Here is a 144,179-nt window from a genome sequence, read left to right on the forward strand (position 1 = left end):
GAGAAACATAATGTATATGTGATAGGAGAAATACCGTAAAAAGCATTGAGAGCTCTACTTCTAAAACCAATTAACATCCATGGAGGGTGTCTATATCAAAAAGGCAAATGAGGGCTGGAGAGATGGCTTAGCGGTTAAGCACTTGCCTGTGAAGCTAAGGACCCCGGTTCCAGGCTCGGTTCCCCAGGTCCCACATTAGCCAGATGCACAAGGGGGCGCACGCGTCTGGAGTTCGTTTGCAGAGGCTGGAAGCCCTGGCGCGCCCATTCTCTCTCTCTCCCTCTATCTGTCTTTCTCTCTGTGTCTGTCGCTCTCAAATAAATAAATAAAAATTAAAAAAAAATGGCAAATGAGTGAACTAAAGATATCATATTCAATGATATGACTGTTTCCAAAGTGAATGGAACAGAGTAATCTGAAGGAAAATTGTTTAAAAAGAATATGAAATTATTAAAAAATTCAAGAATACATTAAAATGATTACACTTCATGAAGAAATGGGAGTCACTCTGGGGATGCAAGTTTGGTATAATATACTAAAGGAATAAACCTAAAAATAGACATCATGTGATCATCTCAATTAATGTCACAGGACCTGGAAGTCCCATCTAACCCCTGATACATGGTCCCAATGGACTCACTGATCCACCCCCTCACCCTGCAGCATCACAGAACCACCACAGATTCCCATCCTCCCACCTCCACAGCCAAGCGACACCAGTCTACTTTGTCCTATTCCCCCTGTCCCCTGTCCCCTCAGGCCACCTGACCATGCAATCCTATACCCTAAAACACTGAACATGCCCCTGCATAATGTCCTAGGACCCACCAGAGCCTTACAGGCTCCTTCCCTCTCAGCATCACCATCAGAAGCCTAGTGGAAGTAACATAAAAGGGAATAATCATGGAAGACACTTCAAGGGTAGACTATAGCTTCCTACTCAATTAAATAAGTTTCCTACACTGTGACCACAGTGCAAAAGAAATAACATGGAAAATCAAATGCAAGTAAATCTAACAAGATTGCCCAGTCCCACAATGGATGTCTCTATTCCAAACTGGATAATATGGAGGAAATGAATTAATTCTTGTACACAGACCACCTCCCAAAGCTAAAGTCAGAGAAGATTAATCTTCTAAAGAAACCTATCATACCCATTGAGATTGAAAAGGTAATCAAAAACCTCCCCAAAAAGAAGAGTCCAAGACCAGATAGCTTCTCAGCTAAATTCCATCAAACCTTCATGGAAGAACTGAAACCAATTTCTCTCGAACTGTGCCACACAATTAGAAAACAGGGAAAGCTCCTCAACTCCTTCCATGAAGTCAATATCACCTGAACACAAAAACAAGGCAGAGATGCCACAAGAAAAGAATACCATAAGCCTATTTTCCTGATGAACTTAGATGCAAAGATCCTGAGTTAAATCCTCTCAAACTGAATTCAACAACACATCAAAAGCATTATCCACCTTGATCAAGTTCATTATATCCTAGGAACACAGAGTTGATATAACATATCTAAAGCTGTCAATGTAATTCACCAAATAAATAAGCTTACACACAAAAATTCCATGATCATTTAGATAGATGTAGAAAAGTCCTTTGACAAGATAAGCATTGAGAGCACTTCATGATCAAAACATTAGAAAGAATAGGCATGGATGGTTTATAACTCAACATAATAAAGGCTATATATAAAGCTCCTAAAGTCCAAATAATACTTAATAGGGACAGACTGAAGGAATTCACACTGAGATCAAAATTCTATATATAAGTGACCTGAAAACTATCTCAAAACTTGTAAAGGGGATTAACACCTTCAACAAAGTAGCCAGATACAAAATCAATGCACAAAAATCAGTACCTTTGGTATATTCAAAAGACAATGATACAGAGAAAGAAATAAATGACATTGTCTCATTCTCAATAGCAATGAAATAAAATAAAACAAAATACTTTGGAATACCATTAATCAAGGACATGAAAGATCTATACAATGAAACATTAAAAAAAAAAAAGAAACACTCAAGAAAGAAATTGAGGAGGACTTGAGAAAATGGAAAGACCTCCCATGTTCCTGGATAGGCTGAATTAACATTGTGAAAATAGCAACCTTACCAAAAGCATTATACAGATTTAATGCAATACCAATAAAAATCCCAACATTTTTCTTCACATAGATAGAAAAAGTGATCTCAAAATTCATATGGAATGGCAGATGGCCTCAGAAATCCAAGCATATCATTAGCAAAAGAAACACTACTGGAGGCATCACTATACATGATCTAAATCTATATTACAAAGCCATAGTAATAAAAACAATATGATACTGGCATCTAAAACAGGATTATAGACTAATGGAACAGAATCAAGGGCCCAGACTTTAGATCAAATAACTACACCTACATGACATTTAACAAAGGCCCTAACAATGTAGGTAGGAAAAAAGACAGCATCTTCAACAAATGGTGCTGGACAAACTGCATAACCATATGCAAGAAAATAAAACTCGACCCACACATTTCGTCATGCACAAAAATCAATGGATCAAAGACTTCAAGATAAGACTGGAAACTCAGCTACTACTGGAAGAAAAACAATAGTAGGAACTTTCCATGGTATAGGAGTTGGAAAAAAAAATTCCTGAACAAAACTCCTGTAGCTCAGGAACTTAAACAATCACTCGACCATTGGGATCTCATGAAGCTGAAGGGTTTTTTTCACAGACAAACAGACAATTAGCAGAGCCAATAGATTACACACAGAATGGAAGAACATTTTTGATGGCTATAGAGCTGAAAGAGGCTTACTTTCTACAATCTACATAGAACTAAAAATATAAACAATAAAAAGTTAAACAACCCACTCAAAAAATGGGACAGGGAACTATACAGAGTTCATAGAAGAAGAAATACAAATGGATAGCACACACTTAATAAAATGTTCAACATCCCTAATCATCAAGTAAATTAAAATTAAAACTACTATGAGATTCCACCTTACCCAAATAAGGATAACAAGCTTTAAAAAATTCTAACAAAAAAAGTGCTGGTGAGGTTGTGGGGAAATAGGAACCCTCATTCACTATGGGTGGGAATGTAAACTGGTACAACCACTATGAAAAGCAATATGGAGACTCCTAAAAAGGTGGATTATAGAGTTACCAACAGACCCAGTTATTCTTTTACTAGGCATTTACCCTAAAAGCTCCATACTTCAGTTCAGAGAGATTTGCTCAACCACGTTTATAGCTGCTCAATTCATAATAGCTAAGAGCTGGAACCAACCCAGATGTCCATCATTAGATTAATGGATAACCAAGATGTGGTATATCTACATGATAGAATTATACTGAGCAGTAAGGAAGAATGGCACAATGAAATTTGAGGAAAAATTGTAGAACTTGGAACAGATCATTCTCAGTGAACTCACCCAATCACAGAAATATAATTGATGCATGGTCTCACACATCTCTGGTTCCTAACCTAAATCAGCCCAACATGATGACATACCTAATAAGCATCTCAAGGATTGGAAAATAGGCAGGATGGGGTGGGAGGAGAGGATAAAGTTTGGGGGACACAAAACTGGACCCAAATGGCAATAGTACCATAAAATTCTATATCCTAAACTATATCCTAAAAGATAGACTACATGGTTGAGTCTTAATCAGGTCCTTAGAGGGAACACCTGAAACACAGGGCCCTGGAGAGGGTATGGTGAAGACAAAACTTAATCTTCCCCTATTTCCCTATCTCATTTTCTCTTTATCCCTCCCTCTTCTCTCTTTTCTCTCTGTCATATTACCTACCTTTCTCTTCCTTCTTTTCCTTGGTGCTGGCCTGTAACTCCCAGTACCAGCATGCAGATAACATCCACAATGAGCTATTGGTCAGAGAGACCTACAAGGTTTCCCAAAAGAAGACAGATTTCTGTCAGAGTACTTGATGACCCACCAAAGGTTAGTTGCAAGACCCTACTGCCATATGCTATTGGTACAGAACATGGAGTGGCCTGACTGGAATCTGGTAGAGACTCAGTCCCAAAACAGTTAGTTTGTCTAGTGCCAGAAGGTACTACATGAGTGACTGAGGGAAAATGACCAGCATCTATTCAAGCAACTTGTTGTCTAAACTATGAAACAGCAAACAACTTGACATGATGCTCACCCAAGTGCAACAGTGGCACACCGGATGGTGGGTAGCCAACTACTCTTGATTGAGCTAATGGATCTGCTCAATGAAACAGAATCCATAGCTGGTTCTGGGAAACAAGTCAGAGCTATATCCACAAAATGAGCCCACTCTCCATCATCAAGCTCCCATCAATTGTGGGCTACAAGAGGGCTTATACATATTAAATTCTCTCTAACATAACACTGGTTATCCCATTTATCTTGTGCTGACTTCACTCTCCTTTGGAGAATTTTCTTCTCTTTTTCAGATGGACACAGAACCTGACAAGAGAATCAGCCTATTGTACTTCAACAAGGCCCCAGCTGAAACCATAGAGTAACTGGGGAAATGATCAAGAGTACTGCTTTCTTTGTGAACCTGGTATCAGCACAAGGGTGAAGGAGATAGACCCAGAGAACACTCAACTCCTACCAAACCAGCTATCCAGGGACACAGAGGCTCTCAAGAACTCATCACTGAAGTAGACCTAAAACAAACCCAACATGGCTCAGGAAAGTTCACAGAATAGGGGCTCAGGAAGATTGTTAGAGCCATATGTTGGGACATTATGCACAGGGACATTCCCTCTTCCTCATAACTGTTGGCTTCCCCCCAATGCACATCCCATATTTCCCAACTATTAGGGTCTCTTTGATGGGGGGAAAAGGGAGGAGGTTAACGAAGGTACCAACATGTCTGAATACACACTGTGTACATAACAAATAAAAAAGTGCTTTAAAAAGTTGGAATAGAAGGAACATACCTCAAAGTAATAAAGGCCATATATGACAAGCCTACTGCTAACATTAGATTTAATGGAAAAAACAGTGAAATATTTTCCTTCAATGACAGGAATGAGAGAATTCCCATTCTCACAACTTCTATTAAATATTATGCTCAAGTCCTAGCTTGAGCAATAACACAAGAAGATATAAAGAACTAAAATAGGAAAGGTGGAATTCAACCTGTTCCTATTTGCAGATGGCATACCTCTGTAATTCAAAGATGCAATAGGACTGGAGAGATAGCTTAGCAGGTAAGGTACTTGCCTGCCATGCCAAAGGACCCAGGTTCAATTTCCCAGTACTAATGTAAAGCCAGATGCACAAGGTGGTACATGTGTCTGGAGTTCTTTTACAGTAGCTAGAGGCTCTGAGGTGCCCATTCTCTCACTCTAAAATAAATATATAAATAAATGAAATGAAATATTATAAAAAGAACAGTCCAATGGAACATATAAAAATATGCAGCTAATAAATAAATTCAGTAAACTTTCAAGCTATAAAATCTATACATAAATATGTGTAGCTTTTATATACACCAATAACGAATTCACAGAGAAAGAAATCAAGAAAACAGCCCTATTCACAATGATTACGAAAAACTTTCAAGTACATAGGAATAAACCTAACCAAAAATGTGATGCATCTCAACAATAAAAAATTAAGCACTCTAAAATAACTAATTAAAGAACACTACATTATAGAAAGAACTTCCATGCTTCCAGATTGGCAAAATTAACATTGTGAAAATGGCTATCCTTACCAAAAGCATTTTAGAGATTCAATGCAATTCTCACAAAAATCCCAATGATTCACTGAGTAACAAAAAACAAAAAGCAGGAATTCATATGCAATAAAAAATAACACAAATAATGAAAATTAAAATAAAATAGCAGTGGCTAGAGGCTCTTGTGTGCCCATTCACTCTCTTTCTCCTTCTCTTTCTCTCTCTTTTTTTAAATAAATAAATAAATACAAAATAAAAATTGAAAAAGTACCCAATGGGCCTCATGAAATGAACAGATAGTTGTCAAAATAAGAAATGCAAATTGCCAGTAAGTGCTTTAAAAATATTCAGCATGTGTATACATCAGGGAAATAGAAATCAAAACAACATTGAGATACCACCTTACCTCAGTCAGAATGGCTATCTTCAAAAATTAGACAAGTCCTAGTGAGAGTGTGGAAAAGAGGTTGGCTCATCCACTGTTGGTACTATTGGAAACTAATACAAGCATCATGTAAATCAGTACAGAATTACCTCTAAAAGAAATAAATATATTGTAAGACCCAGATATATTACTCCTAGGCATATGTCCCCACGGACTCCATACTGTACAACAGAGATACTTGTACATTCATGTTTCTTGGGGCTTTATTTACAATCGCTGAGTATTACAATCAGCCAAGATAGTCACCAACCGATGAATAAAGAAAATGTGGTACATATACTGGTACATATACACAATGGAATTCTACATATCAGAACAGAAAAATTAGATTTGCAGGAAAATGTATGAATTTGTAAAGAATAATATTAAGTGAATAGACTCAGACTCAGTAAAACCAAAACTGTATCTTCTCTTTGATATGAAGGTCTTAGTATGTAATATCTATAAGGATGTATACATAGGGGGAAATGTGAATTAAACCTATACAGACAGAAATTTTACCAAATGGATATAAAGCAATATGCTGGAGGAGGGGTTATAGAAGGGCAAAAGTATATGTGTGACACAGTAGGACAGTCCATTGATCCAAAATATTAGCCCCAAACAAGTAGCAAGTTCCTTCATAGGGCATGTGACCTCCCTAGTTATTGGCTTTTGACTAGGTCAGTGGTACCAGGCATGCATCTTCCCTTGTGAAGAAAGTCTTATATTACCCCCAAAGCATTCATGTCACTATAGTACAAGTGGGCATATCTTGCCTGAGATTTCAGTATTAAAGAAGAACAGGTACCCAGCTGAATGAGACTTTTCATGACTTTTTCCCATTAACTTGCATAGTAACTTATGGCAGTAAGGATGCTAACTGGAGGAAGAAATTTCACAGCTCTGTTAATGTTCTATTTCCTAATGTCCTGTATTCAAAGTATGGAATCTTCAGCAGGTGGGTCTTACTCTTCTAGGTTTTGTGTGCAACCAAGAAGAATAGCAATAGTCTGTATTATATTTGGAGCCTCCTGAAGCTCCCTTGCCAACAAATGATAAGGAAATACCCCACACCTGACACTGGGATTTTGATTTGAAAACCTATGGCTTTAGGGACCAGTGTTATCCAGCCATAAATATCATCTCTATTCAAGCTCCTTTATAGAAAATAGATTTTAGTTCATATGTAAAGTATTAGTTTTTCTATGATTTTTTTATACATCAGTAATTTTGACTGACCATCTCTTCCCCCATCCTCCCCTTTCTCCTATCCATTTAAACCATACTCTCCTAGAATTTAAACTCTCCTAGAATTTTCTTGTCTGATTTCATGTAATGTTATTTTGTTTTTATTCTTCCTCATTTCAGACTTCTATTCTTCCCTCCATCTTTTATGACTCTTTTCTTGCTCCATGGCCTATATAGATATTCACTCCAACTTAATTACAGAAATGTAAACATCCAACTTTAAGATCTGCATAAAAGAGTGAGCATAATGCATTTGTTTTTCTGGTCTTGGGTTATCTGACTCGGTTTAATGATTTTCAGTTCCATCTATTTTCCTGTAAACTTTGTAGTTACATTTTAAAAAATATATTTCAATTCTTTAAACATGTCAAACTTTCATAATCCATTCATACATATGTTGACAGATATTGACGTTGATTCCATTTCTTAGATATTGTTAATAGAGCATCAATGAACATGGATGTACAGGTATCTCACTGGCAGGCCATAATGTACATTGGTTATATGCCCAGGAGTGGTATATCTGGGTCATGTGGTAGATCCATTTTTAGAATTTTGAGCATCTCCTACACTGATTTCCACTGGTTTATATCGCTACTAAAAATGAGTAAGCATTTGCACCTGATCTTCACTATCCATTTTCTGTCTGGTGCTATGACAACCTTTATACACACAGAAATGAATGAATTTGAATTATTTTATTTTTGTTTTGGTTTTTCGAGTTAGGGTCTCGCTCTAGCTAAGGCTGACCTAGAATTCACTATGTAATCTCAGGGTGGCCTTGAACTCATAGAAATCCTCCTACCTCTGCCTCCCAAGTGCTAGGATTAAAGGTGCAGTTCTTATCTTACAGTGTTAACACTAAAATTAAGCCATTTTTTTAAAGATCTAGATGTAAGAGCTCAAAAGAAAAAAAAACTTAACAGAAAATGCACATATATATTTTCAAAGCTTTTTATAAAGTAATGGCTTCTTAGATATTAAACAGAAAGCAAAAATGCTAAAAGGAAAAGTTGGATAAATTTTAATTCATCAAAATTGAAAAATGACAATCAGTTGTAAACAAACTTTTTTCAAAGAAGGTAGTCAATGTGCACTTCAACATATATTCAACATCATTAGTAATTAAGGAAAAGGAAATTCAAACTACAGTGGAAAATTGTAGCATATCCACTAGAAGTTTAATTAACAACTAAGATACTTGTAGCATATGCCAATGAAAATATTATGGACTGGAAAATTTACATATTTCCTATTTAAATGGGAAAATAATCTGTTTTCAGACATACTCTGGATGTTCCTCAAAATTTGAGCAACAAAGTTCCAGTAATTCCACTCCCACATACATAGCCTAAGGATTTAAAAATGTGTCCCTATAAAAATCAGTATGCAAATGTTCACATGAACACTATTTTAATAGCCACAATTTGGAATAACCATAATTGATGCTGATTTATGATATGCATAAGTTAATATATTGATCGAACAGAATTTTATTGAATCATAAAAAGAATGTGAAATACTCTGAACCCATAAAATGCTCTGTTAAATGAAGTAGGCCAGATCAAATCACCATAGAGATTCCATAATTGATAGACAGATAGATGATAGATACATAGATGATAGAGAAAATTCTTACACCAAAATTAAAATACAGGTTGCCAAGTGCTAAGAAGAGAAAAGAATGAGAATTAACTACTAATAGGCATAGAATTGCTTTGTGAGAGATACAAACATTCCTGAATTGACAGTGTTCCTATAACATTATGAAATGAAATGATATATGGGTTTCCAAAGTGTACATATTACAGCATGTAAGCCACTACTGTAAATGGAATATTTAAATAATGCCAATAAGGAGGGAACAAACAGCATGAAACTGTGAAGCAGAGACCCCAAAACTACTCTTTCTACAACCATGACTACAACTGCAACAGATACCTTTTGGCATCCAGAAAGTTCATGACTGGCCTCTGGACATCTGAGTTCAGCAACAGAAATTGCTTCTTAATCCATACACACCCATGAGTTTATTTTCCAACAGATACTGGAACAAGAACAGGTTGCTGTCTCCTCTCCATTTTTCTAATTTTGTAGGAGGGAATTTAATTGGTGCAACCCCATTCTCTTCAGAAATATATGAAAAGAGATCGGAGATGCATTGTAGTTTTTGTTTTTAAGCTGCTTTTGCTTTCTATCTTCTGGATATCTGAAACTTAGGGTAGATTGATTGCTACTTGAGAGCTGATACTTGGTACCCATCATAAGGCAATCTGCAATATCAATAAGGAGAAAAACCTATTCTCAATGAATGTAAAAATTGAGGGTGGGAGCATTCCAGGCAGTAGTAATAATATGAGTGTGAACCCTGAAGTAAACTACTGTTTATTTATGTTCAGAAATAAAGCCTTTGTATAACTATCTCTTAACAATTTCATTCATATTTTTTCTTGAAATTGACTTTCTTTCCTGCATTCTAGAAAAGTTATTGTAATTATCTTCATGTTGAACAAGTATGATTTCAGCAATTCAGGTTTTTTAAAGGAATCCACAGATATTCAAATATATGTTATTGTTTATTTTCATTACTGTCAGTTCTATTTGGTTTGTTATGAAATAGCTAGGACATTTTTTGATTGCAAATGAAACCAGTATATGATAGTGATTTTAATTTTTTCTTTAAGCAATATTTTAATAGATAGTGACATATTTTATATGTAAACAAGACATGTTGTTACCATCCTTTCACTCCTTTGTGTCCCTTTTCTGAAGAGACCTTCCTCATTAGGGATGCAAGTCAAACCATGGGGATTGTGGGTCATGCATTATGGGGGGGGATGGAGAGGCAATGTCTCTGTGAAAATGTCCCAGCTAGTGGCTCTAACAATATTTCCACCCCCTCTTCTGCAAAATTCCATGAACCATGCTGGGAGCATTTTAAGTCTACTTTAGTGATGGGCACTTAGGAGCCTCTGGATCTCTGGTTTAGTATGTGTTGAGCGTCCTCAGTATCTATCACCATTACCCTTGTGCTGATATCAGATTAACTAAAAAAGCAGCGCTCTTGTTCATTTCCCCAGTTCCTCTGTGGTCTTAGCTGGGGTTGGGGTGGAGTGCAGTGGGTCCTTTATCTCCTCAGGTCCTGCTCCCATCTGTAAAAGAGAAGCAGATTCTCCAAGGGAGAATGAAGTCAGCACTGGTTAAATGGGATAACCATTATTAATATAGAGAGAATTAAAATGGTTTAGACCCTCTTAGAGTCTAAAGTTAGTGGTAGCTTGACAATGAAAAGGTGAATCATTATCTGTATTGATTCTGACTTGTTTCCCAGTTCCAAATATGATTTCCTTTACACTGAGCAAATCTGTTAGTCAATGCAATAGAGTTGGTTACCCACAATGGCTCTGTGCCACTGTTGCACTTGTGTGAGCATCATGCCAGGTTGTATGCTTCTGAGTCACTTAGACATTGAGTTGCTTGGACAGATGTTGGCCATTTTCCCATGGTAGCTCATGTGGCACCTTCCAGCACCAAATGGGCTAACTGGGAACTGGCTCTTCTCAGGATCCCAAACAGCTCTCCCAATGGTCTGGGCCAACAGCATATGCTGTCTTCAGTAGTAGGGTCTTATCAATAACCTCTGGTGAGTAATCAAGTACTCTGACAGAAGTATGTTTTATTTGTTTTGGTAAATCTAGTACTAGATCTAGATCTAGTCTGTCTGATCAACAGCTCATTGTGGATGTAGACCACATTCTGGTACAGGTAATTATAGGCCAGCACCAATGGAAAAGAAAAAAGAAAAAGAGAAGAAAGAGAAACAGGAGAAATCTAAGGTTAGGTTTCATCTCACCCTTTCTAGGACACTTCAGTTCAGATGCTCCCTCTAAGTTCCTCTTGAGGGTTCTATCATTTACTCCAACTTCCAGGATATAGGACTTTATAGTACAAGTTCAATTTGGGTTCAGTGTTATAAAGTCCCCAGCCTTTTACTCTCCCCCAAGTCCTACCCTCCCTATTGTCCAAAACTCAAGATGTTATTCAGGTATGTCAGCAACTTGGGCTGATCCAGTAACTGGAGATGAGTGAGATCCATGTGATGGTTGTCTTTCTGTGATGGTGTGAGTTCACTTAGAATGATCTGCTTCAAGTTTGACCATTTTTTTTTCTACAAATTTCATGGTGTCTTTTTTTCTTACTATTGAGTAGAATCCATCATGTAGCTATGACACATCTTGGTTATCCATTCATCCAATAATGGGCACCTGAGTTGATTCCAGTTTTTAGCTATTATGAAATTAACAGCTATAAACATGGTTGAACAAATAGCTCTGAACAGAGATGTGGAGTACTTAGAATAAATGCCCAGTAAGGGAATAACAGGGTCTATTGGTAACTCTATATTCATCCTTTTCAGAAGTCTCCATATAGATTTGCACAGTGGTTGTACCAAATTACATTGCCAACAACAGTAAATGAGTGTTCCTATTCTCCACATCCTTGCCAACATTTGTTTTCATTTGATTTTTTTTTAATGTTTGCTATTCTTACTGGGGAAAGGTGGAATCTCATAGTTGTTTTAAGTTGCATTTCCCTAATGGTTAGGGATGTCAAACATTTTCATAAGTGTGTGTTAGCCATTTGTAATTCTTCCTCTAAGAGCTCCCTATTTAGTTCTCTGACCCACTTTTGGAGTGGGTTGCTTCATTTTCGACTGCTTTATTTTTTGAGTTCTTTGTAGATTCTACATATAAGGCTTCTGTCAGAGCTATAGCTGGCAAAGATTTTCTCCCATTCAATGGGCAATCTATTGGTTCTGCTTAGGATATGTTTGTGCAAAAGCTTTTTAGCTTCATGAGATCCCAATGGATGAGTGCTTGTTTAATTTTCTGGACTGCTGGTGTTTTATTCAGGAAGTCTATTCCCAGTCCTATATCATGGAGAGTGCCTCCTATTTTTTTCTTCCACTAGCTGAAGAGTGTGGTGGTTTGCTTCCGTTGTCCCCCATAAAATTAGGAGTTCTGAATGCTAAGTTCCCAGCTGATAGACATTTTGGAATGAATGCCTCCTAGAGGGAGTGTACTGTTGAGGTCAGGCTTATGGGTGTTATAGCCAGTTTCCCCATGCAGGGGTTTGGCAAATTCTCCTGTTGCTATTGTCCACCTTGTGTTGGCCAAGGGGTGATGTCCACCCTCTGATCATGCCATCATTTTCCCCTGCCATTGTGGAGCTTCCCCTTGAGCCTATAAGCCAAAATAAATCTCTTTTTCCCAGAAGCTGCTCGTGGTTGGGTGATTTCTACCAGCAATGTTAACTGGACTGCAACAGTAAAGTGGTACCAAATAGTGGTATTACTGCTAGACACCTGACTGTGTGGCTTTGGCCTTTTGGAGCTTATTTTCAAGAGGAATCTGGGAGGATTTGAAATCTTGGCCTAAGAGATGCCTTACAGTTCTGTAAGTACTGCTTGATGATCTGTTCTGGTCGGAGCTGCAAGACTTGGATGCAGTAAGAACTATGGACTGTGAGGTTTGGTTTATGAGGGTGAGAAAGAGCTTTGCTTGGACTGGGCTAGCAGTTTGTGTGAGAAGCTTGTGCTTATGCCTATGTCCTGAGAAGTTTTGCAGGGTTGCTTTGCTTAGAAATGAACTGGTGTGAGCAGGGGGATATGGCACAGAAAGAAAAATCTTTGGGTGAACTGTTGCCCGTTCAGCTGCAACTGAGAGATTACAACCTTTGAGACTGGGCTAGCTGACCTGTGTTGGGGCAACAGGAAGAATGTCAATTCTTTTAAAAGGGCCTGAGTGATCAATGAGTGTCCTGTTCTTCAAAGTCTGCTTTATTACCCCCTGGATTAACAAACTGGCACCCTACCTGGTAGTGTGGAGTATAAAAAATGCATGAAAGAGAGGGTCATTGAGTTTGCAACACAGTCTTGTGTTTTGGAAATGGCCAAGAGCAGTGTAAAGCAGGTTTGCTAGATGCCTGCATGGAGAACCCATGGAACCATGAGGATGAACTGTGGATTGCAGTGGATACCCAGTGGAAATGCCAGGACCATGAGATGGCAGCTAAGGAAAGCTGCTGGCACCGGTGAAGTTTTCCAGGACTGTGAATAGCCTAGCTGGAGGGGTTGAATTGGAATGCCAGAGACTTGTTGCTGGTTAGAATTATCAGAGTTGGAGACTTGTCACTGACTAGATTTGTTGGACTTAGAATTTGAGTTTAATGTTTTCCCTGGTTGTTTTAAATCTTATATTGGTTGAGTGTTTTCTTTGCTATGCCCAATGCAATCTTTTGCAGTGTGAATATTTATTCTGTGCCATTCTGGGTTTTTTGAGGTTATTTTTTGGTATTATGGCTCAAATAAAAGATCTTGGACTATGGGGATGTATGAACATCACTGGAATTGACAAAAACTATGAGACTTTTAAAGTTAAATGAATGTATTGTATTTTACATCATCTATGATTATCAGTTTATAGTGGCCAGGGGTGGAATATGGTGGTTTGATTCAGTTGTCCCCCATAAAAGTAGGTGTTCAGAATGTTTTGTTCCCAGATTTGGAGATTTGAGAATTAATGCCTCCTGGAAGGAGTGTATTGTTGGTGGTGGGCTTATGGGTGTTATAGCCAGTTTCCCCATGCCAGTGTTTAGCACACTGTCCTGTTGCTATTGTCTACCTTATGTTGGCCAGGGAGTGATGTCCACCCTCTCTGCTTATACGATCGTTTCCCCTTGCCATTGTGGAGCTTCCTGTTGAGCCTATAAGCCATAATAAATCTCTTTTTCCCAGAAGTTCCTCTTGGTTGGATGATTTCTACCAGCAATATGAACTGGACTGCAACAAATAGTGTTTCAGGTCTTATAGTGAGGTCTGTAATCCATTTGGACTTGATTTTTGTGCATGGCAAAATGAGTGGGTCTAATTTCATTTTTCTGCATTTGGTCACCCAATTTACCCACCACCATTTGTTGAAGATGCTGTCTTTTTTCCAGTCTACATTATTGGCACCTTTGTCAAAGATTAAGCTGCTGTAGTTACTTGACCTACGGTCTAGCTCTTAAATTCTCTTCCATTGGTCTATGATTCTGTTTTTATTCCAGTACCATGCTGTTTTTGTCACTATAGCTTTTTAATACAGTTTTTGATCACATATGGTGATGTCACCAAAGATTTTGTTTGTTTGTTGGTTTGTTTGTTTGTTTTGATGAGGATATGATAGGAAATCTGAGACCTTCTGCCATTCCATGTGAAGTTTCAGATTATTTTTTCATTTCCTGTGAAGATTGATGCTGGCTGTTTATTGGCACCACATTATATATGTATGTTCAGCCTTTGATAAAATTTCCCTTTTGACAATATTAATTCTATCTATCCAGGAGCATGAGAGGTTTTTGCATCTTCTCAAGTATTCCTCTATTTCTATCTTGAGGTTTTTTTTTTTTAATGTTTTCATTATATTGGTCTTTCACATCCTTGGTTAGTGTTATTTCAAGATTTTTGTTGTTGTTGTTGTTGCTATTGAAAGTGGGACAGCCTCACTGATTTCTTTCTCTGAATATTTGTCCTTTTCATACAGAAAAGATACTGATTTTTGTGCACAGATTTTATCTTGCCACTTTTCTGAAGGACTTTATCACTTTTAGAAAATTTGAAATGGAGACTTATGGGTCACTTTTATATATGATCACATCATCTGCAAATAGGGTTAACTTGACTTCTTCTTTTCCAATTTAAATCTCTTTTATTTCTTTCTCCTGTCTTATTGCTTAGGCTAGTACTTCCAGTACTATGTTGAAGAGCAGTAGTGAGAGTGGGCCCCCCTATGTTGTTTCTGGTCTCAGTGGATAATCCTTAAATTTTCCCCATTAAGTATTATTTGGGCTTTAGGAGCTTTATATATAGCCTTTATTGTGTTGATATATAAACCCTGCATGCCTATTCTTTCCAGTGTTACAGTGGCGCTGTATTTTATCAAAGGCCTTCTCTGCATCAATTCAGATGATCATGTGGTTCTTAGTGTTCAGTTTACTTATGTGGTGTATGTTGACTGATTTACATATGGTAAACCCTCCCTGCATCCCTGGGATGAAGCCTACTTGATCAAGGTGAATAATGTTTTCAATGTACTGTTAAATTTGGTTTGTAAGGATTTTGTTCAGGATCATTGCATTTAAGTTCATTAGGTATATAGGCCTATTTTTTTTTTCCTTTTTGCATCTCTGTTTGGTTTTGGCATTAGAGTGATGTTAGCTTCATAAAAGGAGTCAGGGAGGATTCCATAGCCTCCATTGATACTAAACAGTTTGACAAAAATTGGTTTCAGTTCTTCTATGGGTTGATAGAATTCATCTGAGAAGCCATCTGGTCCTGGACTTTTCTTTCTGGGAAGGTTTTTGATTACTTTTTCAATCTCTATGGTTGTGATAGATTTTTTTTAGGTGATTAGTCTCCTCTTAGTTTAGTTTGGTAGGTGGGATGTGCCTAGGAGTTCATCTATTTCTTCCAGGTTAATTAATTTTGTGGAGTAGAGGTTTTGGAAGTATGCCCTGATGATTTTTCCAATTTCACTGATTTCTGTTGTGATCTCTCCTTTTTAATTTCTGATTTTATGAATTTGAGACTTCTCCTTATTTTTCTTGATCAATGTGGCCAGGGGTTTGGCAATCTTGTTTATATTTTCAAAGAATCAGCCCTTCATTACATTTTTTTTTTTTACTTCTTTTCTTAGTTTCCAATTCATTAATTTCTGCTCTAATCTTGATTATTTCTTTCCATCTGGTGCTCTTTGAGTTGGATTCTTCTTGTTTTTCCAGTGATTTTAGGTGGCTAGTGAGGTTATTGATTTGGAATCTCTCAGTCTGTATAATGAAGGCATTTATGGCTATGAATTTTCTCCTTATGACTGTCTAGATTGTGTATCATGAGTTTTGGTAGGTTGTGTTTTCATTATCATTCAATACTATGAATGTACAATTTCTATTTTGACTTTTTTCACCACCCACTCATTGTTTAAAAGTTTTTTGTTTAGTCTACAGGAGCTGGTGGAGTTCTTGATGTGTCTCTGCTTGTTAGTTTCTAACTTTAAGGCATTGTGATTTGACATGATGCAGGAAGTTACTTCAGTTTTTCTGACATTCTGAAGGCACACTTTATGACCTAATATATGGTCAATTTTGGATAAGGTTCCTTGGGCTGCTGAAAAGAATGTATATTCTGTAGAGTTGGGGTAGAAAGTTCTATATATGTCCATTAGGTCTAGTTGGTCTATGATTCTGTTGAGCTCTATTATTTCCCTGCTGATTTTCTACTTTAATGATCTCTCTATTGATGATAGTGGAGTTTTGAAGTCTCCAACTATGATGGTGTTGGTGTTTATGTCTGTTTTATTGTCAAGTAGATTCTGTTTTATAAACTGTAGTGCAACTGTGTTTGGTACATATATATTTATGATTGTGATGTGCTCATGTTGGATCATTTCCTTGATGAGTAAGAGAGGGCTTTCTTTGTCATTTTGATTATTTTTTGTTCTAAGTTTTTTCTATCAGATATTAATATAGCAATGCCAGCTTTGTTTTTATTTTTTTTTCTTGGAATATCATTTTCTATCCTTTTACCCTGGGGAAGTAGCTATCTTTAGTAGTTAAGTGGGCTTGTTGAAGAGAGAAGATAGAAGGGTCAAGTTTTTTGATTCACCCTGATAACCTGTGTCTTCTAATGGATGAGATAATACCATTAATATTCAAGGTCAATATTGTAAGGTTTGAATTAATCCCTGCCATGATGAGGTGCTTTATTAGGTATTGATGCTTTCTTGTGTTTTGTACTATTTTGGTTATTGTGATCTTCTTATTGGCTCTTAAGATTGGTTGTTTGACTGTTATGGGTGTAATATTCCCTCAAGTATTCTCTGTATGTTTGGCTTTGTGTTCATATAAGCATAGATTTGACTTTGTTCATGAAAAGTTTTTCTTTCACCATCTATTATGAGGGATACTTTTGCTGTATAATGTAGCTTGGATTGGAAGCCATAGTTTTTCAGACTTTGAAGTTTTCCATTCCAGGCCTTTCTGGCTTTCAGGGTTTCCAGTTGAGAAATCTGATATAATTCTGATGGGACTGCCTTTATATGTTGTGAATTGTTTCTTTCTTGCTGATTTTAAAATTCTCTTTCTCTCTCTCTCTCCCCATTGTTAACAGTTATAACTATGATGTGTCCTTGAGAGTTTCTAATTTGGTCCTGTCTCTTTGGACTTCTGTGGCCTTCTTATAGCTGGATGGGCCTGTTTTGTGAGATTTGGAAATTTTTCTTCAATAATTTTGTTGAATATGTTCTCTATGCCTCTAGCCTGGATTTCCTCTCCTTCTGGTATACCCATGTACCAGATTTTTGGTTGTTTTAGGAGTCCCACTGTTCCCTCATATTCTGTTCACTTGATTGTTTCAACTTAGAAAAGTTTTTGGCCTCCTGATCAATACATTCTGTGTTATCTTCCATGTCAGAGGTTATTTCTTCCACATGAGTAATTCTGTTGGTGAGGGGTTCTAGAGAGGTTTTTTATAATTTCTATTTGATTTTTGTTTTCTGATGGGTTATTTTGCATTGTGTCTATCTGTACTTTGAGGTACAATTTCAACTCATGTTCTTATTTTCTTGATCATTTCTGTAGTTTATTCTTGTATTTGAACAAGTCTTCATTAAGTTTAATCAACTAGTTGTTGGTATCTTCCATTTCTTGACTTACCTTCAATTTATTCATATTTCTTTGGAGGGTTCTAACATTCTCTTCAATCAAGTTAAGCCTATTGTTAAAAGCTGAAAGGTCTAGGAGACAATTCTGTTCAATTTCATTGATATGACAGTTAATTCTTTGATAGTTTGCTTCTAGTTCAGCGATTTTATTTATTTGTTTATTTTTAATCAGGGTCTCATTGGCTGTTGTGCTTTCATTTTGGAAATTAATTTCCATTATAGGACTGGGTATCCTTGGTAGAGATTTCTTAGTTTTCTGACTTTCACTGACTTTTATTTGTGTTGTTGTCTACCCATTTTAGGAAGACTCTTTATTTCATTGAGAATGAAGCAAATTTTGTCCTTTGGTCCATTCACCCTCTGATTCAGGTAAACAAGGATGTTGGTATCAAGTGGCCAGACAGGATACCAGAGCAAAAGCACTGATTCCACAACTAGCACAGGGACCAGGACTCCCCAAGCAAGGCACAATGGGACCTACCAGGACAAGGGTACTAGGAGGAGCAATGTCTGTCAAATTAAATATTTGAAGGGATTGTGCTTGAATCCATTCAGTATCATCCCAGTAAATTTTGAATAGCATTCATAATAGTAACTGACAATAGCTTCCAAGATATTCATGACCTAGCCAGTCTTCAACACCTTATTTCCTTACACACCCTCTTATTTACTCTTTTCCAGAGGCACTGAGTCTTTCTTCATGGAAGTGCCTTTTTACCCTAGCATCTTAGCAAATGCTATGTTCATTGTCGAAATCATCTTTCTAACTTCTTAATCTGGCTCACTTCAATTACTCTTCTGTTGTATCTCAAATGTTGCCTCATTACAGAAATGTTCCTTTAAGTGTTCCAATCCAAGCTCCTTCTGTGTGTATTATTTCATATACAATTTTAAATTTAAATTGTATATATGATATTTTTATATGCCTTAATTACTTAATTAATTATAATCTCATTGTTATCATAGGGTCTAATTTGTTAATTGCTATATTGAAACTTCATTTTAATTTTGGCACATTACCTTACCTGTGAACTCTTTTCATAGCCTACTACTGAAATGACTCATGCTAAGTTTGAGCTCTTGTCTATTAGAATTCATTTAACTCCTCTCCACTCAAGCAGATCAGGAAGCTATACTGACAGCAACTTGGTAATTAGATTCTTTCCACTCACAAGGAAAATAGTTTCTATTTTTACTTTGTAGTTACGAAGTTTTTGAACAAAATAGGAGTTCTTATCAAAATTGGATCTTGATTTTGAAATCTGCATTTCTCATAAACTTTCAGCAAGAGTCTACCACAAAATGGTTTTGAAAAATGTTTCTTTCCTTACATACTAAATGACTTTCAATAATATTTTTGAACCAAAATTGTAACCAGCTTCATGAAAATAATATTCTATTGTATGAATGAGATTTTTACTTGTTTTAGATATCAGATAATCAAGTGATCTAGTATGGTTTGCAAGGTGATTCTGGAACTTCTTTGTTATTCCCAATCAGTCATAGTTCAAAAGGAAAAATATGCAGAATTCAAACCTAAACAATTCAGTTTGAATATACCAACACGGTTAAAGCATTATACAGTACATTTCTATTTTGCTGTGAGCCAGTAAATTCGTAGACCTTTACCATCTGCTAAATAACATTGGTACAATGCATTTATTTAGTGTTTCTCAAATTTGTATGTTCACATGAATCACCTGGGGATCATGTTAACAAACAAGTTCTGATGATTCAGGAGCTGAGTGTGAGACAACATTTCTAGTAACTTACTGCATGAAGCTTAAAACATTCTGATATATAGACCACAAAGTCAACAAATCAAAGTGAAAGTTCACATTGGGAAAGTATTTTGCACATTTATTTGTGTAAATTCAATGCCTATTACATGGAAGGGCACATCTTTGGTGTAAAATAAATCAATCTATGGACTGTTTTGGTTTGAAAATATTCTAGGGCTGGAGAGATGGCTTAGCAGTTAAGCGCTTGCCTGTGAAGCCTAAGGACCCCGGTTCGAGGCTCGGTTCCCCAGGTCCCACATTAGCCAGATGCACAAGGGGGCGCACGCGTCTGGAGTTCGTTTGCAGAGGCTGGAAGCCCTGGCGCGCCCATTCTCTCTCTCTCCCTCTATCTGTCTTTCTCTCTGTGTCTGTCGCTCTCAAGTAAATAAAATAAAATAAAAAATTTTAAAAAAAGAAAAGAAAATATTCTATATATTTTTGACTGAGTGCAACAAATGGTGAATACTATCCTTTTTAGTATCCAATATATATAAATATATGCTTTTGAAAAGTACTTAGTATGAATTACTATAAAATTTAAATAAAAATGAAAGACATACCCAAATTAAGTTTGCTTAATGATATTAAAAAAATTTCTGGTGCCCCCTTTCACTTTGCCAATTGGACTTATGTCTTTATTGGCCATTCAAGTGGGGCAAAGGAAAAACCCTTTAAAACCCAGGCAAACTTAGTGTTTTTCTTGTAACCTGTCAGGGGAAACATTGAAAAAAAAAAAGAAAAAAAAATTCTGTTCACTCCATATAGGCATAAATGAAATATCAAAGAAATGCTTCTCACAATGGATAGCTAGGTGAACAAATGAGCTCATTTTGATTATTTTAAGTAACATGCCTGAGAGTTTACTGACAAGAACATGGGCTACTCATAGGCAGCTGCATCTGAGAAAATCCAACTCATCATTGGCGATGATTCATGAAATCTGTAGCATTGCCATTTCCTGCAACATCTAGGCAGTTCCACTGAAGAATCTTTTTTGCCCAAGTAATTGTTTTCTGCTCATATATAACATCAGAAAAGCCCTCATGAGACTTCTTTCTTGAATTTCTCATGTCTCTTGAGTTTCCTGCAATGCCTGAGTCTTGTGAATCTGCTTCCTGCCCCCATGAGGAAAAGTTTATTTTAGAAGGAAATACACAACAAAGTCTATTTTTCATACTACAAACTACAAAATTTTAAGTTTTGTGATTTTCTCACTTTCATGTACAAAGTTATAATTCAAGAAATTATTTGATTCCCCAGTTCCCACGTAAAGCCAGTTGCACAAAATGGCACATGCATCTGGAGTTCATTTACCCATATTGATTGGGCTGGAAAGATGGCTCCATGGTTAAGACTCTTGCCTGAAAAGCTTAATAACACAGGTTTGATACCCTAGTACCTTCTTAAATCCAGATGCAAAAAGTGGCACATACATCTGGAGTTCATTTGCAGTGGCTGGAGGCCCTGGTGTGCCCATTATCTCTCTCTCCTCTGGAAAATAAATAAATAAAATACTCTTTTTTAAAGAAATGAGTTGTTTCCTTACATATGATTGCTTGATTCTGTAACACTGAGAAAGGATTATGTTTCTTTCAATAGGTAAATCACTTATTAATGTTGATACCAATATTAAGACACATACCACTCTAACAATATATGTTGAAATTTTTTATTTGTTTTGTTTTGTTCTTTTACTAAACTGACCACAATGACTAGATTGCCTTGTGAATCTAATTATAAAGGAAGATAGCAAGAGTATGTAATGTCTGAGCAGCTAGGAGACAAATCTCTATGAAAGATATTTTCAGAATTGTGTTAATAATTTCAAAAAGACATTATCTTCTAGGTGTGACATTTTTCCAAGTTTATGACTCATGTCACTGTCATAGATTTTTTTTTCTGTTTTATGTCTACTTTCTTTTGGCTAATTGTGACATGGTGATTTTAGGAAAAGCAGCTATTAAAAACCTTATAAAAGAATTCATGATTCTGCTCTACTTTCAAATAATTCTGTCAAAATTTGATTTAGAAGTGTGTAACATAAATGAACCTGTTATTTTAATCATACAAAATGACTTTCAAAATGAGATGGGAGAAGAGTTGAACAAAACACATTATATTCAACTGGCAATGTGAGAAACCATCAGTGGTTTAAATAACAATATTTAATGTTTGCATATTTTCTGTAAGAACTCTTTATGCCATTGATACCATAAGGACCCTCCATTTTTTCTGTATTTCATGGAGGTTTGGTATTTTAATTCTGAAGATACATTACGAAAACTAAGAAAGCACCATCATTGTCAAGAAAATCAAACTTTAAAACCTCTTAGGGTTGGTCAGAGATTTTTTTCTTTTGTTATTAAATAAGAATGAAAGTGAATCTTTATGTACTTGTAATATTTATAGTAGCATTTTATGTCATAGGTTTATGAAATCATTCCAACTATTTCATTATTTTACTGTTTATAAATAAAGACTACTTTAAGAAATGTCAGGTACAATGATAATAGTAGACATACAAATGATTCTAAAATGTATATCTTTTTCATATTGTTTAAAATCTTCCTCCACTACTTGGTGTAAAATACATAAGGAGAGGTTATTTTGTTTTTGGACCCCGGTTCAAGGCTCGATTCCCCAGGACCCACGTTAGCCAGATGCACAAGGGGGCACATGCGTCTGGAGTTCCTTTGCAGTGGCTGGAAGCCCTGGTGTGCCCATTCTCTCTCACACTCTCTCTCGGCCTCTTTCTCTGTCTGTCATTTTCAAACAAATAAATGAACATAAAACAAAAAAATTTAAAAATATATTAAAAAAGTATTTACATGTTTAATTGCTACTTATGTCTGTCACTGTTAAAAATAAATGATAAGTAATAGACATATAGATGGATAGGTTGAAAGATTGTTAGATGAATATAGATAATAGAGAATAGATAGATAAATGTAAGATAGATACATAGATAGATAGCTAATTGGTAGACAGAATAGTAGAAAATAATGTGATTGGATTTCAACATTGATAAACTTCAGTATTTTGAAAAAAAATTAAAATAAAATGAGCAGTCAGTATACATTTCAAAGGAAATTTCCCCTATAATTAACTTTAGTTTTCTTCTTAAACTTTAATATAAGTCATAACTTATTCTCTATTTAATTTAGCAATGTGTGATATTACCATGCACATATATAATAATTTTCTGGTGTTTTGGGCCTTGCAGTGGTGTAGTTTATATATGCAAAATTTATGCATATTTAATATATAAATCATGGTCAATTTGGAAAAATATCCATGATACCTATGGCATAATCACCCCAAATAAGCTACTAAACATGTCTTTTATCTGTAAAATTTTCTTTGTATTTTTTGCAATATATGATCTTATACCATGTTTAAGGTACATACAATTGTATTTTTAAGGTAGAATCGCAGACACTATGGAAAATAGTACATGCAAAGAAAATGAAATCAGTATGTGCAGAAGCCATTTGCACTTTTGTGTTCATTGCAGCCCTATTCATAATATTTTACACATAGAAAGAACCCAAGTATAAACAGAGAGAGAAGTGGTAAATGAAAGCATATATGGGAGATATTTAGCATGACTGAATACAATTGCCTAGAACTCACCTACTCCTCCACAAAGAAAGAGCAAAATAACAGGTATGCAGATATATTTTCATGTATGTAACCTTAAGACACTGACTATCAGTTACTGCAGTAACTCAGAGCTGTCTAACAAACCAAACTTAGATGTAAACTTAATGGCACTTGGATATAGTCTAAGAACTCAGAAAGCTGAGATAGGTGAATCATGAGCTCAAGGCTGCCCTCAGCTACACGGAAAGATCATATCTCAAATAAAACAAACTAACTGTGGCTTGGGCCTACTAAATGTTCTGTATTTTAGGGGATAGTTGCCACCCTCAATGAAACAAATGTTTACATAGTTGTCCTCTGAGACAAAGGTGATACTGGAGACAGGACTTTTTTGCCCCATTCCCTATCTCCTATTATAGTATTACTGAGGAAAATATTCTGAATATATAACCAAAACTTTGAAAGAAACCTTGAACTTTAGCCAACTTCAGTTCAATAAGAAAAGAGACAGTATTGACTGAGGGAGAACACAGGCTTCTTCTTGAACAAAGAAAAGTGCAAGCTTTTATTTTTATTTCTTGGATTGCCTTTGGTCAGGTGAATTTGTACTGATAATGATTCTGGTATGTCTTAAGAATCTTCTTCCTTACATAAGATATAGCTCAGTCCATTGTCCATGGACTTGTTTTGTATGATTCATGTTTTTAAGGTGTATCTTCTATTGGATAAGCAGGGAAGAGCAGCAGAAGACACATATCCTGAGTTCTTCACTTTTAATTGGTAACTGGATATGGGATAAGGCTAGGAAGCTTACTTTTCTTTGTCCCAGCATTGACCTATACCTGTCTCATTACTTTCTCAGAGAATTTTACTCTTTATTCTTAAACAGAAGAGGACAAATATTTCAAACTTGTAACTGTTTCTTGCTAACATATGTACATTGCTTCTACTTATCCTTGGAGGTGAAAAAATATCTTACGGTATTGTCTAGAGGCAAAAATTTGGCATATGATCCTCAGAGCAGGATAGCATAAAAACCATGTTTGATCTGTAGTTTAACTTGGAACTGCTGGAGTCTGAAAGACATAAATGTTACAAGTATATCAAATAAGAGGGCTCATAGTGGAGAGGAGTATTCCTAAAACCACAATTGAGAAGAAAAGATTGAATAAGGTTCATAATTATGCAAGCCAGTTGTAAAATACCTGAGATTACAGATTGCCTCATGTTTAGCCCTCAGTAATTTTTTTTTCTATGACAGTGATGTTGCCATTTGAAATTATGGTGTTTTACATTATCTGTCCATAGGAATTAATGTATTTGCATAATTTAACTCAGTAAGCAGAAGTATACATGTAGTTGGACCTCTATCAAAGGAATATTTAAATGCATATCAAAATAACAATGTAAATATAATAATACAGAATGAAAGATATATGCCTAAAATGCTAGTGGGACAAGTAATCTATAGCTCTCATCTGGCAAGGCTTTTTCCATTTTACTATTAAGCAACTTTGTAACTGATCTCATAGTCCATCTTATTTCATACCATCTTCATTTGAAAATTAGAGAGTATTTTATCAAAATATGAATCAAGGGTATGAAGTAGAGGACTCACTATACCAGTAATCAACTAATAAGTTATTACAAAGATTTATTAATCTGCCTTTGTTTTGCCTGTAAGCATTCTGTGATGGTTAAGTTTGTTTCAACTTGATCTGTTTAGGAATCCACAGATATTCCTCATAAGTGGGTCTCTGAGGTTGCTTCCAGGAAGGATTAACTAAAGGAGGAATCCTTCCCCAAGGGTGAGCTCTGAGTGGGTGGCTCCTTTCAGAGGGGAGGCTTTATCAAAAGAAACTCTGGGAAGAAAAGGATTCTCCTCCCCTCCCACCTGGCTGCTCCAGGTGCTGCTTGCTGCTCTCCAGTGTGGACTGAAGACCAGTGTGGTCTGAAGAGAAGCATCTCTCCTGGCCACCTCCAGGCCTTCAGTGCCGGATTGGGACTGCTGAGGCATCCAGCCTCATGGACTGAGCAGCTACCAGGTTCCTTGACTCTCAGACCTGTAGTCTGCTATTGTTAGACTGCATAAACTAAAACAATAAATTCCTTTTTAATACAATTCATTTTATCAGTTTTGTTCCTCTAGAAAACCCTAACTAATATGTATTCCTTCTTGGACATCTGGAAAACTAGTTACACCAATTTTGAAATAAGATTAATGAGTGTTAATTTTAAACTTTGGATATTCAGTTATTTTGCAACTTTGGATTATTAAGTGAAACAAAAGGACATTTGACTTTTCATTGAGGCCTATTCCTTTATTTAAGATAACTATACTTTTCTTAACCAATTTACAATGTGCGTAAGTACTTAATTCTGAGTTGTAACCGTTTCAAGATTAAAGTAAACTTTAGGGGGAAAGTTAACATACTAAACAAAACATCAAATAAGTAAAGTTTTAACCAATTTTAGAGCCGTCCTAGTATAAGGCAGGGCAACAGGCAGAGCTATATCCCAGAAAATAATGGCTTATTCAAAAATCTTACTGACAGTGATACATTTGAAATTGATCCCTACCTATTGTCAGAATAACATTCTATTTAGGAGTATAAGAAACATGCTCATTATACATTGTTTGCTGACACTATCAGAAGATCAGATAATTCAATAACACATTTGATATATAAATCAAACCAAAAGGAAAAGAGTGTTCAGAATTTTCATTTTTTTGTGGAAAAGGTTGTCAAAATTTATGTGTTTATTTGGAAAGCATTTAACTCACTCAGGCTCTAATTTTTCTCCAACAAAACATTTAATATACCACAAAGTTAGTAATAATTAGTAGCATATGTGCATATAAGTCATTTAAATATTAAGTTAGCATGAATTTTGAAGCAAAGTTTAGAGCCTGTGCCTCATTAAGATAATTAGAATTATGTGGTTCTGTGTTTATAAGGTCTTCATAGATTAACAAAAATCAAAGAATAGATTTAAATTTCTTACAAGTTTAGGGGATAGTGTTAGAGACTAAACCATAGTACTTGCTACATGAATGCATCTCATTGGTTTTAGTCATGTCAAGCAGATACAGAGCAGGTTTGAACTGGAAGGACTCTCTGCATGTTGATTTTTTTAACGGTGTTCACTAGAGTAAAAAGAAATGTCAAAATTTTATTTACTGTGTTAAAGTCCCAGATGCAATGTATTGTATATAAATTATGGTACTTATTGTTCACCTTATACATGTTAAACATATATGACTTTAACTTTACATAATTTTAGTCAATATGTAAGTAAAAACCTCTGTATATCTCAAGTCATAAATGTATAGAAGAAATGATATAAAACCTTCAGGAAACTCCTGAGCCAGCTTGCCTGATTCAGGCAGCAGGGGACAACAAAGGATTCTGACAAAAATTGTTGAAGGGCTGGAGAGATGACTTAATGGTTAAGGTACATGCCTGCAAAGCCCAAGGACCCTGACTCAATTCTCCAGGTCACACATAAGCCAGATGAACATGGTGGCACACATGTCTGGAGTTCGTTTGCTATGGCTAGAGGCATGGGTATACCTATTCTCTCTCTCTGTTTCTAATAAATAAATTTTAAAAATTAAAAAAAAAAGTACAGTTGAAGGTGAGAAACAACACCTACAAGTTATCTTCTGACCTCCATACACATGCCAAGGCATTTGTGGGCACTCATTCACCCTCATACTCAAAAAAACCTTGTTAATAGGCCGGACATGTTGGCGCATGCCTTTAAACACAGCACTCAGGAGGCCGAGGTAGGAGGATCACCGTAAGTTCAAGGCCACCCTGAGACTACACAGTGAATTCCAAGTCAGCCTGGACTAGAGTGATAGAGTGAGACTCTACTTCGATAAAACAACAACAACAAATTTGTTAAATTATAGCTCATTTATTCATATAAAATCTCTATTAAGATTTATCTTCTATGAATCTTCTGTGGTTTGCTCAGATATTCTGCAAGTTATTTATACCCCTATATTTTCTAGCTTTCTTTTTCTCATGTGGAACTGTCCACTCATTTTACTTTAGGTAAAATATATTGCTTTATAAATTTCTTCCTTCTCCAAAACTATTATCTGTCTCATATGAAAATACTAAAAGGAAATAGTTTGGTTTGTTTATGTGTTGTAGCAGACATCAGTAGTACATGTAAAGAACCTAGAATGGGGCTCAGAGGAAGCAGAAGCAGGGAGGAAACAGTAGGAAATAGTAGACATGCATGTAGAAGGACAGAACACAGGGGATGGAAGGGTCTGAGGGAAACTGGGGTAAAGGCAGGTATCCCATGTTGAAGGTAAGAGCAAATCAAGGAAGACAAGGAGGCCAGAGTTTTACAGAGAACAACTGGAATCTATGAAGAGGCAGGACAGACTTGCTCTGTTGTCTTCAGAGGCAGCATGAGCTTGCACATTGCTTGATCTTGGACTTCTAGAATCCATAAATAATTGCAACAGTAAGTTTCCATTGTCTCTAGCCTCCTAGTTTATGAATATGTTACAATAGCTTTTGAAAAGCAATTCACTAAATAGTAAATATTTTAGCCCTCCTCAAAAAAGTACAAATGAATATTTGTATGTATTTGGTTATATTTATTAATTTTCAATGTATAATATTTAATTATGACTTTCAGCGCTAAAGAGTCAAGGTGAAAAAGCACATAAAGTATTTCTGTTTGATAGTTACAAAGTAATCCATTGATAGTGAAGAAAAAGAATGGTGAAATGAACAAAAATTTCAGTGACTATAATCTTTCTCACATTAACTTCCTTTACCTAGAGAACAAAATTGTGTATTGATTTGATTTTATGATCTAAGTGTTAAATATCTACTTCTAATTATAGTCTTATGTGAAATACAAACAAAAACTAATTTGCATTATTAATGATGCAAGAAATATAATATTTAGTCTCTTAATATGGGTAATAAAGATAAAATCATGTCAAATTCTCTTTACCCTTTTTTTTTTCTTTTGAGATAAAGTTAAAATGATAAAACTTCTTTAATTAAATGCTTACAAATTACATGTTTCTGCCAAGTAGAAAATAAAGTGGGGATGTTGTCTGAGATCGAGCTGGGACTACAAAGATTCCATTTTCAGTTTTTGAGTCCCAAGGGAGAAATCAAAGGGTTCCTTTCTTTCAACAGTTTGGGTGAGATGATATTTTGAGATGTTGACAGCTGCCAAACTACAAAGCAGTAAAGGAACTCCCATACCCTACTGAAGAAAGTCACATTTTTTATCTGCAAGAATGTTTCTGCGTGTTTGGGTCTTTTCCTCCTAATGATTTTCTTTTATATATATATGGATTTTCTAAGAATGTTTGCCATTATTTCAGCCAGAAATAAACAAGCCAGTGCTTATAGTCACATTGACTAAACCATGTTTTCTTTTAATATCCTGTTCATGTGTAGTTTTGGATGCATGATGAAAATGAAAGCCTCATGTTAACTAATCTGAAAGACCATTTATCATGTAAATGTACAAGAGATAACTGAACAACTCACTAATCTGGTGGAATAAGTTTTGGTGAAAGGAATTATCTTATTTTCTTAATTCCATATTACATTATCCAAAAGATAGGATTCTAGAAGGTGCTATACCTTGACACAAAGAGAAAAACTGTCAACTATCTATATACTTACTAATGCACAAAAATCTGAAGTTTCGAATGTTGTAATGATTAGTATATTAAGAAAATTAAATACAAACATGGCTTACACTTTCTTAGTGATTATCCAACTATTTTTAACTAAGTTTGGTTTATAAGAAACTGTGGAAAACTCAGCAATGATTTATAGATAAAATTTGGTCACTGGGTATGGTAGCATATCTTGAATCCCAGCACTCAGGAGGCAGATATAGGAGGATTGCTGTGAGTTCAAGGCCAGCCTGAGACTACATAGTAAATTCCAGGTCATCCCGGGCTTGAACAAGACTCTACCTCAAAAAAAAAAAAAAAAAAAAAACTTGATTTATAAAGTCAATGATTCTTCACTAGCTATGAACTCTGGGTCAGTTATTCAAGCTCCCAATCTTAACTACCTTATGTTTAATGTATATGCAATAATACCACTTGACTCACACGATTCTGAGATGCAAACTCAACACTTTCCAACTACACACTAAATGGACTTAAACATAGTTCATGATCCATAAATGATCAACTTCACTAACAATTAAACATAACATTCACTGTTTATCTTCTAGGGAGCTATTATAAATCCATATAAATAATTGTTTTAATAGGAGATTTGCTACTAATTTTATCATACATTAATGATACCAATTACTATGGTGTTTATCAATGGTCATTTTATTGGCAGCATTTTACTTTAAATTATACTGTGAAGAGAACTTCCCTCATTTAAATTATTTTTGTATTAAGTTATTCATTTATATTAGCATATTCTCAACAAATACTATTTCATTCTATGGATTATAATGCATTGCTTTCACTATTATTTTCCAATGTTTTAAATTTCATGGCTAGTGACACTTTCAATTTGGATTCTCTAGGTAGACTCCAACATTAATTGTTATATTTTAGAAAAAAAAGTCTCACAAGATAATATTAACATGTAGGCAACTTTATTTGGGTACTTTTCTGGTGTCAAAAAATGAAGAGGTAGTGTATTTTAATTATTTCTAATTATTTTAATTGTGAATCTATTCCCAGCTTAGCCAATCATGATATTTCAATAAGTTATTGCTCATTGCTTCTCCTCAACAGGTTTTTATCAGTAAATGAGAGTACATAGCAAGCTTATGTCTCAATAAAATATATGGTATGATATTAATATGTAATTTTTGTGTTTTTATGTATTAATTCAAATAAATTTAAAAGAACATATATGAAGCATCTTTGGTATGTTGTGGGAGAAACAAAATCATTTGTATGCAATTATATTTCTTTCCCAAATAAGATATTATGATCTAATTCATGATTTTTTAATTTTACTTAAGATCACCTTTCATTATCATACTTTATTTCTAGATTCAGAAAAACCACCTTACAAATTATGACCAAAGAAAGAAAATTGTTTTTTATGATTATTAAAGCCCTTTGTGCAGAAGCAAATAATTATTCAGTGGTCACCAGAAAGTGCATATACAATTTATAGATTTTTTTACATCTATTTTAATGACAATACACATTCAACATTAATTGTTTTAATTAAAGAACATTCTCCAAGCTTCTCCTTCTACCACAATAGACATAGCCAATTAGACATTGACAATTTCCTTAAAATTTTTCATGAAAACTAAAATATTTAATAAAATATTAGTTTTTATGTTGTGCTGGGCTTGCTAGCCTATAGGGCAACATCATCATTAATCAACTTCTTTCAGGAAATATAATTAAATTTTCTATTGATATAAAGGTGCCATGCCTGTACAATCAGATCTTCCTTTATATTTTATGGGGAATTTGACATCATATTTATATCTAAGACTCAGCTCTCAAAAGTACATTGACCTGCTACAGCTTGGAGTTATTTAGAAGGCTTTGTTACTCACTGAGCTTAAATCTCTCAATTCACAAACCCCTCAAGGAATTTAATTTACTAGAGCAAGCACTGTTTCCTGCTTTCATTTTCACATGCCAAGTACCAGACATTCAGAAGCAAAAAAGTGTTCATTTTCAAGGGATCAGTCTTGTGGCTGCTTGGATTTTAATTTATTGTCAGTTTATAGTCACAATAAGTAGATTCATAGATGCTTCTAAACAGATACATATTCATCTCCAAGATTTTACAGTGTGGAACACCATTGATAAGCAGCATATGAGGACTTCAGTCTTCTTGGTGCCAATATCCAAAAGCAGATGCTGCCCCAATGTACAGAGCTCACCACATATTTCCAGTCTTGTAAACAGCATCTGGAGTCCAGTACAGAAAAGAAGGATGTGACTTGCAGCTGGCTGAGGCAATTCAATATGAATGACTAGAAAATGCAAGAGCAATGGCAAGCTTTGTACTGTCAGCAATGATGAAAATAACAAATGACCATGTGTAGTCTATTTTACACATTTTACACTACCCAGCTTCCTTGTGAGCCAACATTCCTGTGGAATAGGGAAGCTTCCCATTTTCTAATCATGTTGACTAAGGCATGGGTGTATTTCAAATGTTTCCCCAGCCCTTTTTACATTAGCTGAGAAATAAATATGTGCTTCATAGATTAGTATTCTGAGAAAAAAAATCAATGAAGAGCAGAGATTTGGGAATAGACATGACAGAATTCTTAACAGCTGTTCAGCAAGAAACCACAGGTTATGAGATCTACAGCTAGTAATCCTTTATTTCCACTGCTCTGTATCCTTGAAACTTTGAGGGCCTTGTACTATATAAATAAGAAGATAACAATAGTCATTTCTAGAACAGATGAAAAGTGTTTGAAGAACCCAAATCCGATTTATACTTCAAAATCAGTTCTCATCTGGTTCCTCCAAGACTTTGCCAGGCCACTTAGGCTCAAATGCATATGTCCTCCTCTGAACTTCCTGCCTTTACCACTCATTGTGATGCAGGCAGACAACCACATTGTCTTAAATAACTTGCCCATTTATAGATTTCTGTTCTTTTGACTCTTTTATTTTTTAGCTTTTTGCATGTCTAAATATATTTTACTTCTACACAGCAAGGCTCTGTAGATACACCAAATTTTCATACTTTTTAAGGTCTCTCTTAATACTTATTGAATGAAATCTATACATATATGCATAGTCTCTTTAGTATAAGTATATTGACAAATAGAGAATAATTGAGATTTAAGAAATATGGAATGTACTGAAAAGAAAAGTTTTGTTTGGTACTAGAAGGATAATTAATCAGTCAAAAACTAAAGCACATAATATAAATTTATGAATCTTAGGATCTCTACTTGGTTACTTTCTTAAACATGTTTTCATTTTTAGTTAGTACTGTTAAGTATTACTGCATTCAGTTTTCATATAAAGTTAGTATTGTCTACAGTGACCCTAAAGCAAGTCTACTCTAGTAATTATCCTTCTGTTCTTTTTGTCTTTAAATCTTATCAACATTTTCACTATTCCTGCAATATAAATGAGCTGCTTTGCTACATGAGTTTTTTTTTTTCTGATAAATTAGAGTTAGTGTTCAGAAACTTCTTCATTTGTTAGAGGAGATTCTCAAATTAAGTAATTTTAATAAAATAAATATCCCATTTATATAGTTAGATTCACTTGTCAGACCAAGAATATTAAAAATAAACACAAAACAATAAATTTTAATATTCAATAAAAAACAAGAAGCAGTAGATATTAATATTATTCTATATTTAAGCTCTTTTTATATTGCATAATTATATTTACTGCTTTAAACACAAATTCTTTTAATTTTCAAAAGAAACTTATGAAAATTATCAATCTTATTTAGTACCATTTTACAGATAAAAATCTGTGTACAATATACAAACTCCTATTGCCATATTTCCTAACCAGAAATGCCACAACTTTAACCCCTAAAACACACAGACACACAGACACAGACACACACACACACACACACACACACACACACATATGTATATGTATATATATACACATACCCTTGGCATATATTTTAGTATAGCCATTTATGATCTTATTTATAAATGATTTTGGTATGATGGAAGGAAATACCATTGGGTTAAGCAAAGCAAAGACATTAAATTAGGCATCTCCTAAAGGTGCATATGAGATTTGAATTATTGAGACAGAGAAGACAGACTCAGCTATGGCAGATGAGGAAATCTAGTATGAAAACCAAAAGTTCCTTAAAAGAATTTGGTAATATACAATAAGAAATTTTGGGAAAATAGTACAACTTGCTTCAAGCCTTAAGTGAGGTATGTTATTTAATACTTTAAATATTCGTAGACTTTTTCACATAGCCCTCAATATTACCCATTATTAATCAATAGCATTAATTAAATTCAGTTAATAAGATTCATAGTGTAATGATATTGGGTCTAATCACTTATGAAAATATAAATAATAGGTAGATAATTGGCTCTAAAGAATTCTGTCACCAACTAGTAGAGTCTCAGTCATCTACAGGTTAGACAAGAACATCAAACATTTTATAAAGGAAGTCAGGACCTCATTTGTAAAGATAAAGGGTCAGTGAACAAAAGATGCATACATAGAAAATGAAGGCAGGAGTCTTGTTAGTAAAACTAGCATGAATTGTTACCAGACAAATAGCAATGATATTTTATCCATGCTGAAACTGTACAGTTCCCTCCTAGATTAGATCATGTTACCTATTAGAAATTGGGAACAGAACTAATTTTGTGGGCCAAAGAAGTCCTGCTTCTAGGAATATAGAAATACAAGGGCTAGGAATGAGCCAGACAGAAATATTTTATTTTTTCTGCTTTTTCAAGCATAGCTGATCTTTATGATATTGTATAGTCAACATTGACAATTTATATCTATAATGTCTTAGAAATTGAGGTAAGAGACATGAGGTTATTAGGGAAGGTTTTGGAGGAAATGTTTTGGCAGTTACTTGGAAATTATTGTGAAGACACAGTGAATGAAGTTTAAGTATTAAACCAGTAAGTAGCCAAATATACCATATGTTGAGAAATAAGACTGAGGCAGCTAACAGAAGACAATTCAATCAATAAATCACAATGGAAGTCAAGGTTGGAAAGTCTTGGCAGATCAGTTCAATTATAACTCAAAGTTTCCTGAGAGGAAATCTGTGGGCACAAACATGCTAATGTTGGAGTTTTCAAGTGGTACACAAGATTACCAAATAAGCAGAAAATGTACTCACAGACTGGGGACAAATTTCACTGGACAAAGAGGATTGACACTAGGAGTAAATTTTACTCCTTAAAGAGATGGGACTCACAGATCCTATTACAAAAATGATAATCCTCTATGTGATATATTAAATAATTTTTCTTCAAAGAGTTATGAGAGCTTGCATAAATATATGAAAATTAAATCAGCTAATTTTTTATTATTAATTTATATTTTATTAATTAGTTTTGTACTCAGTGAATACATTCAAGTCGGTACCATTGTTAGGTTCGTCCATATCCTACACCCTCCCCCTGCCCCCTCCTTGTTGAGATATATGGGTCATGCATTGTGGAGTTAGCCCAAAGTTATGGGTAGGAGAAATGTCTCTGTGTATCATGACCCAAAGTGTGGCTCTGACATTCTTTCGGCCCCCTCTTCCACAAAATTTCCTTGAGCCACATTGTGTTCATTTTGGGTCTGCTTCAGTGATGAGGTGTTGGGAGCCTCTGTGTCTCTGGTTATCTGATTGGGTAGGAGTTCATTGTTCTCTGTGTTGATCTCCTTCACCCCTGCGCTGGTACCCAGTTCAGCAAGAGAACAACACCTTTGCTTGTTTTGCCAATTATTCTTAGTTTCAGCTGGGGCAATTTTGAGGTCTGATGGGGGTGGTTCTCTCCTTAAGATCTGCATCTATCTGAAAAAGAGAAGCAGATTCTCCAAGGGAGAGTAAAGTTAGCACAAGACAAATGAGATAACCTTTACTTTTGTATAAAGAATTTAATATGTGTAGGCCTTCTTGGAGCCCATGATTGGTGGTAGCTTGACACTGGAAAGTGGGCTTATGTTTGGGTATGGTTCCGATTTGTTTCCTAGCTCCAGTTATGGGTCCCCTTCCACTGAGGGAATCAGCCAAATCAAGAGCAGTTGGTTTCCCACCATGGCTGTGCACCATTAATGCACTTGTGTGAGCATCACCACAGGTTATTTGCTGCTAAGTAGGTTAGACCGTGGGTTTCATGGACAGATATTGGTCATTTTCCCCCAGTCGCCCAGGTAGCACCTTCTGTCACTAGATGTGCTGACCGTCTGGGGATTGACTCTCTTCCTGCTTCCAGCCATTCCATTCCATTTTATGTGTCAACTGCATAAGGTGTCTTCAGCAGTGGGGTCTTACCACTAACCTTTGGTGGGTCATCAAATACTCTGAAAGAAATCTGTCTTTCTTTTAGGAAACATTGCATGTATCTCTGATCAAAAGCTCATTGTGGATGATAGACACATGCTGGTACTGGGAGTTACAGGTCAGTGCCTACTAAGAGAAGGAAGAAAAAGATAAATAATATCAAAGAGTGAGGGAGGAGAGAAAAGCTGTAGAAGAGTAAGGTCAGTCTTCAACATACCCTCTCCAGTGCCTTGTGGCTCAGTTGTGCCCTCTAGGGGCCTGTAGAAGTTTCAACCATTTTGTCTGCCTTTTAGGATGTAGAATTTTATGGTACCATTGTCTTTTGGGTCTAGATTTGTGTCCCCCACCCTCTCCCTTTCCTTCCCCTCCCTCCCTACACACCTTATTTTCTAGTCCTCAAAATGCTTGCTGGATATGTCAGCATCTTGGGTAGATTCAGGTTAGTTGCTGTAGATGAGTGAGACTATGTGGTGATTTTTTTTTTTTTCTGTGATTGGCTAAGTTCACTGAGGATGATCTGTTCCAGGTTCAACCATTTTTCTTCAAATTTCATTGTGTCACTTTTTCTTACTGCTGTGTAGAATTCCAGTGTTTAGATATACCACATCTTAGTTATCCATTCTTCTAGTGATGGACATCTGGGTTGATTCCAGCTCTTAGCTATCATGAATTGAGACACTATAAACATGGTTGAGAAAATCTCTCTGTACTGAGGTTTAAATGTTTTAGGGTAGATGCCCAGTAAGGGAATAACTGGGTCTGTTGGTAGTTCTATAGTCAGCTTTTTTAGGAGTCTCCATATTGCTTTCCAAAGTGGTTGTACCATCTTACATTCCCACCAACTACAGCCAACACTTCATTTGAGATTTACAAAGAAAGAGAGTAATGAGCCATACTTTAAGATTGCATTAGATATGTTTAATGAGAGTAAACTTCTAGAAAATATTTTCAGTATTTCACCAAAAGAACTCTTAGTGATGACATTTTATTTTAAAAAAATCCATGGTAGGTGGGCTGGAGAAATGGTTTAGAGGTTAATGCACTTGCCCATAAAGTCTAAGATGCACAAGGTAAGACAGGAGTCTGGAACTCATTTGTGGTGGCTGAAGGACCTGGTATGCATATTCTCTCTCTGCCTCTTTCTCCAATATATAAATGAATGCAATATTTTTCAAAAATATCCACGTGAACTCATGCTTTAAGTATAACTACATATATATTTAATATAATATAAAGTATAATGTAATGATATAATATATATATTTATTTAAGTATAACTACACATATGTGTATGTATATACATATATAAATATATATATATATTTGTATATATGCTAATATACAGAAATATTTCTGTACATAATATACCCATATACAAATAGTATATACCTTTTAAAATAACAATGATAATGTGATGGTTTGGTCTAAAAAGTGTGGGAAATTCACCTGGAATGTCTTACAAAGATGAAAGCTGAAATGTAACCTCCATAGTTATTATAACGAGAGAGAGCGAGAGAGAAGAGAGAGAGATGTATTTACATGATACTACATATATGTACTTTCCCCAAATCTTTCAATAAAAAAGACAGGAAAGCAGCAATCCCCAAGTATAAATGAGTAATCCTAGCACCCAAATCTCTATTATTAATTATAAATTTCTAATAAAAATGTAGTGACTGTCAAAAATATAGAATCGTTTTTCAACAGCATCCTCTAGAGGGCTTGCTTTCACTAGTGTGAGGAGTTGTCATGATGGAGCTTGCAAGGATGAAAGTTGAACCAATGTGACCAACAGAAAGAAAAATATATATTCTATTAAATTACAACCCAGTACTAAGTATCTATTAAATCCAAATAATGGACAAAATATAAGAAAAAAGAATAAAACTTTTAATGGAATTCAAATTTCTAAATGAAAAATAATTAAATAAATATAAAATACCATGAGGGCTGGGGAGATGGCTTAGCACAGGTACTTGCCTGCAAAGCCAGAGGACCCAGGTTCAATTCGTCAGGACCCATGTAAGCCACATACATGAGGTGGCACATGTGTCTGGAGTTGTTTGCAGTGGCTGGATGTTCTGGTACGTCCATTCTCTCTCTTTCTCTTTCTCCTCTTCTCTGCCTCTTTCACTCAAATAAATTTAAAAATCTTTAAAATATTACCATGAAAACATTACAGATGCAATGTCACCAATTACATTTAAAAATAGTGGGTTAGGGCTAGAGGTTTATCTCCGTAGTAGAGCCTAACATGTGCAAGACTGTGAGTTCAAATCCAAGCCCTGACAATAGGAAAAGAAGAAGAAGGAAGAGGAGGAGGAGGAGGAGGAGGTGATGGTGGTGGAGGGGGAGGAGAAGGAGGAGGAGGAGGGGGAGAAAAAGAATCTCACAAATTGCTAATGCTAGGGAGGTGGTTCAGGGATGAAAAATGCTTGCAATCATGCCAGGCAGAGTGTCAATCCAAGCACCTATGTAAGAGCAGAACCCAAAATCACACCCACACAAACACCCTCACACACACCTGTAATCCCAAGATGCTTATGGCAATGTGAAGCAGAGTGAGGGTAATACCAAGATATGTGGTATATGTACATGTGTGTGCAGATGCACACACCCTACGTTCATGTGTGTAGAATCCAGATAAGGTGGAGGTCCTTGTATCAAACATCTGCACCATTTTTTAAATTAAAAATTCCCTTTCAATATTTACATAAAATTTTGATGTATATAGTAATATATTATTAAAATCCTTTATGCATTATAGATCATATAATGTACATGTAAAATATACAGAAGCATATGTATATACATATGAATCATATATAAATTGAAGCAAATATTTGAATATTTAATCTTCATAAGTATCTAGTATTATTATCTAAGTTATATATGTAAGAGAATAAGTCAAGGATGTAAGGTGGCCTTGTGAATTCTCATTGCAAGAAATTAAACTTGGACTAATACACAAATGTGTCTATGCTGAGCTCATTATACTGAAACATAATATGATTTAGATGGCTTAGCAGTTAAAGGTGCTTGCTAGCAAAGCCTGATGGACTGGGATCAATTTTCCAGTTCCCACATGAAGCCAGACATACAAAGTGGTGCATGGGTCTGGAATTTGTTTGCAGTGACAGGAGGCCCTGTTGTGTTCATTCTCACTCTCTGTGTGTCAGCCTCTATCTCTCACTCATTCTCTCTTTCTCTGTCTTTCTCTTTCAAATAAATAAGTGAAAATATTAAAAAAAGAGTGGGTGTCCTGGAATTGCTATCAATATATGTTAAATAATTACCACATCTGATGTAAAATATCCTTTCCCCATGCAATATCAAAGTTATCTCTTCATAAATGTTAGGACAATTAAAAGGGGGTTATGAAAGAAACTCAAGTGCACCTTATTTTTCTCAATCTGAAAATTAAAAAATAAAACATTTCTCACAATATATTTCCCCTTACAAAATGAACCCTTGTATTTGCAGTATGATTTAGAGTAATGAGAAAGTATGATATTGAGGAATTTGTTGGGAAAACTAATTATGACTTAAGTTAGGACCCAAATAAATGCATTCCAGAAGTCAAGCCATTGTCTAATATTTTTATAGAGAGCACACTGAGAGTTTGTATGCATTATACATGTATTTTAATTCCTAGAAAACCTGTATCATTCATATTTCCATTTTGATTTTAAATAAAACATTTACAAAATAATTGAACAAATTTGTTTCTATCAGTTATAGTACAAATGTTTAACTAACCTTAAAAATATCACTTTTTGAAAGATAAGTTATTTCATTCCCAACCAGATAACCTTTGATTGTACTTTTGGACAAGCACCAAAATATAATAAGCAGATAACCATTATTTACTGAATTTACTACATACTTGGGATTTATAAATTATACTACTTTATCTGAGATAGTACCTAGTAATTTTTCAAAACTACCAATTTAAGTCCAGTACTTAATGGTTGTCAAGTCATCTTACCTTCCTGAATTTTGTTTCATTTATAACTTAGACAACAGCACTAGGTTCTTGTGAAAATCAAATATCCATATATACGTTTTGTGAAATGTATATGGGTGTATGTGGCTGCATATACATTTTCTCTATACTTATATATACTTTTCCAAAATATAATGCATAAAATATTTTAATTAAATTGTTTCAGACATCCTTTCTAAATGATTTCCTCTTTAACTTTTCAGACTCTGGAATCTCCATCTCCAGAGAATTCATCTTTCTTTTTATTATTATTTTTAATTTTTATTTATTTATTTGAGAGAGACAGAGAGAGAGAAGGAGGCAGATAGAGAGAGAAAGAGAGGAAGAGAGTGGGCATGCCAGGGTTTCCAGCCACTGCAAATGAACTCCAGATGTGTGCCCCCCTTATGCATCTGGCTAACGTGGGTCCTGGGGAATCAAGCCTTGAACTGGGGTCCTTAGGCTTCTCAGGCAAGCGCTTAACCGCTAAGCCATCTCTCCAGCCTAGAATTCATCTTTCTTATACACAACCTAATATAATAATGAACTGTATTGTGTCCTATATATGTTGATCTGTACATCCTATCTAGAATATAGGTTTTCTGTAAATTAAAATCTATTTATTTTTTCCTAACCTCAATAGCATAAGCTAACAGAAGAATATTGATTATTAATGTGCTAAATGCACATTAATGTGTCCTTTGGTTTATGATATATTTTCTTATTTAATACATGAGAAACTGAGAGTGAAATCACCTTCAACTTAAGAATAAGGATTATGTGACCTGTGGGGTTTAAATAGTGTACCAAAGTGCATAGATAGACTCTAAATCAGGGAGTTCAATTTAAAATGTGTAGTAAGGGCTGGAGAGATGGCTTAGTCGTTAAGTGCTTGCCTGTGAAGCCTAAGGAGCCCGGTTCGAGGCTCAGTTCCCCAGGTCCCACGTTAGCCAGATGCACAAGGGGGCGCACGCGTCTGGAGTTCGTTTGCAGAGGCTGGAAGCCCTGGCGCACCCATTCTCTCTCTCTCCCTCTATCTGTCTTTCTCTCTGTGTCTGTCGCTCTCAAATAAATAAATAAAAAAAATTTAAAAAAATTATATTATTAAATAAATAAATAAATAAAATAAAATGTGTAGTAAGATTAATTTCAAAGCTATTTTTTCACAATGTCATTATTTTTTCAAACATTTTCTTAATATTAGCTAAATTGTATTACTAAAATAGCAAACAAAATGTCAGGGCATAACACATATATAAACAGCAATATACAAATCCAATATGTTATATGCATATTGAATATAGAAGGAACACTTACATTTGTAGTCAATAGAGTTGGTGGTTTTGCTTATATGCACTTTGTTATATTTTACCCCTTCACTTAAACTCTACAGTCCATTCCCAAATTGGTTCTACAATGTTACCTTATAATTTCCTTGAAGCATAAGAATCACTATTAAAAATTGATATCATGGGGCTGGAGTGAGGGCTTAGCTGTTAAGGCACTTGCTTAAGGATCCAGGTTCAATTCCCCAGTACCCATGTAAGCAAGATGCACAAGGTGACACATGCATCTGGAGTTCCTTTGCAGTGGCTAGAGGTCCTAGCACACTCTTTCTTCCTCTCTCTCTCTCTTTCAAATAAATAAATAAAGCATTTATGGACACATAGTAGGAACTAACAATATTTAGTATATTTACACCATCATTACCTCATGGAGAGTTTCAAGAAAGAACACAGAGAAAAAATATTTTTATTTAATGAAGTTAAAATAAAAACGAAAGGAAGATACGTAATAAGAGGAATAAAAATAACAAGGTTAAAAATAAAGAACTTAAGGAGTAGGGCAACTAGATTGGGAGTAAATAAGGAAATAGGAGAAACAGGGAGGAAAAAAGAGAGAAGGAAAGAAATTAAATAAAGGAAGAATAAGAGAAAAAGGAGAGGGAGAGTAAGAAAAAGAAGGAAAGAAAGAAAAAAGAAGGAAGGAAGGGAGGAAATAAATTCTCTAAGTCTTTTTAAAATCACCATAAGGAAACTGGAAAGATGGCTTAGAGGTTAAGGAACTTGCCTGTGAAGCCTAAGGACTCTTGTTTGACTCTCCAGTTCCCATGTAAGCCAGATGCACAGTGACTTAAGCACACAATGTAGCACATGCGCACAAGGGGGCCCACATATCTGGAGTTCGATTGCAGTGGCTGGAGGCTCTGACACTCCAATTCACTCATTCATTCATTCTTTCTCTCTCTCATAAAAATGGCTAATCTTTTGGGCTTGCCTCAGGGGAAAAAAAGAAACATAACTGGTGGAGAGTGATGACTTAGCAGTTAAGGCACTTCCCTGAGAAGCCTAAGGACACAGGTTCAGTTTTCCAGTATGCACTTAAAATGGATGCACAAGGTGGCACATGTGTCTAGAGTTGTTTGCAGTGGCTAGAGGCCCTGATGTACCCATTCTCTCTCAATCTCTTGCTTCCTCATAAATAAACAAAATATTAAAAATGAAAGCATCATAAATTGGATACTAATTGAAAATAAATACCTAACTCTTAGAAACTTCTGGGATTGAAATTAGTACTTGAGAAGCTCTAAGCCTTTCCAAGCACAAGTGTTTGGCATAGTCAATTATGTCAACAAAAGTTAGTTATTACACATTCTAGAATAATATAGGAAAGCTCACTTCAGGAGATTCTTGAGTTATAGAAGAAGGAAATGGCTAGAACCAGCAACCATATGTTTCCTTTAAGACATCTATGAGGAAGAAGTACTATTGAATGAATGTCCACAGTTTCCATCTGGTATTTTAAATTACTAACTTATATTGTCCTTGTCCAGCAAATGTCAAGGCAAAGTTGTCTTTTAGCACATCCCTGGCAATGGGACACAGAATAAACTGATCCAAACTAAACTGTTATCTTACCCAAATATCAGACTGAGGATATTCTGTGGAATGCCATATAGGAGATAGTATAACAAGCTAGAAACAACAACAAAGAATTCTACTTCATATTGACAAAATTCTTTGAGTTTACATGACCAGATCAGAATAGAGATATTTAACTATGGATTATTGAAGAGTTGTTAGGAAAAAATTGCATGTTAATTCACTCTAAATCTTTGAACTTTTGTTTTTTGCATTCTGTGTGTATGCATGTGTTATGCTGTGTGTATATCTTACTGATCCCAGAGCTTGTCACATTTTACAAGCTGTAGCTAATTTCAGATCTCTTATTCCTTAATAATGATTATGGTTAGAGACCTGTATGGCCATGCCCAGCTATTTATGTGGGTCCTGAAGATCAAACTTGAGCAGGTCCCTGAGGATTCTCAGGATCTTCAGTTTGCACAGAAAGTGCTTTTAACCACAGAACCACCTCACCAGTCCTTTTCAAAACTTTCTTATCAACAAGTTTCAAACATGTACAGTATGTGTTTTGATCATAATCATCTCGAATTACCATCTGTTGTCTCTCCACCACTTGTCCCCTACACTGAACTAGATATGCCAGGGTATCCAGCCACTCCAAACTAACTCCAGACACATGTGGCACCTTGTGCATCTGGCTTACACGGATCCTGGGGAATCGAACCTGGGTCCTTTGGCTTTGCAGGTGAGCACCTTAACTGCTAAGCCGTCTCTCCAGCTCTCACACTACATTTTTATACAACATCTTTTATTCCATAATAACCTAGAAATATCACTTACCAAACCTATAAACATCAGGGCATCAAACAGATTTCAGTAATCCAAAAGTAAAGTAGATGGAGAGCCTATATTAGGAGATTATTTTTGTAACTAAAGCCTTTGCATAAGTTTACTTAAAGGTTTAAGACTTCCATTGACACATTGTCAGTGTTATGGATTCTTGATTTGGGCAAAATTTAAGTCTTCTGCATTACTTGGCTATTAAATGATTCTAAGCTTCACTTTATAAAATATGCTTATCTGTAATCATTCATTGAAAACTCCCATATTAAGTGTCTTAGCATCCCTCTAGTGCTGGGGATTCAACAGAGAAGAAGACAGACAAGATACCTACCACAAAGAACTTTCATTTTAACAGAGCAAGATAAGCACTGCACAAAACAGTGCTACTTTGATAAAATCCAGTCCATGAAGATGTCAAGAAGAAAAAATTTAAAGTTAATAGAATACTGAATTAAGGGTTAAGTTAGATATTTAGAAAGACCTCTCCAAGGAGGTAACATTTTGACCAAAAAACAAAGTACAGATCTCAAATGAAGCCTCATATAGATGGGGGTCCAGAACATGTAAAGGTCCCCAGGGAAGTATGAGTTTTAATAAAAACAAGAAGTCTCAATTGTTGCAGGAGTATTACAAGTGATGGTGACTGTGGAATGAGGATAGAGAAGTGGTAAAGTTCAATTCCTTTATAGGGCTATGATATGTTGTTTATATCTAATTCAAAATGCAATAGGTATAAAGTCCATAGGACACAAGTAGAGACAAGCAAAACCTTAAGATTTTGAACAACAGAACTGAATTCTATGCAGAGACTGGAGAAATAAGGTAGAAGCGATAGCAATCATCCTGAAAAGGGTGGTTCTTGTCATGCAAATGAGGTGAATTTTAAAATGAGAGAAAACTACTGTGTTGGCCTAGTTCTTTGGTTTGCTATAACAAAACACTTTAAAAGAGTAACTGGTAAATAATAGACATTTACTTTTCACAGTCTCAGTGCCAGAAAGTCTGAGATCAGGCTGCTGACAGACCCAATGTCTGGTAAAAAAAAGCACTTTCTAAATCACATATGGCACCTTCTAGCTTCTACCTGTGCCGTCAGTGGTGGAATGCACAAGTGGTCTTTCTTAGGTCTCTTTTAAAAATTTCATTGCATTTTAATTAATAGTATAAATTTTCCTTGTGGAATGAGGAAACCATCACTCAGCATTTCAGTTGTTTCTTTGTGGTGAGAACCTTTCAAAATGTGGTTTTGAGGAACATTCAAATGTATACTACATATCTGTATTTACTCATTGTTCTCTTAGTTAACATTTCTCATTGCTATGATAAAATACGTGGAAAAATAAACTTAATAAAGAAACAACATATGTGGGCCCATAATTTGAGAGGTTATAATCTCTCATGATAGGGAAGGCAAAAAAGTGGCTCACATTGGAGACTTGGGAGTAAGAGACATCAAGCAGCCAGAAAGCAGAGAGATCAGAACCAGGCCTCAACAGTTCTCCAATAACTCACTACCTCCAGATGGGCCCATCTCCAAAAGATTCCACAATTTTTCAAAGCAGTGCCACCAGCTGGGTACTGTCAATAGAGTCTAATAGAAGCATTTCACCCCCACACCACAATAGTCACTATACTGTGCAGTACATTATTGAAGGATGTTCATGATGCCTATCTGAAACTTTGTAGTTTTTGAGTAATATTTTTCCTTTACATATCCATCAACTTCCAAACACATTCCCCCATTTATCAACCCCATAGTCAACAATGCCAATTTTTAATTTTTTTAATTTTTATTTATTTGTAAAAGAGAGAGTGGGAAAATGGACATGCCAGTTCCTCTAGTCACTGCAAAAGAATTCCAGATGCATGTGCCAATATGTGCATCTGGCTTATGTGGGTAGTGGGAGTCAAACTTGCTTCCTTAGGCTTCACAGGTAAGCACCTCAACTGCTAAGCCATCTCTCCAGGCCAACAATCCCAGTTTTACCCTATGCTTCTATGAGTTTGATGTTTATATTTCTCATATAAAATTAAGATTATACAGTACTTGTCTTTCCCTGAATGGCTTATTTCATTTAGTAAAAAGTTCTCTAGATTCATCTATGTTATTGCAAGAGACAGAATTTTCTTCTTTTTAAAGGCTGAATAATATTCTATTATATATGTTTCACATTTCCTTTATCCATCTACTAATGAGCACTTAAGTTAATTCCACTACTTGGATATTACTAATAAGCTGTAATGAGCACAAAAAAATAAGCATAGTCTTATTTAGATAAGACATATATCAAAAAATAATTTGTCATCAATTTCTTTCTTATACTTTAACATGTTTCTTTTTTCATATTTTTATTTATTTATTTGACTGAGAAAGAGGGGGAGAGAGAGAGAATCAGTGTGCCAAGGCCTCCTGCTACTACAAACCAACTCCTATTGATAATTCTAACAGGACAAAAAGCTATTCTTCTTCATAAATCTCATCATATATAATCTCATTAATCCATATTTAAATATTAAAAGGTGTATTGCTAAAAAGAAGGATCCTGATGAAAAACAGCAATTTGTTCCTATACATGTTAGCAAACTACATTAATCAGTAACACAAATATAGTTTACACAGTAGGAGGCAGGATATTCTGGAATGTACTAAATCTGGAATCTAGTTAGAGTTCTACCTCTATTTGTTAACACCTTTAGTAAAGCTTTGATATCTCAGTGGCTCCATTGGTAAAACAAAGGTGTTATACTTAGTAATTCCTCAATATCCTTCATCTCAGACTTCTTTTATTTTATTCATAAAAATCTTTGTTATTCTCAAAAATCAAACTTATGATTTCAAAAGCTTTATAAACTTGTGAGAATTCTACCCGAATTTTAAACTGGACTATATTTTATGGAGAAATGGGATGAAGACACTGGGAGTGAAATCATGCAAACATGATTATCAGGGGCATATTTATCCCCCTTAAAAGAACAAACTGTTTTCAAGCACTTTTGAAGCATGCATTTACATACAAATCCATTTACATACAAATTCCTAATGACAAATAATTCTCAATTCATTACATTAGCTCCCAGAGGTCCTCTACTTGGCAACACTTTGTTAGTCTGCTTTGGGTTACTGGAGCTCCTTGACTGTAATAAAATTGCCTTTGAAATATTCTATCATTTTTTTAATTAAAAATTTTTTAATTAAAAAAATTATTCAGGCCCCCAATTAGACTGAATTAGCAAGGTTTTGAGTTACCACATTTTTGTTCATTAAGCTCTGCCAAGGCTCTTGCCACTGAATACCAATCTCCAGCTGCGCCCTGGCCTCTTCTCCAACTCAGTGAGTGTGAGAAGTACTGTTGCTCCCTAGGTACCCACTGTGCCAGGGACAACCTCATGGATCTAATTGGAAAGGGTCTGCTCCTGCCCTCCTCAAATCATTTCTTCCCTTGGTATCTATTAGTCTTTCTCCATATCCTGGCTGACTTCATGGGAATTTTTCCCATCCTTTTCTTCTCATGGGTATGACAGTTGGTTTGGGAGGAGTTTGGATAGACATATAAAAACAATACAGAAAGCTACTTTATGCCTGAAAGAGAACCAGAGAGTTTCTAGGCCAGACTGTCTCAAAATGTAGTCCAAGAATACCTGTATCTGTACTGCCTACATAGATACTTACCTAAATTCATATACTTGAAAGTCCTTAGTCTTCGGATGGTTCAGGAAGGTAAAAATTTTACATACTTTTAAACATTTACATGTTCTTTGACAGAATGGCCAAGGGTTTCTATCACCAGAAGTAGAATGGGCTTGAAATAAGGAAAAAAGAGGACTAGCACACTTCTGAACTAGCTAAATCTTGCGTTCACTGTGGCAGTGTAGTTTCAGGAAATAGGCATGCTACATCAGGTGTTTCTGTTAAAAATGCTTGTAAAAAAGAATAATTGCTATATTTAACTTTATGATAGGTACTTAAAATATTTGTCATAGTCATTCCAACAAGTAAGTTATCATTTGGAGAACTTACTTCAACTTTTACCACTTTTATTACTAAATTTCATGAATAAGTTGCAAAGGAGGCACTATTGTTTCATTTACTAGATGAAAAAATTAGGCACAAAGAGATTAAATGACTTCCCTGACATTTTCTATTTAATCAAGGAGAAAAGCCAAGAAGTGAGGTGTCTACTTTATAAGGGAATGAAGCTTAGAAAGACAATGACAAAGAATTTATACAGAACAGTGCTGTAGCTACACATGAACTGAGATGACCCTAAGGCTGTTCTTGGAATGCAAGACTAGAAGAGGTCATCTGGGATGGAACCAATGTTCTATAATCTACCATCTATGGTGATCAACCTCAAAATTTCAAACTCAGACACTGCTTCTCCAAATGTTTGTTCTATTCTCTCTCCTTTTTGTTTTCATCTCCCAAAATATACATTTTTATATGGGTAATATTCTACATACTATGAGGTTTTAATATGCTTGTTGGCTCAACTGAGAAAATTTTGCCCTTAAGAATATTCACTTTGTCAGGCTGGAGAGATGGCATAGCGGTTGAGCGCTTGCCTGTGAAGCCTAAGGACCCCAGTTCGAGGCTCGGTTCCCCAGGTCTCACATTAGCCAGATGCACAAGGGGGCGCACGCGTCTGGAGTTCGTTTGCAGAGGCTGGAAGCCCTGGCGTGCCCATTCTCTCTCTCTTCCTCTATCTGTCTTTCTCTTTGTGTCTGTCACTCTCAAATAAATAAATAAATAAATAAATAAATAAATAAATAAATAAATAAATAAGAGAATATTCACTTTGTCTATCCTATTGTCTCTTTTGCTTTCTGGGAATGGAGAACTAATATGATAAACTAATCCAACTAAAGAAATTAAGGCTAGTATAGACATATTACCCTTGTAATTTGTATCTGGAATTAGTGACTAATGGTGGGTTTTAGGCATTGTTGCTGATTCTACCTTAATGTTATTCCCAAATGGAAGAGGAAGAGGAAAACTGTAACAGCAAAAGAATGTGCTATGAAACTATTAATTCCTACTTTTCTCCTCAAGTTGAAAGGCTATCCATTTGTCAAATTCAAAATAGCATAGAATGATTTTTTTCTGTGATGGCAAGTGCAAGAGTGGATCATTCACTCAGCACACTAGAATTCAATGGAAAGCCTCTTTAGTGTTTGAAGCATAGGTCAATCATTAATTAGTAACTCTTGCTTTAGCCTTGAGCATCTTTCAGAATTATGTTGTAGAGGTGGAAGTGAGGTATAATCTAACAACCATTTACCTGGCTCAGGTTATGATGTTCTGGAAAATGCTTAGTGCCAAAGTTAACGCATGTGATTCTAGAAAAAATAATAACAACTGGCTGCACTATTCATGTGAATAACAACATCTCCCCTGCCATCTAGGAGAGAGCATAGGAAATTCAGTTATTACTTTTACTAGATAGATGTACAATTTCCATTCTTTTGAATTAGACATGAGGAACTTCTAAAATCATAAACTATGATTTTAGAAAAATCATATAGCTATGGTCACATAGGGAAAAAATTGAAGGGAAGTAATTAAATCAATAACTGCCTAACAACTCCTTGTTACCTCCCTTTCCCTTTATAATCTATTTGCTACCCAGGCCTTATTTGATTCTCTGTATTGTTTATCGCCACTCCCTTTACGCTTCATCCATTCTGATATGCTTGCTGATACTGGAGCAGGCTAGGTTCTTTCTCCAATCTTTCAGAACAAAAAGGTTAATTTTCCTACTGTAAATGGGAGAATAAATAGCAGAAGACCATATGGAACTAGTTACCACTCAGTTTTTTCTCCATCAGTGGATAAGAATGAGTGCTAAAAAATAATGAGCAACAGTGATTGAGATGGGGAGGTAATATGATGAAGAATGGAATTTCAAAGGGGAAAGTGCGGGGGGGAGGTATTACCATGGGATATTTTTTATAATTATCGAAATTGTTAATAAAAAATTGTGAAAAGAAAAATAAATAAATAAATAAAAATGAGCAAGCTGGGCGTAGTGGCATATGCCTTTAATCCCAGCACATAGGAGGCAGAGATAGGAGGATCACCATGAGTGTGAGGCCACCCTGAGAATACAGAGTGAATTCTAGGTCAACCTGGGCTAGAATGAGACCCTACCTCGAAAAACCAAAATTTAAATTAAATTAAATTAAAAAATAATGAGCAAACTCATGATTGTCTATATCGACTCTCAAAAAGAACCACATTGCTTTTTTAAAATTCTAGTCTTGCAATGATATATCTAGCTATATATGATGGAAAAATATTTAGTGTCATTGTAAAAAAGAGACTGCATTTGTAAGTATAAGGGGAGTAATAACATGATTTGTCTCATAATGCCATGCTTACAAACAATAATAGATAAAATACACTTAATACAATGCTAGTTTCATTGAAATCCATCAGTAAATACAAAGTATCATCACTATTATTTATAATAGGTGATATTATAGATTGAGTGCAAGCCCTCATGCAAGCAATGAAAATGGTCTTTCAGTGAGCTAAATCCTCAACCCACTAAAATTACTTTAGAAGATTAAATATGATGGCATATATTATTCATCATTCATTATATTATCTACAATATAACATTATCTGACATTAATTATATTACTTCATTTATTTTATTACAAATTAGTGGGTTTCATTGAGAATATATATATATATATATCATACTTTGAACTTATTTACCTCCTTTCTTACCATGTCTTAAACCCTTAGTTAATCATGAAAAAAAACCTATCAGTCATTAATTCATGTGCTGTTTTAGGTGAGGAAAGAGTTGTAGCAAGTTAGATGTAAAAGCAAAAAAAAAATGATGGATGAGATAAAACTTCACTGTTGGCATATTTAAAATAATAAATTATAGGTGTGTACTTGTGATTCAGTTGAAATATCTGTTATTCATCTGGAATATTAATTATACACATGGGCTCTGACTTTTTATTCACATCCTACTTTTACTACTACAATCTTGGACAAATTAACTTCTCTGAATCTCAGTTTATCCATTTTTAAAACAAGAATATGCAAGTATCTTCTAATAGGGTTAGTAGTATAACTATATATATTTGTGTGTGTGTGTGTGTGTGTGTGTGTGTGTGTGTGTGTGTGTGTGTGTGTAATACCTATATATGACCAAGCACTTAGAACATGTTCAGAAAAATTTAGCTGTTGTTTATTACTAATTAGAAAGAATATATAACCTTTGCATTATGGTTTTCATAAGCAATAATCTTTCTACACATGTCTTCTAAGTTAAAATTTTAACATGCTGACATTGCACATAAAGTTGACACACTTGGCCCACCCATCATAAAACATGTGCTTTTAATATGTTTCCTTCAATAGTAGCAATATATTGTCAGGAGATTAATCTCATTGCCTCATTTAGTCTTCTAAATAAGGTCTACTTTTGAAGATGACAATTCAATATCTAGAGTCTACCTTACTTTCAAATCACTTGACTTCCTAAGTAAAGCACTTCTAAATTATGCTAACAGGGCAAGATTACAAAAAATTCATATTCAACCCAACCCAACTGGCTCTTTTTAGAGCCATTTCTTTAAATTCAGCATCTCATTAAATTTCACTTTTCATTCATTATATTTTATACATATAATATGCCTAAACTGTATAAATAATAAAAAATTAGTAATACAGAAGAAATAACCTGTATAAAACAGCAAGTTTTCATTATGTTTTACAATAGGAATCATAAAGGGATTATTTTTCACAGATATGTATTTTTCATATAATTAATGGATATAAATTGGATTATACAATCTTAATAAATACATTATTGGTTGATTATGTTTTCCTCAACCAAAAAATAATAGGCAATAAAATATTCACTTACACTATATTTCTATGTTAGGCTGTTTTCAGTTATTTATTTAAAATGGTTCCAAGGAGGAAAACTAAGTCTTGCAAACACAGTTATCACATAATCAGAAATAAATTTTTAACATTGTTTCATTTTTTGACATATCACAAAGAATGAAATAATATTAATTGAAATTCAAGTAATATACAGTTTAAACTCTTCACTATACTTTTCCATTATCCATATAATTTCTGTGCTCGTTACTATATTAAATCCATAAAGTATTTTTTCTTGCTCTGTAAAATTATCAAAAAGAAAGAAGAAGGTAATAAAAGAAGAATGGGAAGATTCTGATTGCAATTTTCTAAGTTTTGTAGGTAAAAAATAAATATATTATTTATAACAAAAAATTATCTCTCCATTCATGGAAAGACACTGAGACTTTCTGTTTTAAGAAATCAGAGAGTAAATGTTCTACATCTGATGAGAGTTCAAAAATAAATTAGTTATTTTAAAATGCTTGGGTGCATTGAGTTAATTAAATTTAGTAAATCAAAGTAAAAGATACTGTATTCACCTTTTTAATAATGGGTTTCATGGTTTTTAAAATCATCATTATTATTATTTATGATTACTTTATTGATTATCACAAAATAGACTTGTTATTTTCAGGTTTACAAATGAGTTCTTTAATTCTTGCTTTTGACACATGCATATTTTCCATATATAATATTTACCTACACTGTTGCCTGTCTATGAAACCATTCCCAAACTACCATGTTTATTTTTCCAATAACAAAGAACTAAATTGAATACAAAACATCATATTAGCCAAAATTTTATGGTGTCCTGTGCCAGTGCACCAAGATAAATGAATGCACTAATAATTTGGGCTGATCCTATATTCTTGATTTATGAATATGATGAATATGAAGAATTCTAAAGACTAGAAGGTAAAGTTCAGAAAAAAATTCCTATAGCTTAGAGCTTTAAGGAGGAGACCACTAAGAGAAGAGTCGCTTAAAGAACAAAAGGAAGACATAGCTCTTGCCCAAGGAGGCAATATGGGGTCTGAGAAACCCAGAATTAGAGAAAGAAGCAAGGCAGAGTTCATAACCAGGGAGCCAAGAGGGGATATAAGAATCCCATCTTGAGATGCAGGTTGTTTGTTTGCTTTTGTTTTATGTTGGATTTGACTCCCATGGATGGATGCATGGTTAAACCAGTCTACAGGTATCTAGAGTCAGGATTTCTAGAAAAAGGCAATCTTCCCAGAAATCTTAATTCTCTAGAAAGAGCCTTCTCAGAAGAGAGTGGAAGGACTCCCTGTGCTGGCAAAAATAAGGCAAAGGCTAGACCCTTCAGAAATAAAATGTACTAACCTAGACTTTCCCCTATAGGTCCAAGGATAATTCCTGTATTGAGTCAAAAACAAAGCTATTTATTTGGGGGTCCTGTCATCCCTAAACTGCCACACTATGAGCAGAAATCCTCAACCCTGATGCAACAAAATCTTGAATAAATATTAGGAATAGGAAATTATTTGTGAGTTGGCTCTTAGATATAATTTTCATATGTTGTACTCAGTGAATTTTCAAAATTCATGGTGGAAAAAAGGAGCTATGTGGTTGAACACAGATGAACCAAAAGTCAAGCCCATTTCAGACATCAATTTATTTATTTATTGTTTTGTTTTGTTTTGTTTTGTAAGCAGGGTCTCACTGTGTAGCCAACGCTGCCCTTGAACTAATGGGAATCCTCCTGCCACAGAATCCTAAGTGCTAGGGTTAGAGACCTGAACCACTATTACTGGCCTACAACATCCTTAAAGATTCATACTTTTCTGAAAACTTTTTTATTAAAAACTATTAATTTGGTTAATAATAGTTACATGTATATTTATAGGATTCAATGTGACATATTGATATATTTATATTTTTTGAAAAATATTAAATAAAACTGAATAATGCATATATCACCTCACAAACTTATATCTTTTTGTGAAAACCATTAAAAGTAAAACTATTCTTTTAGCAATTTGGAAATATACAACACAATCTTTAATATCAATTGACTGCTTACCCTGTGGTTACAACTCATAGATGGTATAAGACGACAGCTTGGCTGAGGTATATCTGCTTCTGATTCATCAGTACTAAAAGACAAAAATGAACTGTAGATTCCCAACTACCCTAAGACTTAAGTTTGGTTTGATTTTGGATTTGAATGTTTTGCCTTCTTCTACCCAGGACACAAAGCAAATGATGTAGAGGTTTGTAATATTTTCTTTAGCTAGAAGAATTTGATGTTCTTATTGAGTTTCTGTGTATGCTTATCAAATTATTTTATTTAGTTTATAACTTATTAAAAAGTATGCCAATCAGCACAATTCACTTTGGCAGAAGGTTATGGTCTAATTTGGGTCAACTATTGCCCCCATTGAATTTAAAATAGTTTTCAGGCCTGGGTAGATGGATCAATGTTTAAAGTCACTTGCTTGGAAAGCCTGAAAGCCTAGATTCAATTCCTGAGTACCCATATAAAGGCAGATTCACTGAATGGCACATGATATGGAGTTTGTTTGTTTATAGTAGCAGAAGGTCTTGGCACTCCCATACTTCTCTCTCTCTCTTTGATAAATAAATAATTAAATATTTTGAATATTTGAAATGACTTACTTCAGTTCCTCCCTTCCCCCACTGACTAGTGAGTGTCTTTATTTTCAAATAATACAATTATGTTCCTAAGATACCACAACAATTTTACTGGAAAACACTTAGATATGATAAACATTTCCAGTAATACAGCAGGATAAAAATTGTCATATAAAAATCAACAAACTTTCTACATACTGATTGCAAGCATAATGAGAAAGAAATTACAGTACCAATGACATTCACAGTTGCCTTGTGATGGTTAATTGCCAATTTCACAGAATCAAAAATCACATAAGAGAGATTTGGGGCATGTATGTGAGTTTAAGATCAGGTTAATGAAGTTGTAATACCCACCATAAATGTAGAAGGAACTATTCCATGTGGTGAAGTGCTGGAATGAATAAAAAGGAGAAAATTAGATGAATTTCAACATGTCTTCAATCTCTTGTTCTTAACTATAAATGCAGTATGACCAGCTGCTGCAACCTCCTGCAATAAGGTCCTCTCAAAATGATACATTGTCTTCTCCAAATACACACAAAAATTAACTATTCCCACCCTAAATTTCTGTTGTGATTTAGTGTAACCATGAGAAAAACAACTTACACATTCTGCAAAAGTGATACATTAGAGTAAACTGAATCAAGTACTAAAAGACAATAACAATGCTAAAACACTGTAGAACACAATAGAAGACACAAGAAAACTTAAAAACCTATCATGCTCATGCATTGGATGAATTAATATTGTGTATAAAAGCTATTCTACCAAAGTAATATATAATCTATAAATTCAATGCAACCCTCATAAAAATTCTCAATGTTATTCCTCACAGAAATATAGAAGCACAAAAGACCCTGAATAGCTTTGATAGTTAATATGGTAAACATGAGCTGTAGAGATGGCTTAGCTTTTAAGGCACTTGCCTGTAAAGCCTAAGAAATCATGTTTGACTCTACAGGTTCCATGTAAGCCAGACAAAGAATAATAAAAATATGCAATTTTGCACATGCTCACAAGGGGTCACACATGTGTGGAGTTCATCCAAAGTGGCTGAAGGCTCTGGCATATCCATTCTCTCCCTCTTTCTCTCTCTCTTTGCCTCATTCTCTTTCTCAAAACAATATATATATATATATATATATATATATATATATATATATATATATATATATATTCAATATATATATTCAATATATATATTCAATATATATATATTCAATATATATATTCAATATATATATATTCAATTTGACAGATTTAGAGTTACCACAAGATTAAACCTCTGGAAACATCTGTGTGGGAGTTCTAGATTAGGTTAATTGAGATGGGGAAACCCATACTAATTGTAGATGGCAATACTCCTTGGGCTGTGGTCATGGACTGAATAAATAGGAGAAAGTGTTATGTGTTCCAGAATTCACCATTCTATGTTTCCTGACTGAGGATGCAATATGATCAATTCCCTCAAGCACGTGCTGACTGTATTACCTTAAGCGATAAGCCAAAATAAACCTTTCCTTGATTAAGTTGCTTCTTTTTAGGGATTTTGTTACAGCAATAGGAAAGTAACTAACAGAAACATTCTCCTAAGATGTTGGATGAATGCTGTGATAAAAATCAAACTGGTTTGCAAGATTAATGTGGAAGAGTTGGTAATTTGGGGCTTGAATATCCCCAATAAACTGCAAACACCATATAATGAACAATCTAGTATGATTTTTTTAAAAATATTTATATTTATTTATTTGAGAGAGATATAGAAATAGGCAGGCAGAGAGAAAGAGGGGGAATGGGAGTTCCAGGGGCTCTAGCCACTGCAAATGAACTGCAGATGCATGCACCCCCTTGTGCATCTGGCTTATGTGGGTCCTGGGGAGTTGAACCTGGGTCCTTTGGCTTCGCAGGCAAGTGCCTTAACTGCTAAGCAATCTCTACAGCCCTTGTAGTATGATTTTTAAAGACAAAAATGGTTATAGAAATGTGAACAGTAGGAGAGTGACTTTTAAAGATTCACAAGGGAACAAAGACTCCTTCAGGATATAAGTTAAAGGATATTCTTGTTATATTCAGGCAAAGAAGATGGTCCCATTCAGCATATGTACTGATAATGTGAGAGAGACTGAATTCAAATGTAATGGTCAAGACAGGATGCTTACTGTTTATTTCTCTTATCCTGGTCTCCAGTGACATAAAGCAGCATTCAGAGGCTAAAATATGAAAGACATGTACACTAATAAGGAAAGCAGTGACTTTAAAATTAAAGACCAGACAGGGTTGTAAACAGTTTTACTAATTAAAGTGATGAGAACTACTCAAGAGATTTCTGGCACCCTGCACAACAACAACAGGAAAGAAATCTGGAGAGCAAGACACTACATATCTTGATCTTTTGAAAATGTAAATTCATATGAAAGGAATAAGTATGTGGTAGTTTGAGTGTAGAATACCCTCATAGCTTCAAGTATTTTTGACTAAGCTCTTTCTATTCCCCATTCAGCTGGTAGAGACATTGGGAGGCAAAGTCTTGTCAGATAATGTATGTTGATGGGGGTCCTCCTTGGGGTTGATTAGTCTAGCCTACTAGATAGTCATCACCATCCTATTCTAACAGTTCATTCTCTAATGCTGATGTGTAAATTTATAAACTCTACTATGCTTTTCTCTGTCATGATAAAACTTCATATCAAACTATAAGTCTGAGATAAATATATATTTTTCTTTCATAAACTGTTTCTTCACAGTGTTGTGTCCCAGCATGAAGTTAACTGCTATAGAACCTAAAGTGAGAGTGTTGATGACGAGGTTCCTTGCTTGAAATCAACTGCATTGGGAAGAGTTTACTCAATGTCAAAACACATAGATACAACTGTCATCCATGAAGGCCATCCTCAACTATGAGAAAGTAACTGAACTTGGTAGTGTAATACATATGGTACTGGCTTTGCAAGAAACAAGACTTATTGGATCATGGAGTATAATGCCACAGTTACAGAGAAAAACTGAGCCCAGGCAATGTGTTGCAAGTTTGGAGGTCCTGCCATGAGTGCAGAAAGGTCACGGTGTGAAACTGTTAAGGTGAGACATAAGTTAGAATGGAGAAGACTGGAGGTTAAAGATATCAGAACAATGAAAGCTGTAACCATGGAGTGGAGCTGAGCCAAATGAGAAGCCATGTGTGCCATAGACACATGAGATAGAGAGATTAGTCTATCCAATATTTTTGGAGTCAAGATGATCTAATGCCCAAGATGTTGAGCACAGAGTTGCAGAAATTGATGATGTTTATTCTGTTATGTTTTTGGTTGATTTTTCTTGCCATGATCCCATCCCTCTCTATTGGAATGGGATGTTTACACTGTAGTGATACAAGTTGGAAGTAAGAAACTTATTTTTTTATATATGATAGCTGCTCAAACTTAAGGGTTGGCCTGATTTTCAGAAGAAACTCTATATCCAATAAAGACTATAGGGACTTTTGAAGTTGGAGTGAGTGCTTTATGCATTATAAGATGCTCATGAACCTATGGGGACAACTAGTAGATAGATATGACTTAAATGTAACATGTTTAGGTATCAAGTTGACAAGAAGTGGAGTTTTGATTGTGAATATCAAATGGATAAGATTTAGAACCACCATGGAAATAAACATCAAGAGATCTTCTAGATTTGGATAATTAAGGCAGGAATTTTCACCCTAATTGTGACTAACACCATTCCATAGGCTGGGGTCTAAGACAAACTAAAAAGGAAAAGATGAGTTAAGTACAAGCATTCATTACTCTATGAATTCCTGAGAATGCAGTGGAACTAGCAACCTTAACATACTGTTACATTTACTTGCCAAAAGTGATGGATTTTATCCCCTAAAATTATAAGCAAAAATATACCCTCCTTAAACTCCTTAATTTTAGGTGTTTGATCACATCAAAGAGAACATTAACTATGCATTATTCAAAGCAAGCTTATCCAAAAAAGTCATAATGCTTCATCAAAGCTGATTTAAATTTGTATTAATCAGCCACAGTAATAAAAAATATCCTAGTAATGTTTAAAAAAATAAAATAAACAGACACCTAGATCAGTGGGAAAAATTGTATGACCCACAGATAAACCCATGCAACAATAGTCACATGATTTTTGACAGATGCCAAAAATATACATTGGAGGAAAAGCAGCCTCTTCAACAAATAGTCCTGAGAAATCTAGGTAAATAAAGTTGGAAGAATGAAATCAATGCCTACCTCTATTTATTAAGTTAAATGGAAATAGACTTAATATATATCTACAAAACATTCCACCCTAAGAACTGCAGAACACATATTCTTTCAGAAGCTGACAGAACTCTCTCAAAATAAAAATAGTTTTAGAACACAAAGAGTTTTTTAAGGAATATAAGAAAATTGAAATAATTTTGAGCAAATGTTGATCCCAATGGATTAAAAATTTCAATGTAAGATCTGAAATTCTGAAACTAATACATTTTTAAAAGTAGTTAAGACACATTAAAACATAATCATTGGCAAGGATTTTCTAAGGATGACTCTAGTCACTAAAGAAACAATACCAATAGTTAACAAATGGGAGCTCATAAAATTAAAAGTCTTGGCACAGAAAAGGAAACAGTAAATTGAGTGAGGATTAAATTTAAAGAATAGGATGAAATATTTGGTAGCTACATCTCTGAGAGGGAATTAATACCAAAGTACTTAAAATAAACATAAACAATAAATATCTGAACATTCCAATCAACAACTTAGTGAATTGAATAGGCAGTGTTTAAAATATGAAATACAAAAGACCAATAAACATATAAAAAACTGCTCATCCATACTAGTCTTCAGAGAAATACCAATTAAAACCATTGAGGTCTCTTTTTACCCTTTTCAGATTGGCAGTCATTAGGCAAAATCAAATAACTGATATGAAGATATAATAGAAAAGGAAACATTTAAACACTGGTGGTGAAAATTAAAACTCTTCCCTACAATATGGAAATCAGTATGGAGTTTCCTGAAAATACTAACAATAGATCCACAGTATGACCCATGTCCATAACTCCTGATATTTATCCTGATAAAACGGTACATACTTAGCAATAGAGATATGTATGCATCAATGTTTACTATAGCAGTATATACAAGAGCTAAGCTATAGAATCTACCTATGTGTCCAATAGTAGTTATATTCATTTGCAAGAAAATGAATACAAAGTGACATAATCATATTCAACTAATTAAACCTGTCTCAAAAATATAAATGTTTTATTTTCCTTCATTTTGGCTTCTATAATATAACAGATACATAAAATCATTCATGTATTTATGACATTAAAGTAGAAGGAGGGACTGGAGATATGCCTCAGCACTTAAGATACTTGCCTTCTGAGCCTAGGGACACAGGTTCAATTCCCTTTTACCTACATAAAGCCAAATGCACAAAGTGATGGATGTGTCTAGAGTTCATTTGCAGTTGTTAGAGGCCTTCCCGTGCCCATTCTCTCTCTCTATCTTTCTCTCTTTCTATTTACTTCCTTCTCTCTCTCAATCTCTGTCATAAACTAAATAAATAAATAAATAAAATATTTTACAAAAAGTAAAAGGAAAACTTTCTATAGGAACAAAATTAACTAATAGAACAGAGAGGGATAAGAATGAGGGAAACATGTTCAATGTATTTATATCACTGAAAGAGCTGTTATGTAACAGTACATAATGTAGTAGTTTCAATAACTAATATAATAAAAAGTTTTAAAGATTAATTTTTAAATGCCTAGGCATAAATTAGGCTCACATTTAAAGATATTGAAAATATATGCAGTATCGTCATAGCAGAAAATTTCCCAAATAAATGGAAAGAAATAGTGGTCCAGATATCGAGGCATATAAAATGTCAAACAGACAAGAACAAATATTAGAAATATTTTTCAAATCATATTATTTAAAACACCAGATATACAGAACTAAGAAAGAATGTTAAAAATTTCAAGAAAAAAAAAACAGCACCGAGTTATATAAAGGCAAACAAACACACAGCAGTAACATCATATTTAGTAATAGAAATTCTAAAAGCCATGAGGACATGTGACAATTTAGTTCAAAATCTTAAAGACAGTAACTGGTAGGCAAGATTACTATATCCAGCAAAACTACACTTCATAAAGGAAGAACAGAAGAAAAGTTTTCTGAATGAATAAAAACTCAAGGAACTCATGACATCTAAGATACCACTGTTGAAATGTACTTAAAGGACTCGTACACAATAAGTAAAAACCTAGTAATTATAATAATAAGGACAAATACCCATAAGGGCAAAAAATGAATAAACTTCACTGGAACAATAGACAAGCAAATTAGGAATAGGGAAGTATGGAACATTACAAAAACAATAAAATGACAGGAAAAGTACATACCTTTCAATAGTAAGACTGAATTGTAACAGTTTTAGTTTTCCAGTCAAATACATAGTTTAGCAGTTTAAAACAGGACACATCTATTTTTTTTATCAAGAATCACAACTCAAAGGGTAAGAAGTGATCCGCAAAAGATAAGAAAAAATTCCATCAAAAGAAACTCGAAAGAAATCAAGTATAACAACACTAATGTTTAACAAAGTCAGTTTCACATTGCTGGAACAAATATCCAACCAGGCACAGTTTATGGGAGAAGGAGCTTATATCAGGCTTACTGAGTTTTGGTACAAAACCCCGACACCAACAAGCATGAATTACCAGAATTCTCACTGCCTTCCACCTACCTAGTAGGGCTGGACTGAAGATCTGCCCCCAAGCACATCTTAGAGCTGGACTCCAGATCTGGGCTCGGTGACATGCCCCCTTCTAGCAGAAATTTGCCTGCTATGGGTTCAAGCAGGAAATTTAATTTAAGTAAAACATCTGAGTCTATAGGACCATACATTGAAACTATCTCATTCAAACTACCACACCATGCTTGAACAATAGTGCAAGAGAGGAATAAAAAACATCACAAAATCATCAATATTGGAAGAAATTAACATAAATCTTTCAATAATAACTGTTAACATTAATGGTCTCAATGCACAATTAAAAGATATTGTTTAGAAGAATGGATTGAAAGGCAAGATCCTGCTCTTTGTTTGCTACCAAGAAATCTAACCTGTCCATTTAAAGTCAGATGCTAAAAAAAGGACAGATGCAACCTTAGAGGGAAGAAATGAAAAATGACATTTAAAGCACATTGGCAGATATGGCTTAGCACTTAAGGCATTTGTCAGCAAAGCCAAAGGACCCAGGTTCAATTCCCCAGGACCCATGTAAGCCAGATGCACAAGAGGGAACATGCATCTGGAGTTCGTTTGCAGGGGCTGAAGCCCTGGCACACCCATTCTTTCTCTCTCTTTCTCCCTCTTTCTCTCTGTCAAATAAATAAAATAAGCAAAAATAAAATACTTTAAACCACATTGGCCCAGGAAACAAGCTGGTATTGCTGTTACAATATGTAAAAGGATAGGATCCAAACAAATTTTATTGAGAAGTTATAAAGGAATTCACTTTATTCTAAGGGAAGAGCCCAACAAGAGGACATTGTAATTCTATACATATATGAAACTAACATGAGAGCACCCATTTTCATAAAACAAACAACGCTATATGTAAAGTCACAGAATACCCTCAGCACAATAGCAAAGCATGACTTCAGTATTCTTTCACCAACTGACAGATGATCCTGGCCAAAAAAATAAAAAATAGAAAAACATCTATATTAAGTGATATAATAGGGCTGGAGAGATGGCTTAGTTGTTAATGTGTATGCCTGTGAGGACTGAGTTCCTAAGTTTGATTCCTTCTTACCAACGTGAGAGAGATTCACAAGGTGGCACATGCATCTGAAGTTGATTTTCAGTGGCTTGAGGTCCTGGTCACTCATTTTCTCTCTCTCTCAAATAAGTAAATAAATAGATATTTAAATGGTATCATAGAAAAATAAACATAACAGGTGTTTATAGAATATTCCATCTAAATATGCCAGAATACTCATTCTTTTATGTAACACATAGAACTGTCTGTAAAATGGATCATATATTGGAATACAACAAAAGTATCACCAGATATAGGAAAATTAAAATATTTTCTTATGCTCTATCTTATAATAATGGGATAAAACTGCTAATCCAACAGAAAGAATTACTGTATACTATATACAAACCTATCCAAAAAAAAAAAAACAAAACATGATTGGCTGGGCGTGGTGGTGCAGACCTTTAATCCCAGCACTTGGGAGGCAGAAGTAGGAGGATCTACATGAGTTCAAGGCTACCCTGGGACTACATAGTTAATTCCAGGTCAGCCTGGACCAGAGTGAGACCCTACCTCAAAAAACCAAATATATATACATGATTGATGAATTGCTCATAGATAAAATCAAGAAGTAAATCAAAATATTTCTAGAATCAAATGACAATGAAAATGCTACATGCCAAAACCTATAGGACAAAATGAAGGAAGTTCTAAGAAGGAAATTTATAGCATTAAGTGCCTATATTGAGAAATTATAAATGCCACAAAGTCAACTAAATGACACATCTTAAAGACTTCATAAAAAATAACCCTTGTAGCCCATGATTGATGTGAGCTTGATATTGGATAGTGGGCTAATGTTTGGATATGGTTCTGACTTGTTTCCCAGTTCCAGCTATGGGTCCCATACCACTGAGGGGTAAGCAAATATTAGTAGATAAAAAGAAATAATGAAGACTGAGACAGAAAAAAAAAAAAGAAAGCCAAAAAGACTCAGTGAAACAAAGATCTAATTCAAGATTCATAAACTCTTATTGAAACTAACTGAAAGAGAAAGACTATGCAAATTAATCAAATTAGAGATTAAAACAAAACCTTTACAACAAATATCAATGAAATTTAGCCAATAAAAGTACCTATATTAAAAATATATACCCCACTACATTAGGAAATCTTGAAAAAAATGGATGAATTTCTAGATATATGAAAATTAAAACAAGAGGAAATGAATCATTTGAACATGTCTAAATCAAGCAATGTGACCAAAAATGTCATTTTAAAAAGGTCCCAAGTTTTAAAAAGTCCAGGACCAGATAAATTCACTGATAAATTTTTACAGACTTCCATAGAGTAAATAACACTAATGCTGTTCAAACTATTCCATAAAATAGAAAAGGACAAAGAAATCGAAAAGGAAGGAAAAATACAATTTTTCTTTCATGAAATTAGTAGTATAACTCAGGTAACAAAACCAGACAAAGACACATAAGAAAGAGAAATACAGAACAATCCCCTTCATGAACAAAATTGTGAAAATTTTCAGGAAAATACTCATGAACAGCATACAGGAACATAATTCATCCTGATCAAGTGGGTTTTATTCCAGAGATTCAGAGATGATTCAACATATATAAATCAATAAAATTGATATACCATAAAATGAATTCAAGGACAAGTATCACAAGAATATATCAATAGGGAGGTAATATGATGGAGAATGGAATTTCAAATGGGAAAGTGTGGGGGTGGGGAGGGAGGGAATTACCATGGGATATATTTTATAATCATGGAAAATGTTAATAAATTTTTTTTAAAAAGAATATATCAATAGATACAGAAACATGATTTGATAAAAACTGGCATTCCTTTATGACAAAAATCCTGAAGGACTGAAGAGATCACTTAGCACTTAAGGCATTTGTCTGTGAAGCCTAAGAACCAATGTTTTACTCTCCAGATCCCTTGTGTGATAGTTAAGGTGTTGTCAACTTGATCTGTTTAGTAATCCACAGGTGGCTTCTAGGAAGGCTCAACTAAAGGAAGAAGTCTTTCCCCCAGGGTGAGCCCTTCCGCTGGAGTGGGTGGCCCACTCAGAGGGGGACTTGATATAAGGAAGCTCTGGGTAACAAGAGTTCCTTCCTTCCTTCTTCCCTTCCACTTGGGTGCCGGAGCTGCTCGCTACCTTCCAGCATGGATGGAAGACCAGTGCGAACTGAAGACCAGCATCAACTGAAGACCCGTAGATTGAAACCCAGCGGCTCCTCATGAAGCCGCCAGGCTTCCTGGCACCATCTGCAGTGCCTGTCGGGACTGCTGAGGCTTCTGGACAGGAGGACTGAGCAGCTACCAGGTTAAGTGATTCTCGGGCCTGCAACTGCTATTGGACTACTGTAAGCTAATCCAATAAATCCCCTTTATAAATAATTCATTATAGCAGTTCTGTTCCTCTAGAGAACCCTGACCTTGTTATTACAAAGGTGAAGCTTGTGCAACATCAAGGTTTTATTACAGTGACTGAGGTCCTGGTATGTCAATTCTTTCTCTCTACCTCTCTCTTTCTCTAAAATAAAAAGTCCTGGAAACATTTGTAATAGTAGGATCATATCTCAACATAACAAAGGCTGTATCTGTCAAAACTTGAGCTGACACCATCTTAAATGGGGAAAATACTTGAAATACTTCCAATAAAATCACAAAAAATAGGGGATATCAATATGCATTATGGAAGTCTACTTCTTTGTTAACTTATTTAAAATATTTAAATTAAAAAAGAAAGAGTTTGAGCACAAACATACTGTGGTATAAATTCTGTGCTTAGAAGATATGTTATTACAAACAAATTGGTGCCATAGATGGGAAAAATGCCAGTGAAGTATTGGTCAATAAGACACCTTACATCCTCAAAATAATATAGACTACTGCCAAGGCTCTTGGCTTCCCACCAGAACAGGGTGGTAAGACACTACATGCTTCCATTGTAGGACACTAAGAGTTCAATCTACAACTGTATTGAAAGCCTCCTTCTTCTTGACTAGTGGCCATAGTACTTGAAATTGCTATGTAATCTTCTGGAGGAAAAAGTCATCAGTTGCCTTAACCAGTAGTGGATCTTGCAAGTTTCACAAATGGCCACCCAGAAAATAGCACATTAGTACAATAGTTATGTGGGTAACCAACATATTTCTAGTTCTATTTGATACCTGTGCTCTATACAAAGGGATTCATGCCTGAAACTGAAAGCTTAGTCAACATCTTATGGGTGAGAGTGTCACAAATGCTAAGGAGGCAGGGGGATGCTATTGTTTAGCTACATGGATATGTAATTCCCAAATAATTGTCCATAAAATACTTATATTTATGCATACACATATTTATGCACACACACACACACACACATCTATAAAATAGTGTGTGTGTATGTATATATATATATGCTCTTGCTTTTGTTTATAGAAATCTCTTATTTCAAGATGGCAATGTCTGCTGGGAAGACACATAACTAGTTCTACTGTTAAGAAGAAATGACAGTTGAGAGTTCAGCACTCAATGAGACATCTCTACCACATGCTCCATTGGCTCAGGGTCTATATTGGAAGAGGTGGTATAAATATGTCACAGCCAAAGGATAAGGAAGAATGCTTTGGCATGCTGTGTTCCAGCTATAAAATTGTCATTGTATTTATGTGATTGCTGTGGAAATCATTATCTATGCAAAACATGCATATTATTGGGCCCACTAAAAGTTTATTGCAGATGATGGATGAGGGTAAAACAAAGACACAAATATAGAAATGGGAATAGTGAGGCAACAGTAAGGGAACACAGGGATTTTGGTTGATGGGAGTAGGGCAAGGGACAAAGAGGATGGTAAAAAGATTATTATGTAAATTTTTAAGTTACCTTTGTTTATTTCACAAAAAAAACCATGGAAGCTCCTCACCAAAATGGTTTAGATGACCCTCATTGTATTTTGAACTAGGGAATAAGTGTCAATACCCTGTTTCCTTTTCAGAATTCTTTTCCCTACATAACCCAGATGCATTCAACCTACCACTGTGCATATTATCAGCACTGATATTCTAGCTTGTGGAATGTCCTTAGAAACTCTGTTTTGTGCACAATGTGGGCATTGATAACCTACCTATGTGTCTGGAGCTGACAAGCAAATTCAATTAACAGGATTGCTTTCAGAAATCATCTTTACTTTGCCCTACTGGTACATATGACCCTCTACTGTGATTGAGGCTGGTATATGAATTTTAGCATCTGAATTCCCTTTAGGATACCTTTTCTGTTTGCCAGGTTGGTACAGACAATCCACCATAGTTATTGGTACCTACACATAAGTTCCAGAATCCAGGTTTCCTTTAGGAATCTCATACCTTCAACATGTGGACACAGATGATCCACCATTAGTGTTGGGACAGGCTCAAAAGTTCTAGCATTTGGATTCACTATAGAAATCCACTTCCCTTATATGAATGGGCATCAATTATCTGATTTTGACTGAAAGCATTCAAGTTCTTTCCAGAATCCTCTTATTGGCTACCAGGGATCACCATTGAGGTTGCCATGGATGCATGAGTTCAAACACTGGGAGTACTTTTTCACAATTCTCTTCCTTTAATGCACAGGAGTTGAACCACTGCTGAGGCTGAGACTAGCACTATGTTCCAGCACACTGCTTCCCTTTAGGAATCCTTCTCTCTTCACTACATGGGCACTGATGATCATTCTTCATTGGAGTTGTCACAAACTCATGAGTTCCAGCACTCAGTTTAACTTTAGCAAGCCTCCTCTATTCACCACAAGGTCACTTATGATCTATTTCAGCTGAGACACAAGTGTGAGCTCAAGCACAGCAAGAGTGAAATTAAAACCACCACATTTATCCTGTCCAAAAAGTATTACCAAGTATTTCCAAGTGGCACAAAGCAGGACAAAAACAAGTGAACACAAAGAAAGATTAAGAACTATTCCAGTACTCACTTAACATAGTACACTAGAAAGACCTGACCAACTCTTTATCTTCCATACTCATGGATTGGAAATTTTAATATTATGAAAGCAACAACCATACCAAAAGCAAAATATGTATTCAATGCAATCCTAGTCAAAATTACTTTATCCTTATTTGCACAAATAGAAAAGAAAATCTTCAAATACTCAGGGAAGCACACATTACCCAGCATTGTCTAAAATATCTCTAGCAAAAACAGTAGTACAGATTTCAAGTTTATACTACAGAAACATACATGAATGATGAGAACTTCAGGACTCTTCTATAACAAAGATTAAATAAATAGAAACAAAAAAGAATGATATGAAGAATCAATGAATCAGTTCTTTGAAAAGGTAAGTAAGGCTAACAACCCCTAAACAAACTAACCAATAGAAACAGAAAAATGCCAATTAATAACAATAATATTACAACAGGTACCTATGAAACTTAGAGAATCATTATATCAGACTTCCATAAAATTTCAAATACAGAAGAAATTAATAAGGAGGAAAAGATAAATAAGTTAAAAAGATAATAATGAGATTGAATCCATCACAAACTTACAAAAGCTCTCAGTTCATTAATGACAGACCTAGACAACTTAACTAGTGAATTTAGCTATAAAACAAGATAACTAATGTCAATATTCTATAAACTTGACTATCAATCACAAAGAAGAGATATACTATACTTCTATTATGAAACCATTATTACAAAGATAACAAAACCATGTAAGAATACAGGAAAAAATAAAAGTACAGTCCTTCTGATTGATGAACTTAGATTCAAAGTTTCTCAATAAAATGCATACAAGATGCCTTAAGCTATGCATAAAATAGATATTCACTATAACCAAGATTATTTCATTCCAGGTATATAAAGATGGTTCAACATACCAAAATCAATGACTATAATACCTAATGTTAATGAATGGAATCAAAGATATAAATCACATGATCATCCCAATAAAATATCTCTTTATGATAAATTGATGAATGAATTAGCAATATACAAACCCAATTCTAAATAATGATGCTATAGATGATAAGCCTAAAGTCAATATTATAACAAATATGAAGTAATTCAACCCATTCCACTGAAATAAAAAATAAGGATGTTTTCTTTCTGTGCTCTTATTCAATATTGTCCTTTAAATCATACAGAGGTAAATCAATAAGTCAAAATGAAGAAATGAAATGAATGCAAATAGTAAAGGAAGAAGTCAATCTATCCCTAAGTGATAAACATATGATTTTGTACATAAGAGAACCTAAAATTTCCACAGAAACTTCTGAGAAGTTATTTTTAAAATTTCAAGATAGGAACAGGATACAAAATAAATACAAAACCCAGTAACATTTCTATATTCCAATAATGAATGTGCCAAAAAGCAATAATCAAAACAAATCTCAAACCTGAGGCTACAGAGTTAATTCCAGATAAGCCTGGACCAGAGTGAGACCCTACCTCAAAAAAAAAAAAAAAAAAGCAAATCTCATTTATAATTTCTTCAAAAATAAAATGCTGGGCTCCTTATACCTCCCAAGCCTGAATTCTTTGTGCAGACAGTGTGTGTGTAGGTGTCTGGAGTGAGAACACCAGACCCATTTCTGAGTTCCTTCCACCTCCCAGGTCTGAGTTTCTTGCACAGAAAGTGTGTGAGCACAACGGTCTGGAGTGAATAGGCCAGACACATTTCTGGGTTCCTCCCACCTCCAGGATTTGAGTTCCTTGCTGAGAAAATGTGTGGGCAGGCACAGTGATCTGGAGTGAGAAGGCCAGATCCATTTCCAGACTCCTCCCATCTACAGCAGTGTGTGGATGGGCACTGCAGACTGGAGTGAATAGACCAGACCCATTTATGGGATCCTCCCACCTCCTGGGTCTGAGTTCCATGCTCAGACAACATGTGGGCAGGCACCAAAGACTGGAGTGAGTAGGCCAAATCCCTGAATCTGGACTCCTACCACCTCTCCAATTAGGGTTGGCTTCTCTGGTCTGTGTCTTGGATGGCTCAGCACAAAGTAGGCCAGACCATATTCCCTTGATCCTTCTAGTCCCCTGGTCCTGGTAGGTCCCATTGTGCCTTGCTAGGGGAGGCCTGGTCCCTGTGTGAGCTGGGAATCAGGCCATTTGGTCTTGTATTCTGACTGGTATCAATATAACTGTTCACCTGAGTCAGAAAGAGAAAGGGCCAAAGAACAAATACTTGTTTCCTCCTCAAAAAATAACTAGTCTTCCTAAAATGGGTAGGAAACAACACAAAAAAGGTCAACAAAAGTCAGAAAACTGAGAGATCTCCAAGGATGCCTAGTCATACTACAGAAGCCTCCAAAAAATCAACAGAAACTCATTCCCAAAATTAAAACACAATACCGAATGAGACCATGTTCTAAAAAAAAATATCACTGAACTAGAAGCAAACTATCAAAGTAACAATAATCATATCAATGAAATTGAACAGAGTTATCTCCTAGAGCATGCAGTCTTTGACAGTAGGCTTAACTTGATTGAAGAAAACATTAAAACCCTCCAAAGATATATGAATAAATTGAAGGAAAGTTAAGAAATGTTAGACCTCCACAACCAGTTGATTAAGCTTAACACAGACTTGATTAATGAATGGACTAGCCGGGCCTGGTGGCGCATGCCTTTAATCCCAGCACTTGAGAGGCAGAGGTAGGAGGATCGCCATGAGTTCAAGGCCACCCTGAGACTACACAGTGAATTCCAAGTCAGCCTGGACTAGAGTGAGACCCTTCCTCAAAAAAAACCAAACAAACAAACAAAAAAAAACACAACCAAAAAAAAAGCATGGACTACAGGAAGAATTCAGAAAATCAGAACTCGAATTGAAATCATACCTCAAAAAAGAGATGGAGTCAGGGCTGGAGAGATGGCTTAGAAGTTAAGCGCTTACCTGTGAAGCCTAAGGACCCCGGTTCGAGGCTAGATTCCCCAGGACCCACGTTAGCCAGATGCACAAGGGGGCACACGTGTCTGGAGTTCTTTTGTATTGGCTGGAAGCCCCTGTGTGCCCATTCTCTCCCCCTCTCTCTCTCTCTCTCTCTCTCTCTCTCTCTCTCTCTCTCTCTGTCGCTCTCAAATAAATAAAAATAAACAAAAAAAATTTTTAAAAAGAGATGGAGTCAATACAAAATAACACAACAGAAAACAAAAATCAAATAGAAACCTCTGTATAATGAATAGTGACTCATGTGAAGACAGAATCTCTGACCTGGAAGACAGGACAGAATAAATTATCGGGAGGCCAAAAATTTTGCTAAATCTAAAAAAATCAAGTGAACAGAATACAAGGGCATTGTGGGACACCCTAAGGTGACCAAACAACTGTATCATGGGTATGCCAGAAGGAGGGGGACTCCAGACCAGAGGCTTAGAGAATATACTCAACAAAATTACTGAGGAAAATTTTCCAAATCTTGCAAAAGAGAGGCTCATTCAGATTCAAGAAGCTCACAGAACACCAAACAGGCAGGACCAAAGAAGAAATTCTCCAAGACACATCATAGTTAAAACTCTTAACAACAAAAACAAAAAAGGAGAGAGTATTAAAAGCAGCAAGAGAGAAACAATTCACAACATTCAAAGGCAATCCCATCAGAATTACAGTGGATTTCTCCATGGGAAACCTGAAAGCCAGAAGGGCCTGAATGGAACACTTCAAAATCTGAATAACTATGGCTTCCAACCCAAGCTACTTTACCCAGCAAAAGTATCCCTCATAATAGATGGTAAAAGAAAATTTTTCCATGGGAAAATTCAACTCTATGATTAATTGAGCACAAATCCAAGCATACATATTGAAGCCCAAAAGATTCCAGAGAGGTAATATAATCTTGAATAAAGAATAATCTCGAGTTCCTGATTCCAATTTAAAGTCCAGAGTTTTAGTAACAAACAAAAACCACATTTAAGTCAAATAATGTAATAGAATAAGACTCAAAAGATAGGCATATACTGTGTAATGTTGAGCAACTTCCTTCCATATTTAAAAAATGGGAATGATGATAACACATGTGGTAGTTCTAAAAATCAATGAAGTATCTGAAGACAAAAAGGACCAGAGGCTCAAGGAAAAAAAACAAAACAAAACAAAACACAGCTACAGCCATTTCTTTTGATAAAAATGCCAAAAATATATTGAAGGAATTAAGGAGTATTCCTTAAGTGATTCTGTGAAAATATCGATACTCACATGTAGAAGAGTGAACTTAGATGCTTATCTCTCACCTTGTATAAAAATCTATTCAAAATGAATCAAAAATTTCGATATAACATTACAAGCTCTGAAATTGTGTAAGTAAACATTCTTCAAGCTATAGGTATATATAAGGACTTTCTGAAAATGTTTCCAATATCTCATGATATAAAGCTAAAAAAATATTACTTAGATTTCATAAAATTAAATAAAAATGTTCTGTGGCTGGAGAGATGGCTTAGCAGTTAAGGCACTTGCCTGAAATATCTAAGGACCCATGCTTGGTTCTTCAGTACCCACATAAGCCAGATGCACAAAGTGGTATTTGTGTCTGGAGTTCATTTGCAGTGGCTTGAGGCCCTGTAATACCCATTTTCTCCTTCTCTTTCTATCACTCTCTGCCTCTTTCTCTCTGTAAAATATATAATATATTAAAAATATTTCTGCATAGGAAAAATCAATAATGTGAAGAGACAAGTTAGAGAAAAGGAGAAAGTCTCTGCCAGGTGTTTACCAGATGGAGAACTGATATCTAGAACATATAACTTGCTCAAACTAAATTACTCCAAAATCAAATATATGGGCTAGTAAAATGAATATAAAGTTCTCAAAAGATGAGATGCAAATGGCCAATAAACATATGAAAAATATCAAAAATTTCCACATATTTACCTATCAATAAAATACTAATTGAACTACCATGGGATTCCATTTTATTTCTGTCAGATTTGTTATCATAATGAAGACACAACACCAAATGTTGGTGAGGATATGGGGAGAGGAAATCCTTATATGCTGTTGATAGGTTAAAGTAGTCAACCCTCTATAAAGTCATCATGGAGGACTTCCAGTCAAAATGGCATCTGTCTAACCATGCTGTATTTCCAAGGGAAGGAAAGGCAAGATGTTTAGAGTTCACTGTGACTTCCAGTACTGAGCAGACTCTAATAGATTTCCAGTGAGAGGACATGGAAGAGCAAAGCAGGGAATCTGATGATTCCCATGCTCTCAAGGAGTTCACCAGACCCACAATCCCCTCAAGCATCTGTTCTAGCCATAATCCCGGCTGCATGTTCCTCCTGCAATAACTTCAAGCAAGGGTACCCAGGCCAGCAGGCCAGCTTAGCTCCATGCACACCTCCACACTTGTGAATGTTGTCCCACTTGCTGCCCACATATACAGACACAGGTCGTCAGGCTTTCATTACCCTAGGTGACCTCCACATGCAAATGCCAGCCCACTCGCCACTGTCCTGCACCACTTTGAGCAGACCCAGGCCAGCAGGCTAGCATTCCCCCAGACATGAAAACTGTCCCACTTGCTACTGCCGCTCACCCCCATTCATGGAATCAGACCACCAGGCTAGCATTTTCCCCAGGAGACTAAAATGTGTGAACACCATCCCACTTGCCAATTCCCCTCACCCATGTATGTGGACATAGGGCAACTGGCTAGTGTCCCCCCAGGAGTTCTGACCATTGCAGAGCTCCACACAAGAATTCCACTCCCCTCCACCTACATGGGCTTAACCAAGCCAGCAGAATAGCTTTCCCCCAGGAGACTGCTGGAACACCGTCCTACCTGCTTCCACCCCCACCCTAGTGTGAGGACACAAGCTACCAGGCTAGCCTTCCCCCAAGGGACCTCCACACATGAACACCTTCCCACTTGCCACCACCCCCAGCTACCTACACAGACAAGGATCAGCAGGCTATCACTCACTCTACCTCCACAGGGACCACCACATACCACTACCCTCTGCATCGACCCAGGTGAGCAGGCTAGGCTTCCCACATCCCTAGGCTCTCCCATTACAGGGAACTTTCACAAATCCACCCTGTGTGTCACCTGACACAAAGCAGTCCAATAATTCCATCCTGCCTTGTCACAGTACCTTGCGGTCACATTCAACCCCTGCCAGATGTTCCCAAGGGGCATATTTACCCATTCCTTCACCCTTCAGATTCATGGAACCACAACACCTTCCCATCCTGCCCCCCTCCACACCCAGCCACAACACCCATCTGCTATGTCCCATCCCACCTTAACCCCTGTCTCCATGGACCATCTGACCATGCAATCCCATACCCACAAAACAAGACCCTCCATCAGGTCTCACGGTCCCCACAATAGCCTCATAGCGTCCTTCCCTCTGAGCAGACAGGCCCAATTGCCATCAGAAGCTTAGTGGAAGCAAAATTAAAAGGGAATAATCACTGAAGAAACTTCAAGACACTAAAGCTTCCTCATATGTTAAATAAGACTCCTACACCATGATGGGAAGACTAGCACAAAACAAATAACATGAAAAATCAAGTGCATGTAACTCCAATAAGATCACCCATAATGGATGTCTCTAATCAAAATATAAAAGAAACAATAGGATCAGAACCTCAAAATGAAAACACAAACTATGAAATCCTGATCAAGCAAATAGCAGAACTTGCATAAAAACAACAAAGGGCCAATAATAGTATGAATGCTGTCCTTACTAGATTAGACCTAATAGATAAGAACCAGAAAGGGCTCCAAAGACAGTTAAATAATCTGAAGTAGACTGAGAAAAATAAAAATAAAAAAAAAGAAAAGAAAAGAAAAGAAAAAGGAAGTAAATAACCAGCTGGCTAAGCTCAATGAAGACATAAATAAATGCAAGGATTAATTCCAAGAAGCATTAAGAAAATCAGAAAATGTCATGAAAATGGAATTCAACAGAGGTATGGAAACTATACATAAAAAGGTAGTAGAAAATACAAACCAAACTGAAGAAGCCCAAAACTTGATAGAAGCTCTCAACAATAGAGTCAGCCATGTGGAGGATAGTAACACAGAACTTGAAGACAAAACAAAAGAAACAGGTTGTGAGTCCAAAAGTTTCAATAAGTTCAAAAATTTCTGTGAACAGAACATGAGGGAACTGTGGGACATCTTTAAACATCCCAACATTCAGATCACAGAAATACCAGAAGGGGAATAAATTCAGACAAAAGGCATGGAGAACTTATACAACAAAATTATTGAAGAAAATTTCCCCACTATCTCAAAAGAAAGACCCACCAAGACATAAGAAGATAACAGAACTCCAAACATACTGGACCAAAAGAAAAATTCTCTAAGACATTATTAGCAAGATTCTAAATATTCATACCAAAGAGCAAGTACTACAAGCAACTACGGAGAAATAACATATTACATATAAAGGTAACCCCATCAGAATTACTTCAGACTTCTCATTGGAAACCCTGAAAGACAGAAGGGCCTAGAATGGAACACTGCAAAATCTAAGAACCATTGGCCTCCAGCCCAAACTACTCTACCCAGCAAAAGTATCCATCATCATAGATGTTGAAATAAAAACTTTCCACAAAAATACCTCAGCTTTACAACTATATGAACACAAAGCTAAACCTTCAGAGAGTACTTCAGGAAATTCTCCACACGGAAGAATCAAATAACCAACCTCAAGTGCCTAAAAGAAGCAAATCACAGTAATCAAACTCACAGAAGGAACACAAAACTACAAAGTCCATGAAAATACCAAATCACATTAAACCACCACAATATGACATGGATTAAATCAAACCTCACAATCATTAACCTAAATATCAATGGCCTTAATTCACCCATCAAGAGACATAAACTAACAGGGTGGATCAAATAATTAGACCCCTCAATCTCCTGTCTTCAAGAAACCCACCTCACTTCAAAGGACAGACACCTCCTCAGATTAAAAGGGTGGAAAATGATATTCCAAACAAAGGGAAATAGATACAAGCAGGCATAGCTATATTAATATCAGATAAAATAGACACATCAAAAGTAATCAAAAAAGACAAAGTTGGCATCTTCCTACTGACCAAGGAAATGATCCAACAAGAGGATATCACAGTCATCAATTCTGTACAACAAACACAGGTGTACCACAATTCATACAATAAAACCTACTTTCTTGGACAGATGTAGGTCATTTTCCCCCAGTCACTCATGTAGCATCTTCTTGCACTAGATGAGCTAACTGTCTGGGGACTGACTCCCTTCCAGGTTCCAGCCAGGTCACTCCGTGTTCTGTACAATCAGCATATGGTGTCTTTGGCAGTACAGTCTTACCACTAACCTTTGTTGGGCCAACATGTACTCTGACAGAAATCTGTCTTTTTTTGGAAAATGTGTAGGTCTCTCTGATCAACAATTCATTGTGGATGTTAGCCACATGCTGGTACTAGGAGTTACAGGTCAGCATCAAAGACAAGAAAGAAGAAAAAGATAGGCAATATGGAAGAGGTAGAGAGAATATAGAAAAGAGGGAGAGAGACAGAGAGAGAAACAGGAAGAGATTAAGGTCATTCTTCATCATACCCTGTCCAGGGCATTGTGATTCAGGTGTTCATTCTAAGGACATGATGAAGGTTCAACAAATTTAGTCTGTCTTTATGGAATAGAATTTTATGGTACCATTACCATTTTGGTCCAATTTTGTATCCCCCACTCACATCTATCCCCTCCCCTCCCACCCAACCCACCCTATTGTCTGGTCCTCAAGATTCTTATTAAGTATGTCAGCATCTTAGGTAAATTCAGGTTAGTAGCCACAGGTGAGTGAGACCATGCGATGATTATCTTTCTGTGACTGGGTACCTTCACTGAGAATGATCTGTTCCAGGTTTGACCACTATTCCTCAAATGTCATTGTGTCATTTTTCCTTACTGCTATGTAGAATTCTATCATGTAGATATACCACATCTTGGTTATCCATTCATCTAATGATGAACATCTAGATTGATTACAGCTCTTATCTATTATGAATTGAGCAGCTGTAAACATGGTTGAGCAAATCTCTCTGAACTGAAATGTGGAACTTTTAGATTAAATGCCCAGTAAGTGGATAACCGGGTCTGTTGATAATTTTATAGTCAACTTTTTTAGGAGTCTCCATATTGCTTTCCAAATTGGTTGTCCATCTTAAATTCTATTTTATCTGATATCATTATAGCTACACATCCTTGTTTCTTATTTCCATTGGCTTAGAATATAATTTTCCACTCTTTAACCCTAAGGTAGTGTCTGTCTTTAGTGGTGAGGTGGGTTTCTGGAAGACAGGAGATTTAGTGGTCTAATATTCTGATTCATCCTCTTAGTTTATGTCTCTTGATGTGTGATTTAAGGCCATTAATATTTAATATAACATTTAATATTTATATGATATTTTAATAATATTTATATATTTACATAATTAAATATATTTATATAATTTATATAATATTTAGTGTGATGTTTGATTTATTCCCTGCCATATTGTGATGGTTTATGTGGTTTGGTGTTTTCATGGACTTTATATTTTTTTGAGCCTTATCTGAGTTTGGGTATTGTGATCTGCTGCTTGTAGGCACTTGAAGTTGGCTATTTGATTCTTCTTTGTGGAGAATTTCCTGTAGTACTTGGCAGGTTTGGCTTTGTGCTGGTATAGTTGTAAAGCTGAGTTTTATTGTGGAGAGGTTTTTTTTTCTTTTTTTTGAAGATTTATTTTTATTTATTTATTTGAGAACAACAGGCAGAGAAAGAGGAAGATAGAGAGAGAGAGAATGGGCACACCAGGGCCTCCAGCCACTGCAAATGAACTCCAGATGCGTGTGCCCCCTTGTGCATCTGGCTAATGTGGGTCCTGGGGAATTGACCCTCGAACCAGGGTCCTTAGGCTTCACAGGCAAGCGCTTAAATGCTAAGCCATCTCTCCAGCCCATGGAGAGGTTTTATTTTAAGATCTATTATGAGGGATACTTTTGCTAGGTAGAGTACTTTGGGTTGGAAGCCATAGGTTCTCAGACTTTGCAGTGCTCTATTACTGGCCCTTCTGCCTTTCAGGGTTTCCATTGAGAAATCTGAAGTAATTCTGATGGAATTACCTTTATATGTAATGTGCTATTTCTCCCTAGTTGCTTTTAGTACTTGTTCTTTGGTATGAATGTTTAGTGGCTTAATGTTAATACATTTTGGGGAATTTCTCCTTTGGTCTACTTTGTGTAGTTCTGTTAGTTTCTTGTAACCTGATGGTACATTCTTTTGAGAGAGTGGGAAAGTTTTCTTTGGTAATTTTGCTGAATAAGTTCCCCATGCCTTGGTCTGAATTTCTTCCCCTTCTGGTATTCCCATGATCTGAATATCAGAATGTTTAAGGATGTCCCACAGTTCCCTCATATTCTGTTCACAGAAATTTGTGAACTTATAGAAACTTTTGGACTCATTACCTGTTTTTCTTTTTTTTCTTCAAGTTCTGAGTTTTTATCTTTCACATGGCTGATTCTATTCTTGAGACCTTCTAGCGAGTTTTGGGCTTGGTCAATTTGGTTTGTAGTTTCTACTTTTTTTATGTATAGTTTCCATTCCTCTGTTGAACTCCTTTTTCATGTCGTTTTTGATTTTCTTAATGCTTCTTGGAATTCATCCTTGCATTTATTTATGTCTTCATTGAATTTAGCCAGCTGGTTATTGAGGTCCTCTTTCTTCTCACTCTCCTTTAGATAATTTGACTCTCTTTGGGACCCTTTCTGCTTCTTCTATCTTAGGTCGGATCTAATGAGGACAGCATTCATACTATTATTGACCCTTTCTTGATTTTCTGCAAGTTCTGCTGTTTGCTTGGTCATTATTGCCTAGCTTATATCTTCACTTTGGGGTTCTGATCCTATTGTCTCTTCTATGTTTTGATGAGAGACATCCATTGTGGGACTGGACAATCTAGCTGGATTTACTTGCATCTGTTTTTTCATGTTACTCATTTGCATTGCGGTCTGCCTATCACAGTTTAGGAAACATATTATTCAGGAGTAAGCTCTAGACTACCCTTGAAGTGTCTTCAGTGATTGTTCCCTTTTATGTTTGCTTTGACTAGGATTCTGATGGCATTGTGTTCTGCCTGCTCATTACAAAGGAACCCTTGATGCTTCGGTTTGGGCCTACAGATATCATGAAGGGGCTTGTAGTTCTGTGGTTCGGGGTATGGGACTGAATGGTCAGGTAGCCTGAGGGGACAGGGGTGGGGGAATTATCTGGGCTGTGGACTTGTTGGGGGAGGTTGGGAGTCATGATGTTTCCAAAATGCAGAAGGGTGAGGGAATGGTTGTACTAGAGGGTGGATGGGCTTGCTGAGCTGTGATAAGACAGGTTGGGAGTATCACACTCATGCAGGACCCCTGTGGGAATGCTAGCCTGCTGGCCTGGGTACACTCAGCCTGTGGTTCATGAAGGAGGAAACTTGGCCTGGGACTGTAACTAGGATGGATGCTTGAGGTGATTAGGAGACTGGTGGGCTACCTGAGATCATGGGAATCAGCTAATTCACTACCTTCTCCTCTTTGCCCTCCCACTGAAGGTCTAATAGAATCTGAAAACCTCGAAAAAGCCCAATGAACCCTAAAGATCTTACTTTTCCTTCCCTGGGGTCAGTTAGACATGTTTAGGCAGAGGCCACCTTGACTGGAAGTCTGTAATTTCCTTGGTACGCATACAGTCTTCATCTCTGTCTTTCTCAAATATGTAGATAAAATATATTTTTAAAACACTTCCATCTATGGGTGTCATTAATTCAATGTACCATGGAAGCCCTGCCTCAAATGAGGTGGAAAGGTGAAAACTAACCCTGATTTTGTCCTCATACAAAATATACCATGAGATATTAACACCTGCACTCTCATATGCATATGAAACACACACACAAACATGCACACACATGAACACACATCCACATGAACAAAAAGCTGATTACTTTATTTCAAAATAATTAGAAAATTATTTCCTTTTATAAATTTTATATGTTCACACATGTCCTCAGACTAGATTCTTAGTTTGTTTGTTTTTTTTTTTCCTATCTGTGCCATATCCCTCTGCTCACATCAGTCTATTTCTACATACTGCAACCCTGTGAAAATTCTAAGGACATGGATATTCTTAGTTTTAACTGAACTATCAAATGAATTTATGATATGTAACTGTTTAGAAATCTCTAGAGTGAGTAGTTTGGAGCAGAGGAAAACTAAAACTTAAATTTATGAAAGGCAGTTTTATTATTATATTGACAAAATACTATCAGGTGGAGGGAAGTAAATACATCAATGAAGAGGTTATTGTAATAAACAAAGAAAGAGAGATTGATGCTGCACAGCAGGTTTGCAGCAGCAGGTGAAGTCAAAGCTGTCACATTCTTGATGTGGACAAAGATGTGGGCTATGAGAGATAGTGATATGTCAAGTATAAATCAAAAGTTTTTCTTCAAAATTTAAATTCTTATAAAGATTTAGAATGACAAAACAAAGAAAGAATTTCTAATAGCTAATTCCATGTCACGTACTTTCCAGAAACAGTGACAGTGAACATGGGGATGAACAGGCAATAGGATAATGTGGTGGGAAGTTTAAGTCAGCATAACAAACTAAAACCCAGCTGTGTTTATTTTCATGCTTTATTCATTTCAGATATCTTCAGTCAAAGATAAATAGCAGCAACATTGTGCAGTAATGAAAAACAATTTATAAAAGTGCCATAGGGCAGTGAATACCCAAGTGTGGTTTGAAGACTTTTTCAGAGTACTCAAATATAGGAGCAAGTGGGAGCTGTGCTTACTTAATTCGAGCTTTTTTAGTCAATAAATGTAGAATACTAACTATGTGGTTTGTTGAGGTGCTGAATCAGCTCAAATTTAAGTAGTAACTAGTAAGAGGACCCAGTTCTCCTGTAAAATAACACAGCTAAATTCTCATGCCAGAATAGGACTGTACCATAGATGAGCCACGAGCAGAAAATTTCCATATCTAACATGTTGAGGACTAACAAAGGATCAGAGATTTTTTTTTGAAGCTGTCCTAGAACTTGCTCCATGGTCCAGGCTGACCTTGAACGCATAGTGATTCTCCTACTTCAATTTCTTGAGGACTGGTATTAAAGGCATGAGCCAGCACAATCTACTAGAAATGTTTTGTCATTACAATATATTTTAACAAGGATAAAGAGGGTATCTGGATGGTGAAATACATATTATTTACATCAAAACATTTTAACTCTAATAAACTTCAAAATTTCAAATGTTGAGTTTCTTCCCAATTATTTTGCTAATATTCATCTCAATAAAAAACACAATGCTAGTCGGCAGTGGCAGTGCATGAGAAAGCTGCCAGGCTCATCTCCAGCCACAGGAAAATCCAAGTGAGGGGAGTTTCCACTCACACAGGAGCTCTCCGCAACTCAAGAAAGGGAGAGCAGCAGTGAACAACAGAGGAGCAGATCACAAGGTAGAAGAACATGTGGAACAGCGAGAGATCTAGAGCAGCTGCAGTTCCCTCCTCTCTCCCACCACCTGTGCCCAGCTCCAGCAAACAGAGCAGTGGGCCCAGGACCCAACTTGTGCCAACAGCGGGACCCAAGTAGGAGCAGAGTCCAGAAGCAACATCAGTGGTTCTGGCACTGGCAACACTGGCCCCAGAAGCAGTGGATCCAGTAGTGGCAGCTTCAGTGGCGGCAGCAGCAGATCCAGCAGCAGCAGGTTCAGAGGCAGCAGTGGCAGATCCAGCACCAGAAGCTTCACAGGCAGCAGCAGCAGATCCAGCAGCAGCAGCTTCAGCAGTAACAGTAGCAGTTCCAGCAGCGGGAGTGCTGATCTGCAGGGCTACAGTTTCCAGGCTTGGTTTGCCCCTCAGGAAAAGCCAGTGCCCAGTTCCAGAAATCAGAACAGCAGCCCAATGACCCAGCCAGCAACTTGACTGAGACCAAAATCATCCAAGGTAACTGGGATTGCACCAGGGAAGGGTCTCACTTGCTCACAAGCTGACTTGGATCCCTCAACAGACCACAAATCTTAACCTCTATGCTGATAGAGGATCTGGTTGTTATACTAACTACTCTTGCATAAATATTCGGTGCTGTTTTTGATTGAATGTGTAGTGTTTAGTTAAATTTTAGAATCTACCTGTATTTTATTCCACTCAGCATACTTGAATACTCCCATAGCAGGGAAACTCAACCCCTAGGAACACATCTGTAGAGACTATGAGAGTCTTAAGAGCCACACCTAACACCTTAAGCTCCTACACTGAACATATATATAAGAAAATCAATTGATACAGCTAAAAATACCCAGGTAGCTAGAAAATCCAAGCATTAACTTAATCCAAGATGCCAAAATATATACATTATAACAAAAGAAACAATAAAAAGCAAGACAATATAAATCCACCTAAAAGTATTAATGCATCAGAAATGATGTCCAGTGAGAATGAGTTAGAGGAAATGCCTGAGAAAGATTTCAAAAGAATGATTGTAAATATGTTCAAACCAGTCAAAGAACAAATCAAAGGAATCAAAGAAGAAATCAAAGAGGAAATCAAAGGAATCAAAGAGGAAATCAAAGACACAGGACACCAATTTAATGAAATAAAGAAGGCAATACAAGACATAAATAAGGAAATAGAAATAATAAAGAAAAAACAGTCAGAATTACTAGCAATGAAGAACACAGTTAATGAATTAAAAAACTCTGTAGAAAATCTCACCAGTAGAATGGATGAAGGAGAGGACAGAATATCTAAGCTAGAAGACCAGGTGGCAGATCTAATACAGTCCAACAAAGAGAAAGACAAACTTATAGAAAAAAATGAGTGGGAATTTCAAGATATTTGGGACACTATGAAAAGATCAAATATAAGAATTCAGGTCATAGTAGAAGTAGAATAATTCCACTCCAAAAGCATAGTAGGTGTCTTCAACAAAATCATAGAAGAGAACTTCCCCCAAATAGGGAAAGAGGTGCCAATGCAGATACAGGAAGGCTTTAGAACCCCAGCAAAACAAGCCCTGGAAAGATCCTCTCCTTGCCATATCACAATCAAACTACCAAACACACAAACAAAGGGATACAAATTGGAAAGGAAGAGATCAAGTTATCATTATTTGCAGATGACATGATTCTATACTTAAAGGACCCCAAAGACTCTACTAGCAAACAGTTAGAGCTGATCAAAACCTACAGCCACATAGGAAGATATAAAATAAATTCACAGAAATCAGTAGCCTTCATATATGCTAACAACAAACACACAGAGGATGAAATCAGAGAATCACTCCCATTCACAATTGCATCAAAAAAATAAAATAAAATAAAGTACCTTGGAATAAACCTAACCAAGGAAGTAAAGCATCTCTACAATGAGAACTTTAAAACGCTAGAGCCTGAAATTGCAGAAGACACTACAAAGTGGAGAAACATCCCTTGTTCCTGGATTGGAAGAATCAATATTGTGAAAATGGCAATATTACCAAAAGCAATCTACACATTTAATGCAACCCCTAACAAAATTCCAAACGCGTTCTTCATGGAAATAGAAAAAACAATCCAAAAATTCATTTGTAATCATGAGAAACCTCAAGTATCTAAAATAATACTGAGCAACAAAAATAAGGCTGGTATTATCACCATACCTGATTTTAACCTATACTACAGAGCCATAGTAACAAAAACAGCGTGGTACTGGCACAAAAACAGACATGTAGTTCAATGGAACAGAATAGAGGACCCAGATGTAAGTCCAGGTAGCTATCGTCACCTGATATTCAATAAAAATGACAAAAATACTCATTTGAGAAGAGATAGCCTCTTCAGCAAATGGTATTGGGAAAACTAGATATATATCCGTAGAAGGATGAAAATAGATTCTTCTCTTTCTCCATGCACAAGAATTAAGTCCAAATGGATTAAAGACCTTAACACCACACCTGAAACTCTGAAACTGCTAGAGAAAAAAGTAGGGGAAACCCTTCAACATATTGGTCTTGGCAAAGACTTTCTGAATACAACCCCAATTGCTCAGGCAATAAAACCACAGATTAATCAGTGGGACCTCATGAAATTGCAAAGATTTTGCACTGCAAAACACACAATGAAAAAAGGAAAGAAGCAACCTACAGAATGGGAAAAAAAATCTTCGCCAGCTATATATCTGATAGAGGATTAATATCTAGGATATACAAAGAACTCAAAAAGTTAAATAATAAGGAATCAAACAAGCCAATCAAAAAAAAAAAATGGAACTTCCGGTTAAGATGGCGGCGTAGGTACCACGCCAAAGCAGCCTAGGGGGGAAAAAGACCAAAAAAACTCAGCAAAATACTCACTTTTACTAAAAAGTGAGGTGTATAGGAAATTGAGGCAGCAGCGGAGAAGTAGAAGAGTTCCAGAGCATCCAGAGCCTGCACAGGCGAGAACAGAGGCTCCGGGGCGGCTCGGCCACCCGCCGCAGCCGCGGAGCGGCAGAAAGCCGCCGGACTCTCGGCTCGAGCCTCAGGACAAGTCAGGTGGAGGATTTTCCCCTCACACCGCGCTCTCCGCAACTCGGGAAACGTGAGGGGAGAGCGGCAGCGAGCAACGGAGGGAAGACCAGACCGCGAGGTAGAAGCACATGTGGAACAGCGATACAACCAGAGCAGCCGCGGCTCCGTCCCCTCCCCCACCGCCTGAACCCAGCTCCAGCGAACACAGCAGCGGCCCGGGACCGGCCACGCCAACTTGGGCTGACAGCGGGACCCAAGCAGGAGCAGAGTTCGGCAGCAACTTCAGCGGCTCCAGCACCGGTACCAGTGGCCCCAGCAGCAGCGGACCCAGGAGCGGCAGCGGCGGCAGATCCCACAGCAGCGGCTTCGGGGGGAGCAGCGGCGGTGGTCACGGCAGTGGCAGCTTCAGCAGCTGTGGTGGCTCCGGGGGTGGCAGCTACAACAGCAGCAGAGGCACCAGCAGCGGCTCAGTTTGCCCCGTAGGAAAAGCAAGTGCCCAGCTCCAGAAATCAGAACAGCAGCCCGACGACCCAGGCAGCAACTTGACTGAGACCACAATCACCCAAGGTAACTGGGATTGCACCAGGGAAGGGTCTCACTTGGGCACAAACTGACTTGGATACCTCAACAGACCAGAAATCTAAACCTCTTTGTTGATAGAGGATCTGGTCATTATAATAACTACTCTTGCATACATACTCGGGGCTGTTTTTGATTGAATGGGTACAGTGTTTAGTTAAATTTTAGAATCTACCTGTATTTTATTCCACTCAGCCTGCTTGAATACTCCTATAGCAGGGAAACTCAACCCCTAAGAACATCTTTGTAGATACTCTGAGAGTCTTAAGAGCCACACCTAATACCTTAAGGTCCTACCCTGAAAATATATTACATCAAACCAATTGATACAGCTAAGAATACACAGCTAGCTAGAAAATCCAAGCATTAACTTAATCCAACATGCAAAAATATATACATTATAACACAAGAAACACTAAAAAGCAAGACGATATAAATCCACCTAAAAGTATTAATGCATCAGAAATGTCCTCCAGTGAGAAAGAGTTAGAGGAAATGCCTGAGAAAGAGTTCAAAAGAATAATTATAAATATGTTCAAAGAGGTCAAAGAACACATGAAAACAATCAAAGAAGAAATCAAAGAGGAAATCAAAGAGGAAATCAAAGGAATCAAAGAAGAGGCAGGACACCAATTTAATGAAATAAAGAAGGCAATACAAGACATAAATAGGGAAATAGAAATAATAAAGAAAAACCAGTCAGAATTACTAGCAATGAAGAACACAGTTAATGAAATAAAAAACTCTGTAGAGACTGGACCAGAGTGAGACCCTACCTTGAAAAACCAAAAAAAAAAAAAAAAAACTCTGTAGAAAATCTCACCAGTAGGATGGATGAGGGAGAGGACAGAATATCTAAGCTAGAAGATCAGGTGGCAGACCTAATGCAGTCCAACAAAGAGAAAGACAAACTTATAGAAAAGTATGAGTGGGAATTTCAAGATATTCGGGACACTATGAAAAGATCCAATATAAGAATTCAGGGCATAGTAGAAGGAGAAGAACTCCACTACAGAGGCATAGTAGGCATCTTCAACAAAATCATAGAGGAAAATTTTCCCCAAATTGGGAAAGAGGTGCCAATACAGATACAGGAAGCCTTTAGAACCCCAGCCAGACAAAACCCAGAAAGAAACTCTCCTCGACACATTATACTCAAACATCCAAACACACAAACCAAAGAAAAAATATTGAAAGCAGTTAGAGAGAAAAATCAAGTTACCTACAAAAGCAAGCCCATCAGGATTACAGCAGATTATTCAACACAAACTTTTAAAGCCAGAAGGGCTTGGAGTGATATATTCCAAGTTCTGAAAGATAACAACTGTCAACCAAGGTTACTTTATCCTGCAAAGTTATCCATCCAAATAGATGGAGAAATAAAGACATTCCATGACAAAAGCAGGTTAAAGGAGTATGTGAAGACAAAACCAGCTCTACAGAAAATACTTGATAGAATCCTCCATGCTGAACAAAAGGAAAAGCACACATATAAGGAACCTAGAAAAAACCAGCTATACTCAAATACCAGTTAACAGAAGAGAGCACAGGTAGAACAAGTAACACACACACACACACACACACACACACAAAAATGGCAAACATAAATACACACCTTTCAATAATATCTCTTAATATCAATGGTCTCAATGCCCCAACGAAAAGACATAGATTTGCAGACTGGGATAAAAAGCAGGATCCTACAATTTGTTGTCTCCAAGAAACTCACCTTTCTACAAAGGATAGACATTATCTAGGGTGAAAGGTTGGAAGATGGTGTTTCAAGCAAATGGGCCTAGAAAACAAGCAGGGGTTGCTATCCTAATATCAGACAGGGTAGACTTTAGTCCGACGTTAGTCAAGAAAGATAAGGAAGGTCACTTAATATTGATTAAGGGCACACTCCAACAGGAGGACATTACAATCCTAAACATATATGCACCTAACATGGGGGCTCCCAAATTCGTCAAACAAACACTATTAGAACTAAGGTCACAGATAACACCAAACACAGCAGTGGTGGGTGACTTTAACACCCCACTCTCATCAATTGACAGGTCATCCAGGGAAAGAATAAACAGAGAGGCATCTGGACTAAATGAGGTCATAGAAGGAATGGACCTAACAGATATATACAGGACATTTCATCCAAAGGCTGCAGAATATACATTCTTTTCAGCAGTACATGGAACATTCTCTAAAATAGACCATATATTAGGACACAAAGCAAATCTTAACAAATTCAGGAAAATTGAAATAATTCCTTGCATTCTATCTGACCACAATGGAATTAAACTACAAATCAGTAGCAAGAAAGGCTATAGAGCATACACAAAATCATGGAAACTAAACAATACACTACTAAATGATGAGTGGGTCAATGAAGAAATCAAAAAGGAAATCAAAAAATTTATAGAGTCAAATGATAATGAGAACACAACATACCAAAATCTCTGGGACACAATGAAGGCAGTTCTAAGAGGTAAATTTATAGCCTTAAGTGCCTATATTAAGAAATTAGAAAGGTCGCAAGTAAACGACCTAATGCTTCGCCTTAAAGCCTTGGAAAAAGAACAAGGCAAACCAAAAAGTAGTAGACGGGAAGAAATAATAAAAATTAGGGCAGAAATTAATGAAATAGAAACAAAAAGAACAATCCAAAGAATTAATGAAACAAAGAGTTGGTTCTTTGAAAGGATAAACAAGATTGATAAACCCTTAGCAAATCTGACCAAAAGAAAGAGAGAAGAGACACAAATTAATAAAATCAGAGATGAACAAGGTAACATCACAACAGATTCCAGAGAAATTCAAAAAATCATAGGGACATACTATAAAAGCATATACTCCACAAAATATGAAAATCTGAAAGAAATGGATGATTTCCTTGATCTATATGACCTACCTAAATTAAATCAAAATGAGATTAATCACTTAAATAGACCTATAACAAACATGGAGATACGAGCAGTTATCAATAATCTCCCAACTAAAAAAAGCCCAGGCCCGGATGGATTCACTGCTGAATTTTACCAGACTTTTAAGGAAGAGCTAACACTATTGCTTCTTAAGATTTTCCAGGAAATAGAAAAAGAAGGAATCCTACCAAACTCCTTCTATGAGGCCAGCATCACCCTGATACCAAAACCAGGCAAAGATAGAACAAAAAAAGAAAATTACAGACCAATCTCCCTCATGAACATAGATGCAAAAATTCTCAACAAAATATTGGCAAACAGAATACAAGAGTATATCAAAAAGATCATTCACCTTGACCAAGTAGGCTTTATCCCAGAGATGCAGGGATGGTTCAACATACGCAAATCTATAAATGTAATACATTACATAAATAGGTTGAAGGACAAAAATCACATGATCATCTCATTAGATGCAGAGAAAGCATTTGACAAAATCCAACATCCCTTCATGATAAAAGTCCTACAGAGACTGGGAATAGAAGGAACATATCTCAATATAATAAAGGCTATTTATGACAAGCCTACAGCCAACATATTACTAAATGGGGAAAAACTGGAAGCTTTTCCACTAAAATCAGGAACAAGACAAGGGTGTCCACTGTCTCCACTTCTATTTAATATAGTTTTGGAAGTCTTAGCCATAGCAATAAGGCAAGAGACACACATAAAAGGGATAAAATTGGAAAGGAAGAAATCAAGTTATCATTATTTGCAGATGACATGATTCTATACATAAAGGACCCTAAAGACTCTACTAGCAAGCTGTTAGAGCTGATCAAAACCTACAGCAATGTAGCAGGATACAAAATAAATACACAGAAATCAGTAGCCTTCACATATGCTAACAACAAACACACAGAGGATGAAATCAGAGAATCACTCCCATTCACAATTGCATCAAAAAAAAATAAAATACCTTGGAATAAACCTAACCAAGGAAGTAAAGAACCTATACAATGAGAACTTTAAAACACTCAAGCGAGAAATTGCAGAAGACACTAGAAAGTGGAGAAACATCCCTTGTTCCTGGCTTGGAAGAATCAATATCGTGAAAATGGCAATCTTACCTAAAGCAATCTACACATTTAATGCAATCCCTATCAAAATTCCAAAGGCTTTCTTCATGGAAATAGAAAAAACAATCCAAAAATTCATTTGGAATCACAAAAAACCTCGAATATCTAAAATAATACTGAGCAACAAAAAAGAGGCTGGTGGTATCACCATACCTGATTTTAACCTATACTACAGAGCCATAGTAACAAAAACAGCATGGTACTGGCACAAAAACAGACATGTAGATCAGTGGAACAGAATAGAGGACCCAGATGTAAGCCCAAGTAGCTATAGCCACCTGATATTCGATAAAAATGCCAAAAATGCTCATTGGAGAAGAGACAGCCTCTTCAGCAAATAGTGTTTTGAAAACTGGATAAATATCTGCAGAAGGATGAAAATAGATTCTTCTCTCTCGCCATGCACAAGAATTAAGTCCAAATGGATTAAAGACCTTAACATCAGACCGGAAACTTTGAAACTGCCAGAGGAAAAAGTAGGGGAAACCCTTCAACATATTGGTCTTGGCAAAGACTTTCTGAATACAACCCCAATTGCTCAGGCAATAAAACCACAGATTAACCACTGGGACCTAATGAAATTACAAAGATTTTGCACCGCAAAGGACACAGTGAAAAAAGCAAAGAGGCAACCTACAGAATGGGAAAATATCTTCGCCAGCTATATATCTGATAGAGGATTAATATCTAGGATATACAAAGAACTCAAAAAGTTAACCAATAAGGAATCAAACAAGCCAATCAAAAAATGGGCTAAGGAGCTAAATAGAGAGTTCTCAAAGGAAGAAATACGAATGGCATATAAGCACCTAAAAAAATGTTCTACGTCACTAGTCATCAGGGAAATGCAGATTAAAACTACATTGAGATTCCGTCTCACTCCTGTCAGATTGGCCACCATCATGAAAACAAATGATCATAAATGTTGGCGGGGATGTGGAAAAAAAGGAACCCTTCTGCACTGCTGGTGGGAATGCAATCTGGTCCAGCCATTGTGGAAAACAGTGTGGGGGTTCCTAAAGCAGCTAGAGATTGATCTACCATATGACCCAGCTATAGCACTCCTAGGCATATATCCAAAGGACTCATCTCATTTCCTTAGAAGTACATGCTCAACCATGTTTATTGCTGCTCAATTTATAATAGCTGGGAAATGGAACCAGCCTAGATGTCCCTCAACAGATGAGTGGATAATGAAGATGTGGTACATTTATACAATGGAGTTCTACTCAGCGGTAAAGAAAAATGAAGTTATGAAATTTGCAGAAAAATGGATGGACCTGGAAAGTATTATACTAAGTCAGGTAACCCAGGCCCAGAAAGCCAAGCGCCACATGTTCTCTCTCATATGGGGATCCTAGCTACAGATGACTGGGCTTCTGTGTGAGAATGAAAATACTTAGTAGCAGAGGCCAGTAAGTTGAAAAGGAGACATAAAGGGTGGAGAAAGGAAGGGAGGAGGATACTTAATAGGTTGATATTGTATATATGTAATTACAATGATTGTAATGGGGAGGTAATATGATGGAGAATGGAATTTCAAACGGGAAAGTGTGGGGGTGGGGAGGGAGGGAATTACCATGGGATATTTTTTATAATCATGGAAAATGTTAATAAAAATTTTGAAAAAAATCCCACAGGGCTAAATTTTGCCATCAATATCTAAATGTTCTGCTCTTTTAATGTGGAAGGTTTGAATTTCACAAGTAGCTTTGGAATTATCTATAATATATAACCAATTATTTAATTCTGAATAATAATAAGACAAACAATCATTCTTGTTATGCTTACCATCATTCTTTCCTGGGCTCATTTTCATCAAGAATATTACATTTTCTGAAAGATGATCCCTATATATGAAAAAATGAGAATTTCCTGGAGTACTTTCTATAGGTTTGGTTTTGTGTTCATATAATTGTAAACCTGAGTTTTGTCATGGGAAGTTTTCCTTTCACCATATATTATAAGGGAGACTTTTGCCGGGTAGAGTAGTTTGGGTTGGAAGCCATAGTTTCTTAGAGTTTGGAGAGTTTCATTCCAGGCCCTTCTAGCTTTCAGGGTTTCCATTGAGAAGTCTGAAGTAATTCTGATGGGATTTCCTTTGAAAGTGGTGTGCTGTTTTTCCCTAGCTGCTTTTAGGATTTTTCCTTGGTGTCAATGTTTAGAGTCTTAATGATAATATGTCATGGGGAGTTTCTCTTTGGTCTAGTCGGTTAGGAGTTCTGTTTGCTTCTTGAATCTTGATGGGCCTTTCCTTTAAGAGACGGGGGAAGTTTTCTTCAATTATTGTGTTAACTAAGTTCTCCATGCCTTTGGTCTGAAATTCTTCTCCTTCTGGTATTCCAATGATTCTGATATTAGGACGTTTAAGTGTATCCCACAATTCTCTCATGTTCTGTTCACAGGAACTTTTGAACTTACTGAAATTTTTGGACTCTCGAACTGTTTCTTCCATCCTGTCTTCCAGATCAGAATTTCTATCTTCCACTTCGCTGACTCTATTCTTGAGAGCCTCTAGTGAGTTTTGGACTTGTTCAATTAAGTTTACATTTTCTACTACTTTCCTATGTATCACTTCCATCACTTTGTCCAGCTCCGTTTTTGTCTCATTTTCTGATTTTCTTGATGATTCTTGGAAGAGGGGGCGGAAAGAATGTCAGAGTCACATGTTGGGTCATGATTTGCAGATACATTTATCATACCAATAACTGGGGGCTAACTCCACAATGCATGACCCATTTTCATCAACAAGGAGGGTCTAATGGGAGGGGGTAGATCACAGATGAGCCTAAATAATGGTACCAAACTGCCCGTATTTACTGAAAAGGAAACTAATAAATTAAATTTTAAAAAAAAGAAAGTAAAAAAATGTGATAATATCTTTTGGCACATCAAGAACTATTTAGAATGTAAAGCATGGAAAAGATCCAAGCAATATTTGGTTCTCTCTGAGTTTAAATAAGCTAAACTCTAGGATTCAGGGTCTTCTGCTATAAAGGGAGAGAAATGATTAAAATATTGTGAATTTTTAAAAAAAAATGAGATAAAGCTGAGTAGGGATATTTGTTGTTAGATTTGGAATACTTTGATCTGGCCATGGTTCCAACCAAGGGCAATTAAGACTGAGTTGAGTGCAAGTGTTTGTGAAGCCTTGCTATCTTGGGTATTATTTGCTTTGGAGCTCATTCTGACTACTGCTTCTAGGCTTCCAGGAACTTGTTAGATGAAAATTTATGAGTGATCAATGTTGAATTCAAAGGAATGTTTCTTGAACCATATGTCATTCATATTCTTACAATATTGTAGATGTGAATAAATAGCACAAAACAGCATGAATTTCTTTGATAGGTGGGTTCTGATTTATTTTTAATTTATATTCCCATGTGTGTCATTAGATTCCAAAACAGACTTACCATAATCCCAGCACTATAGAGCATAAAACCACATACTCATAGTGGGGTAATTGGTTCTATTTCTCTCTTATCATAATGCTCCTGTATCATCAAAATTCTTAACCACATTCTAGCATGCCAACATTATGGGCTGTTATCATTTACCATAATTTACAGGCACATATATTTGAAATGTACTTTACTCCTTATCCCATTACTATAAGAGAAAGCAAAGATAGTTTATCTATTTATTTGCATGCAGAGAAAGAGAGAGAGAGAGAGAGAGAGAGAGAGGATGGATGTGCCAGGGTCTCTAGCCACTGCAAAGGAACTCCAGTTGCTTGCACTGCTTTGTGCACCTGGCTCACATGTGCCTTTAACTGCTGAGCCATCTTCTCAGCCCAATATCTCAATTTAACTGAAAGGAAAAATCTGAGATTGATTTCCACATTTTTTTTTTATCAGTAGCAGATGTTAAAACACGACACATGTGTGTGGATTATTATTTACTTATAGAAAAATGATTAAGACCCTCTAAGTGTTTGGCCTGCAGGGCTAGGCATTGTGAGAAGACATTTAATAGCCATAATATTTGTTTTTACAATACTAGTGAAAATTCTCCAGCCATTTACAAAAGTTGATCAAATTCAACCTAGTACATTATACACTAAATGGTTAAAATGGGTAGTACATTATACACTAAACCCATGCTTTATACTATGGCCAAAATTCAATGTTATTTAGTTTGGTTATTTCCTAAGCTTGTAATATAGTATATGAAATGTATTAACTGAATATTACAGTAACTATTGTGAGAAACATTAAAGAGAGTTCCAATGTTTAATTAGAACTGATTAGACTGATAGAAAAAAAAAACCTACCACAATTTTTTTTTTTTTAATTTGGTGATCATTCAACATACAGCACTGTATGGAAGCAGTTAAAAACATAGAAAGTTGAGAGTGAAAATACACCATAGCAAAATGGAATTACATAAGCAAGTTATTTTTTTTAATTAATAAAACCAGTGTTTTAGAGATAAACTGTTACTACTTTATAAAATATTCTAATTTGAATGAGTTGTAGAATACATTTTCTTTCCTTATACAATGGGTCCTTTGAGATTTACTCAAAAAAGTCACAATATCTCCATGTAAATAGTTTTTTTACCTTTTCTCCATGTCTATAATTTTGGCTAGTACATTGTACACTAAACTCATAGTGTATACTACAGCCACAAAACTCAATATGTTGCCCCAATTCCCCAATATCTGCTAACATACTCCAATTTGCTGTGAGACAAAATTTAGAGAGCCCACAAGAAATAAATAGTGGACATGAGTAATAACTAGACATCAGAACAGAAGGGAGCATTAAGTAGTTAGATTATAGCCAGAGTATAAAAGTAGTGTTGGCTACTATTAGCACCAAGGTCAGCTAGCTTCACTTCCCAGGAGGGAGCAAACACAAGGCTTTTACTTATGCTATATGTTCCCTGAACCTATGGCTTTCCAAGGGACAAAAAGAGCTTTCTAGAACCTTAAGATTTACAAAGACTCTCCAGTCATTTTTATGTAGCAATTGCAGTAGCATGTGAAATGTTAAGCTTAATAATGTCATACGTGAGCTGCTAAAATGCCCAAGTAATTAGTATCATTTTGTTTTTTCAGAGGATGCTGAATACCTTGAAAATATTTTACGTTATTCATCATATAACTACTGTGTATACTATGATACAAGGAAATCTTATATTAGAGTCACCTGGCAGCTTGTTAAATTCAGTTTAATGACATTATATAGTGGATAGTTGAATAATATTTCCTGGTAAAGGGAAGAAGAATAGTAGAATGTCCTCTCTCTGGTTATGGCTTTATATGAAGAAGAACTTGAAGAAAAAAAAATGTCCTAACACACATATGTTATGATAGTATTTCATTGAATCAAGTGAAAGATAATGTGGACCTGCATGGTGCAGAGGATGAATCCACAAAATTGTGTAATGCAATGTGAACATGGTTCAAATTCATCTATCAAGAAAAATAAATAATGAAATGATTATCTAAATATATTAGGTAGTATCTTTACACAGTAGAATTGGAATGAATTTTACAGCCATATTATTTCCTGAGTCATTCATCTCTTAGGTATTATAACAATTGCACTAAACTTTTAGTAACAGATTAAAATTTAAAGAGTTAAGATAGAATAATTTATATACTACTCTATTATAATATACTACACTAGTAACAGGGCTGGGTCTACAGATAGCCAGTAACAGAGAGGACATAATAATACTTACAATATTCAATATTCCCATCAAAAATGTTTAGGGATCACCATAGACATTCTGAAGACTTTGGTTGTTATCTACTTGTAAAATCCTTTGTGGATGACAAAATTGCACTGTTAGTAGATTTACTTCTATAATTGCTACATTTTTCTTAAAGTTAAGGTAAATGGACTTCTTTAAAAAATTCATGAATTATTACATCTATGTAAATCTTTTATTATTCCATCTTATATTTTGCACATCTTAGTAACAGAGGAGGCAGCAATATACAGAAGAATTACACAAAATCACCATGATAGGCTTCAAGATATTGCAACCTAAAATTCCATTTAATATGTATTATACTGGCTTTCAGTTCATTTTTTATGATCAAAAAAGTCATCCTTGGATCTAATTCTGCCAGTGATAAATTTTGTTATTTCCCATTTAGAACTTGGAATAAGTCCTCTAAACACTAATCCTTAGCCTGCTCTTTAATGTATATTTGATTGATTATCTTCCCTGTTGTCAAATTCCCACCTGGTTATTTGATTCCTCAAATGTAACATGTTTCAGACTTTACTATTGCTGTATTCAAAAATATATCAAGGGAAGTCGTTACTCCCTGTTGGTTATCCTTGCAACTGCTATATTAGATTATTGTATAAATAAAATAATACAAAAGATTGGAATTCCCTTTGGGAATTTCAGATTTGAAATGATCCTGGTGATGGTAGTTTTTGTCTATTTTCCCAACATAGATTTGCAAACATTAGCCTGTTTAACTCATAAATAACAATATGGTATAGGTATAGTTAATCTTGGATAATAAATATGAAAATAAAAGGTACATTTTAATTCGTTTAAGGTGACAGCACTAAGAAACGTTCTGATTTCAGCTTCTGTTTCTTTTTAGCCTATTCCATTCCATTCTGGTAAATAATATGTCCCCTACCTTGTCATGTCTCATTAATTCTGAAACAAAAAGGTTAATATTAATAGGTAATCATAGCCTGAATTATATATTTGCCCTGTGAGTCCTGATGTTTAATGGATTAATCAGAACACTCAAGCAGCCTTTACTCATTGTTTAGCTCATAGCTTTGCATTTTATCTGATGAATTAAATCTAGCATGCAGTACATTTTCAAAATAATAATAATAACAACAGGAGAAATAGTTCAACTATCTCAAGAAGAAGGCTGCATAATTGCAATTGGATTGAACACATAACTACCATGAATTTCCCAATGCCTAAAAGGATTTCATCCATCTGCATACAAATTTCTCCATGTCCATATTAAAGGTGAGTAGAGTACCAACAATAAATAAATTCATATTGGGGTGAGGTCAAATAAAATTTGGATTGAAGTCAGCTTGCATACACATATGGAAAACTAGAGTCTTTATATATATATTAAAAGGCTTCACTCAAAAAGAAGTCACAGTTTAGACTTCCCCTTCAATTTCAGCAGTTGTGATGTTGGATTACCCTATATCATGCCATTCCTCTTCTACACTTAGTTTTGTACACTTAATATTAATTTTTTTCAAAGACACAGTGCCAATTGTCACCTTTGAACAATATTTATAAATATGCTGAGGAGTTAGTGGTCAGATGGCACTTCTGAAACAAGATTTTCAACATTTTCACTAGTGGCATATAGATAGCACTGGATTATTACTTGTCACATGAAGCTTTCCTGTAAAGTGTGAAATATTCAGCAGCATCCCTGGCCCCTACTCATGAGATCCAAAGTAGCACCATGCCATCCCATTTGTGGCAGCCGAAGATATCTCAGGATATTGTCAAATGCATCAATGACAAAAATTATATGTATTTATATATCACTACTCTGATTTTTTTAAAAAGAGATAGTTACCAACATTGCTTAAATTACTTCTAAAAAAATTGACTCTCCCTGCCAATAGAGCACTTGGAAACACATAGCATGATGTTGGTTGATGTTAAAGAATGGGAGCTTTTCTACACTCTTTGGCAGATCCTAACTATTAATTTAATTTAAATCTTAAAGGCAATGACAAATATTGATTTGAGTTTTCTTTCTATACATGAAAACATACAATGAATCAATAAATGAACAATTTATGTTCCTATCATTATGAATATATCTACATGCATGGCTGCTTCTGTGTGATTCAATAATAATTATCTAGTGTACTAAAATTCATAGAATACTATTATTTGACTCCTATCTTTCTCCCCTTGGCCTTTTCTCTGACAAAACTTCCCTAAGGTTTAAATGTGGCAGGGATAGAGAAGGAAGCCCTATCCTTCATGGAGAACTCATTCAGCTGCTTAGCCCAACAGCATAAATTTGATCTTGTAATTAGTATTCAACTCAGCATCTTGGACAGAAACCAGTGTTACAGCCAAGAGGTGGTTTAAATCACATAAATCATAGATCAATGACAGAACTTGAAGCACTGGATAGATTACAAAAGTAAAGCTTTAGTTAAAAATAGATTAACTGTTTCCCTGCAGGAATTCTTTAATCCCCCCAAAATATATAAAACAAATAAAATTAGAACTGATCATTTTGTAGCATGAGCATATAATATGAAAATATACTTTCTCTTCACAGTAATGTTGCCTTTTTGAAAATGCAGAAATGCATGTGTACTCCTTTCTCATGAAAATAACCAGGTTTCCAAGTCTTTTCCCTGGACAATGTTATAAGAACCACAAAATACATTGTTATAAGTCACAACTTACATTAGTGCCTTGAAAGCCGTTTTAAATTATTTTATGAGCATCAGATTTTTAATTTAAAAGGTGAATTGAAAAATATGTTTTTTCTCAAGCAAGTATGTATATCCTCTTATCACAACCATGTAACTGTCAAAGTTCATCTAGATTTTAAGATCACAATGAATGAAAATTACTGAAAAAGGTTATTTGAATTTTATAAGGAAATGATTATCATTTCATTTACCTGTTCCCCTTATTCTTTTTTATAATACAAAATATTGAAAACTATTAAATTTTGATTTCTGATAATATAAATGTTTGCATAGTTAAATTTGGCATAATGCTCTCAGTAAAGGTAATAATTAAATTTTTAAGTGACATTATACATTGCTTTTTGGAAATCCCTGACCTTCTACTTTACCAGAAGTAGCTTTTATGCCTAACATTTTAGGAACATGCCCATTGCAAAAAATATTTCTAATATACTAGCATCCAGCTAAAGTGTAGTCTATTACTTTATATGTACTTTTCTTTTGGGATAGTTAAATGAATATTGAGGTTCAATTGCTAGAGAAACAGTCAAATATAATAAATAAGCAAAAAGCTATAACACTGAATCTTACAAAATAAAATGATGTTTTAGTTTATGTCACCTACAAATTAATACCAATGTACTAAAAAGCTTTGTATTAAATTAAGACAGCATATATGTAGACTTTTCAATTTTTGCTGTCATGTTATATTAATGAACTATTATGTGGCTCAGTTTCATGAGCAAAAGGAAAATGCAAATCACAATTACATTATTAAAGAAGAAGGTAAACATAGTTTTCATCTCACAGCTTTACTGCATGTATTTTTTTAGGCAAGGGTACTCAAATGGTGGCATTTAATTTTAATGCGTAGCTATTAATAAAAAGCAAAAATTAAATGTGTGAAAATCAAGATTAGTTATAGCACTTATATATTTTGGGTTATCCAGTCAAATTAAAATTTATTAAGTTTTGCCTTTGTTAGTGTATGAAAGAACTATGTGAAATTATGAATGGGTCTTCGATCCTGTGGACAAACTATGTAAATCTAAAATTGAGAAATAAGGATAAAGTAAATGTTTTAATATCAAACAGTTATGTGTATGAATTTTCAATACAAAGTCTAAATTTCTCAGTAGTTAAATTACTTTACAGTATGTCAGTGTCTACTTGGTATATATTATAAATAAATCTATAAAGTTGTCCAAAATAAAATGCATTATATCATAATTATATTAGAAAACAGGTATTATATATTCTATATAATACATATTATATAGAATCATATATTGTATAGTTATATTAGAAAATATTGGTCACCTAATTAGAGATCCATTTAAGAAACATTAAATATCCACAGGGTGCTCAAATGAGCACCACAATCTGGTTACAGATCACAAAACTTTGATAGTAATTTTAATATTTTTGTTTATTTTTATTTATTTGAGAGTGACAGACACAGAGAGAAAGAGGCAGAGAGAGAGAGAGAGAGAGAGAGAATGGGCATGCCAGGGCCTCCAGCTGCTACAAACAAACTCCAGATGTGTGCATACCCTTATGCGTCTGGCTAACGTGGGCCCTGGGGAATGGAGCCTCGAACCGGAGACCTTAAGTGTCACAGGCAAGCACTTAACTGGTAAGCCATCTCTCCAGCCCTGATAATAATTTTAGATAGCAATGCCCCAGTGTATTGGCTACTTCATTTAATAGTTTAAATAACAGACACATAAGTTCAAAAGAAAAGTAATTCTTGGCTTGGAAGGATGGCTTAGAGGTTAAGGCACTTGCCTACAAAGATAAAGGACCAGGTTTACTTCCTCAGGACCCATATAAGCCAGATGAACAAGGTGATGCATGTGTCTGGAGTACGTTTGCAGTGGCTGGAGGCCCTGGCACACACATTATCTCCCTCCCCCCACTCTTTAATAAATAAATAAAAATAAAATATTTGAAAAGAAAAGTAATTCTCTAAAATACAATGTGCTACTAAAATATTTTGAAATTCCTAAACAGAGTAGAATGGAATGACTTCAGGAATCGAATAGACATCTAATCTTGGAACTTATTATTTACAACTATTAAGGGTGAATATTTTGACATGTTATAGGTTTATAACAGTTAAATCTTCTGTGAAGTTTTATAAGAATCAAAAATATGTTACTATGTCTCCACTACTCACCTGATAAAACATGAAACATTAAGTGAATGAAGCAGTAAAATACAGCCATCAAAGTTCATCAATTATTTGGTGATGCCATGATGGTAAGGTTCTGGTCAAATTTTTCATCCAAAATTTTAAAAAGTTAAAATACCATTAAGAAATTTTTGAAAGGATTCAGACTCACATAAGCATTTTAAAGAGTAAGGACTGCAAATGTTTTCTAGGGAAAATATTAGAAAAGAGAAGAATTTGGGAAAGTACCAGATCTGTTGTAAACTAATGGAATTTTTAAATACCACCTAATGCAAAGCACATTCTATAGCAAGCCATAAGATTAAAAGCTTTTCAAGTTGCTATCTTGGGAAATTTCTTCCAAGGAAATTACTACCAAGCCTTGTTTTAGTATGTTCCCCTACTGTGCTTCCCACTGTGTTTTTTTAATAAGGAAAGCTATCCATTCATAGAAGTGTATCCTGTTCTCCATGCTTCACTGTCTAGCAGCAGGCAGATACAGTAGATACTTGGGTGTTTCTCTCTTTAATTTTCATTCCATAATGCTGATGCTTGCTTTTGCTGACTGATGCATGTAGCTCCATGGTTGTTTAATTATGAGTGGGCACAGATTTCCTCCATCTCATAACTTCCCCCTCAGCCTAAACAGTCCACAATTTGAGATGTCTCTATGTAAATAAGGTAATAGATGTGTAGTGTAATCACAACAAAAAGTAAACCTGTCTGGTTCAAATTGGTGCAAAACAGAAGCCAGATTAAATTACATATGATAAAGAAATTTTATTTTTTAATGTAGACACAAGAAGATACATTTGAAATTTCATTTTCTTTTTCTTTTTATATTTCAATGCATATGAAAAATGGCCATCAAATGATATACGATTGAAGACATCTGGAGTTGTTATAGAGTAGCTTTTCAAAATTTGCCCTATGCCATTAAAAAAGAGACTATGGCATTTCAATTGCAGAGAAAAATATTGTTTTGCATCATAAAGATCACTTTATTTATTAGAGATAAAATGACAATTTCTGTTTTATGAAAAGAAATAAAAGGATATAGGTTCCTTATGTGTGACAATATCATTAAAGGTATTTTACTCACAGTAAAAACAAATTTATATTCACCAAGAAGAGTTCCTTCTGGGAGCTATACTTTTTAGATTACTATGGATTTGACTATCTTCCAATTCACTTACACTGTAAGTAGATAAATTTTGTATTATTAGAAACAAAAATAAGTTTTGTTTTCTTTTGTTTACAGTCCTAAGAATTCAACCTAAGGCTTCATATATCCTACGCATATGATCTACCACAGAGCTATGCTCCCAGTTCCATGAAAATAAATTATTGACAAATCTTAAAATCCTTACCTTCTGTAGGTTTTTATATTATTTTTTTAGTGCCCAGATAAGTCTATGAAATGTAGTGCAATCATTCTTGCAACCATTTTTCCACTACAAAGATTAGGTACAGCAAGAAAATTGTACTTGCTTTGACAAAACATCATTGGAAATGAAAATATACCTTTTATAAAAAATAGTTATGAAAAATTGATGCTTTGCAAATTCAAAATATAAAGCTTCTATCAATTATTTACATTATACTAGTGTACATATACAGGCAACATACACACAAAATATTAATAATAACAGATATTTAAAGAACATTTAATTAATTCTCATATTTAAAATAGCCAGTGGATTCTAATATTTTAAAACCTCAATATCAAATAAACAGTAAGGATTTCATTATAGCAATTGAATTTCAAATGCAATGAAATTAAAGTTGGTAGATAAAAATGAGAGTGTACAAAGAGTGGAGGTATAGTGTCACTAGTATTGGGTTGTGCTGCATCCATGACAACAGAATGGAAGGTTGCCTTTAATACCATTATCTTACATACTCCCAGCTGAATGCTAATGCAGCTATACTGAAAAAAATTAAGTTTCAGATCTGAAGCCAGTGGACTTACATACAGTAAGCATAAAGCTGCACAATTCAGAAAAGAATAGAGAGACTAACGTTAGAACATGGAATCTCTCAATAGGTCATTACTTCAAGATGTACATGAACAGGCTGATGGTTAACCACTTATGAAATAAATATTAATAAAAGCAATTTAGTTCAACGAAAAATATCGGTGCTATGATATTTTTGAGAGCATAATGATAAATAAATAGATAGTTTCATTTTCCTCTACATTGAATTGGAAAAAGATTAATTTAGAATCTCCTGACCTACCTTTGAAGTCAAAACAAAATTAAACTATGAAACTTAATGATTGGATTAAATAATGTCTAGATAGTTTTTGCTGTTAGAGGAAGGCAACCATCCAAATTTCAGATAACTCTGTTTCATCTTAAAGAGGAACATCTGAACATCTATTACTGAATTATAAGAGAGAGAGAGCAGTGATGAGTGACTATGAGCCCATTGTCTGAGGCAATCTCCAGTGGAATTCAAAGTCCAAGACTACTTCATGATGGAGACTCTAATTGCAGTACTATTAAGTTTACTGCCTTACAAACCAAAGGAACTCTTCTGGGAGTTCTGCTCCAGTGCAATAACTTTTATTTTTGCATATGAAAATATTATTATGTCCATACAGAGATAATATGAAGTAGGAATTAGAGCTAATTCAATCCTTATAGGCCAAAATTAAATGCAGAAATAAGTCAACTTGCCATAATATTTTCTATTGTCAAAGTAGAAAGCAATACAAATGCACAAATAGAAATACATACACGATATAAAGCTTTATTTATCCGTGGAAGAGCAGCTTTTAACAACAATGTCATGTATATAGCCCATTCATTCTCCCTCATGCTTTCATAAATGGTTATCCAACATTTTTTAAAATATATTTCATTTATTTATTTATTTGAGAGAGAGAAAGATGGAGAGAGAGAGAGAGAGAGAGAGAGAGAGAGAGAGGGAGGGAGAGAGGGAGAATGGTCACACCAGGGCATCTACCCTTTATAAACAAACTCAAGATGCGTGTACCCCCTTGTGAATCTGGCTTACATGGGTCCTGGAGAATCGAACCATTATCCTTTGGCTTTGCAGGCAAACACCTTAACCACTAAGCCATTTCTCCAGCCCTATTCAACATTTTTGTATGTATCAGGTAGAAATAGCTAAGGATTGGACTTTATACAATACACAGGCAGTCATAATAAAATGTTACCTACTATGAAACTATCTGAGTTGAAAATTCAGCTGTGGCAGTTTGTGGCCTTGGGTGGGTTAGTTTTCCTCTCCATGCTTCTGTTTTCTCACTTGAAAAATAAAGAATATCATAATGTTATCCATAAAGACCAGAGATAGGGTAATTAATCTAAATACTTTCACCTAAGAATTGCCAAATAATAATACCTATAAGTTTTTATCATAATTATATCTTTTTATGGAATTTTCTATGTATATTTTAATTGATACATAAATTTTATCATGTTAAATCACAATAAGCATATATATTATACACATATCATGTATTTCTAGTGAAAATAGATCAAAATAATTATTATAACATTTTTGAAATATAAAAAATATTGTCATCTGTAGAACACTGGAATTAAATATATTTTATTTCTTACTATAACACTGAACCCAATGACCAGTTTCCCTATACCTCAAGTCTCTGACAAATATTATTCTATTTTTTTTTAACTTCTATAAAATCAACTTTTAATCATATACTATTGCCTTTTCTATAATGGCTTATTTCACTTAATATAGTATCCTTCTGGTCTGTATATATTGTTGCAAGGATTTTATCATTTTTATGATTATCCTTCCATTGTCTATTCCTTCACTGATTTTGACTCTTCCTTAACTATAAACTTAATTCCTAACCCTTTCCTCTGCTTCAATGTATTATTTTATTCTTGTATTGAATTTCACTGATAGTTTTTTTTTCTGGTTGTAATTATATTAGTGGCTATTATTTGTAAAATAATTCCTAAGTAGAAGGTTCATTGCTACCAAAATTATAATCATGTTGTATTGTTTTGTTCAAAGTTGAATCTCACTTTAGCCAAGGCTAACCTGAAAATCACCCGGTAGCCTCAGACTTGACTGGAACTCATGGTGATCCTCCTACCTCATCTGGAATTAAAGGCATGAATCAACACACCTGGTTAATTACAATTATGTTATTTTTATTGCACCTGTGGGATAGGCATTGTTATTGACATTCTCACAATATAGAGCAATAAGGGCTCAAAGATTATAAATGATTGCTTCTTGCATGTAGGGAACAAGTTCAATAATTAATAATTCTACATCTCTCAAGATGATGATTTGCTTCTGTGGATCCTGCAAGTACTACCTAAACCTTTGCCATTTATTTTTATGGCTAGATTTTGAAAGTATGTATCTGTATACATCTAATTGCTTATGGTGAACCCTTAATAAACTTTAATGTGGGCTGGAGAGATGGCTTAGCGGTTAAGCGCTTGCCTGTGAAGCCTAAGGACCCCCGTTCTAGGCTCAGTTTCCCGGTCCCACGTTAGCCAGATGCACAAGGGGGCGCACACGTCTGGAGTTCGTTTGCAGAGGCTGGAAGCCCTGGCACGCCCATTCTCTCTCTCTCCCTCTATCTGTCTTTCTCTCTGTGTCTGTCGCTCTCAAATAAATAAATAAATAATTTAAAAATAAATAATAAATAAACTTTAATGTTACCACATTAGTTTTTCAGCTATTCATTGGCAAATCAGTTCTCACATATGTTAAAGAGAGAAGCATGAAAGAAAAAAGAGCGACTCAGGATTAAATGGTATCTCTGCTTCAACTATAAAATGATGAAATGCTTGACTCATTTAAATAACTGTATAAAGCTTCAGTGTTTCAATTGCAAAGTTAACATATATAATTTCCCAGACTGGAATTAGGACATGTACTTATGGATACAAGTGTACTTTTAGGGACAATAGGACAAAATATTTGAGAGTGGAAAACTCAAGACATATGGTCATTGAATCTATAGAACAAAAACATTAGAAAGAATTGAGCACATGTTTTAGCACCATGAGGGTACAAGCTTAATTTGTAACAATTTTATGCATGTTTGAGGAAAACACAGTTTAGCTCTGTTTCTAAATTGTTCTGTTCTGTCTGCTCAAAAGTGTTTAAAATATTCAGAACAACTAAAGAGCAGAGCCCCCCCTGTGAGAAGCAGTACAGTTCTTAGAGGAAGCCAAATTGGAAAATGTAGATTTTTGTTAAAGTGATCCCTTCTGATGTAAATGATCCATAAAGAAAAGGAAATGCTCCCTGATGTTATGGAAAGGAAAAGCACAAAAGTAGCTAGTTCTCTCGAGTTTAATGGGAAAATTTATATTTGGGGATAAAGTACAGAATTACTGTGTCTCAAATTCTAAGACATAAACCCTGCCAATTAGACTTATCATTTCTCAAATTATCAAATATCCAAGTGATTCTTGTGACAGAAAATTGCATCCACTGATTTTAATAATTCAGAATGAAGCAAACATAACATCTTAGCATGAGTTCATTAATAAATAATTTTCAAATTAGGCATTTTTTTATGAAAGAAGCTTAGATAAAAAATCATTATCTTTCTCTTTAAAAAGTAGAAATACTCCTTCTTTGGTCCTGTTTTTCTGACAGGGGCAGGGGAGGGAGATTTCAAGGCAGGGTCTCACTTTAGCCCAGGCTGACCTGGAACTCCATAGCACCAAGCTGGCTTCAAACTCACAACAATTCTCCCAACTCTGCCTCTTGAGTGCTGGGATTAAAGGCATGTGTCATCATGCCAAACTTTCTTTCATTCATAAATACATCATATGTACTTCTGAAATATAGATATGCATTTTAATTATACTACAGTTTTGTTTCTTTATGCCAGTGTGTACCTTAAGAATAACACAAAATTTTACATCCCACCCTTGTCTAGAAAATGTTCAATACATTCCTGTTGAATTAAAGGCATGGTGCTCCAGCAATGATGTAAGTATATTTTAGCAAGCTATTAACAGATGGGGTCTTAGAGTGTCCTGTGATTCAATGTCCAGGTTCCTTGTGTCACAGACAAATTGGACAATACATTAAGTAGTAATAGTGAACATAGAGATTTCTTAAAAGTGAAAGTAAATCACAGAACATACTCCACAGTGTGGGGGTGGGCTCAAAGGAGCATGTGGCTCAAGAGCTCTGACTTCTTTCTCATGGTTCAGGAAAGGGAATGGTGTGGGTCATTACCTTGGTTTAATGATGGTCTGTTGTATAACTTTGGGCAATCTTCACATGTTCAGGCTGCACATCTTACCATCTAAGGTATGTACCCCATCTTACATAATCACAAAGTCATAATAGGAGATTTGCCTGTCCTGTTGCTTCAAGAACCAATTGATCTTCATCGTAGTTATATTCAACTCCCCCATAACCTGACCTTTCTTACTTCTACTTCTATCAAGATATGCCTGCACACAAATTTCTCATAGGCGAGGTGGTGCTGGGTGTTGCCCTACTCTAAAAAGGGTAGCCAAGGGAAGGTAACTGGGTTTTGCTAACTTGCTTTTCTCACTACTGCATATTTTTCTATAGTATCCTTTTGAATGAAATGAAAAACTAAATTCTATCATGTAACCATTAGGTGAGTTTGGTCATGGTTAAATAAGTATTTAGAAAGAATATGAGTTAATGATTCCATATGATGCGGGAATTCTGTGACTTATTCAAAGCAAAAATAATTTAAACAAAGATATTAGTTGATTATTGGTCAACTTAATGGATGAAACATGATTAAAAGACAAAGTGATCCATGATCCAGCTATATCTATAACTACTGGGTATATAACCAGTTTTCAAGGTCAATATGCAATGTGCAATGGAGGCACCTGCACACTCATGTTTACTGTGGCTGTATTCCCCATATCCAAGCTATAGAACTATTTTAGGTCCCATAACAGCCATATGGACAAAAAAATATGGCATATATGTACACAGTGAAGCTTGATTTGGGTGTAAATAAAATTATGTAATTTGAGGGAACATGTATGGAATTGGATAGCTTCATATTAAACAGAATAAGCCATACTCAAAAAACCAAATACTATATATCTTCCCACATATGTAGAACCAATAGTTGAAAAAATACATGAAAGTAGAAAAAGGAGTATTTGGAAAGAGACATAGAGTAGTATAAGGGGAAAGGACATAGGATATTGTAATGGGCAGTAAATATTATCAAAGTATATCATATATGTGTAGAACAAGCTCATAATAGACCTCATTCTATAAAATTAATATACACTAATATAATTTTTGAAGTAAAAACAAAAAATTAAAGGTATACCAAAACTAACAAGTGAGAAAAAGGATTAGAAGAAGTATAAGTTCTTTACAATTAGTAAAGAAAATAGTCAATGCTTCAGGGGCACATTAATTTAATTCAATTTATATAAAATAAAAAGTTTCAAGGTTATGGAAAACAACAAACCATTAAATAATAGGCTAACAAGCCACTCATACAATGTAGATACCACCTAAGTTAACATTTTGGAGTTAATCAATCTTGGATTCAATGTATCATTTATTATCTATGAACCCTTAGATAACCACCCAATATCTCAAGTTTTTCAGTACATGTATACAAATCTATAAAATGTGAGTTCTAAAGTCACCTGTTTCATAGTGTTTATATTGAAGATTTAACTATATAATATATGTAAAGTACATAAAAGATCCAGACACATAATAAACATTCAAAAGAGCCATGATGAAGGAAATGTATCTCTGGATAATAATCTTTCTACATTCTACACCTTATAGAATAAATATGTAATATTCCCATTCGTGATTACTATAATGTTAATATTGGCTCTATAAAAAAAGATTCAATGTTGGGTAGCAATTATCAAATTAATTTTAAAACATCTTACTTGGAAATTCAAAAGAATGCCCAGCACCAATTTTAAGGTGTTAGTGAATTTGTGAAATTTTTTGTGGGAAAATTGTAAAGGAGTTCTTATCATTTAGAAACACATATTAAACTACTCACAGAAACTTTAATATGGTGCCTAGAATCTGGTGCAAAATAATATAAAATGTGAGGTGAACAAGTTGACAGATTTGGGCAGGATTTAATAAATGTTGATTTTAAGGGACTAGAATACTAGCAAAATTTATACAATCTTAATGTGTGCATGTTTGAAATTCCATACATAAAAATATGCTAAAAAGTCAAAAAAAAAAGATTCAATAAGATTGTAAAGGATCTGAAAATTGTCACATATAAGGAACATATAAGCAAGACTGGAGACAAAAAATGGATATTTTAAATATTTTTTGTTTATTCTTTTTATTTATTTATTTGAGAGTGACAGAGAAAGAGGCAGGTAGAGAGAGAGAGTGTGAATGGGCACGCCAGGGCCTCCAGCCACTGCAGATGAACTCCAAATGTTTGCGCCCCCTTATGCATCTGGCTAACGTGGGACCTGGGGAGTTGAGCCTTGAAATGGGGTCCTTAGGCTTCACAGGCAAGCGCTTAACCGCTAAGCCATCTCTCCAGCCCCCAAAATGGATATTTTTAAACTGTAGCAATGCTCTTGTATGAAATGGTAACAAAATTTGTTCTGTATAATGCCATAAGGAGGGGAAAACTGAAGTATAGTTGCTAATTTCAAGGAGGAAAATATCTACTTGATATTCACAAATGTTTTAGCAAGTTTGTGGAATAAAAAATAGTGCTCTTAGTTTCTTTTTTATTTTTTATTATTTATTTACTTTTATTTATGAGTGAGAGAGAGAGAGAGAATGGGTGCACCAGGACCTTTAGCCATGCAAATGAACTCCAGATGCATGTGTCACCTTGTGCATATGGCTTATGTGGGTCCTGGGGAATCGAACCTGGGTCCTTTGGCTTTGCAGACAAATGCTTTAACTGATAAGCCATCTCTACAGCCCATAGTTGATTTTTTTAATCGAATTCCCAACTGCTAGGATGTTCAACTTGAAGCTATGACACTTCTTGATAAACATAGTGAAAACAATAGATTCTATACTTATAAGATTATTTCCATTCAAACTCTAGCACTCTCTGATTCTATACAACAGTGACAATGTTTTAATATGAAGATATGAAAGAAATAAAGTGCTGGTTTGAATTATCAATTTTTCATATGTATTAATATAGTATATTTATGTTATGAATATATATATGAACATATATATATATATGATGAAAGCAAATTGAGCAATAAGGTATCAAGAAGATAGGTTACTGAAGGCATAACACTGTTAACATATAAACATCTACATAATGTAGCAGAAGGAATCATAGGGAAACTATTCACTGATGATCTCTGTCTTTAATGAGATGCCCTCTTTTATTAGCCTGGGTTTTGATGTATTATATAAGCTGTTTAAACTTGATGGTCTCTAATAAATATTCTTGGATTTTTGTAGTATCCTTCCTTGATTTCTTGTATCATCATTTACCTTTGCATTATTGATTAACAAGCAAAACTGCAAAAAAAAATTGAAATCTCTCTCTCCTTCCATACCACAGTATTTGTATGAAATTACCTGTTGATTGAATATTTTGGCTAGGCAACATCCTTCATTAGTCTTGAATATATTAACTCTAAATTAACATTGTGATAATAATCTGTGGTGATACAAAAACCTCCCACTTACACATATTTGCCAAAATTTTAATTTACCTTAATGATACATCATGCGCCATTACTATGTGGGGAATTAATTCTTAGTCAAAACATCTCTGCAGGAGTTTATAGAGCAAAATTAAGAAGCATAAATGTTTCTAGCATTTGTAGAATGAGTCAAGAATAGTACAATGATAAATATAAGCTTTTAAATATAAACCTATTATTTTGTATTAGAAAATTAATCATGAACTTAAATATATAACTTAATATTATACATATTTTTATCTCTGTTAAGTTGCTTAAAATACATATTTAATTCCAATCACTCTGCAGCCTAGGAGCTCTGTGGCTCCATATTAATTGGGGGAAAAAGGGTAGCTTTTCATATCCTTTACCTACACCTAGTGGCAAATTAATCAGCTACTGGTAGTCAAGATAGATTTTCATCTTCCATTTAAAGACCTTCAACCCATGGAATTAGCTCTTTGGAATTTTGCCAAGGGGAAACCAATTCTAAGAAAATAAAAGAAGACCTAGAGGTTGGAGACGAGGCTTTCACTTTTGCTAAATAATCCAAGGTGGAACAACCTCTGACATTCTGATGACCCCATTGAGGACAGGCAGGTTGTAAGTGAAGGTATCTCCTATCCACATGCGTTTTGTACAATCATATTTCTAAATGAGCACCATGAATAAATGCCATTATTGTTAATGTTCTTTTTCCAGATCTACATTTCAGATAATGCCCATCCTTCCGCTTGATCTTTTCTACAGAGAAATTGGGAGCAGGAAGCTGGGGAGCTCATTTTCCAGTTCAGAAATTCTTAAAATAAATTAGCCCCTGGTTAGGTAGGTATTTTACCGTAAATTAATTTTAGATACTGTAAGAAATGACCTCAGACACTACCCCATCTGTTTCTTTTGACGGCAGGGTTGCTATTTAAAAGTTGGTGTTCAGATTCCACCTGCTCAAAAAGAAGAGTTTTCTAGTGGCAAGTTCCCAAAAGAATCCCCACAAATATTATCACGAGTTCTTCAAGAGGCCTGAACAGTCATAGAGGCTTCCTCCTTCTAAATGGGTACAATTTGGGGAATATATATGTACTAAACACTGCCAATATTCTCAACCTATATAATTTGTTTATGTTTTACACACATTTGTAAATATTTCTCTTAACATAAACACCATCTTGAAAAATAAAAAGTAGTATACAAATATACTCTTATTTGTCAATATAATTAAAAAGCAGTTGCGAGAAGGGAGATAATATGTGAAAATCATGGGAAATGATGTTAGTAGTTTGGTCATTTAGACTGTTGCTAGTTAATGCTGGCTAAATCATAGAATTAATGAGAACAAGGCAGCAAGTGGACCAAATATGTCTTTTCAGTAATACAATTTATAACCATTATCCTAGTGAGCCAACTGTAAAATACCTAATTTTTCCACAAGGGAAACCAGGTGAGTATGACCAGCTGAGTGCAAATCAAGGCCGACCACCAGACAATTCCTTTCAAAGTGAAGATCTCATGGTAACGTATTTCTGTATTCTAAACCTAGCATAAAGACAAGGAAGGAAAACCAGTATTTGAAGTGACATAGTTTCTTTCATAAATCATATTTTCGTCCTCCATACAGTATTATGATGAGGTCATTGCTTTCATTTCATAGCAAACTAAATATCATGGCTGCAATTAACCCTACTAACTTCCACAGCACTAAGAGATTTATGTCCTAAAAAGGTACAAAAAACATGTTACACATATTAAATGTTTTATATGGAGCTAAGAGTTTGTATTTGACAGTATTTGTACACAAAGTTAAAAATATGAAGCTGGCTAAAGTCACAAGAATATCTTTTAAAAATCAGTAAGTAACTAAGAATAAATTGTGGTTTCCATCCAAGTTTTATGAACGATTATTTCAACTTACAGCTTTTGCTTATATATTTGAAAAGTTTCCCAAATAAATAAGATTTAAAAACATTGTTTCCCAAACTATCAATTGTCATAAGCAGATATTATTTGTTTTAATTTTAAAGGTTATAGAACAAACTTAGGTTCTGTGATTTGTACATTTTAACGAACATCTGCATTTATATATAATTAAAGCTCTATAAATTGTGAAATATTCTTTAGAGTACATTATAGTATTAGTTATGAAATAAGTCCTACTTGTCTAGTTTTATTTCCATTTTGAGTCACCCACAGTTTCTTAGGGTTAGCCTAAATTACAAGCACTTACAATAAAATGAGGAAAAACTACTTCCAGCTCTTTCCTTAATTTTCTTTTAGGCTAACATTTCCCTCTGTAAAAGCTACAGTTATAACTAATAAGATATTCTAATGAATGCATTTTCAGCTTCTTAATGATTAAGAGAGTATTTCCGTTTCATTTCCATATAAACAAAAAATAATTTGCAGAGCTATGTTAGCAACATTGCTAACAGCTGGACATTTTCTTAGGTTGACTCTATGTATTATGCCTAATATAGCATATATACATAATACATTGTATATAAATACTAATATATTATTAACAAGTATTTATTTAAAAATGCTCCACTCATTTGGCAGAATCTTCCAGGTGACATACCAAAGAATTTTGTGTAGGGCAAATATGAGTTCTAGAAATGCTACAGTACCCTAGCTATTTTAATTCTATGCATTGTTGTAACTTCATTTTGTGCCAAAAGGGAAGAAAATTGTAAAAAGAAAAATAGAAAACACATTCTTCCAGAGAATGAAGCCCTGCAAAGTTAAAGCAAGAACCACAGGATTTGTCTTTCCATAATTTTATAGATCCAACAAAGTGAGAAACTCATGTTTTGTTTCAAATGAATGGTTCTCTGTTAAATAGAAATTTGTTATGGTCCACTATGATTAAGTTTACTAAGGTCTGCTAGTGTTGTCTCAGAAAAATTACACTGAAATTATCCATGTTATTGTGAGTATTCACATAATTTCATTGATAATTATTATAGCAACTGCTAGTGATCTATTTTTTTTAGAATATAAAAATGGATTTTCCAGATTTCTATACTAGTAACTATCAATAAAGTGAAAGTTTCATTGTTCACGGTGTACTTGTAGAAATAGGAAAAAATATCCCTATCCTCAAATAACAAAAGTCTCTAATATCACTTATATGTAATGAAGTGAAAATAAGAATAATGTTGTTCAACTCCATGCAGTTGTCTAAGGCAGTAATAAAATTATCAAGAGTTGACTTCAACATTTTTAACTAAATAAAGCTATTTTGGGAAAAATTAAATAAAACTGAGTTTTCTTTTCATGAAAATGATCATTACGTTTCACAAATATTTTTAGGCTTGCTTATCTGCCAATTTTTTTTTTCATGTAGCAAAATGCAAAAGAGTAAAATCGGGTTAGATAAATGTTAATATGTCCTTAACTACTAAAATCTTATCAGAGAGTGTACATAACAGCATGGTCAAAGTATCTATTTAATATATTGCCTTTGTCATGGATGAAACATTCTTATTTTATTAAATAATCTCACTATAAAGGGATATCTGCTCACATCACCAGTTTAGGTAATGTGTCTTGAAAACAGTCACGATTTTCATAATATTTATATACACTAGAGTGTCTGGTTAGAAGAATTGTGTAGGTTTCCCTGTGTTAATGTCTCCTACAAATTATGAATATATAAAATATTTCTTCAACATCCTACTGAAATTCATCTATTTTCCAAGGTATAATTCATAGCTATGTTAATATTCTCTATTCTTTCAATTTCAAAATTCCAGTTTAAAGTTAAAATACAAACAGAAAGCCAAATCTTAAGAAAAAGTCATGTAATCTTATAAAATTATGTCTATAGACCTTGAGTTTCAATGACATGATGCTCTGTGTGTGAGCATATATAATGATTAAAAATTTACAAAAAGCCATGAATGCCATTTTACTGTCACTTCCTTTGATTAACCTTCACCTGACCTCACTCCCTGAGGCAATTTCAGATTCTTTTGTTTCTACATCCACATCTCCAGTCAAGCAAGTGAATTTATTAAAAATCAGTCATTAAAACGATTTCCTCAGAAGCAATTTTTGTGATTTTTCACAGATGTTCATTGTAAAAATGAAATTGCCATTAAATATAATAACTACTTGTAACTGTTCAATTGATTCAGCAACTTAATTCACTGAAGACAGTTTTGTATTATGCATTCCTACAATTTGAACCGTTTTTCCAGGCCACTGAAATCAACACAAATAATATATAAATATTAATTAATAAAGGACACAATGACAATCACATGAAGTGGTCTGTTACAACTGACCTGGAGAAAAGCACAATATCACTTATAAGAAGTTAATACTAAAATACATACTGGAAATATATAAACTTAAAAAAATATTATTTATTTTTATTTATTACTAAAATTATTTCTGCCCTACATCATAGTCTTTAAAGTACTTGCTTGAAATAATAACTTTTTAGGAAATTTTCTGTCTTAGTACTGAAGTCAAATATTTGTTTTTTTAAATTATAAATGCATTTCTTAAATACTATGCTACCAGCTATGTGCTAATATTTCACAAGAAAAATAAGTCTACAAGAAAGCATTAAAATAAGGCTTTGTGACTAAAAATAAAAAATAAGTCCTTTGAAAAGAATTAAAGTGTCAATAAACCACATTTTGTACCTCATTTCATTTGCTTTTTATCCTTACCCTTTCATCTGCTAAAAACTGTGTGAGCAAAAGTTTAATTCTACTTGTTAATTGCAAGGGAAATTCAATCTTTACAATAGATAAAACAAGTTGTTACCACTCTAACCAAAAATCACTCACCATCATAATGAATAATGGGCAAGCGGACAATATGTTCCGTTTGATAAAATACAATGTGAAGGATTGAACAGTACCTATGATATATACTTACAAAAAATCTTATGTAGCCTTATGGCATAACTTTCAGCTTAGAGGAAATATGGGGAAGTGAAGATTGAATTAATACTGCAAGAAAGGAATTAATTAAATTCATAAGATCAAACATTCTGTATAAGCACAGTGCTCATCTTTTCAACAACTCAAGTTTGTAAAGAAAAACAACATTTTGGTGTCTGTTTGGTTAGAAAAAAATTTTGTGCATGATATTTGATAGCATCTTGATTTGAATAGGCTATTAAAGTCAATTCTAGAACATCAATATGGATTAAAAATTAAATTTTATAAAGGAAAATTTTAAAGGTAGCACTAACTATATGTGTGTGTATCTATGTGTTTGAATGTCTTTATTTCATTACATAATTATTTCAACTTTTCTGTATGTCTGAATGGTTTTACTAAGCTTAAGAACTGAACATATTCAGAGCTCTCAAATATACCGCTACAGTGAAATTCTAAAATGAAATAGCACTAGTTTTCTGTGGTCTCCCCTTGCTACTTGAACATTAGGTGACTTTTAACCCCTCTACTGCCCAAATGCAGGATTCAGGGCATAAGGATTACTATTTGTCTACGTACTCCTATGATTGCTGCTTTCTCATAAAAATAGAAAAAAATATATCTCAGGACCTTATACAGAAAATCTGTTACTTCCAATATAGAAAATGTTTTAAACCAGTAATATTTTTACACTGTATCTGTCTTATATATTGGGAATCCCTATCCTAACTTGTATCAAGAATGTACAGTATATCTAGTTACATGTTAGAAATAAATTTGGTATGAAAGGTTTGGACCATTTTATTAAATTCCATTTTTAGTTGGTATATACTTTAGAAATTTAAATATGTGTATAAAATTTAACCTTACCACTATTATATTTCCATAATTTAGAATCAATATTATTTTTCAAATTCAGAGCATGTTTATAGATTTTTAAAACATTTGTAATCTCTGGTCTGAACAGAAGAATGTGAAACCATTAAAAGGACTAACTAATCCTTGAAGATGATGTTCCTTCCTCTACCTATCCAAGGCTTTACGTATTTTGTAAAATGATATTTTATTATTTTTCAGTGTGCATAAAAAACATTGTTAAATTGAACTAGGGAAATGTAGAACCAAATGTTATTAGAATTATTGTCTTCTAGGCCCTTAAACTGTAGTATGTGAGTGAGCTAGGATAGAATGAGGGCAAAATATCCAGTCTTCTATAAAAAGAAGTGAAAAATATGATACGAGCTGGGAATTGCTCTATAGCTATTTGCTGCTTTCAGGTATGCACAGTTTACTTCAGAGTTTTTGCTAATCTTCTCCTTAAATTCAGAGGTTTGCTAGTCTTCTCCTTAAAGACAGTCACTCGTTCTAGAATATGTCTTTTCCCCTTAGAGATAAGAAAACCGGAACTAGCAAGGGATAAAAGAATTGCACAAAACATCACAACTAATTAGTTGCTGCACTTCAATTCTTATTCCTAGTTCTTTCTCATATTCGTGAAGTTGGTTGTAAAGTCCATCTTAGAGCATTTTCCTATCAGTGAATTTTGGCCAAATCATCTTGCAAGAGCTATGTGACTCCAAATATTTTTCAATACTTCCAGTGCATTATGGCAAACTTCAGTTTAAACACATAACTAGGATGGAGAGACATGGGTTAGCAGTTAAGGAGCTTGTTGCAACGCCTAATGAATGGAATTTGATTACACACTATCCACATAAACCAGATGCATAAAGTGGCACATGCATCTGGAGTCCATTTGCAGTGGCTGGAGGCCCTGGCATTCATTCTCTCTCTCTCTCTCCCTCCCTCCCTTTCTCTGTATCTCCTTGAAAATAAATTAATAAAATATTTTTAAAAACACACATAACCCCTTGCTTCAGCTGTGCTGTGTCATATCCTAGTGGGCTTTGGCATCAAAGGGGTTTCTTTTGCCTTTATTCTACAAAAATTTGTAAGAATTTTTGAGGTGAATTTTATTTTAGAATTCCTGTGAAAGGACCATAATCATCAAGGGAAAGTAAGTAGAGTATGGTGGTTTAGCAGAGGAGCCTGAAGGTCTGGATTTCTTTTTCATTCAGCCACTAAAATACAGGACTGACTAAGAGAGATGGGTAATTATCTTGAGGCAGTTATTTAACCAGTTTGTGACTCAGTTTCTTTCTCTGAAAAACAGCAGTAGTAGTTCTGGAGTCATTTATAAAATGACACTGTGGGCTACAGCAATTATTGCATTTGTAGAATATTTTAAAGATCTTCAGACAAAAAATACTCCATTGGTTAGGTTCTAAAGCAACAGACAGTTAAAGCAATCTACTGTGAAATCTATTGAAAAAAAATGCATCTTTCCTACTGAATCTGTCATTTGACCTCATAATCTAAAATTATTCCTGAGAATTTCCTTCTTTGGGTCTACTTTCAACTTCATTTCTCAATCATGTAAGAAAAAAATTGAGGCTAGTCTATTAAGATTTGTGTAAGTTTCATAAACAAATTTATAAAATAAGCTGATTCCTTTTCAAGTTTTTATTGCAAAGGGTTTCTTTCCTATTAAAAACACAGCAATGAAAAGTACCAGAAGATCTTAAAGAGTGCCCTTCCTCAGACTACAATTATGTAAAAGGTTATATAGTGCAACAGTTATTAATCCTTCTTCACTTTGACAATTGATTTGAATGCAGCCTCTGCTGTAGACTCTTCATAATACAAGATGACAAAAGTTCAAAACTAATTTATTGCTCTTTTTTCCTCCCAGAAAAAAATGCACCTTATCAAAACTGTTACTGTCAGATCGATATTGTGCTGAAACAAAAATGCAGATTAGCTGTTAAAAGTTTATCTTTTTAGCTGCATTCATGAATTACTTTGCAAAACCAAGTACTATGATGAAGGGGGAAAACTTCACAAGGGAATTTTAAAATAAAGAGTAGAGGCAAGTAGAAAAAAAGCTCAATTTCTAAAACTAACTGGTATAAACTTAAGAAATTTACATGTTAAAATAAAGCACTGATTGTAGTTGATAAGAGCAGATATTGAACTGGAAACTGGAAACTGGTAGTGAAGACATCCGTTCGTTTTTGGGCAGGTTTCCTTTTCCAATTCAACACCTGCATGTATGCGGCACACAGCCTAGCAAAATTCTACTCAATGCCAAAATCAGAAATATATGAGCAGACTGAAATGGTTTGATTCATATTAGTGAAGTAAATCTATTTAATTGAGAAGGGAATTCCCAGTTTAAGTACAAAGCCTTCACTAATTTTTAAAAGAAAAGTGTGCCCTAATTCCATGCCATTTAAGGAAGGTTTACAACAAAGGATAGAATATAACTAGCTGTTTTTAACTTAACTTTATTTGGGAAATTCATCAATCTTTCTTTCCACTCTTCCTTATATAGGCCTCCTCCATTATCAACTCAACTCTGGTGAGGGGGGTAGGGGTTTACAAGAATGCACAAACCAAACAGGGGTTAAATGAAAGAGAAGAGTGGAGGAAAGGAGGCATATGTCTGAAAGACCATGATGAGGGTTAAACCACACAAATTATAAAACTTGATTTGGAAATAGACAGTGGGTTTACATTCTGCCCTCAGGCATTGATACCCTCAACTTTTGCACAGGTTTACACGTATGTTTTCCACTAGTAAATGGGAAATTGTTAACACAGTAACCTCTAAATTACCTGGCAGCTTTGCTGTTTCAATAAAATCATAAAATTCTTTCTCACAGGATAAAAGAGATATATTGATAATAAAAACTGCCTGTATTTGTGTGTATGAGAGACAGAGACAGGAAGAGAGAGAAAGAAAGAAAGAGAACAATGCTTTCACAATGGAGAGCATCTGTCTTCACTTATCTTTGCTCTTCTGATTTAGCTAGTTAGTAGTAAATCTTGAGGACTTATTCCAGGTCTTCTAATTCTAAATCTAGCCTCCCCCTCTGTTTCCATTGAAGTTAATAAGGTAATCAGTGAGTTCAAGGTAGTAAAAAAAATTCCAGATTCTCACTATGTGTTTGAGTAGAAAGCATATATGTATTTATTCTATTTTTAAATTTTGTTTATCAACATGAAAATTTATTTTAAATTATATGTTAGAATCAATAATGGTGCATTTAACATTAAGTTGACAGCAATCGTGCAATTTTTTTTTAAAGTTAGCTCTTTGAGGAATTATTCAGAAGTTATTTTGTGGTATTCAACTCATTTACTACACTGTTGGTTTCAAGTCACCTTTATAAACTGAAGACTTCTAACTTAAAATACATGCAGCAACAGCAGGCTTTGGTTATCTCCTAGAACTTGATTTCTTCCCATGAATACAAAAGTAAAATTGTGACATTAAGTAAAACCACCTCATAATTTCCCTGGCATTTTGTTTTATGTTCCTGTGAAATTGCTTTTAATTTTTTAATGGTGAAAACTTATCTATTTGTGTTTTTATTATATAAACAAAAGTCTAGTGATACTGTTGGTACTTCTAGTTTGAAGTACTATTAGTATGTTTTCACTAACTTCATTGGGACATTCGCTTGCAATGCATTCCAGTTAACTGAAAGATTCAAATAAAGAAGGAGATTTCAATTTATAGTTAATTTTTGAAATAAATCTAAACTATATTACTAAATATTGTTCTAATATACACTGATGTGTGCAACACATGTATACCATTCAGAAATGCATAGTACATTTTTATAAAATAAAAGATGAAAATATCAAAATGCTAAATATTTAATTTGTGTATCAAATACATGAAATCTTATTATTATTCTCTTCTACTTTTGTATACATTAGATTTATGCACCATAAAATTGTCTTCTTAGCAATGTTCAGAGTCACCCCATGACTATTGCTAAGAAGATAATTGCCTAACTAGCATCCCTTGTTGTCTGGAGTTCGATGTCATAGGAGGCATTTGGCAACCTTAAAAAAAGTTTTGTTGTCATTTTCCTCAAATCTTCATCACATCATGCTCACAGATAGAAAACCAATTAAGAGAAATGTATGCAGACTTCTTCACTGAAAAACTACCAAAACTCTTGTTTCAACTTAACATGCCTCTGATATTCCATTGGTTTCTCATGTGTTCTTACATTCTGTTAAGTCCAAATAAGGCATATATATTTGTTTTCACAACATTCTGTCTATGAGACATTCTAAGAGAAAGCACTGATCCTTTCATTGGATTATACAGAACATGGAAGCCAGTGATACAAAGAAATTCTCCCACATAAAGAAGAAAAAGAGCCAACAATTACCTCACATTTTTTCCATTGTAAACATGAGTCAGAAGATTGAAAAGTGATGAAATTAAGTTAGAAAAATCTACTAAATAAAACTACTAATTGTTTTTGAAGAACTATGATCTGATCTGTGCCTGTCTCTAAGTATACTTCCTACTTAGCAAAATCCTGTTTCACCTAGCTTATAAGAACTTTGTTTTTTTTTATTTATTACTTTATTGTTTATTTTATATACACAGTGTGTATACAGTTATGTTGGTACAATCATTAACCTCCTCCCTGTTCTTCCCCCTCCATAGGGACCATCCTTGTTGGGGAATATGGGTCGTGCATTTTGGGGATAGCCATCAGTTATGGGTAAGAGGCAATGTCTCTGTGCATAATGACACAACTTACAGCTCTAACAATCTTTCCTCCCACTCTACCACAAATTTCCCTGAGCCATGTTGGGTTCATTTTAGGTATACTTCAGTGATGAGGTCTTGAACTTTGAAATTTTTATGAATAATGATGGGCTCACATTTTCTCATCATTTTATTTCCTGTGTGTCCTATGCTTTCACATTTCAAAGTTCTCACCTCTTTTAATCTTATGAGAGCCTTTCACTATCACGTAGCCTTAGTCCTTATTATACCCCATCCAGTCCAGGTAGTTTATCTCCAACTTTCTTTTAATTTGTGTTCTCCAATACATTCCAAAAACTAGGTGTATGCTGGAGCAATGGTTCAATGGTTAAGTCTAGGAGCCTGAGTTTGACTCCCCAGTACACACATAAAGCCAGATGTATGAGGTGGTGCACCCATGTGAAATTAGTTTGCAGTGGCTAGAGGCCCTGGTGTGCTTATTTTATCTCTCTTTCTCCACATATCTGTCAAATAAATGAATAAATAAAATTAACAAAAACCTAGATGTATACAGCTAGCACCACTTGGCTGGCTTCTTCACTCAGAACCATTTGACCAAATTCCAATCTTTATAACCGCTGCTTGGCATACTTAATCTGTATAATCCTTCCCTGAAGACACTAACTAATATTAACTTCCTTTTTTTCTAACTCTCAAAAGTGGTTCACAAATAGTGGAATAAATGCATTTCCTATTAACAAAACCCTTTCTTAGAGTGGTGGCATCAAAAGAATTTCCATGAAAACACTAAAGAATTTCATTGCTTGTACAGATAAGAAAATGGTAATGATGGTTAAAATGAATGCATCAAAGCTATCATTGTATAATATATTGTCAAATAATTGCAGGTATACATAAGACAGATACACTTCATGTTCTTAGCTATTTATTTTGCCAATGAAAATATTTAAATATACAGCTTTTTTTTGTTTGTTTGTTTGTTTTGAGGTAAGGTCTCACTCTGGTCCAGGCTGACCTGGAATTAACTCTGTAGTCTCAGGGTGGCCTTGAACTCACGGCAACCCTCCTACCTCTGCCTCCCGAGTGCTGGGATTAAACGCATGCGCCACCACGCCCAGCTTAAATATACAGCTTTTTAAGAAATGTTACTGTAAAGTGAAAAATGGACATAAAGTACTTATATCTTAGAGTAAAGTAAGAAGTTGTGTTGAGGGCAATCAGTTGTAAGATTGTAAGGAACCCAAGCTAATAGAAATATATAATATAAAAATGTTTTTTTCTTATTTGAAGGCAGTTATGAAAGAAAAATTATGATTATTAATAGATATATGACAGGTATATTATAAAAAACAAAGCAATAGTATTGCTTATTAAATACTTGTTTCAGCTTCCATGACCTTAGGTATATTCCAATACTAAGTATTTATTGTATTGCTTAAGTGGTATTATGAAGGCTTTAGGGTACTGAATACTATACCACAGAATATAATACACTTAGAGCTATGTTTAATTCACTAAAAAAATCATTAACATGTTTTCATATTCCACATTACAACTACTTAATGTTTTTAAGCACCATTTTTCAAGTTTTGTTGCAATCTCAAATAATAATTTCTACATATGTCTAAAAAGCCATTAAACAATCCATCTTTTGACTGTGTCTGTTTGAGGCTATATTTTTCTCATATAATTAAACAGAGTAATATAGTAAAAGGGAAGGTGAAGTTGGAAGCAAATATAAAAATAAGGTCTGATGATGTCACGGTAGCTCTAAAACTTTTTGCAAAATTTTATTATTCACATAATGAGGCTGTCAAGATGATGAAAATATAGTCTCCAAAGTGAACAATACTGTTAGCAAAATGGAGGACTAACTCCTAAACATGGAGAACAACTTCAGCTAGGAAACTAATACACTAAAAATGATCTCTGAAAAAAAGAAAAGGAGCAACCAGCCTGACAAGATATACACATCTGTGTATTGTGGCACAGAGCCTAGGTAGGCAACAAATGACTCTGATTAGATAAGATATCCACTCAGTGGAAAGGAACACATAGCAGGAACTGGGAACGAAGTCAGAATCCTATAGATATCAAGACCTCCTCCAGCCACATGGCTGCAGATCCAAACTAAAAACTAATAAAACACTAAATATATTGGGGGGGGTCACCTATTCAAACTACCACAGATAATACCAGTAATCCCAGTAGGGAGGGTCCTCAGTGGAGAGGGTGCAAGGAGGGATGGAATGATGGCCCAATACATGATGTATCAAACAAAGTTTCTACATAATGAAAAAATAATGAAATTTCTTACTCTCAAAAAAGGAAGAAAAGGAAAATTTGAAATAAGAAAAACATTCCATCAAATGAAAATTACAACAAAAAGCATCACTAACAGACAGGTGTGCACAGAAGAATGAATTTTAGGAATGGAGAAAAAGTACACTAATAACACACACAGATATATTTAGTAAAACAAAAATCACAGAACAGGAATAATACTTCTAGGAAGTCTGGAATATATTTATGAGGCTAAAATTTAGACTCCACAGGGTAGAAAAGTGAGCTGAAATAACATGTAGAGGACAAACTAATTAATGAAATCAAAGCAGAAAAATACAAAAACCCAGAGAAAGAAGTTGGTATGCAAATACAACAAGCTTTAAAACCCCAAACACATATAATCAAAAATGAATCTCTCATTTGAACAAATGAGCAAATTATACTGGCTATGTTAGAAATATAAAGAATCAATACTAATTACTATAAGGAGAAAATACTAAGTCTCATACAAAGGCAAGAATATAAGAACAACTTCTGATCTGTCCTCAGAATCCTTAAAAGCAAGGAAAGCAGTATATTTCAAAACATAAATAAATAACTGCCAACTAAAAATGCTATAATCATGAAAGATATTTTATAAAATAAATGGACTAATAAAGATATTTCAGGACACAAACAAATTATTGCAATTCAAGACAACCAAACCGGCACTGAGAAAATTTCTTAAAGGGATACTATATCTGGAAGAAGAAAATTATTCTCACCTACAACTAGACAACCAAAAAAGGAAAAGATGCACTAAGAAGACCTGTAGACAAATCAAATATATCCTAACAGGAAACTAGCAACCAACACACACCACTCACGTGCCCCCCCAAAAAAACAACGGTGGGGGGAAAAGAAATACCAATAACCCATTGAACCAGAATATCCTTTAAATATCTACACAATGGAATTCTTTATAGCAGTAAGAAAAAAATGGCACAATGAAATTTGAGAAAAAATGGTTGAACCTGGAACAGATCATTCTCAGTGAACTTACCCAATCACAGAAAACAAATCGCCACATAGTCTCACTCATCTATAGCACCTAACCTGAATCTACTCAAGATACCCTACATACCAAGCAAGCATCTCATGGACTAGAAACTAGGATGAATGGGGAGGGACGGGAGGACATCGAAGGGGTGAGAAACCCTAATCTAGACACAAACCGCAATGGTACCATAAAATTCTACTTCCTAAAAGGCAGACCAAATGGATGAACCTTCACCAGGCCCTTACAGGAAACACCTGAACCACAAGACACTGGAGAGGGTAAGATCAAGTCTAACCTAAATCTTCTTCATCTTCCCTCTCTCCCTCTCCTTCTCCCCCCCCTTCTTTCTAATTCTTGTATATTAGTTATTTTTCCTCATTTTCTTAGTGAGCACTGCCCATAACTCCCAGTACCAGCATGTGGCTATCATCCAAAATGAGCTTTTGATCAGAGAAACCTACAAGGTTACCTAAAAGAATGAAAGATTTCTGTCAGAGTACTAGATGACCCACCAAAGGTTAGTGGTAAGACCCTACTGCTGAAGACACTATATGCAGTTGACACGTAAAATGGAACAGCATGGCTAGAAGCTAGGAGAGAGTCAGTCCCCAGACAGTCAGCATGTTGAGTGCCAGAAGGTGCTACATGGGCGACTGGAAGAAATGACCAATCTCTGGCCAAGCAACTCATGGTCTAACCTACTTAGCAGCAAATAGCCTGTTGTGATGCCCACACAAGTGCAATAGTGGCACACAGCCATGGTGGGGAACCAACTGCTCTTGATTTGGCTAAATGATCCCCTCAGTGGTATGGTACCCATAGCTGGAGCTGGGAAACAAGTCAGAACCATATCCAAACATTATCCCACTCTCCAATATCAAGCTACCAACAATCATGGGCTACAGGTGGGCCTACACCTATTAAATTCTCTATAAAAATAGTAAGAGTTATCTCATTTGTCCTGATGCTAACTTACTCTCCATTGGAGAATCTGCTTCTCTTTTTCAGATAGATGTAGATCCTAAGGAGAGAGCCACCCCAACATACCTCAAAAGGGCTGAAACTAAGAATAATTGGTGAAATAAGCAAGGGTGCTGTTTTCCTGATGAACCGGATACCAGCACAGGGGGAAGGAGACCAACACAGAGAAAAATCAACTCCTACTAAATCAGAGAGCCAGAGCCTCAGGGGCCCCCAACACCTCATCACTGAAGCAGACCAAAAATGGTCCCAACATGGCTCAGGGAAATTTTGTGGACGAGGGGGTGGAAATAATGTCAGAGTCACATGCTGGGTCATGATATGCAGAGACATTTATCATACCAATAACTATGGGCTAACTCCACAATGCACGACCCATATACCTCAACAAGGAGGGGCCAATGGGGAGGGGGTAGGTCATGAATGAGCCCAATAATGGTACCAAACTGACTGTATTTGCTCAATACAAAACTAATTAAAAAATAAATAAATCATAGGAAAAGCTCTTTTTAAAAATAACTTAAAATGTAGTCTCAGCTCATCATAGAAAAGACAGACTAACTAGATTTTAAAAAAGCATCAAACTCGTTTTTCTCAAACACACATAAACAGCAAAGACACCTAAGAATTGAGGGTGAATGGATAGGAAATAACTTTCTAAGCAAAGACAAAGCATAAATAATTGGGCATAGCTATTTTTATGTCTGATAAAGTACTCTTCAAATCAAAGCTAGTCAAAACAGACAAAGAAAATACATTTTAGCAAAAGAAACAATTCATCAAGGGAGATAAAAATTGTAAAATTTATACACAAATATATTTGGCCTTCCAACTTCATAAATCAAACAATGAAACACATAAAATAAAATGTCACATAGGTCCTGACAGATAATAATGGGAGAATTTAATACTCACTCACATAATAAATGGGTTCTCTATGATAAAAATCAGTGAAGATTCTTCAGATCTAAATTATATTATAGACCTACTGGTCTCAAAATATACCTAAATAACAATGTACACAAAAAAGAAGGAATATACATTCTTTTGGGAGGTTTATGGAATTCTTTTTAATATTGATCACATCATAGGCCACAAAGTAACCCTTAACAAGTACAAAGAAATAAATGTATTTCCTTGCATCCTTTCACATTGGTGTGGAACAAAACTAGAGATCAATAGGACAGAATGCACATAAACTACAGTAAATCTTGGAGACTTAACCACTCACTTAAAAAATATATTTATTTTTATTTTTTTGAGAGAGAGAGAGAGAGAGAAAGAGAGAGAGATGTCAGAGCCTGCAGACACTGTAAACAAACTCCAGATGTATGTCCCATCAAGTACATCTGGTTTACACAGGCACTGCAGAATCAAACCTGGGTCCTTAGGCTTTGCAGGAAAGCACTTCAACTGCTAAGATATCACTCCAGCCCTGAATAACTACTTTTAAATTAACAATCGGTCATCAAAAGAAATCATAGTGTATATATTCTAGAAATAACTGAAAATTATAACATAAACTATCAAATCCAGCAGGTTACAATGATGTAACTCAACCTTTAAAAATTAGAAATGACAGATGTGGTGGCACATGCTTTTAATCCCAGCACCAAGAGACAGAGGTTCAAGGATTGTTGTGAATTTGAGGCCAGCCTGCGACTAGTGAAGTTCAAGACAGCCTGAGACAGAGCAAGGAAAAAAATGAGAGAGGTCATTAATATTTGGATGCATGCAATGCCAGCATGGAACTCGGTCTTCACATAATACTGCAGTTTTTCCAGGAAACACTCACCAATAAATATAACAAAGAACATCCCATTGTTAATGGGAATATGTGAAAAAGCAGTGTAGAAAACAGGCTATAGAAAATGGTTGCATCCTTAAATAACAAGTGTGGTTATTCACTTTACACTGTCAATGTTCATAATTTAAACCTGGGTACCTGGTCAAAATGCTTGGGGAAGATTTCATTAACATTGAGCAAAATTTCAAAAAAAAAATGAGAGAGGTTAATATAAACAACCTAATGAGGGCTGGAAAGATGGCTTAGCGGTTAAGTGCTTTCCTGTGAAGCCTAAGGACCCCAATTCGAGGCTCGATTCCCCAGGACCCGCATTAGCCAGATGCCCAAGGGGGCACACACATCTGGAGTTCGTTTGCAGTGGCTGGAGACCTTGGCGCACCCATTCTCTCTCTTTATCTGCGTCTTTCTCTCTCTGTCCCTCTCAAATAAATAAATAAAAGTAAACAAAAAATTAATAAAACACATCCTAATGATTCAATTTAAGTTGTTACAAAAATAAGGATCAAATCTCAGACCCAGTAAATTGCAAGAAGTAATAAACACCATCTGTCTGTCAATCAATAAATGGGCTAATGAAATGAGCACACAGTTCTCAATGTAAGAAATGAAAATTAACGATAAATATGTTAAAATATTCAATATCCTAAGCCGAGCTTTGTGGTGCACACCTTTAATCCCAGCATTCAGGAGGCAGAGGTAGGAGGATCACTGTGATTTCAAGGCCACCCTGAGACTACATAGTGAATTCCAGGTCAGCCTGAGCTACAGTGAGGCCCTACCTCAGAAACACACACACACACACACACACACACACACACACACACACACACACACACACAATCAATATCCTAAGCAACAAGGAAATGCAAGCTTAAACTATTTTGAGGTTTCATCTCACTCCAGTCAGAATGGGTGTCATTAAGAAAATTAATGACAATAAATGTTAGTAAGAATGTAGGTGAAATGGGTCCTCTAATTCATTGTTGATAGGAATGTAAACTAGTACAGCCACTATGTGGTAGAGTGTGGAGTTTTCTTTATAAAAAAATGAGACATGTCAGCTGTGAACAGGGCCACCCACTATTTTGAGAATGAGCTGAGTGTGGGGTTAGGCACCAAGACTAGAGGCCATTCCAAGGTGGCTGTCAGGAAAGGACAAACCAGTGGAAGATCAGCAGCAAGTGGCACACCAACTTGGATTCTCCTTACCACACCCATCTTGTTAACCTCCCAAACAATCTGAAGAAGTGCTAAAGCAAAGGCCAACTGTGGACTGGCTACAGACCCCAGAAGAAGCTTGGAGCTGACATCACTCCAAAAAGACAGACACCAAATATGACAGAAGAAAAGTTCCCTTCTTAGACAACAGAAAAACCAGGTCTAGCAAGGACTTACCCAGATTTGCTATGAGGTGGCACACAAAAAGTAGATTCTGCTTAAGTTCACCAACCATAACCCAGTAGATAGACTTCAATCCCACACTCACTTTGATCAACTTAGACCAAGCCACTAAACACTAGATATACAAGAGCATCTATTGCTGCGCCCTCAATAAGACAAGTGATCTTGAGATGGGCAGTCCACAACATAAAGGAAATAACACACAACACCAAGCAAAGAGATCACCCCCACAATTACCTAGTCCCACAATCAAGTCTCCAGTGACAGCTTAGAGAAAACAAAAGACATAGAAGGCCAAAATGAAATTTCAATAAGCATTATAAATGAACATAATAACACCCTGAACAAATGGCTGGTTTCATGAGAAGAAAGTGGACAGAGAGTAATCAATTCTAAGAATTCTAAGGGTTGCTGAAGGAAATAGAATAAAATCAATGCAAATAATTCAGATTACAAATAAAAGTTTGGCTCAATGAATTTGATGATGGCCAGCAACAACAAATCCAGGGGACTGGAGGGCTTGTTTAGTAGTTAAGACATTTGCCTGCAAAGCCAAAGAACCCAGGTTTGATTCCCCAGGATCCAAGTTAGCCAGATGCACAAGGGGGCACACACGTCTGGAGTTCATGTGTAGTGACTGAACGCCTTGCATGCCCATTCTTTCTCCATCTTTCCCTATCAAATAAATGAAAATCAAAAAGAGATCAACAGAAAGCTAAAGAAAGTAGGAGAGAATTAACAAATAAATGAGCTTATGGTTCAATGGATCAAACTCACCAATGACATAAAAATGCAGGAAAGGACTCTAGGAGACAAGCAAAAGGTCAAATCAAGAATTAAAATCAAATTCAAGCAAGGGACAGAAATGTTGATGAAAATCATATCTGAAAACAGAAAGGCAATAACACTCTTGGAAGTCTTCCAAGACCACATAGAGGACAGAATTTCAGAACTCAAGGACAAAACAGAAGAATTATACCATGATTGAAAAATATTATTAAGTTCAAACAATTGTGTGAACAGGACATGAACAAAATTTGGGACATTCAAAATCCCAAACATTCAGATCACAGGCAAACAGGAAGGGGCAGAAATAAGTGCCAAGAGCATAAAGAATATTTTCAACAAACTTAATGAATAAAATTTTCCCAACCTTACAAAAGACATACTAGTACAGATATAGGAGGTTCACAGAATACCAAATAGGACTAGAGAAGAGACACCACACATCACATCTTAATGCAAACATTAAATACAGAAAACAAGGAGAGAATACTAGAAGCTGTAAGAGAAAAACAGCTTGAAGTAAGCCCATAAGAATTACCTTAGACTTTTTAATGGAAATGATTAAAGCCAGAAGGGCTTGGAACCAAGTACTTCTAAAGATGTATGATCATGACTACCAACCCAAACTATTGTACCCAGCATTATCTGTCATAATAAAAGGTGAAAAATAACTTTTCATAATATGAACTATCTGTATAATTATATGAGTACCAAGCAACCTCAACAGAAAATACTGCATAAAACAATCCACACTCAGGAGATGAACCATCATGTAAAAAAGGAGAGAAAAAGAGACCATCAAAGCTAAAATAAACATAAAAGCATGAAAACACCAAGAAAACACCAAACTCGACAGAACTTTTAATATCACAGGGATTAACTCACACAAAACAAAAATAACTCTGAGCATTAATGGGCTCAATTTTCCTATCAAAAGACACAGGCTAACAGGACAAATCAGAAAATTCAATCTATCCATTTTCTATCTACAAGATACCCACCTCAAAATTAAAGATAAATATGACCTTAGGGGCCAGGAGTGACCAAGACCACAGAGACCACTCTGAGGCAAAGATGGAAGCTTTTATTTAGGAAAAACACGAGCTGACAGGACTGACTGTCAAGAGAAGATCACAGTCAATTTTGAGATTACAGGTAGTGGGCTATATAGAGTTATTCAGTTGGGGGAATGTGAGGAAGGGAAATAGAGTGTGAGACCAGAACAGTGACCAGGTGACATGAAAGATAAGGGGGCAGGAAACCTAGACCTGGGGCATTGTTAGGCAAGGAAGGGATAATGGCTGGGTGGTTCCTTGAGGAATGTGGATGACCCACTTCCTTATGTCTCTGTCACCCTCCTGCTGAGACTCCATTTTGTCCTAACCTAACATTCCAGCCTTCCGTTAATGATAAGAAATGAAGGTTATTTTTATTATGTTGACCATAAGGAGAAGTGTTCTTATGGGAGAGGCTGGATAATGGAGTCAATGGGTCTCTCTACAGGGCAGGTGATGAGGAGGAAGTTTTATGGTGGCTAGAGGTGGAAGAGTGGTGAGATTGACAGTGCCAGTGTAGTGTGTTGTTACAACTTGGTCCTGAATGAAACAGAAACTTCTCTCATACCATCCCTGTATTGAGCTGGCTTCAGCATAGTCGCGGACAGACACCTGTTATAGAGAAGTTGAGGGACATGGGCTCTGTGTACTCTGTGAGAAGATAGAAGGGAGAATAAAGGAGCTTGTTACTCTTGTCAAAACTCCAGGTGTAAAGGGAGGATGAGCATTCAGAGGTGAGAGATAGAGGGCTTGGGGCAAGAGGAGGCAGAGGGGCATTTTGGGATTAGAGGAAGAGTAGGAACACAAGAGAGTTTAAGTTTGAGAGTGCCCATTAGGGTGGCAGTGTACTTATTCCTGGATGAGATAGGGTAAGGGCTAAGGAAAGAGAAGGCCAGAGGAATAGCTCTGATTCTTGCTAAGGCAAGTGAGAGGACCTGTAGTCAGTAGTTAATCCATGACTGGCAGAGGCAGAAGGTATGAGTTAATGTTAGAGTCTAGTATTGTAAGTCAGCATCAATCAGGGGGAACCTATTAGTCCAAATCATTGTTAATGTTGTAGTTATATTTTCCTTACTGGGGAATTACTACCATGTAGGCTGCCAGAATTAGCTGTATATTTTTGAGGTCAGTAATGGTGCTGTAGGAGAGACTTTCAGGGACCTTTGAGGACTTCTAGGACTCTCAGCATTCTCATATGCTAGAATAAGTCAAGGCTATGCTGACCAAGTGGCCCTCCCTCTTTTGGGAAGCCTGGAAGACTGATTTTCCTCCAATGTGATTCTCCTGTTGTAGATACACTGACTTGTAATTCATTTCTGATTCTCCACATCCTCTCTGATCAAGAAGACAGGTAACTTACTAGAGGCTATAAGTTCAAGTGTCCCATCATCTCCTGTGGCCTTTTGACCTGGGGGTAGGAACCAAAATATTGGTTATCCTTTTAACTCCAATGTTTTCAATTGATTTTTGGCTTCTACATATGGTTATTACTCACTCAGAGAGAAGGGACATATCTGGCTACCAAATCAGATTAGTTAAAAGAGTGCAGAACATATCTGATTAGCAGAGCAAATCTAGTTAGTGAATGACACAATAATTTAAAGTCATTCTGATTAATATTTAAATTTAGTTGTCAGGTGACAGTGTAAGCTATATCTGGGAAATAGAAATCATACATATTCTATCTTTTAAGTATCTGTCACTTAAAAGTATAAGGAAATATTTTAGTAGCACTGAAAACAATATTTTTATCAATTATTTTATCAATAAATTTAAGGCAATTGATTTAATGTAAAAATTGTACGTCAGGAAAAAGACAAGATAGTATAAAACCTTAGCAACTGTGTTTAAAAACAATGTTGACCAGTCTGTATATCAATGTAAGTACCAATTACCCCCCCCAAAACTGGAAGTAGGACATCAATTTAATATTATTTTTATAGGGAAGGAAGCATGCCAATCCATAAACTTCTCTGGAAAATCAACATATTTTTGAGCCATAAAGAGCAAGACATCAAAATTGGCTCTGGCCACAGACTGGGCCCTCCCAGAAACATCTCCATCAGACACCAGAGTCTCTCAATAAGCCTCATCTTACTCAACATTATCTTCTCTTCTAGCTCTTACTCAGTTTTTTTTTTTTTCTATTTCACTTATCAGTGACAATTCACCAAGGCACAGTACTCTTAACAATTTGATGGGTCTTGGGTCTCCTAGATATTCAGTTACTGCCATTGGTTCACTGACCAAGAGCAGTATGTAGTCTCAGGTTGTCCTAGAACTCATCATGATCCTCCTACCTCTGCCTTCCAAGTGCTGGGATTAACCTTGTGTGACACAGCACTCAGTGAATAATGCTCTTATGATTTTTTATTAAGTAGAAAATTAGCATGGATACATCATCAATGGGTACAATCATTTCCCTCCTTACTTCCCTTACTCCACTGAGGGTCCTCCTTAGTGGGATTGCTGGTTTTCACCATGGGGTTGTAGTTTATGAGTTGTGAGAGCATCAGATAGTCATTGACAATACCACTGAATACTCCCTCCTACCCTGTAGCTCTTATACTCTTTCTGCTCCCTCTTCCAAAAATTCCCTGAGCCTTTGTGGGTGTAATTTAAGTCCACTTTAATGGTAAGCTCTCAGAAGCTTCTGAATTTTTGCTTTGGTGCATTTTGAGAATCCTCAGTGTCTGTCTCCATCACAGATGGTCAGACTCACTTGGTAGCTGCACTTGTGTTCATTTTGTCATTTCTTTTGTGGTTTCACCTGGATCCTAGCTGCTGTGCTAGGGATGGTTCATCTGCTGACAGGGAGTCAGCTATCTATTATTGTCTTTTAATACGTTTTGATTGTTCATAGTTCTTGATGTTTTCTGAAAAAGAAAATCACATTCTCCAACAGAAAGGGAGATCAGGGTAGGTTAAATGGGATAACTAATGTTAATTTAGAGATTTTGATGAGTGTGCCTCATTTTGGTCACAGACTAGTGAGAGCTGCTCATTGTAGTGAAAAATCTTGGTCTCCATAGGATTTTGACTTGTTTGCCAGTTCCAGCTATCAGTGACTTTTCTTTTTTAAAGTAATTTTTTTGGTTTATTTTTATTTATTTATTTGAGAGCAACAGAGAAAGAGGCACAGAGAGAGAGAGAGAGAGAGAGAGAGAGAGAATGAGAGAGAGAGAATGAGAGAGAGAGGGAGAGGGAGAGAATGGGTGCGCCAGGGCTTCTAGCCACTGCAGACGAATTCCAGATGCATGCACCCCCTTGTGCATCTGGCTAACGTGGGTCCTGTGGAATCGAGCCTCGAACCGGGGTCCTTAGGCTTCACAGGCAAGCATTTAACCGCTAAGCCATCTCTCCAGGCCCTATCAGTGCCTTTTCAATGAGCAGATATCTTAGCCAATCAGACTCATTTGTTACCCAACTAGGCTATGTCCCACTATTACAAAGGTATGATCATCTTGTCAGCCTGATTGCTTTCATAAGGCAGGGGACCCTGCTCTTTTACAACTCATGTAGCTCTTTTCAGCACTGTATGGGCTAACCATCTGGGAGCTGGATTCCTTTCAGATTCAGCCAATCTCTTGATGTTCTGCATTGGCAGCATATGCTGTCTTCAGCAATAGGGTCTTACCTTTCAAATAAGGTGGGTAATCAACTTTTGATAGAAGCTTTTCTTCTTTTGGGGACCTAGTACATGTCTTTGACCAACAGCTCAATATGTGTTGCAACCAATTTCTGGTACTTGGTATTACAAGCCAGGGCCAAATATTTTAAGGGTAGGCTTTATCCCACCATCTCCAGGGACCTTCTTAGCAGACAATCCCTTCATGCTCCTACTGAGGTTTATATCTTTTATTCTGCTAGCCAAGGTCGTTTTCTAAGGTAACATTCACTTTGATTTTGGTTTTGTGTATATCTCACCCTACCCTTTAATTCCCTTCCCCCCACAAACCCTTCCATCTCTCTTATCTATTCCTTGAGTTGTTTGTTAGGTATGGAACTGTTGCAGTTTAGGAATCACAGATGAGGGAGAACATGTGGTGGTTGTCTTTCTGTGCTTGTGTGAGTTCAGTTAGTATAATCTATTCCAAGTATATCCATTTTCCTAAAGCTTTATCTCATTTTGCTCTGTTGCTGAGTAGATTTCCATTGTGTACAATGTCTTTATTATCCATTCATTGAACGATGGGTATCTGGATTGAGAACAATTCTTATCTATTGTGAATTGAGCAGATATAAACATGGTTGAAGAAATATCTCTGCAGTGAATGTTGGAGCCTGTAGGGTAGTTGCCCATTAGATGAATAGCTGGTGCAGTTGATATTTTGGGGGGAATCTTCATATTGCATTCCATAGTGGTTGTACAAGTTTTCATTCCAATTCGAAGTAAATGAGGGTGCCTCCTTCCCAACATCCTCACCAACATTTATTGTCATTTGATTGTTTAATGACTGCCATCATTTCTGGAGTAAGGTACTATCTCATAGTTGTTTTAGTTTGCATTTCCTTAATGGTTAAGGATGTTGAAATTTTTCCTAAGTGAGCCAATTATATTTCTTTCTTTGAGAATGTTCTATTCAGTTCCCTGCCCCATGTTATGAATGGATTGTATGTTTTTTATTGCTTAGTTTTTTGAGTTCTTTGTAGATTTTGTACATTAGGCCTCTGCCAGTGGTGTAGCTGAAGAAGATTTTCTCCCATCTTGTGAGGAATCTGTTGGCCCTCTTTATGGTATGTTTGTCTCTGCAAAAGCTTTTAACTTGATGAGTTCTCACTGGTTGAGTGATTGCTTAATTTCCTTCACTACTGGTACATTGTTCAGAAAGTCTTTTTCACTCTAATATTGTGGAGAGCTCTCCTTCTTTTTTCTTTAACTCATTTAACAGTTTCAGGTCTTATATTGAGGTCTTTAATCCAGCTAGAGTTGATTTTTGTGCATAGTGAGAAGAATGGGTGTAGGAATTCATCTATTCATCCAGGTTATCCAATTTTGTACAATAGAAATTTCGGAAATATGTCGTGATGATTCTTCCAAATTCATTGGTGTCTATTTTGACCTTTCCATTTTCATTTTCTAACTTTGTTAATTTGAGGCCTCTCTTTTTTCATTTCATCAAATTGGCCAGAGGTTTATCAAGCTTGTTTATTTTTTTCAAAAAACCAGCTCTTCATTTCATCAACATTCTTGTTTTCTGACTTTCCAATTCATTAATTTTAGCTTGATCTTAATTATTTCTTTCTATCTGGAACCCTTGGTGGTGGATTTTTCTTGTTATTCTAACATGTTTGTATGTATGGTTAGGTTATTAATATGATATTTATCTGTATTTGTTATAAAGGCTTTTAGTGCCTTAAATTTTTCCCTTAGGACTGCCTAATTGTTTTCCATAAGTTTTGATGTTGAATCTGTTTTGTTATTTAGCTCTTGAAATTTTACAATTTCCTTTTTTTATTTCTTCCACATCCCATTCATTGTTTAATAGAGTGTTGTTCATTCTCCAGAAGCAGGTGTAATTCCTGCTGTTTCTCTTATTGTGAATTTCTAGCTTTAGCACATTTTGGTTCAATATTATACAGGAAGTAATGTCAACTTTCCTGAATTTATGCAGGTATGCTTTATGCCCTAAGAGATGACCTATTTTGGAGAAGGTACCATGGTCTGATGAGGAAAACATGTGTATTCTGTAGAATTGGGGTGGAATGTTTGTAAATATCTGCTAGTTCTAATTTATATATGGTTTTGTTAATACCTATTATTTCCCTCTTCATTTTCTACTTGGATCAACTGTATTGATGATAGCGGAATTTGGAAATTCCCTAGTATGATGTTACTCTAAATTATTTCTGATTGGTTGTTGAGTAGGTTTTGTTTTATAAACTGTGGTGCATCAGTGACTGGTGTAAATAGATTTATGATTGTGACGTCCTCTTATTGGATCATTACTCTGATGAATATAAAGTGTCCTTTTTTGCACTTTTGAGTATTTTTGGTTTGAAGTCTATTTTTATGATAGTAATATAGTCACACCAATTTGTTTCTTCTTTCAGTGTGCTTGAAAAATTATTTTCCAACCTGAGGTGGGCTTCTTAAAGACAGAAGGGTCCACTTTTATGATCCACCTTGTTATCTTGTGTCTCTTGATGGGTAAGTTAAGCACATTAAGATTTAATGTTATAATTTTGAAATTTGATTTAATACCTGCCATGTTAGAGGCTGCATGGAGTTTAATGCTTTCTTGAGCTTTGCTCGAGTTTTGGTTATTGTGTTCTTTCTCTTGTAGGCTCTTGAGGTTTGTTGTTTGATTCTTCTATGTGGAGTATTCCCTGAAGTCTTCTCTGTAAGTTTGATTTTGTATACATTTAATCATAAAGCTGACTTTTATCATGAGTTTTTTTTTTTCCTTTCACCAGATATTTTGAGGGATACTTTTGCTGGGCACAGTAGTTTGGGTTGGAAGTCATTGTTTTTATAGACTTTGAAGTGCTTCGTTCCAATCCCTTCTGAATTTCAGGGTTTCCATTGAAACATCTGAGGTAATTCTGATGAGACTGCCTTTGCATGTTATTAGTTATTTCTTTTTTACTGCTTTTAGCACCTCTCTATTTATTTTCATTGTTTAGAATTTTAAATATGATGTGCCTTTGAGAGTTTCTTCTTTGGTCCAGTCTGTTTGGTGTTTTGTGAGCTTCTTGTATGTAGATGAGCCTCTCTTAATTAGACTGGAAAATATTCTTCAATAATGTTGTTGAATTTGATCTCCATGCTTTTTCCTTGAATTTCTTTCCCTTCTGGTATGCCCATTATCTGGATGTTTGGTTATTTTAAGGTATCCCACAATTCCCTCATAGACTGTTTGCATGATTTTTTAAAGTTATCAATGATTTAGACTCTAGAACTGTTACTTCTGTCTTGTATTCCAGATCTGATGTTTCGTCCTCCACATGATAAACTGTTACTGAGGATTTTTAAGGATGCTTTTACTAGCTTAATTTGAATTTTGTTTTCTGTTGAAATTTTCTGTATTGTGTTCATCCCTATGCCTAGTTCCAATTTCAGGCCATTGTTTGATTTTCTTGATATTTCTTGGAGTTCATTCTTGCATTTAACTGCAGGTTCATTAAGCTTCATTAGCTGGTTATTGAGATCTTCTATTTGTGGACTCACCTTCAATTTATTTATCCCCCTTCTCAGGTCTTTAATTTTCTTCAATTACATTAAGCCTAATGATGTAATCTGTGTGCTGTAATAGGTGCTTCTGCTCAACTTCATTTATATAAGTGGTGTTTTTTTTTATGATTTGCTTCCAGTTTAGCCTTTCATTTTTCCTCCTTTCACTTGTCCATCTTTTCATTTGGTCAGGGTAAATAAGCTTATTTTGATTTCATTTTTTTGGATTTAATTTCTGTTGTCTCCTCTATGTTTTCAATGAAAACTTCAATTACAGGACTAGGCAACCTTGGTGGAGATCTCCCTGTTTGTTGTTTCATGTTGCTCTATTTTGCATTAGAATCTAACCATATTGTGGTAAAAGCTGTTTTATTAAGGAAAACACAATTATTTGCCCTTGAAAGATCTTTAGTGAGTGTTCTATTTTGAGTTTGAACCAATTGGAGTGGGATAATCTTGTATTCACAGATGTGAGGATTATAGAGCTTGCAAGTGTGCCTGTAACTCTGGACTTGTGGTTGATAGGAGAGCTTTGGTTGGAGGTCTGGAATCTCTTCATCCCAAATCACAGCCCATGATCACACCTGTGCTTTGCTTGTGCGGCCCTGGGGCCATAGGACTTGTCCCTGGTCCCTTATTGTACCCAGCTGAGCAGATTGTATAGGATTCACTGGTAACCCCTGGCAGGTGGTTGCCAGATATTACTTTGCTCCCTGTCTGATGCAGGAGTAATGTCCCAAGGTAGCACCAGTGGTATATGCCAGCAGTGTGTGTGGAGGTTCAGAGGAGGAGATGGTGTGTGGAGCATCAGGATCCAAGGAACAGGCTGGACCTCAGTCTGTGGAGTTAGCTGGTGTATGAGGCATTGGTGAACATAGACAGTCAGTTGAGTGGCTGGACAGAATCAGAGGAAGTGGCTGAATAGTTTTAGAATATCTGCTGAGGCAGGAGATGTGAGTTGATGAAAGGCACCAGCCAGGTAGCAGGAGGTACAGATTACACATACAGACTCCAAATACAATGCACCACTCACCTGCTCTGAGTGCACATGTCCCAAAAATGCTTGTGTCCCAAAATCACAGGCTCCAAATACAAACAGCACCCCTAAAGCTTTCAGAACTCACAGGCTCCAAAGACTAAGGACCCCAAAACATAGGCCCAAACACACTGAGTACCTCAACCACCTGGAGTACACAGGCCCAAAACACACTTCTTAATAATGCACTTTTCATTTTACTTTTGTTTCTTCTTCTGTTGTATTATTTATTCTTATTTCTACAACTATACATATCCTATACATCTTCTATAACTATACCATAGATAGATAGATAGATAGATAGATAGATAGATAGATAGATAGATAGAGAAACTAATTTTTCTATGAACCAAAATCACCATACTTCTTGTCTCAGACTTTGTAACCTTTATCTCCAGATGTTCAAGTTCTGTCTTTTCCATATTTTCTCATAGATACATGCTTAAACTTTTCTGTTTTATTGGTTATATGGGATAAGATTGCAAAAGCATTAAAATATCTTGTGGTTTTATTTCTAAAAAGTTTGCATATCTGAATCAGTTGTGATTGAATTATTTTTCTTTGCATTATATGTATTTTAATTATTTTTCAATTTTTTGTGTGTGTAAGGGTGCAGCCACGTCACACATTTGTGAATGTCAGAGGGTAACTTGGGGGTATTGTTTCTTTCCTTCCATTTGGTATTAGACAGGTCCTCTTGTTTTCTGATTCTGGGAAGACCAAAATAGTTGACTTACAAGCTACAGAATTTTCCTGATTCTGTCTTCCATTGCCATGAGTGTGCAGCGATTACAGTCCCGTGTGCCACTTTGTGACTGGTTTTACATAGTGTGGATATGACTCAACTCAGAAGAATTATAGAATAAGGACATTTATCTATGGACTCATCTCAACAGAGTATGAGCCATCTGTCCAGTCCCCTGAGTCATCTCCATAGCTCTGTAGGTCTGATTTCCAAGATTTCTTTATGGTGGCTCATTTGTTACTTTTTTCAAATGCTTTAAAATTTTCCCATGTTTAGTAATCAGTGATTTCTAATTGTATACATATTCTTATAAATACTTTACTTGGTATAATTTTAAGAGCTGTGCATATTTAATGCGTACCAGATGATGAAGAGTTTCATGAAAAGAGCAAATACATGAAAAAAACACTATATAAGTTTGTAAGAGTGAGTATCCAACACCTTTAAAAGCTTCACCACACCTTTTCATTGTGACAAGGATACTCAGAATAAAATGTATATGATGAGTCAATATGGTGTTCACATAACTTAATTGAAACTCCCAGGGAAGGAAAGCAAGATGTTAAAATTTCATTGGGTCTTCTAGTGGTGAGAAGATTCTAACAGACCTCCAGTGGGAGGGCGTGGGGGAGCAAAATAAGGAATCTGCTGATTCCCATACTCTCCAGTAGTCCACCAGTCCCCAAATCCCCTCAAGCAGCCATCCTGTCCATATTCCCAGCACATGTTCTTCCTGCACTAACTTCAGGCAAGAGGACCCAGGTCAGAAGGCTAGCATAGCTCCAAGCATGCCTCCAAGCTCACAAATGCCATCCAATTTGCTTCTGCTCCCCAACCAGGTGTGCAGATACAGGCCAGCCTGCTAGCATTTCCTCCATGGGACCCCCACACAGGAATGCTGTCCCACTTGCTGATGCTACCCACCCATGTGTACAGACCCAGGCCAGCTGGCTAGCATTCCCCCAGGGGACCTCCAGGCTAGAACACTGTCCCACTCACTGCCAGCACCCATCCCATTAGCAGACCCACATCAGCAGGCTAGCACCCCCTCCAGGCATTCCTGCCACTGCAGAGCTCCACACAAGAATGCCCCACCCCATGGGACAGCTGGCTAACACTCCCTTAGGGGACCTCCACACAGGAACACCATCCGAATCACTATCCCCCCACCCCAATGTGCTGACCCAGGCCAGCAGTCTAACATTCCCCCAGGGGTCCTCCATGTGTGAACGCAATCCCAATCACACCACCCCATACCTCCATAAGCAGACACAGGTCAGCAACCTAGTGCTCCTCTGCCACCACCAGGGACCACCTCATGTCACTGCCCCTCTGTGTTCAGAGCCAGGCAAGCAGGCTAGATTTCCCCCAACCCTAGGCTCTCTCACCACAGAGGAACACCATGCACCCTGCCCCTGCATGTACCCTGACTCACATCAGTCCCATATTTCCTGCCTTGCCCTGTCATAGTATCTGGTAGTACCATCCACCCCCTGCTACAGGGTCCCAAGGGACCTGCTGTCCTATCCTTTCACCCTTCAGCATCACAGAACCACAACATATTCCCATCCTCCTCCATCAGATGCCCAGCCACAACACCAGTTTGTTTTATCCGATTGCACCCTACCACCTGACCCCTCAGGCCACCTGATCATGAAGTCCTATACCTTAAACCACCAAACAACAAGCCCCTTCATCAGGTCCTGGGGCCCCCACCAGTCTCATGGGCTCCTTTCCTCTGAGCAGGGCCCCATTTCCATCAGAAGCCTAGTGGAAGCAAACTTAAAAGGGAATAATCACTGAAGACACATCAAGGGTAGACTACAGCTTCCTCCTAAATTAAATAAGACTCCTACACTGCGATGGGCAGACCACAGAGCAAAAGGAATAACATGAAAAATCAAATGCAAGTAAATCTAACAAGATTGATCACTCCCACAATGGATGTCTCTAATCAAAACATACAAGTGACAATAGGATCAGAACCCCAAAATTAAGATACAAGCTATGTAACCCTGACCCATCAAATAAAAGAACTTGCAGAAAAGCCACAAAGGGATGACAATCGTATGAATGCTGTCCTCACTAGATTAGACCTAATAGAAAAGAACCAGGAAAGGTTCCAAAGACAGTTAAATATCTGAAGGAGAGCGAATAAAAAAATAAGACCTCAATAACCAGCTGGCTAAGCTCAATGAAGACATAAATAAATGTAAGGATGAATTCTAAGAAGCATTAAGAAAATCAGAAAATGACATGAAAAAGGAACTTGACATAGGGATAGATAGAAACTATGCATATAAAAAGCAGTAGAAAATACAAACCAAATTGAAGATGCCCACAACTCAATAGAAGCTCTCAAGAATAGAGTCAGCCATATGGAAGATAGAAACTCAGAACCAGAACACAAAACGGAAGAAAAAGTTCATGAGTCCAAAAGTTTCAATAAGTTCAAAAATTATTTTTTGTGAACAGAACATGAGGGAACTGTGGGATAACCTTAAGAAACACAACATTCAGATCATGGGAATACCAGAAGGGGAAGAAATTCAGACCAAAGGCCTGGAGAAGTTATTCAACAAAATTATCAAAGAAAACATTTGCACTCCCTCAAGAGAAAGTCCCATCAATTTACCAGAAGCTAACCGAACTCCAACCAGACTGGACCAGAGGAGAAATTCTCTAATACATATTATCATTATAACCATTGATACCAAAGAGAAAGTCATAAAAGCTGCTAGGGAGAAACAACACATTACAAGTATAGGAAAGCCCATCGGAATTACTTCAGACTTCTCAATGGAAACCCTGAAAGCCAGAAGGGCCTGGAATGGAACACTTCAAAGTCTAAGAACCTATGTCTTCCAGGCCAAACTACTCTACCCAGCAAAAGTATCTTTTATAACCGATTGTGAAAGAAAAACTTTCCATGATAAAACTCAGCTTTACAACTCTAAGAACACAAAACAAACCCTACAGAGGGTACTTCAGGAAATTCTCCACACAGGATAATCAAATAACCATCCTAAAGTGCCTATAAGAAGCAGATCACAATAACTAAACATAGAGAAGGCACAGAAAACTACAAAGTCCAAGAAAACACCAAACCACATAAACCACCACAATATGGCAGGGATTAAATCAAACCTCACAGTCATTACCCTAAATATTAATGGCCTTAATTCACCCATCAAGAGACATCAGCTAACAGGGTGGATTAGAAAAATACACCCCTCAGTATGCTGTTGCCAAGAAACCCACCTCACCACTAAAGGCAGACACCTCTTTAGGGTGAAAGGGTGGAAAATAATATTCCTACCAAATGGAAATAGGAATCAAACAGGTATAGCTATACTAATACAAATATAATAGACTTCAAATCAAAACTGATCAAAAAAGACAAAGAAGGCAACTTCCTACTTATCAAGGGAATGATCCAACAACAGGATATCACAATTATCACATGCACCAAACACAGGTGCACCACAATTCATAAAACAAAACCTACTTGACAACAACACAGAAATAACCAGCAATACAATCACAGTTGGGGAGTTCAATTCTCCACTATCAGCACTAGACAGAACATACAAAAAGAAAATTAACAGGGAAATGAGAGAGCACAACAAAACCATAGATCAATTAGACCTAATATACATCTACAGTACATACTATGCAAAATCCACAGATTACACATTTTTCTCAGCAGCCCATGGAACCTTCTCTAAATTAGCTCACATACTGAGTAATAAAGCCTGCCTCTGTATATTTAGGGAGATCTACATAATTTTCTGCATATCAGATCACAATGGTGTATTGCTAGAAATTAACAACAAAAGATGCACTAGGAATCCCATCAGCTCCTAGAAGCTGAACAACACACTTTTAAACAATAATTGGGTAGTGAATGAAATAAAATTGAAATTGTGAAATTTCTGGAAATCAGTGACAATGAGAACACATCATAACAAACCTATGACACAATGAAGGCGGTCCTCAGGGGAAAGTTCACAACACCAAATGCCTCCATAACAAAGATGTAGAGATCCTAAATCAATAACCTAATTATCCACCTAAAGGCACTGGAAAAGAAAGTAGAATCCAACCCAAAAAGTTCCCGATGGAAAGAAACAATTAAGATCAGAACAGAAATTAATGAACTAAGAAAAGAATTAAGAAAATTGGTAAAATAAGTAAATAAATAAATAAATAAACAAGATTGATAAACTCATGGCCAATTTGATCCAGCAAAAAAGAGATGCTTCAAATTAACAAAATCAGAAATGAAAAGGGAGATATCACAACAGACATGAGTGAAACTGGGAGAATCATCTGGACTTATTTCAAAAACCTCTATTCCACAAAACTGAATAATATGGAGGAAATGGGTGAATTCTTGGACACATACTAGCTATCAAAGCCAAAGGAGTGCAGATTAATCTCCTAAACAAAAAATATCACACCCATTGAGGCTAAAGGGTACTCAAAAACCTCCACAAAAAGAAGAGTCCAAGGGCTGCAGAGATGGTTTAGTGGTTAAGCACTTGCCTGTGAAGCCTAAGGACCCCGGTTCGAGGCTCGGTTCCCCAGGTCCCACGTTAGCCAGATGCACAAGGGGGAACACGCATCTGGAGTTCATTTGCAGAGGCTGGAAGCCCTGGCGCGCCCATTCTCTCTCTCTCTCTCTCTATCTGTCTTTCTCTCTGTGTCTGTTGCTCTCAAATAAATAAATAAATAATTAAAAAAAAAAGAAGAGTCCAGGACCAGATGGCTTCTCAGCTGAATTTTTTCCAACCTTCATGGAAGAACTGAAACCAATTTTTCTCAAACAGTGCCACACAACTGGAGAACAGGGAAAGCTCCATAACTCCTTTTGTGAAGCTAATCCTAATAATAAAACAAGGCAGAGATTCCACAAGAAAAGAAAACTATAGGCCTGTTTCCCTGATTTACTTGAACACATAGATCCTGAAGAAAATCCTTGCAAACCAAATTAAACAACACTTCAAAAGCATTATCCACCTAGTTCAAGTAGGCTTCATCCCAGGAACACAAGGGTGGTTCAACTTATGGAAATATGTCAATGTAATGCACCACATAAATAAGCTTAAACACAAAAACCACATGATCATTTCGATAGATGCAGAAAAGGCCTTTGACAAAATGCAACGTTACTTCATGATGATCCATTATCAAGAACCCACCAATTGTGGGCTACAAAAGGGCCAACACCTACTATATTCTCTCTAAAATAATAATGGTTATCCCATTTATCTGGTGCTGACTTCACTTTATGTTGGAGACTTTGTTTCTCTTTTTCAGATGGATGCAGAACCTGAGGAAAGTATCAGCCCATTATGCCTCACCAGGGCCACAACTGAAACCAAGAGTAATTGGGGAAATGAGCAAGAGTGATGCTTTCTTGGTGAACCTGGTACCAGCACAAGGGTGAAGGAGATAGACAGAGAGAACAATCAACTCCACCAAACCAGATATCCAGAGACACAGGGGCTCCCAAGACCTCATCACTGAACTAGACTTAAAATAAACCTATCAATTAAGTTTGCATTTTCTACTACTTTACTATGTATCACTTCCATTGCTCTGTCCAGCTCCCTTTTCACCTCACTTTCTAATTTTCTTGATGATTCCTGGATTTCATCCTTGCATTTCTTTATGTTTTCATTTAGTGTGGCCAGCTGATTTTTAAGGTCCTCTTTTTTTTTCACTCTCCCTCAACTCTCTTAGCTCTCTTTGAATTCCTTCCAATGTCTTATCATATTGCTCTAGCTTAGTGATGGTATCATCCACATGATTATCGGTCCTTTGTTGCTTTCCTGCAAGTTCTAGCAGTAGGTTGGTCAGGGTTGCATTGCTCATAGCTTCTACTTGATGTTCTGATCCTAAAAATTCTCCTATGTTTAGATGTAATCCTTGTTGGACTGGGTGATCTATCTGGATTTTCTTGTATTTTATTTTTCATGTTATTTCTTTTGCACTGTGGTCTACCCATGATATTGTATGGGCAGGTAGGGAGGTGGACCAGCCTGGGCTCTAGCTCAATGAGAATCCAAGGCAGCCTGGGGCAATTGCCAAGCTGCCTAGGTTTTTGCTCTCTCTTGCCAAAGCCACCTATCTACTGCCTGACAGGGGCGCCAAAGTTGCCTGAATTCTCACCCAGTAATGCACCAAAGCTGCCTGCCTTTGAGCTTGGAAGGGGACTGAGGTAGCAATCCCTGAAGCTGCCCAAACTCTGACTGAGAACACTGGGACCTGCAAACAGTCTGCACTCTCCCGCCACAGGGGAGTGGGGGATGGGTGGCGATGGACAGGTAGGGGATGGCACTTGAGCTGGTGTAGTGACTCAGTGTGGGCTTGTGTGGCCCTTGCTGTGGGACTGGGCCTGTTGCCTGTGCAATTGTAGTGCAGGGGCAGCTGCTGCAAGCATGGGATAGGGGCACAGAGGAGGCTGACTGGCTGGCGCGATCAGAGCACAGCAGTGGGGGGTCTGGCTGCCCCTGATCACGTGGCAGTGGTCCCCACGGGTGTGTGAACTGAGCACAGTGATCAGAGCACAATGGCAGAGGTCCCCGCTGGTGTGGAGATCCCCATGGGTGGGCGAACGGAGCACAGTGGTGGAGGTCTCCGCGGGTGTGCGATCAGAGCACAGTGCAGCGGGCTGGCGGGCTCATGATCGGAGCACAGCCACTTGGGGCACGGGGCATGGCGGCTGTATAGGGGGGCTTACCCCAATGAGGATAGCCAACATCAAAAAAATCAAACGAAAATAAATGCTGGAGAGGATGTGTAGAAGCAGGAACACTCATTCACTGTTGGTGGGAACGTAGGATGGTACAACCACTTTGGAAAGCAATATGGAGACTCCTGAAAAAGCTGACTGTATAGATACCAACAGACCCAGTTATACCCTTACTGGGCATCTACCCTAAAACCTTCAAACCACAGGTCAGAGAGATTTGCTCAACCATGTTTGTAACAGCTCAATTCGTAATAGCTAAAAGCTGGAATCAACCCAGATATCCATCACTAGAAGAATAGATAACTAAGATGTGGTATATCTACACAATGGAATTCTATACAGCAGTAAGAAAAAACTACACAAAGAAATTTGAGGAAAAATGGTTGAACCTGGAACAGATCATTCTCAGTGAACTTACCCAATCACAGAAAAAAATATCGACATATTCTCACTCATCTACAATACCTAACCTGAATCTACCCAAGATACCTTACGTACCCAGCAAGCAGCTCATGGACTAGACACTAGGATGGATGGGGAGGGAGGGGAGGGCATCGAAGGGGTGGGAAACACTAATCTGGACCCAAACAGCAACTGTACCATAAAATTCTACTTCTTGAAAGGCAGACCAAATTGCTGAACCTTCACTAGACCCTTACATGAAACATCTGAACCAGAAGACACTGGAGAGTGTAGGATCAAGACTAACCTAAATCTTCTACATCTTCCCTCCATCCCTCTCCCCTTCCCC

At 35.8% G+C, this 144,179-nt stretch overlaps 1 long non-coding RNA gene and 1 other non-coding gene across 3 annotated transcripts; one reads left to right on the forward strand and one right to left on the reverse strand.

Annotated features, from left to right (window-relative positions):
- Positions 1 to 20,498: 20,498 nt before the first annotated feature.
- On the forward strand, positions 20,499 to 20,624 carry LOC123456975. The gene has a single exon (XR_006634831.1). It is a non-coding gene; the product is annotated as a small nucleolar RNA SNORA27 (small nucleolar RNA).
- A 3,196-nt stretch (positions 20,625 to 23,820) lies between these two features.
- Positions 23,821 to 109,402, reverse strand: LOC123456699. 2 transcript variants are annotated; one of them, XR_006634626.1, is made up of 4 exons: positions 109,278 to 109,402; positions 101,400 to 101,486; positions 54,040 to 54,076; positions 23,821 to 24,578 (listed from the first exon to the last, which is right to left on the reverse strand). It is a non-coding gene; the product is annotated as an uncharacterized LOC123456699 (long non-coding RNA). The 2 variants fall into 2 exon arrangements; XR_006634627.1 differs by lacking the exon at positions 23,821 to 24,578 and adding an exon at positions 53,110 to 53,183.
- Between the last annotated feature and the right edge of the window lie 34,777 nt (positions 109,403 to 144,179).

Source organism: Jaculus jaculus, chromosome X, assembly GCF_020740685.1.
Source record: "Jaculus jaculus isolate mJacJac1 chromosome X, mJacJac1.mat.Y.cur, whole genome shotgun sequence".
Taxonomy (NCBI): Eukaryota; Metazoa; Chordata; class Mammalia; order Rodentia; family Dipodidae; genus Jaculus; species Jaculus jaculus.